Below are 119933 nucleotides of genomic sequence, written 5' to 3' on the forward strand. Positions count from 1 at the left end.
ACCAAGCTGGGGATGTTTCTGAAGAGTGTCAGGGATTCCTTAAAAACCCATGAAAAAGAATTCTCTGGTGAGCATCAAACACTGGGAAAGTTATTCAGGTCTTCCAGGCTCTTTCTGGGGGTTTTAAGGAGAAAATGTCCTGAGAGCTGCAATGGGTTGTGAAGATCCCAAAGTGTTGGATGAAGCTGCTACGGATAAATACCGCTGGCACACAGGGAGAGATGGGATGAAATGGGACAAACAAGGGCCATGGTGTGGCTTCCTGCACCAGCTCCTGTGAGCTAGGGACAGGGAGCAGCCTGTGGCCGTGGCAGGAGGGGACGATTGGTGTTTGGCTTGATGCCAGTGGGATGCACCCAAATCTGTGGCGTGTCGGGGCCAGTGATGAGGCCAAACCCTGACTGAACCCCCAGGGTCTGGCAGCAGCCAAGAAATGCTTTTCCAGGGAGACAAGTCAGGGCATGGGGAGCTCATTTCTGCCCATCTTTCTTCAGCTTTTCACTGGGGTGTGAGCTTCCCCCTCCTGCCTTAGTTTACCTGCACAAAGAGCAGCTCCATGGTGCCATTCTGGGCGATCAGGGCAGGAGAAGCTGAGGATTTCTCCACCTCTTCCATCATGGTGACCATCCCACAGCACTTCTGGTCATGGAAAGGGTCCTCTTAACTAGGAAAGTTAATTAGGAGTGTGGCTGATGCCAGCAGCACAGGGATGCGTGCTTGGAGGGCTGATGGCTCTGAGAGACATAAATTAGGACAAGTGCCCCCCCAGTGCCACGGTCTGATGAGTCCACACAGGATGGCACAAGGCAAAGAGAGAAGCAGCAAACAAAGGGAAACCCTGGACCTTTTCCAAGGATGCCTCCACTGTGTTGAGATGTTTTGGAGTGATGGTCGCCCTATGCTGTTGGGGCCACCAATCTGTGTGTGCCAATGACACAGAGCCCTGGGGACCTCACTCAGGACACAGCTGGTCTATGACTTGTGCTCAGTTTCTCTCCCATTTAATGGGATACACGACCCTGGGAAGCCATTTGGGGAGCAAGGAGCCCCAGACTTCTGTAGGGTGGTGCATCCCTATCTAGGCTTGGCAGGAGATGCTCAGCAGCAATGACACAGCACAGAAAATATCCCAGAAGGTAACTTAAATGTGCAAATCCCAGAGAGTAGGTGAAGGAAAGGCTATTTCCCTGTGGACTACCCATTCCCACGGAGCACATCCCACCCCTGTCACTCAGAGCAGGTTGGGAAGGGGGCTGGCAGTGCTATCAGTGCACTGAGGGACAAAATGAGTCCTGAGAGGTGCCTGTGAAGTGTCAGCCCCACGCTGGCATAAGGATGTGCCCCAGCTCCCTCTAGCCTGGGGAGATGCCACATCCACGATGCTGCAGATTCCCACAGCAGCCAAATGGGTCAGGCCCCACAAGGATCCCTGCCAGATGCCAGCCAGATGCTGCCCACAGGCAGCTGGGTCACTGTGCCGGATGCCTTGGAACAACAGGATATTGCCAGGCTTTTGTGCTGCCCTGTCAGGGAGGAATTGCTGAGACATCACTGGGTGGAAGAGAAAACTGATCCAAGCCCAGGAAGCTCTGGCAGCGCTGTCCCTGGCAGGGCAGTGGGGTAGGGCAGAGGTCTGTCCCAAGATCCACACCCCAGTCTGGGCCCTTTGCCTCCACACTGCTGCCTTTTCCTCACCACACCGGGGTTAATTTATTCCCTAGGGAGCCCTGGGAGTGTTATCGAGCCAGGCTGAGGGCCAGGAGCTATTCCTGCCACTGCTGCCAGCCGTCTCTGTGGAGCATGAGGGGGTTAGAGCTTTCCAATCCCTCCAAGCAGCTTTGAAGACGGTTCAAACCCTTTGCCCCCTCTCCAGGGCCACCCCTGGAACAAACCCAGCGCTGTTTGGCCTCTGGTTTCAGTTGCAGTAGCCCGTGGAAGGGCACGACTGTGGGGAGGGAGGGGGGAGCCCGGTGCTGTGAGGGCTCTGGAACACCCAGCTGTGATGACAGATCCTTCTGGGGCAAAGACTGGCGTGAAACAGCGACTGCTCAAGAAAGGGGAAAAAAAGGCTGTGAAGGACAAAAATGTAAAAGGAAAAATGTGAGTTCTGGTTTGCTACAATGGCTGAATGAAGGGAACTGCTTTCCTTGATGGATGTCAGAGATGCTAAAATGATTTTCTGATTGATCTTTGGGGAGATATTGGGGAGGGGATGAAGACCTGAGTGGGTGCTGTGGCTGGAAGAGCCCAGCTTCCCCCCCCCGACCTGGGCCTGTGATTCCCTGGGGACACCATAGGGGTGGTGGAAAATGAGGATTTGGGGTGTAGGAGAAAACCAGGATGAAGCAGTGACAGCCACAGTGGGAATGCCCAAAGAGGACTGGGCTGGGCTGTATGGATGGCTCTGAGTGAGGAGGGAGAGGTGGCAAAAAAGAAACCATGGTTGCTGCTCCCCAAGCCCGTATCTCTCACTTTAGCATTTTGTCCCATATTTCTATTTTTAAATTCCCTGCTTTTAGCTTCCAGCTGTCACTTACAGCTCTCGGGTTTGGTAAGGGAGCTTTTCCCCCCACTCAGGCTCTCACAGACTGTAACCATCTCACCACCCTCCAAGAAGAAAGCTCTTCTTCCACCTAGCCCCTGCAGCCTCTGAGCCCTGCACCCTGCTGCTGCCCAAATTATTGCCTTCCAACCAATTTAAGGCATTTCTTTTGTATCCAGAAATTAATTCAGGACAGCGATTCACTGAGTAGGTTCTCAGTGCTGTAGGAAAAGCTGTTCAAACCCTTCCCACATGCCTAAACCTGCAGATTCCTATGGAAGACGTGGAAAATTTCTTATCAGCACGGGGATCCGCCTCCTGCCCCGTTCCACTTCTCCTCTTCCATCTGAAATCGTTTCCCCCGCGGCCCCAGAGCGGCACAAACGCCGCTGGAGCAGTCCGAGCGCCGGCCAAAGCAGCGTCCCAGCCGGTCCCCGGGGAATGGCTCGTCCGGGACGGTGACGCTGCAGCGGGACATGTGACATCCCGCAGTGCCCCGGCAGCCGGGGCCATCGGGAGGACGTTCCCACAGCTGGGAGCCTTCCTCGGGAACGCGGGGCCAAGAAGTCCCTGCCGCGAGCTCTCCGTTGGACGCGGAGGCTGCTGCTGCCTGCCCACCGCCTCCTCGCAAGGCTTGGGGGATCCGGTGCCGGGCCTGGGGGGTCACCCAGCCTCACACGGCGGGCCCGGCAGCAATCTGTGCCCGGGACGACACTCGGCGCTGCCCCGGACCTGCTGCCGCACAGGCGCCGCTCGGCTCCGGGGGCTGGAGAGGAGGAAAATGGGGGGTCCATCAGCGCTGCACAGCCTGAGGGGCGTCAGCTGGGCGGCTGCAGTTTTGGGGGAGCTGACATCCTCCAGATTCTCTCCGAGCTCTGGGGGAGCAGAGGGTGAGGCGGGGGGAAATGCAGGCACCGCATACCCCTTGCTGGGAAAGGCTGGGAAAAGCCCCAGGCTGAAAGGCAGAGACCCCAGACGGGCGTTGTGAAGGCAGTAACCCCAAATTTCCTCTCCTCACCACAGAAGCAGCCCTTTCCATGGAAAAGCCTTGGCTGGAGCAGTGTTTGCCATCCACGTCCACCTCCTCCATCCAGGAGCAGGGAAGGACCCTCCCGATGTGTGCCCATGGCACCCACACCAGCTCACCCTTCCCAAAACACTACTAGGCAGCGGGAGCCGGGATGTTGCATCTCTGGGGATCCCCTGGGATTAAACAGGACCCAGGCACTGGAAACTGGGGAACTGGGAAGGAAGCCCAGGGTGCCCACCTGGGGACAAGGGAACTCCCCATTCCAGGGGCAACTGGGGCTCCCTGTTTCACATCCCTAAATAAATGCTTCTGAAAGGGCAGACACCAACGTGAACTCCCGTGGCTGAGGGGCTCCCCCCTACCCCAGCCATTGCACTTCCCAAAAGCAATTAAATCCATGGAGCCAAAGGGACCAGATGGGACACGGGCACTGGGAAAGAGCACCCCGTGAGGGACAGAATAAATAGAAAAAAAAACCAAAAAATTACAAATTAAATTAAATTATTATTAAATTAAATTAAAACAAAATACAAAAAATAATACCGATAATAATAACTATAATATAATAAGAGTAATAGTTGTATATTATATTAAATAATTATTAACGTTTGATTGTTTATTATTAATATTATTTATATTATTTTGTATTTCTGCTGCAGAAGAAATGGAGAAGGGAACCCCTCAAATCACACTCCTATCCCTCCCTAAGGGATGAAAACCAGCTGCTCCCCAAAACAGATTTGGGGGCAAATGTGTCTGCTTCAGCTGAGGCCAAAAATTCCTTCTCCAGAACAATTTCATCCACAAATGAGCAGAAAAATGCAAAGGAAGGTGTTTCTGGGGAGACCCTCCACTTTCCTGGAGCCTCTCCTTCCCCGATTAGGATGTTTTGGCCCAAAAGATGAATGAGGGATCTGGGACTGGAGCAGGAACTGCAGGAAGCCAATCCCTAGGAGTTATTTTCGGCCATCAGGCAGGAAAAGCACCTGTTGGGGTCATTACGCCGCGGGAAAAAACAAACCTCGAGATTTTCTCCCAAGAGAGGGTTGGAAATAAATAGCTGCGATCATCCTGGCTGGAGAACTGGATCTGGATACAAGGGAAACACCCCATGGTTTCCAAATCCTGGTCCCCCCCTCTCAGCCGCCAGGGGCCCCACCCTGGATCCTGGGGGAGAACGGCGGGTTCTCCCTAAAAACAGGGAGTTTCAAAGGCGTCTGAGATGTTGTTGGGCTCTGGCTTGAGGTGTGCATCCCTAAATCCGGGCTCGTCTTTGGATAACCGGGCTGTTGGTGCCCTCTCCCGTCCAGCTGTGGTGGCTGATGCCTCCTGCATCCCTCCTGCGATCCCTCCTCCATCCCTCCTCTGTCCCTCCCGCATCCCTCCTCCCTCCTTCTGCCGTTCCTCCTGCACGGAGCCGTAGACCTTGAACCTCCCAGGTCTCATGGGACCCTCGGGCGACCTGACCAAGGAACGGAGCGAGGGTTTCTCCTCGGTCACAACCTCGTGGTTCCACAATTTTGCCTTTCAAGGCATTTTTCCTAGCAAGCAGCCAGGGGTTGCATTTCCTCACTGGCTGAGATGGGCTGGGAGGAGCTCGATCCCCTGAAATGGGGCACGGGGAGCGCTCCAAAAAATACCTACCCCGTTTCTGTTCCCTACACCAAAACCCACCAGGCCTTCTCACCCCTCCCAACCCCCCAGCCCTTTCTCATCCTCCCGGCTCTCCTCCCCCCGCCTGAGCTCCAGCTCCATCGGCTCTTTGGGAGCAGGATATCCCCAGGGACCCCCACGGGGTGCAGCTCTGCTCGGCCCCGGGCCGGGATTCTCCTCCAGCCCCGGAGCGGCGACAGCTGGGAATGCGAGTGGGGGTCGGGGTTTGCTGAGGCTCGGCGCCCCGGACAGGGGGGAAATCGGGGAGGGGGGGCACGGAAAGCTCTGCCCCTGCCAGGGGAATTTTCAGGGTGAGGCCCCTCCGGAAGGGCTGGGGACCCCTCCCTGGGGACCGGCGCGTCTGGCATCACTGCTGGCATGTCAAGGGGGGGAGCTTGCTGACCCTTGTCCCCCGGGGAATCCCACGCTGAAGCCACAAAATCGTCACAATCCTCCCTCCCTGTCTCTCTGAGTTACCACAGGGTGCCCTTCATGGCGGGGAGAGGAGGCTGAGTGTCACCCCTCCTTGTGCCAAAATTTGCTGTCACTTGGGGTGGGAGCACAAAAATACAGGACTCACTGGTGTATGAAAGCTTGACATGAGCATCACAAGCTCTTTTCCTCTTCTCACCAGACCTTGGTCCTGCAGCATCAGCCCCGGTCAGACCATGGAGGGAAGGGAACATGCCCAGCACACAGGCTGATGGTCAGGACACCTGGCTGGCAGTTACCCAGATCCCTCCCCACCCTCCCTGCTGGTTCCAGGTATCCTGTGTCAGGGCTGTCCCCTACTGAGGGACACTGCTGCCCCTGCCAAGGGACACTGCTGTCCCCAGGTCCCATCCCTCATACCCTCCCCTGCCTGGACAGCTGTCCCTTCTTGGGGTCAAACAGCCGCCACATGTCACTGCTGAATCCCTCACATTCATGGGTCTTCCTCTGAACCCCCACCTGTCCTGCAGCTTGCTCCTGCCACAGTGTCCCACTCCAGGGAAAACAACCCCTTGTTGACAGCCCAAGTCCCCCCTGCTCCTCCCTTGGTGACACATGTGGGGACAGCCCGGCCGGTGCCACCCTGCAGGGGATGGAGCAGCCGGGGATGCCCTGGCCTGGTGGCAAGGGGGGGGTCCAGAAGGGAAACTTTACTGTGGGGTTCATTAGTGGGGGTCCTGCTGGGTGAATCCCTCCTCCAGCTGTAATGTGGGGCTAGGGACTGTGAAGGGGAAGGGTCATGTCCAGGCCATGGGGTTATGGAGCAAGGGAGCTATGGAAGGGCTGAAACACAGGAGGTTTAGGGCTGCAGTGGGGCACAGCATCCCCTGATCAGTGTGGGCAAGGAGGGAAGTCAGGGCAACCAGTGTGGTCCCTGGACTGGGAACCAGCAGACTCATGGGTCAGGGTATCTGGTTTTGTCCCCAAATGGGGAACCTGGTGGGTCAGAACACACAGGGTGATTGCAACAGATCACCCACTGAAATTCACAGACAGGGCCCAGTGGCTTGGTATGTTGGGGTAACCAGTATTGTCCCCAAATTGGGATCCAGTGGACTGGGGGCTACTCAGCCACCAGCACCTCTCTGGAGATTTGACCTGGGAGGGAGGTGAGGGATTGACAAAGACAGTTAATAACAAAAATAAAACTTCTCCAGACAAATTTTAGACCTCCATCATGATCCCTGATTTCCTGATGGGGAAACTGGGGCACCTGGAGTGCTGGGCAGTGAGGGGGCACCAAGGATGCTGAGCCCCATGGGGACCCAAGAGCTGCAGGAGCAGCTCTGTCCCACCAGGGAACTGAAGCTGGACCAGTTGGCACTTAAAGGGTGAGGGAGGGATTGTCTGCTGGTGCTGTCACCATTGCTGCCATCCCTGCTGGGACAGACAGCAGGACATCATCCCCCATTGCTCCCCACGGGCCGGACCCCAAACTAACCCCAAATCCCCAGCAGCACCAGACGTGGATGTGCAAAGCCTCAGGCTGAGGCTGAATGGGGAGGCTCTGGCAAGCCCCATCCAGGCTGAGCAGCTGTCACCGTCTCCGGCGAGCAGGCACGTCGGAAATCCCGGGTGTCGGAGGAGAGGTCTGCTCCACATTCCTCGGCCGAGCATGGGGACAGAGCCAAGCATCTCCCCGCCGCCTGCAGCTGCTCCCAAATATGTTACGACTTGTCACGGCAGCAGGAAGGGATGTCGATGAGCCTGGAAAGCGAGAGGGGATATGGGACGGTGGGGTGCCCGGTGGGGAGAGGGAAGGTGGGTCCGACTGGAAGTTGCATTTTGGTGAGTCTCCTTTCCTGTGCTGAAGTCCCAGAGGGATGATATCTGCTGAGCTCTGGCTTTCCCCCTTTGTCCCCATCAGTGGGATGGTCCCGGCAGCCCAGGTTGTAAATGCTGCCTGGGGCATCCAAACCTCTTCACCAGCCCACAAACCCAAGTTTTTCTGCCATTTCCAGTAGGAGCCAGACGGCACCATCCCCACCATCGTTTCTCCAGCGTGGGCACGGCTCAGCTCCATGCCCCAGGCAGGGATGTGCAAGCTCTGTGTGCAGCTCCGAGTAGGGAGAAGGGACATGCACTGATTAAGGCTCTGTGCAATGGGAGGGACACTCCCCAGGCTGCAATATGCTCACATGTAACCCCAAAACTCAGCAAGTCCAGACCATCAGATATGATGGGAAAGCAAAATAGCCAAGGCAGCCCCTGGGTGTCTCTCCGTGACCCTGCTCTGTGGACCCGGCCACCGGCTTGGGAAGCTGCCCCAGAGGAGCAAGGACAAACCCTCCTCTCTGGGATTTTCTCAATGGACGGGTATTTTTAGCTCCGGACTCGTGGCTGCCCTCCCCGCCAGCTGTGTCGGGGTGAGCCGTCCCCGCGAGGCCCCCACCGGCCGGGGAAAGGTCACCCCGTGACGGATCGCAGCACGTTCTGCCCGGGGCTCACACAGCGTCACTTTGTGTTGCCTCCCAGCCGCCACCATCCATCACGGGATAACCTGACAGCCGGCAGCAGAGCCCTAATCCCCCTTCGGCTCCGAATTACCTGGGGCGCAGCCTCGGCCACCGTGGGCACCCACGGGACCGGGAAAAGCCACCCTCGCCCGTCTCTCAGCAGGTGCCCTCGTGGGGGTCGGCCAAGATGGGAGCCTCCCTGTAGCCCAGACACGGGGACCCTTGGTGATGGCTACTTGCCCAATGGGATTCATTATCCTTGATTTGATATTCACTGGGATGAGACCTCTGGACCTACAGACCCCAGACCCCGCCGTGACCCTCCTCCGTGTTCAGGAGGGATCACCCATGGCATGGAGGGGCTGAAGGAGCTGCAGAACTGCAGCTGGATGGGCACAGCATTATCCCTGCTCCCACATCACTGAATGAGACCCCCAAATGGAGCTGGAGCAAGTGCAGCTGCTGCGGCAGCGCAGCTGCCAACTGGATCCCGCTTCCCAGTGTCCACCCCACGCTGGCACTGAGTGCACTTTCCTCCCCATCTCCCTAAGCTGCCTTCTGTTCCCCCTGCCTGCTCAGACATGGGTACACAGTGGCCTTGGTGGCCCTGTTGGGGCTGGCTTGTGCCACTTCTCCAGCTGGGGACACGTGGCTGGTGCTGCCCCACCAGTGCTGGCCCTGTTTATGAACTGACAAATGTTTGACCGCTCTCCTGTGCAGGTCAGCCACGTGCCCCTGGAGCCCATTATGTCACCACTGTGTCTCTCGCCCTCCAAACATGCTCCTGCAATTCCAAAACACCCAATTGTACCTGACACCTCTCACCCAGGGATGTGGCTGCAGCTCAAGAGGCTCACTGGGGTCATGTCCACCAAGTGCCACTGATAAAGGTCCCCGTGAGTGACTCAAGCTGATTGATGTGATGGTGTGGGGCTGATGTGAAGACCTCAGGCTCAGGTTATCCGCTCCTCAAGCCTTCACTCCTGCCATGGGCACCTGTGCACACCTGAGGGATGAATCCTGCCTCTTCCCAACCCTTTTTGTGCTTTTTCTTTAGGCAAGGGTTAAGCTGATGCTCTGATTTCTTTCTTTCTTGAGTGTTTTGGAGTTCGACTGACAGTGGGGAGCACAGGGGCTGTGCCGAGGGTGAACCTCAAGGCTGCAGGTCCTGCTTTCCTTAGTGCAGACTTTCATAGACGTTAAAACCATGTGGATAGCAAATCCACAGGGCTGCGACCTCAGGAGAGCAGGAATTGGGGTGAGGAGGTGTTGGAAAGCTCCTGGTCACAAAGAAATCACAACAAGGAGAGAAGAACATCATGACAGGTTCCAACAAGGCCAGAAATCAATCCCAAGTGAGCAAGTGTGTTGAGAGTGGGCACAGGGAACATGCCACAGCACAGCCTCTCCAAGGAGGGGGAATTTGGGGAAGGAGAATCCCAGCAGGGTTGGCCTTGCTCTTTGCTGACATTCTTTCCACTGACCGATCCCTCTGCTGGTATCCAGCCTGGAGCAGGAATAGGAGGAGATGGGAGATGGTTTGTGATGTTCCAGATGGAAAAAAATCCCCTCTGAATTAAAGACAAAGCTGGAGAGATGTAGCCAAGCCACTGGAGTCAGCAGGGAAGGGATGGGGATGAGTTAAAATCCCCCTCATGCTGCTGCTGCTAAGTGAGCCTCAGTTTCCCTATCAGGAATGCGTGAGCAATGTGCCCTTTCTGAGAGAGGTGCATCAGGATGGCATTTGGGGCTTTGGTTATCCACAGGTACAGAGGCCAGCACAGGAGAGCAGGTGGGATGAGGCAGTGCCAGCTGGGAGAGGGCTGAGCCCAGCCTGGCTCTGCTGTAACCTTGAGACACGTGGGAAAAGATGTCCTTTGAGTTTGGTGCATCGGACTAACCACAAACGTGGATTTTGTGACACAAATGTGATAAGGAACTTGACTGGGCACCCACGGCAGAGGAAAGGTTGGGCTTCCTGAGGGACAGGCAGCAGGCACAGCAGCTGGGACCAGGACTGGTGAGCATGGAGAGGGGTGTCACAGAGACGGGACTGGAGCCCGGGGTGCCCCCTGCATTGGGATGTCCCCCCCGGGGCTGCATTCCAAGACTTTCCTGAGGCTTCAGCGGAAGTGGGATCAGTGTAACATGGACCGGCAGGATGGGACCACGGGGAATATGAGGCAGAGCGGGATCGGGAGGTGGGAAGGGCTGCGAAGGGGGCGATGCTGTGCTGGGTTGAGTCCCACCGCAGGGAAGGCACAGATTTGGGATACCGTGGGATCCAGGGGGACAGCGTGAAGGGATGAGGGTGCCCTGGTCAGGCAGACTGGCCACGAGGCCACCACGGCTCCCCCAGCCCAGCCGTAACTGAAGGGACCAGATGACGCAGGAATGCCGGGGCGAGCTTGCAGCCGCCCGCCGTCCCCAGCGGCACCTCGGGGCTCACACAAAGCCCTTGTTCGGGTCCAGCCGAGCTGCCCCCGCGCCGTGCCAGCCCCCCCAGCCCCGCCGGGCCGGGCACTGTAATACCCGTGGGGAGAGCATATAGAATCAGACGGACAAGTTTTGATGTGAGGCAGCAGCTTAGGGTGGGCTCAGGTTTCCTTTGGGTTTTCTATATTTATCTCCGTGATTTAATGCCAGCGCCGGGGTTTAAATGGCACCAAGCAGTTGGCGCGGGGAGAGCGAGCAGCCGTCCCCGAGCCGCGCACACGTCCCTGAGCCGCCCATGGAGCTCTTCGAGACCAACCCGTATTTCTTCCCGGAGCAGAGGTTTTACGATGGGGAAAACTTTCTGGGCTCCCGCTTGCAGGCCTACGAGCCCGCGGCGTTCCCCGAGCGCGCCGAGGCGGCCCTGTGTGCCGAGGGCAGGGTGGCTCTGGAGGACAAGGAGGCGCTGGCCGAGCACTGTCCCGGGCAGTGCCTGCCCTGGGCCTGCAAGGTGTGCAAGAGGAAATCCGTGTCCATGGACCGGCGGCGCGCGGCCACGCTGCGGGAGAAGCGGCGGCTCAAGAAGGTGAACGAGGCGTTCGAGGCTCTGAAGCGCAGCACCCTCCTGAACCCCAACCAGCGGCTGCCCAAGGTGGAGATCCTGCGCAGCGCCATCCAGTACATCGAGCGGCTGCAGAGCCTGCTCAGCTCCCTCAACCAGCAGGAGCGGGACCAGCGGGAGCTGCGCTTCCGGCCCCAGCCCGCCGTGAGTGCCCCCGGCTGTCCCCGGGTCCCCGGCCTGCGCTGGCCGCAGCTGCGGGAGGCGGTGCCCCGTGGGGTGATGAGTGTGGGGGTGACCTCTATGGGCGTTATGCCATTTCGGGGGGACACTCCATGCAGAAGGGTCGTATGGGACTGATGCTCTGTGGGGACAATGCCCTATGAAGGTGACTGTCTATGGGGTGATACTCTATGGGATGATGCTCTCTAAGGGTATACCATTTCAGGGTGATACCTGATATGGGATCATTTTGGAGTGCCATTCTACGGCATTGCATTAGAGATGCTCTAAGGGGATGATGCCCTATGGAGGTTATGCCCTGTGGGGGTGACACTCTATGGCGTTGATGCCATCTGGGAATGACGTTCTTTGGGGGTGATGTCATTTTGGGGCATCCATTCTACACGGGTGATGCATTACGGGATGATGCTTTAAGGGGTTGATGCCATTTCAGGGTTAAGGCCTATGGGGGTGATGCCGTGGGGGAGTGATTCTCTATGGGGACATTGCTCCATGGGGGTGATGCCCTGTGAGGGTAAACCCACACAGAGGCTCTGGGGAGCTGGGTCCTGCTGAGGGGGAACAGGACCCCAGCTCTGGGGCGGGCAGACACTGCCATCTTGGGACACTGGGGGATGCGTGTCCGGCATGGGGGCATGGAGACAATGATCCAACCCTGCTGAGCGCTCACATCCCTGTGGGAAAGGGGCCACTGCCAGTCTGTCCCTGGGAATGGCTGCACTGGGGCTGTGCATGTGAGTGACACGTGGGTCTGGGCTGGGGAGGGGTGGGAATGGTGAAAATGAAGTAAACAACATAGAACTAAACTAAATGAAAATATAACATATAACATAACATAACATAACATAACACAACATAACATACCATAACATAACATATCATAACATAACATAATGTAACATAACATAACATAACATTAAATAATAAATACAAAAATAGAAATACAAATATGAAATATACAAAATATATGAAGCATAAAGTATAAAATAAAATTAACACTCCCTGTTCACACCCAGGCAGAGGAAGGGATGAGAGGGATGGCACAGGGACAGCTCTGGTTTCTAGGACCGAAGGGGCCCATTTGAGCACTGGCTGAGTACACTCAGTAGTTGTGTTCTGCCACCATCCCCAGAGAGCCAGGACCTGTCATTCCACAAGAGTTTAGTATTTAACCAAGTTTTTGAGAGGTATTTTCACCTGCCCCGATTCCTGTGGATGGCTGGATATGATCTTCCCTGCTGCTCTGAGGTTTGGATCTGCAAATGCACAGAGAGCTGAAACTACAGCCACAGGTCTAGGAGAGATGGAATAGACAGATGTAGGGGTATGTATTGGTATAGGCATTGATGATATGGGTTCTGTAGATCCAGAGATTATATAAACAAATTAGATATGAAATTGATATGGATATGATAGCTATAGAGATAGATACAAATTACAGAGACAGATTATATATAGATAATATAGACAGTGATAAAGATTATATTGATTATCTATAGATATACAATATATAAATGACATACAGGTATATCTATAGATCCAGATTATGAAGATATAGATAATGTAGATACGGATTATATAGATACAGAAATAGGTAATGTAGATATGGATATAAATATGACACAGATATATGGAGGTAGCTATAGATATAGATATAGATATAGATATAGATATAGATATAGATATAGATATAGCTATAGATGCAGACAGATAAAGATATATATACATATATATATAAGCAGATATAGATAGATACAGATACAGATACAGATACAGATACAGATACAGATATGGAAGGACTTTATCAGAGGCCCAGAAGAAGGAATCACACATCTTCCAGTCTAAGAGATTTAAAGGCCAAACCAGTAGGTATCCAGGTAGTCCAATTTAATGCTGAATAAAGGAATGAAAAAGTATTTAGGCTCCATCCTACATATTTGTGGGACTTCCCAGTATCCACTTTAATGCCAGAATCCACTTGGATACCAGAATCCAGTACCCACTTCCCAGAATCCATTTGGATTTGCAAATGTGCCCAAAACTGTGCTGAGCTGTCCCTTTGTCACTTCTGTTCTGAGCTGCCCCTTCTCCCAGGTGCAGGCAGGAGTTCACATACTAATGCAAAAGACAATATTTTGGGGGAAAAAAAGATCGTACCTGCAAGAATTTCCTGCTTTAATGGGAAATAAGTCCAAGTGCTAATTAATTATCCCATGCTGCCATAAGCTTGTAGAGCCAAAGTGCCATTCTAGTCTGCTACAAAGAGTTTGGCCTGTGGGGTTGCTCATATAAATCACTTTTGGGGTTTTACCTGAGCTGAGACCCACTTCCAGATAAAGACACACCCAAAAAAAGTGAATTCTGAGCTGCTCTGAATAATGCTCTCATTTTTCATGCTGTCAGCTCTTTTCTCCAAAACCACTCAGCCCCAAATCCACAAATCAAACTGCCAAAAGCTTTTCCCAATCCCCTCCCTACTCAGGATGGCCTGAGGGCATCCAGCCCATGTATAATTTTTTACAAGCCTGATTAGGTGATTCTCAGTAAAAAGGTGTTTCACCCAAGGACATTTGTTCGTCTCCAGCCCTTTTTAATAATCAGTGGGAAAAGAGGCACCTTTCTAGCTGTAGTGAGCAGAGAGCCCCATTTCTCTGTGCCCAGTGTCCCAAAAAAAGGAGGCTTTTCCAGCCTTTATGGTTAAGGAAGCACCTGGCCCTGATGGGTCCTAGGGACCCTGCATGCTGTTGGCTTCTCCAGGTCGGGAGGGACATGCCCCCCTCCACAGGGGTGTCGTGCTGTGGGATGGGCCCCCTGGGTGTTTTTGGGGATGCTGGTGGGGTTTGGCTGTGCCAGAGGAGGTGACACACAGTTGCTCTGGGCTCCTGCAGGCAGCCAGCGACTGCGGGTCCAGCAGCTCCTCCTGCAGCCCCAAGTGGAGCAGCCAGCTGGAGTTCAGCACCAACCCTGCAGGTAACGCCCTCCTCGCTTCCCTGGGGCATCCCACGGCCTCGCTGGGCTCTGCTGGGAGTGGGAACAGTGGGGACACCACAGGCCTGGAGCAGAGCATTACTGAGCCAAGCCCCTCCCTGGGCAGGAGATGATTGGAGCAAAGGGCAGAAGGAACCTTGCCCTTCTCTCCCCGTCCCACTGCTGCAGAGTGATGAGCTCAGAAATTCTACAGAATCTCCTTGGCTCAATTCTCAGCAATTTCTGATTTCACCAAAACACCAACCCTGGGGAGCTGAGAAACTGAGCTGCAGCGGCCTGGGGCCCTGGTGCCTTCATCCCCAGCAAGGGTTTCATCTGTTGCCATCCCTTGGCTTGGCATGTTTGGCTGGGCATCACTGGGCATGGCAGGGCATGGCTGAGCATGGCTGGCCAGCACTGCCCCAGCCCCCTTCCCTCCCTACACCCCCTCGGCAGCTGCTGATCTTTTTTTCCATGCTTGCCATTATCCCTGCCTCTGCCAAATCCACCTGTTATTTTCCCCAGAAGGCAGAAACTTAAATCTCATTTTCCAGTGGAGATTAAAACCTATAAAGGATCCAAAAGTCCTACTCCCTGTTGCTCTCTCATCCTTCCCCAGGGTGGGGGCTGGCAGCAGGTCCCTAGGTCCTTCTGGCCATGTGGAGGATCATGGGGTCATAGAATCGTAGAAAAGAATCAACAAATTGTTACGGATGCAGAAGACCATCAAGTCCAACCCTCAGCCATGTTCACCACTAACCTACATCCCCTTGAGCAGAACCAGGAGCCATCTCCAGCACACAGTCCCCATTCCCAGCAGTGTCCTCAGCCCTCTGTCTCCCCAGATCCCATTCCCAGCAGTGTCCTCAGCCCTCTGTCTCCCCAGATCCCATTCCCAGCAGTGTCCTCAGCCCTCTGTCTCCCCAGATCCCATTCCCAGCAGTGTCCTCAGCCCTCTGTCTCCCCAGATCCCATTCCCAGCAGTGTCCTCAGCCCTCTGTCTCCCCAGATCCCATTCCCAGCAGTGTCCTCAGCCCTCTGTCTCCCCAGATCACCTCCTGGCTGACGAGGCAGCCGAGGAGCGCAATCTGCACTCGCTGTCCTCCATCGTGGAGAGCATTGCTGTGGAGGACGTGGCTGTGACGTTCCCGGAGGAGCGGGGTCAAAACTGAGCTGGTGCAAACCCGGGTGGCTCCTTGAAATGGTAACGGGGTGGGAATGAGATGCCAGAAGGGTCCAGCTGCTGGAAATCCCATCCACCCCTCCAGGGCTATGGGCTGCACGGCTGACACCACTTGGCTCCGTTCCCACTCCTTGGAGCGCTCCTGCTGGGCTGCAAGAAGAACAGGCAGAGGTGGGGTGGGGCAGCGGCCGCAGGTCCTGGAGGGGCTTCCCAGGGCCAGGCCCTGCTCCACTGCCCAGCCAGGGATGGGCGGGTTTAGGGCCAATGTGTGTGCTGGGTTTGCTTTGCTGAGTTTTCCAGATGCTCCTTGACCAAGGTCTCTGTCCAGCTGGTGTCCGGTGGTGCTGACCTGGAGCCCACCTGTCTTTTCTACTGAACACTGTGTGCAGTTGCCATTTAGGGTTTTTTTAATTATTATTTTTGCTAACTTATTTGGATTCTTTTTTAAATAAAGGCATTCTTGTTTGGACAGCTTGGGGTTTCCTTTACTGTTGTCCTGCCCTGTGTAGGTCTCCCCAGTTCCACAATCCCCAAATCCAGGTTGGAGATTTTCGTATCAGTAAATCCAGCTGGATCTCAGCACATTCACTCAGCTGGGAAGTGGATGTGCCACACCTCAATTAGCCCTACACTGACCAGTGATTTCACTGGTGTTTAACTGGGGTTCAGCCTTGCACCCCAAAGATCTTGAGGGAGCTAGGGATAAATGATATTTTTAATTTGGGCTCTACAAAGGAGGCTCAAAGCCAGCACTGTTTTAAAATCCTGTTTATTGGAACACACATACATCCTTTCCTGACCCGATCCAGGGTTTGGAGTCCATGCAGTACCAGTAACATGACGAAAGAAATAGGGCATCAATATAAAGGGCTCACTGACTCTTCAAATTAAAAAAATATTTAGTACTGTATTAGGCAAATGATACACCAAAAAGACGTTGTGACTGTAGAGTCTCTCAGATATTGCACTTCCAGACAGCACATGATAAGTATAAGGTCATTCCAGCCATCAATAAATATCACATCAGAAATAGGAGCCACACAAGGCAAACGTGGCATGAGGAGACAAAGAGATCCTACCCTATGGAAGAAATGGGAAGAGTTAAGAGCCTCCTGGATTGACCCCTGCCAGGAGGCAGGAGGGGAGAGCATCTCCTCTGCACCCAGAGGGGAAGGGTGGGCACATCCCGGGGGTGGAGGGGGCTCCCGTTGTCTCCCTGGGCACCCAAGGAGGGTCCCCTCTCTTGTGGGTGCCAGAAACCATCCCCATGAGCTGTGTGGGGCAGTCCCAGGCACAGCCCCCCCAAACAGGGCACCTGACAGCACCAAAATCAGCACCTTGCCCACCCAGCCCTAGGCAGACACCGCCCTCCTCGTCTCACGCTGGGTCCCCTTCATCCCACCCAGCACCAGCCCTGGCACTGCCCCGGCCCCCTCAAGGGCAGCTCCTTGCCCGGCCACCCTGGAGGGAGGATTTTCACGAGCCTGAATCTTCCCTGGCTTCAAGTCCTGTGGGCAGCAGCATCCCCGATGCCCAGGGCTCAGGTGAGTGAGTGCAGCCCTGTGGCATATTGGCAACATGAACCAGGCAGGAGAGAGATTTCCAAACATTGCAGACACTTTGGGGGTGTCTGTGCTGCTCCCCAGATTGCACCATGCCAGGATGGCATCCGGAGCACATCCATGGCCCAGCCAGCGCAGGAGAAATGGGGGACAGGCCATGGTGGGAGCCACGGGAGCCAGGGGAAGCAGGAGGTGCATGAGCAGGAGGGACAGATCTTGTCGGTCCACAGCAGTGACAGTCTGTGGGTTGGGGCCGAGGAACAGGCACAGGCTGGGTTCTTGTCCTGGAAGGCAGCCAGCACGTGGCGTACAGACATGGGGATTTGCTGAGGAGCAAAGTGGGAAAGGTCCTGTGAGGATGCTGGCTCAGCTCCACCCGTGCACCCACCGGCCAATAAACCCAGATGGAATCAGCACTGGATCCTCCCGGCATAGGGCAACCATGGCCCAGGGCACAGCAGAAGCCTCCCTGAAGTGCTTGACTACTCTTCCCTCACCCAAGTGGGAATGGCATCCTGGGGTCCCCAGTGGAGCCATCTGTCCAAGAGAGGCCAAACTGCACGTGGGGATGCTGAGCATCCCTCCTGCATCATCTCTGTGAGCCTGGGGCAGCAGCAGCTCCCACACCGTTGCGTACTCCCAGGTCCTCCATGGCCAAACCTTGGTGAGGGCAGCCCCCTGCCTGGGTGCTGCTGGGGCTCCTGCTCTGCCCTTGGTCCCCAGCCAGCTCCAGGGCCCCACACTCACCCAGAGCTTGGCTCCCATCTCGCTGACCCTCAGCACGAGTATGTCCGGACCGTGGAGGTCTCCAGCCTTGGGGACCCGGAGGCACTGACTGGAAGGGAACCAAAGAGCAAAGCAATTAGTGACTGCTCCAATTAGCCCCCAGCGTCTCCAAATCCTGCGTTTATTGAGCAGCAACTGTGCACTGCAGCCACATGAAGATGAGGATCAGAGGAAGAGCCACGTTTGGCCAGCTCAGATGCTCCTGGGCATTTGGGAAATTGCCACTTGCCATCCCTGCTCCTGGGCAGGGAGCACTCTGCTCCCCGTCTGGGTGGGATTCTGTCCCACATTTCACTGTCTTCAGCAAGGTGGGAACTGCAGCTCCCAGGGATGGGGTGGAAAAGGTCACACAGAAGCTTGACCCAAACTGCTGGATGGAAATCTGGGACATCTGAGCAAAACTGGAGGCAGGAGAAGAGCTGAATCTGGGGTTTGAAGTTGGAAGGTAAATACACAGTTTTTTAATTCTCATTCCCATCCTCATTTCTGAGTCTGCTGAAGCCAGCTTTGCTCCAGTGGGGAGCAGCTGATGCCTTGGGATAGTGGGACCAGAGTACCTGGTCCAGGGGACAAATCGGGGTGATCTGGCTGGAGCTTCTGCCTCCCTACAGCTTTGGAAGGAACCAAAACACCTTGAAGAAAGGAGTTGTGTGGTGGGGGCAGATCCTGGGACATAAAACAGGACAGCCAGCACCATGGGCAGGCAGGGTGTCCCAGCAGGTCCTGCCAGCCCTGGGAGATCTCAGGCAAATGGAGCTAGATAATATATCCCTTTGGGGGTGGTTCCCAAAACCAGAATGGAGAAAACTGGCCTAGACTAAGCTCCTGCATCGTGGCAGCCCCTGGGTGACATATCCCACTTCATGCCACAATCCTGGCCCCTAACTGGTTCTTGTAGTTCATAACCAAGAACTCACACACAAGCTTGAAGTAACCCTTTCAGAAACCAGCAGGCCACTGCTGCAGGATAATACAGATTGAGCATCTTGGGTGACCAGCAAGCCTCTCCCTCTCCCCCTCCCCCTTCCCCTCCTCTTCCTCCTTCTCCTTCTCCTTCTCCTTCTCCTTCTCCTTCTCCTTCTCCTTCTCCTTTTCTCCTTCTCCTCCTTCTCCTCCTCCCTCTCCCCCCCATCTCTTTCCTTTCCTGGTGGCACATCTGTCCCCACATTCCTAAGACTTTGAGCAGGGGTGGGAGAGCACCCTCTGGAGAAGGGCTGACCCACCTTCCGGGGGCATTTTCTTGGCTGGAGCAGCTGGAGGGGGCAGTGGCACGAGGCTGGTGACACGGAAGCCAGCGGGGAGGGTCTCAGCAGAGCCGCTGAGGAGGTTGATGCTGTGCACGTCCCGTGGGCGGAAGCGCTTGCGCCAGGACGGCGTCCGACGGAAGGTTTTGTCATCGCCCTGCAGGGAACAGCGTGAGAGGCCAGGGTCAGTGCCAGCAGCACCTCCTGGCCCTGTGAGACACCAGCTAACAAGGGTATGCCTGTCCTTGCTGACCAGCCCTAGAAAAGTGTGGGACCAAACTGGGCCAAGGACATAGGACACCTTGCTGGGATCCCATGGCATTGGCTTTATCCTTTCCAGCTCATCTGTCTCTGCTCTACGGCAGCCTGTAGAGAAGAGACAGATCATCTTTGCAGCCTGCCTGCAAAGATGACTTGGAGACATCAACACAAAAGTCCCAGTAAAGACTCCAAGGGATGCTGGACTCATGGAAGAGGAGCTCCAGCCCTCAGAGCTCTTTCTCTGGACTCGCTCCAGCAGCTCCATGTCCTTCTGATATTGGAGCCTGGGGCTGGAAGCAGCTCTGCAGGTGAGCTCTCACCTGAGCGGGGCACAGGGGCAGAATCCCCCCCTGCCCTGCTGCCCACGCTGGGGGATCAGCCCAGCACAGGGCGGGTTCTGGGCTGCCAGTGCACGGGGCCGGGGCACACATTGAGCTTCTCATCCACCAACACCCCCAAGTCCGTCCCCAATGACAGAGGACGTGGAGATGTTTGGCACTCACATCATCCAGCCTCCGGTCCGTGCCCAAGGCAAGTAGGTTGTTGAACTCCCTCTCCAGCACTTGTCGAGCCTGCAATTAACCAAAAAATTATGATCCCCTATCAATGGGGAATGTAGTTCCAGCCCAAAGTTCCATTCTAGGAAAGCCTGAGTGTGACAGAAAGAGCCCCCATGCCATAGGAGAGCTTTGCTTTGAGAGGCAGAACTGAGTTGGTGACACAGGTGTGGTCACACCACAGCCATGTCCTACACTGCCACTCTCCTCCAAAATCCCCCAAGGATGCTGCTCCTACCTGGGTGTTCTGAGTGGGGATCTGCAGCACAAGGGCCAGGCTGTTGTGGTCAAAGTTTTCATCGAGGGCCAGCAGGGCCCCGTGCACACCACTCTCCACCAGGTTGTTCCCGTACTCGCGCAGCCCAATGGACTGGATCCAGTGAATGACCTGGTCATTGGTCCACACCAACACATCTGCACGACAGCAAGGGCATGGCTCAGGGCCACCTCACACCACACTCATGGCTCTGAGGAGGTCTGGGGATGTCCTGAGGCCCTTTCCCTTTGCTCCAGGATGATCCTGGGACTCTCCTTCCCAAGCCAGCAACAAAACCGGGAGCTCAAGTGCCAAAACCAGCTCAGTTCAATTTATCCAGCTCAAAGCTGAAATAACAGGCAGAAAACAACTGTGAAAATTAATCCTAAGAACCCATGGCTGCTGATGTAATTAGGGGCATTATCAATAATGAGATGTAATCCAAGCAGCAGCCAGACGCTGAATCCAGCCAGACAGGGAATCTCACAACAGTGATGAGGAAGGGGAGGCTGAGCAAGCTGGGGATGTCCTGAGTAGTGAAATGGGCACAGAAGATCATGGGATGCTCAGGCTGCATCCTTCTTTCCCCTCCTCCCTCCTCATGCCTGCCTGGGGCCAGCTGATAAAGGCACTTGGAGCAGCAGGAAGGTGCCTCAGGAGAACAGCACTGGGGGCTCAGAAATAATGGGTTAAAAATAAGAGATAGAAGAGAGACCAGCTCTGGATATGTCCTGGGAGGTTTCTCTCCTGTTCCGGAGCTGGACAGGGGGTGCTGACCTTTGATTTCATGCTGGGTCTCCTCTCGCCTCCTCTCAAGCTCTTTGCGGTCGTAGTTGAGCCTCTTGAGACACATGATGCCGTACTGGAGGCTGGTGCTGCAACAACACGAGGGGACACCAGGGGACACCAGGGGTCACCCAGCCCTCCAGGACACCTGGCTGGGAGGGACTTGGGTAGGAATCCCCCTCTCTGTGTGCCCAAAGGACGCTTCAGGCCAGGGAGGGTCGGGACAGACAGAACCCAAAGCTGGACAATGGGGAATGTCCCTCCCTTCCATGGCACTTCCCCACTCCATCAGTTTGAGCCTGTTCCAGATGCCTGAGAGCGTACAGATCCAAACGATGCTCACACAGGGTGGCTGGAGAGGGAAGGGGGAACCAGCCCATGGGGGCTGCACCAGGCTGAAGGGCTCACCCCTCGAGGTGACCCTGGCAGGCCCACGGGTCAGGGTGGGCAGTGGGAACCCCATGGCAGGGTTGGATCCTGGTGTTGGAACCATGGCTTGAATGGCACAAGCCTTCTCCCACTGGGCTGCTGGCAGACAGCAGTGGAGCACGAGGTGGGATGAACCTGAAGTTTTGTCCATGGTTTGCTTCACAGCCAGGGGAAGGCCTGATCATCTGCAATTCTGCAGCAGGGAGTGAGGTGAAGGAGAACTTCTGCCCTTAAGAGCTGCCCCAGCTCAGGGCGTTGAGTCCAGCCTGGAAGAGCCATCCAGGGCTGCCCAAGACAGTGAAGAATCCCTCAAATTCCCCCCTCCTCTGCTCCACGTGCATGCTTGAGAGCTCCGAGGGCCAGGACTCACCGGTGGAAGCTGTCCACCATCTTCAGGTGCACCCTCAGGTCCTTCTTGGTGAGGTGGTCCAGCATGCGCGCGTCCACCAGGCATTCCATGAAGTAGCTGCGGTACTGGGGCAGACCCAGGCTGGGCAGCCACTCGTTCCCAATCCACTCGTGGTTCATGTCCCCATAGGCCAAGGTCTGCAGACAAGCACATGGAGAAGCTGCGGAGAACCCAGGGCTTGGTGGAGCTGCAGAATCCCAGATCAGTGACAGCCCCGGAGGGTCACTGTCCTGAGGCTGAAGCCAGGCCAGAGGAGTCAGCCCTGGGTGATACTGAAGGAACTGGAGGGAACAGTCCTGTTGGCCATGGTCTGTGTCCTACTCATGTCCCCCCAGGAGGCAAAGCGTAGCCAAAAGCAATGGCAACAGATAACTGGACTTTATGAGCAGCTGCCTCTGGAAAAAGCACACTCATTGAAAGACAAAACAACTGAGAAATAGGTTCCAGTGCATTCCCAACTAATTTTTAAGAATCTCTACTTTAAGAATCTCTATTTTATGACTTCAAAACAAACAAAAAAAGTCAGTTTGGGGAAAAACCCCACCCATTCACTTGCACTGCAAACTGATTTTGGGTCCAAAAATGAATTAAAATCCACCAGAAGGAAAGTAAAACACTTGAGAGGGATAAAACCAGAACAGATGGATCCAAGCAGGACTCTTTCCTCCCTCCTTTTTGGCTCATAAAAATCATCTGTATGGACTTGGGGCTACAAAACAGGTGAACAGCAAGTGTGCAGCTTGAATCCTGCCTGCATGCAAGGTGGTCACACAGGTGGGGGGTCTTAACACAGGCTCTGGATCTCACGGAGGTCCCAGGAAAAGCCACTGCCTGGAGCAGAGAAGGGCCCAGGAGGACATTCTGTACCTGAGAGATGGCCCAGAGGAGCAGCCACGGGGTGTAGGTAGAGCCTCCAAAGGCCTTGGTGAACATCACTGCCCCAAACACCCCCTGGGATGTCCAGCTCCCCCCCGACCACCCCATGCACCGCCCACGGACAAGAGTGACCCGGGGACCTCACCTGTGCCCAGCTGCCTTCCTCTGTGTCCTAAGTGTGACACACGCAGCATGTCAACAGAAAGGACAGTGGAGTCAGTACCTGATGGCCCCGCACAGGGACAGGGCCTGCCATGCATACTGACCCAGCACCCCTCAGCACAGAGGGACATGGAGGGGACAGGGCTCACTCTTATGGCCTGGGGACCTCAGCCTTGTCCCCAGGGTGCTGGGGACACCCCAACCCTGCTGGGCCTGGTTCCCACCCCAACTCTAACCAAGAATACAGAATGGAGAAGGAGAAGGAGAAGGAGAAGGAAGAGAAAGAGAAAGAGAAAGAGAAAAGAGAAAGAGAAAGAGAAAGAGAAAGAGAAAGAGAAAGAGAAAGAGAAAGAGAAAGAGAAAGAGAAAGAGAAAGAGAGAGAAGATAGGATGAGGCTTGGGCTGGAGATGGCACCGACCCTGGGGCTTGTTCATCTTCCCTGGGAAACACAGAGAGTTCTTAGATCCCCCCAGGTCAGATGGATGAAAGAGAATTAAGCTTCAGTACATCTGTCATGACCTACAGGGGGCAAACTGCCCAAGCCAATTTGCTGATTTTGTAGCTGTTTCCTCCTTTACCAACTTATGCTGGTTTTCCTCAGTCTTACAGAACCTGGCAAGGGACAGGGGCACATCCCTGCTACTCAACAAAAGCTTCAATAAAATGCCTATTTCAGAGAACCTCAAACTTGTTTGGATTGGAAGGGCTCATCCTATTACATCCCTGCCATGGGCAGGGCCACCTTCCACTATCCCAGAGCGAGCCAACTTGGCCTTGGACACACAATTCCCACCCAAATCTGAAATGCTGCCCTGCCCTGAGACACAGACAGGGGGTGATCAGCTTGTGAGAAGGGAGTGTGGCTCCATGTCTCCAAAGGAGCCAGAGCTTTTGGGAGCATGGACACATCCCTGCAAGGGACCCCAGGCTGTCAACCAGTGTCAGAGACACATGGTGGGGACAATATTTGGGTATGCTGAGGTCAGTGGGGGATTAGACCATGACTTGGGTGCAGAATGGCTCGAGGATCTTGTGTCTTGAGATCACTCCTGGGTTTTGTCTTCAACTCATAAACAGCCAGGTTGCTCTGGAAACCCGGTGACATCCACAAGAGAAAAAAATCCAATGGGGTTTTAGAAATTGCTGGGACATTAAAGGCTGAAAGAGGGTTTCTAAAGAGCTGCAGGGTGCTGCCCAAGAGCTGACATGTGAGGGATCCCCTTCCCTCTGGGTTAACACATCTGGAGCTGCTCGGACCCCGACACCCCCAGGGCTTCCCCCAGCGCCCTAGGGGCTGCCCAGCCTCACCGTCTTAGTGGAAGTTGCCATGTTCTCCATCTCCTCGTGGGTGACCCAGACATTTCCAGAGGACTGCAGGGGAAAGAGCAGAGGGGTCAGAGCAAACCACCACAGAAACATGGCTTCAGTTCACAACCACCATGGAGTCATGGAATCACAGAACTATTAAGGCTGAAATATCATCAAGTCCAACCCCCAAGCTAGCACCACCACCGTGATCAGCACTAAACCATGTCCTCAAGTGTAACATCCACTCATTTTTTTGAACACTTCCAGGGATGGTGACCCCACCATTGCCCTGGGCAGTTGTGCCAGGGCCTGACCACCCTTTCACTGAAGAACTTTTCCCCAGTATCCAACCTGAGCCTCCCCTGGCACAGTTTGAGGCCGTTTCCTCTTGTCCCTTGTTCCCTGGGAGCAGAGCGCAACCCCCCCAGCTGTCCCCTCCTGTCAGGAGCTGTGCAGATCCACAAGGTCACCCCGAGCCTCCTTTTCTCCAGGCTGAGCGCCTTTCCAGCTCCCTCAGCCTCTCCTGGTGCTCCAGACCCTTCCCCAGCTCTGTTCCCTTCTCTGGACACGTCCCAGCCCCTCCACGTCTCTGTTGGCATGAAGTGCCCAGAACTCCCCCAGGATTCCAGGTGTGACCCCAGGGCCAGCACAGGGGGACTGCCTGATGGGGACTGCCCTGGGCCTGCTGCCACCACAGTGCTGGCACAGCCCAGGTGCCCTTGGCCTTTCTGCCCACCTGGGCTCATGTCCAGATTCTGTCAGCACCAACTGTGCTGGAAACAAGCCTGGCTCAGGCTGGTGGAGGATCAGACCACCGAGTGCCGGAGCTGTCCTTGCAGCTCAACCTGGTGACACCCCACTGCCCAAGGGGACCCTGGGGTGTCCATGCAGGCACAGAGAGCAGACCAAGGACCTTCATTCATCTCCCTTTCCACTTTAGTGTGATGCTCAAGGAGCCTGCAGGCCTGTCCCCATCAACTGTAACCCCAGACACAGCCATCTGAGGGGGACATAGCAGCCTTCCTTCTGCCAGCTGCAAGTCTACAGATGTGTCTTGGCATTACTTGGCCACCATTAACCCCTCGAAGCCTTTGGGGATCAGCAATAGACACAGTCCCTCTATCCTACCAAGGGCAGGGATCTGCAGTTGCTCTGAGTTGCCCCAGGAATTTCAGATGGAAAAAGCTTGTGTTGAAATGATTGGGAAAGAGGCTGTATGCAACCAAGCTGGCCCTGTACATCAGGAATGTTCGGATTTCTGCTCTTTGGATGGAGTTTTATCCTCTCCAGGGCAGCCAGGCCTTGAGTTCTACTCTTGGCAGGATTGGCCTCCTGCTGAGAATCCCATGTGAGTGGCAGGAGCCTTGAAACTGGAAAGAGCCTCATGCTTCCAGCTGGGAATCCCCCATTTGTGCTGGGGGATGAGCGTCCAGTGGTTTGACCCATCCATGAGGGGTTATCACCCCTTCCACGTTTGCCACAGTGGTGCCAAGGGAGAGGAGGGCAAGGAGCAGGCTGCGCGGCGCACGGGGGGTGCGGGTGTGCAGGGAGCACTCACCGTGCGGGACGTGGGCGGCGCTGAGGGGCTGGTGAGGGACACCATCTCCTGGATGGCCAGGCGCAGCTTGAGGCGGTGCAGGGCGTTGCTGATGCCGATCTCGCGCTGGATCTCGGTGTCCGACAGGGCCGACATGATGGCCCCGCTCTTGACGTTGGCCCGGCACGCGGCCACGTACCAGGCTGGCATCCCCACCCAGAGCTGGGGACAGGGACAGCAGTGACTGCCTGGCACTGCCACCCTGGCTCCCATGCCAGGCGCAAGGCCACCCTCTCTAGAGCCCAGTATCGAAGCTGAATGTCCATGTGGGATTCTTGGCTTGGTTGTACCTTGCAGAGGTGGCCTGTGGGCGGCCCAGCATCCCTGTGCCTGATGGGCACAGCACAGGGAGGGAGCACCCACAGAGCTTTTCATAGAATCATTAAGGTTAGAAAAGCCCTCTAAGATCAGTTCCAACCATTTCCCCAGCACTGCTACATTCACCACTTACCCATGTCCCAGGCGCCACATCCACACATCTTTCAAACACTTCCAGGGATGGTGACCCCACCACTGCCCTGGGCAGTTGTGCCAGGGCCTGACCATCCTTTCACTGAAGACTTTTTTCCCCAAAATCCAACCTGAACCCCGCTCCGGCACAGTCCAAGACCCTTTCCTCCCTTCCTGTCCCTGTTCCCTGGGAGCAGAGCCCGATCCCCCCTGGCTGTCCCCTCCTGTCAGGGAGTTGTGCAGAGCCACAAGGTCCCCTCTGAGCCTCTTCTCCAGGCTGAGCCCCCCCTGCTCCCTCAGCCACTCCTCATCAGACTTATGCTCAAACCCAAAACTCTACTCAAACCACAATTCCACAGGCCCTGTGAGGGATGCAGGGATCTCCTCTGCTCTCCCAGGATTTGCAGGCTCTAGCCATGCACATGGATCGAGCGTGGTGGGACATGGTGGCACACACAGACCTGTGGGGACAGCATGGGGACAATCCATGGGAACGCACCTCCAGCCAGGACACAACAGTGGGGCCGTCCCAGTGGGCAAAGGGCAATCCTTTCCTCCGAGCCTCTTCCAGAAGTTCATGCCTGGCAGGAACAGAAGCAGAAGAGTGATTTACGGGGAACTCGTGTGGAAGGGAGAGTTCTTTGAAGGGAACACACTCCGAGCAGCAGGAAGAAGCTGGATACAAAGCTGTGAAGGAAGTTACAAAGCCCAAGGGAGGGTGAAGATGAGAAGATTTCCCAGCAATTCCTAGTCCTGTGCCATGGGCTTCCCAGCAGATCAGTTTTTTCAGTAGGAAAAGAAGTTCACTCACTTCTTCCGTAGGCGCCGATCCTTCTCAGCCTGAGCCCCCAGCTTGCCCAGTCCCAGGGGGTCCTGGATGCCCCCCTCCACGTCAGTCAGCAGCACTGTTGGGCAAGCAAGACACCCTCAGGTCAGCGTGACCTCCCACAGGGCCAGTGTGGGCATTGTCACCGTCCCTATGCCAGGGGGACATACAGTGACACCACAGGAGGTGACAGTGTCCCTTTGCAACCCACCCCCATGGCCCCCCTGCATCCCTGGGAAGTCCAAGCAGACCCCTGCCATCCCTCCTATTTCCAAATCCCAGAATCCCAAAATCACGGAACAGTCCCTTCTGGAAGGGACCCAGAAAGATCATTGAGTCCAACAATGCTCAACATGGAAGTAGCAAAGGATTTAGGAGTGGAAAAGGAGCTCCTAACAAAGGGCTCTGCAAAATCCATGGGGAGGGAAGTAGATTTGGGGACATTAAAGATGAGATACAGGGACAGGAGGTCACTGTCCACACCCCAGCTCTGACAGAGCATTAAGGTGACACCATGCTTAGGCCAGAAAGGCCAAGGGGAGAAGCTCCAACTTCTTTGAAGCTGCCATGGCCCCAGCATCCCCACACCAGCAGCGGTGTCCCTGCCCCTCCCTGTCACCCCAGCAGCACCCCAATGGCAGACAGAGCCAGAGGGTGAGGAGGGCCTGGCACAGACAGGGACAGGGCTGCTCACGGACCCTGCCCTGTGGCCCCTTCTCTGCTCAGCTGGTTAAAACGACCCTTCTCTTTCTTCCCAAACAGGCGCCCAATGGAGGATTTGATCCCCTTCCTCTTGGAGCCCTTGTGCAAGGAGTCCTGGCTGCTGCTGGGATTGCTGGCCTGGTCCTCCAGTGAGCTGGGGATGGAAGAGGGAGAGGAAGAGGAAAGCCTTTAGGTTATTCTTGAGCAGGGCACATGGCAAGCCCCAGCCCACCCATCCCACGTGTGCCCCAGGTATATCCTCAAACCAACAGAGATGCCAAGGATCTCCACATACCTCCTGCCATCCTCTTGACTCAGAGCAGGGTGACCCAGCTTCTCCAGCCGCAGTGTCCTGGGTGAAGAGGGTGGGGATGTCTCACACTTGATGGTGGTTTTGTCCTCCCGGCTCTCGTCCCGAGCTGCGGGTGACTGAACAAGCGGAGAGGCTGTGAGGGTGGGAGGCCAGACCCCAGCTCCATCCTTGCCCTGCTGCCTGCCTCTCTCTTGCTCCATGGAGGCATGGCCAAAAGAGCCACCAGAGCCCTGGGGCTTTGCCACGCTCCAGGAATGGCCTGAATGAGAGCTCTGGCAATGGTTCCAGATGCCCAAGCAGATGGGGAGGATGTGGCAGTATGGCTGAGATCCTGGGAATGGGGGAATGAGAGGATGCGGCCCCATGGTCCAGGTCAGGGTGTGGGGACAGAAGCTGCTGACCCTCAGCAGAGGGCTCTGAAGAGCGCAGATGGGAATGTCCCAAGGACACCCTGATGCCAGAGGGGACACAACGTTTGAGGACCCGGTGGCTTTCTGAACCTCCCCATGTCCTGCCAGACCCCCCAGGCTGCCGGCGGGAACATGTCCAAGCACCTTTCGGGATCCCCATGATCCTCCTGCTGAATCCCTGGGGTCCCCAGCTCCATCCCGCGCCTGCTGCACCCTGACCTGGTGTGGACAAAGCCAGGAGCAGGCTGGAAAAAGGGCTTGGACAAAAACCAACGGGATGGGAGCCACTCACTAGCAGTTTCCTCCGGTGCTTCCTCAAGTCGCTGGGCTGATTGCAAGGGGGAAAGCGAGAGAGACACAGAAAGGGGGGCAGTTAATGGAGCACCCCCCCAGAGCAGTCCCGGGGCCAGGCTGCCAGCCTGGAGACAGCAAACACGGGCACCCCGTTGTCCCACACTGCCCACAGGCCCATCTGGACACAGGGCATCGCTCCCACCTCACAGCCGCACCCGCGGCAGCCCCGGCCCCTCCCGGCTCCTCACCAACGTCATGATCCCCATGCGGTCCAGGTCCTGCGCGGCGCTGCGGGAGCTGAGCTTGGGCGTGGAGCGGCCGCTGAGTGGGGGGGACGAGCTGGCCAGGGACAGGGCTGTCAGTGACGTGGGGATGGAGGCCCTCTTGCACAGTTGGGTGAGGTTAAGGCCCTCCATGCTGCCACTCGTGACTCGCGTCTCCAGCTCCTCTGCACGGAGCTCCGTGGACTCCTTCTCCTCCTGGATCATCCTGTGGGAGCAGCAGGGCTCAGGGCTCCTGGCTTCCCACCTTCCCAGGGACACAGGACCTCTATCCTGGGGAAATGCACCTTGGTCCCGTGCCTCAACCCCCCATCTCCAGGAATGGCAGCAAGATCCATCAGGATCCATAAAAACCAGAGCTGAGACACACCCTGATTCCTTTTAATATCCATGGAGGATATGCAATATGATTGTTCGAAATAATACCCTCTGAGCCAGCACTGGTGCAGCTGAGGACAGGGAGACATGGCAGAAAGGACCAAGCCCTGTGGCTGGATGTCCTGGAGCCCATTTCCCTGGCTGAAGACACACCAAGGCCCCAGTTTTAGGCCAGCAGAGCCTCCTGGCTATTTGTTGTTCCCCTGGAGCCGTTTCTGCACAAGGCGGGGGGGGGGTTTTGCCCATGGTCATACCTGATCTCTTCATTGATGGCATCCAGCTGCTCCTGGAGCATCATGGCCAATGTCTGGGCATCTGAGTGGCCACCAGGAGAGAGCACATCCATGGAGCTGAACAGCGTCTCACGGTCATCCTCGTCCACGTCAGAGATGTCGGGGTCGCTGTCGAAGGCGTGAGGCCCCGTGGCCAGGACCCCACCTGCCTGGGCCTGCTCCCAGTCCTGGGGGAACAAGGGCCACAGTCCTACACAGCATTCCCATGTCTCCAAAAGCCACACTGGTGATCTCCATGCAGGAAATCTATCTCAATGTGACCTCAATGAGAAACCCTTCCTATGTTCCCCCATCAATGCACCAGGAGAAGGAAACTGCCCCAGGTCACCGGATGTGACCCTAGTCCCAGGATGCAGGGCAGAAGCAAACCCTAACACAGGGGTGCACAGGCTTTACCTTGGCTGGCTCCTCTCTCCGGGCACTGAATCGTCCCTTCTGTGCCCGGGGCAGCCCCGGAGCTGCTCCGAAGGGCTCGGCCGGGGCGTGGACCACAGCTCCCAGCGGGAAGCGCAGGTCAGTGGTACTGCCCATGTGAGACCTGGGAAGAAAGAGCCCTGCGGGGGACATTGCTCTGTGCAGGACACCCTCACCCTCAGGCTGCTCCCCTTGCAGCCCAGGCTTCTTGGGACAGAGGAGGAAGAGGAGCAGGAGGAGGAGAGCACTGCAGGATGTCCATCCCATCAATGTTTGCCTGCTTGGCATGAAAGGATGCAAAACCAGGCTCTGGAAAAAGGTAGCCCATTCCCCCACGGGGGACCTGGAAATGCACTCACAGAATCTCTCACAGAATCATTGAATCACAGAATATCCTGAGCTGGAAGGGACCCACAACAATCAAGTCCAACCCCTGTCCCTGCACAGACACCCCAACAATCCCACCCTGGGCATCCCTGGCAATGCTGTCCAAACACCCCTGGAGCTCTGGCAGCCTCAGAGCCGTGCCCATTCCCTGGGGAGCCTGGGCAGTGCCCAGCACCCTCTGGGGAAGAACCTTTCCCTGATCTCCAGCCTGTATCTCCCCTGACACAGCTCCAGCTGCTCCCTGGGTCCAGTCCCTGCTCACAGAGATCAGACATTGGAGCTGCCCCTTCTGAGGAATCCACAGCTTCTGATGACCTCTGACCTCTGGAGACTCCCAACTTTCCCAGCTGTCAGAAGTTCAGCCCTGGACCTTCCCCTGCTGCTCCCTCCCCTTCTCTGTGCACCCATCAGGGCATCCAGCCAGTTCTGCCCAAAAGCCCCTGCACTGGGGGGGCTGCTGTGGAGCCAGGGCTGAACAGGCCCCTCCTGCCCCTCCCTCTCCAGAGCAGCTGGAATGTCCCAATACAGCTTGTGTCTTCTCCATCCCCATGTACTCAGCAGGAGCCAGCCAGGGAGCTCTTGTCTTTATGTTTATTCCAACAATTTCACGAGAAAGTACCCTGATGAGGGTCAGTCTCTTCTCCCAGGCAGTGAGTGTCAGGATGAGGGGAAATGGCCTCAAGGGAAGGTTCAGGTTGCATATCGGGAAAATTTCTTAATGGAAAGGGTGGTCAGGCCCCGGCACAGCTGCCCAAGGCAGTGGTGGAGTTCTCACCCCTGGAAGTGTTCAAAAAATGGTGGATGAGGCACTTAGTGACGTGATTCAGTGGAAATGCTGGTATTTGGGTGAAGGTTGGATTTGATGACCTTGGAGGACTCTTCCAACCTTAATGATTCTGTGATTTCAATGAATAAAAGTCCACCTGAAACATCTTCCAGGTGTGAGGACATGAGCATTGTTGGGACCTCCCAGCAGGAACCAGCTGGGACTTCTTCACCCTGCTCCTCCTTGCCAGGGCTGGTGCTTGGGACCAGGCCCTGGTGAGTCCCATACCTGGCAGAGCAAGGCAGCAACTTGACAGGAGGACACTTTGAGCCACTCGTGGTGCTCATTTCATTTCTCCATTTCTCCATGTCACTCTTGGAAAAACTCCAAGAGTTTTTCCTCTTGGCCCTGAAAAGCCAACCATGGAGCTGAGCAAGGCACATTCCTGGGCACAGGGTGATTACTCCCCACAAACAGTGCCACTGGAGACTCGAGGTTTGTTTAATTTAAGGTGAATTTAACATGACAAAAGCAGCAGCCCCGAAAGATCGTGGTTTTCCACCATAATGGGCCTGGATTGCAGGCCTGGAGGTCAGGCAGATACAGGCCTGGCGACAAAATCAGCACCATGAGCAGCATGGCTGGGCCAGCCTGGTGTGTCAGACAAAGGCACAAGCCAAGTTCCAGCGATTTCAGAGCTGCTGACAAGCTGCTGCCCAGCTAAAACCAGATAAAAACACCTTAGACAAAAGCTGACATTTCAGCTGGGGGATCATTCTGCAACTCAAGATTTCTGCTGATTTTTCACCTGAGAAATATAAAAACATCACCAAACTGTCCATCCTGCTCTTACAGACCCATGCAAAGAGGTCCCACACATGCTCCAGACTCTGCTCCAGCACTCAGCTCTCCTTCATCCTCACAGGCTCTTCCTCACTCTCCCCATTTCTTCTCTCCATGACAGACATAGGGTCTCCAAGCCTTCTTCTCCTTTCTGCTGACAAGTCCAAGGCTGGTTACACCAGCTCCTCCCCATTTTTTCAAGCCTTGCTAAGGGGGGAATTTTCTTCACTGGTTGCTCCCGCTGACCCCTTGCTGCCTTGAACCCACACTGGAAGTGCTCAGGGCATGGTGTGGTGTCCCAGGTGGGGTTGTTGTGCTGTCACCCTCCTTTTCCACCTCCATTTTCCTGGAGCAGCTCTGGGTATCCTGGTCAGTGCTGGAGGCTGAGACCCGATGGACTCACCTCTGCTCCTGGTGCCCTGGGCTGGGACGTTCCCACATCCCAGCTGACTTTAAATGAAAGGGTGTGGGAGGACCATTGCATTGGAGAAAGAGGGGCTTCATTCTCCTCAGCCTGCAACAGCTCCAAAGCAATTCCTCCTTCTGCCCCAGCCCATCCCCTGTACTCCACAGGGGAAAAGTCCTCTGGTGAATATCCAGCTTTCAGAGCAATGTAAGTCCTAAGCCACTTGTGCAGAAAAACAAGAGCAAACTTGGGGCCATTCAGTTGGGCTGGGCTATTCTCAAGAGTCCATATCCCACCCCGGGACAGATCCATGGTGGGACAGCATGGCTGGAGCTGACCCTGCTGTGAGGACCCTGCAGCCCAGTGCTGAAGCTTGGGGATGCCAGAAACACCCACTGCCAGCACTTTGGGGCCCTCAAAGCAAACTGCCCCCAAAGCCAGGGGTGCAGGGGTTTGCCCTGGCACTTACCTGGTGTGCACACTCTCCACAAATGTCCCACTCCTGGTCTTGAGCTGATCCACCTCCAGCCTCAGCTTTTCGATCTCATCGGACAAACGCCGCTGTTTGGGGGGATGAGACAGGCAGGGCTTGGGTTTGCTCTGGAGAGCTGCCAGGTTTGGGTCAATCCACATCCTTGGCTATTGCCATGCCTACATTCCCTTTACAGACTCCTACCCCAGGTTTAAAGCATCTTGGACATATCAGCAGAGAAACAGCTCATGCAGGCACAGGGCATGAAGGTGCTGGGGAGGGAGGATCAGGACAGACAGGCACAGATGCTCAAAGAATGCTGCTTTGGGAGATGAAGGAACACAGGTCCCACTTGGATGCTCTGGTTCTTCTCCAGACTGCATGTGTGTGTTCCCTTGGCAAGGGATTGGCAGTGAGGGACCCCCTGGCCAAACTTGCTGCTGGCCCTGTCCCTCCTGCTCCCAGCCCCATCCCCATGGGGAAGCTGTGCCCGCACCCAGGGCTCGGAGATGCCCGGGGGAGGCTGCAGATGGACAGGGAGGGAGGGGAGAAGGGATCTCCCAGGCACAGCAGGATCCAGGCTGGGGATCAGGCTGAGCCAAGGTGGGCAAAGTGCCAGCAATGTCATGCGAGTCCCCGAGCTCTGCCCTGCCCAGACCTGAGCAGCCATGGCTGGGAAGCACAAGGAATAAGCACACATGCTCCCTGCAGGCAAGGGCAAAAGCAGCCCCCTTGATCCCCCAAACCATGCGAGAGACATGCAGCACATCACCCCATTGCTCCAAAAAGCCACGTCCCTCCAGCTTTCTAGCAAGGCCACTAGGGGGGTCATGCAGATGCTACTGAGATGCTCCATCTGAGAGCAGGGTGTGGAGACCTACGGGCCTCTGCAAGCTAGGCATGGGGCAGATCACCCCCAGTCTGAGAAAGCCTCAGGGGCCAAGGGCATGTGGCTGCCTGAGCCCCCCTCCAGGCATGGGTGAAGCCAGCCTGGTGTCACACTGCACCCAGCGGGCTCAGGGATGGATGAGTGTGACGGGAACACGGATGGTAGGGAACTGACCCGGGGCTCTCTGGGGAGGGAAGTGGCAGCTTCCATCCAGCTACTGCGTGGGTGAGTGTGCGGCCTCCTGCTGCTGGGTGCTCTGCTCCCCCCACACAGGGGCATTTTAGGAGAAGCAAGTGCCCCTAGCCGGGGGTGGGGGGCAAGGCAATGCCATCACTGGGTCAGGTCCCTGCAGCCGCATTTACCTTGTCATGCTGGTGTTCCTCTATCTGCTTTTGGGTATTTTCCAGCTCTTGCAACAATGTATTCTTTAAGAAAAACCAAAAATAAAATAAAAGGGAACAAAAATAGGAAAGAAAAAGAGAGACCATTTAGGAAACGGCTGCGTGGCCTCCCAGGAATGGCCAGTGTGGAATTCCTGTGTAGTGAACACCTGGAAAAGGCTCCTTGGGCTATTCCTCACCTGCCCGTGCACAGGTCTCCTCTGCAAAGCTCCTGCCTCTCAAGCAGGGTGCCACAACTCAACTCCTGCCCTGCTCTAGGGCTGAGCATGGTCATGGAGGGCAATGAGGGATTTGGTGGACAGGGCTTGAAGATTAGGAAATATGTCTGAGAGAAGAACAACTCCTTGAGCAGCTAGATCAAAGGGGAAAATGTCCCTTACATCTAAGCTAGGGAGTAGGCAGGGGGGAAAGGAGATGTGCTTATAGAATCACAGAATCATGGGATTGTTAAGATTGGAAAAGCCCTCTAAGACTGAGCCCAACCATTCCCCCCAGCACTGCTGTGTTCATAGCTAAACCATGACCTCAAGTGTCACATCCATGTTTTTGGAACACTTCCAGGGATGGTGACTCCTCCACTGTCCTGGGCAGTCTATTCCAATGCTATAATTATTTCCTTGATTTTTTTTTTTCCTAATATCTGTCTAAACCTCCCCTGGAGAGTTTGTAACTGCCTGAACCAGTGCTCATTTTTGCTAAGTGCTGGCAGCCAAACAGGATCATTTTTGGGCATGAAAGACCTGGATGAACTCTCAGAGTGGGCAAGTGCTGGCACCAGACTGCGGAGGAGGCAATGCCCTTCAAAATGTGTCACCACTCTGGTCCCTGTTGCTTGCTGGGGTAGGATTTGGACTCATCCCTGCAGGTTGGGTCCTGCTCTTTATGCAGACAAATCTGCTGAATAACTGGACGTGCAGGCATAGCCACATTTGGTTGAGGACAGGAGGAGCAGAGCAATGGGGTGGGAGTACAGAGCCAGCCCTGGGGGCATCAGCTGGGGGATGCATCTGTGTGCTCCAACTTGCTGAGGGCAGGAACCCTGAGAGAGCTGAATCACCAAGGCCTGACCTCCCACTGGCACTCTGGGTGGATCCTTGCTTGGAGCCAGCTGCTCCCAGTTAATTCCATTCACACTGAGGCAGCCACAGCTCCAGCCGGCTCCTCCAAGGAAACCCAGTTCCCTGGGAGTCAGGTGGGAGATGCTCATAGACACTGCCCTGGCTTGGAGAAGGGAAATCAGTCTGCACCTGGGGGCAGAAAGTTTTAAGGCAGCACGTGGAGGGATGGGCACTGGGACAGGATGAACACTGCAATTTTTGCTGCAAAATGCAGTTGGGATTTGCTCTGACAGCTGGGCACAGGTGGCATCAGGGCTGCACGGGCAGAGACACGGGGAGGTGGAGGAAAGGAGCAGAACAAATCCTGCTGCTGTGGGAGGTGGGAGGTGGTGGGGAGGGCGTCTCCCTTGGTGAGGTGAGCAGAGCAGTTCCCTGTGCTCCATCGGCCCCAGAACAGCCATGTCTTGCATGTTACCATTTCTCCAGCCCTGCACAGGCACTTCCAGCCCTGGGCCATGGCTGGATGAGGCACAAAGGGGCTGCAGACCCCTCAACCTTCAGAGGACCCCTGCCCCAGGCAGTACCTTCTCCTCCAAGGCTGCCATCCTCTCCTTGAGGTGCAGCTGCAGCCGCTCGTTGGACTCGCTCAGCAGCCGATCCACGGTGTCTGAGAGCCGCTTGTTGTGCTCCTCGTTCATCTTCTCCCTCTGCCGCGCCTGGGACAGACACAGTGACACCCGCGTCACATCCAGAGGGGCTCAGTGCCCTCCTGCCTTCCTGTGCCTGCTGCAGTGTAAGAGCTAGCCCACCAGGCCCAGGGTTTGGGGACAAATCCACCTCTTAACAGCACTGGTTGGACACTGTGCTGCTCTCTGCCCCCTCCAGCCAGGGATGAACAGGAGAGAAAAGGATTTCAGGAGACCATGCCTGCCTGCCCCTCGAGAAAGCTTCTCCTGTGTGTCTGCCAGGAATACCCACGCTGGGGGCACCTTCCAGACCCCACTGGATATGGAAACTTTGGATTCTCAAATATCTGTCCTAATGCAAAACATCTGGGGGCTTCCCCAGGGCCACATCTGTAATGTCACCTGGGTGACTCGAGAAATGGGCATCACCACAGCCTCCTGCATGGACAGCCCAGCCCCAGCTGAGAAGCACAGAAACTGAAGAATGGACTGTGCAGCCCAGGGCACAGCAGCTCAGCTTCCCTGCCCTTTTCATTCTGCTGATCCAGGCTCAGGGGAAGAGCCACTGAAGCCTCCCTTTCCACCCTCTGGGGTTCCAGCTTGCCCCAGGGAGTGATGCTGAGAGAGGAGTGGGTGTGGAATATTAACAGCAAGTCTTGGATGCCTGGGAGAGGAGAAATCACAGCAGAGAGTGCCATGAGCTCCTGTGTGGCTCAAGTTTAAGTGATCCCAGATGGGACAGAATTAACCAGGCTGTTCGCCCAACCTGCTCTCGAACTGCCATCCAGGTGTGCCCAGGTATCCAGGCACCAAGGCAAGGATCAGGACTTACCCTGGCCAGCTCCTGGTTCTTCTCCTCCAGCTGACTCTCCAGCTGCCGGAGGTGCTCCTCGATGCTCCCGTGCCTCTCTTCTGCCTGGGAAAAGCAGAGCAGCTTTCTCGGATGATGCTCCCCAAAGCCATGAGGGCCCTGCTGCATCCTGGTGTTCATCTCTGCATCTGAGTCCTTCCTGGGATGCAGGGCTCTCTCCCACTGCCTGCATCCCTGCCAGGTCTCCCTGTGAGCCCAAACCAGCCCTGCTGGCATGGTGACAGGAACTGGAGGTGCTCTGTGAGGGCCTAAACACCATTCCAGAACCCAGGAAGGGCAGGGATGGCCACATCCATTCTTCCCTCCAGGCTGCACCCTCCAAAATCCAGCCTGGTGCTTCCTCTTTCTCATCATAGAGTGGTCTCGCCCAAGCCAAAGCGCATCCACACCAACAGGGCTTGCCTTGGAGAATGGGGCCGAGGGAAGGGAGCAAACCCCTCATGTGCAGGACACATTGAGGTGTCCTTTAAAGGCAATGCCTCGTCCCTGCAGCAGTGGGGATGGCAGGGGACAGAGAGGCCACAGCTGGGAAGGAGAGTGGGATGCCTTGGGCTGCCAGGGGCTCCATTGCTGCAGGGGGTGGCCAGACCCAGCTCCTCCCCTGGTCCCAGCACTGCCCTCCCTCTCCAATCCCTTCCCTCCCATTGTTCCCTCAGGTCTCTGACGTCCCCTGCAGCTCCAGTCCGGCCCCTCCAGCCCCGGCCCCAGCCCTGCCACTTGCCTTGGTGAGCGCAGCAATGCGCTGGGCCAGCTCCGCTTCCACCTCGGGCAGCGTCTCTGCCTTCCTCATTGTCTGCTGCAGCTTCTGCTCCGCCAGCTCCAGCAACTCCTGCAGGTGCCGCGCCTTCTCCTCGCACTGCAGGACAGCGGGATGACTGCCCGGCATGTCCCACCCCCAGCACCCCCTCCTGCCCCCAGCCCCCGGGGCAAGGGGACACTCAGAACTCAGGTTCAGTACCTGGCGGTGCAGGGACTCCTTGTTGGCCAACTCATTCTCCAGTTTGTCATTGAGGTCATGGATGGAGGTGGCCTCTCGTTGGGCTGCCAGGTACCGTTTCTCCAGTGTGGTGATCCTCTCCTCCATGTCCTCCTTCTGTGCCAGGGCCTGGGGAAGTGATGGGGCTGTCACATCCTGCTCTGTGACAGCATTTTGGGAATAGCAGGGCCATCCAGCTCCTTCAAGCCTGGGACACCCTGAGTCTAAGGGGTGTGAAAACCCCCCTTGACATGGGGATGGGGGACAGCAGAATGGGACAGTGGATAAGGGAGAGTCAATCACAGGATAACCTTCTAGAGAAGACACAGGTCACTGCCCCAGGTGTGCAGCACAACTGAGGGTCTGTCAGTGACCTCACGGAAGTCCTGCTGATGGATTTGGGAACAACTTCCCAAAGGCAGTGGCCTCTTTTGGAGAACATACTGCGCACAACAGGAGTTCCAATCCTCTCCCAGACAAGTAGAAGCAGCTGTGAGGTCTCTGCCCTAGGCTGGGCAGTGCAGGGGGACAGGGACTCACCTCTCGGAGGTCTCTCTGGTACTTGCTGCTCATTTCCTCAGATTTGATCAGATCCTTCCTGGCAGTGCCCAGATCCTCCTCCAGCTCGGCCACGCTGGCAGCCAAGGCAGAGATTCGCTCCTTGGCCTGGACCACTTCAAAATTCTGCTTCTCCAGGAGCTCCTGCAGCTCCACCACCCGCCCAGCCTCATCATCCGGGTGGACGGAGCCATTGGAGAGACGCTGCAAGGCACCAGAGAGGGAGGTGGACATTGGGATGCTCCAAAGCTCCCAGGCTGTGGCATTGCCTGCAGCTACTCAAAGTGGGAATGTGGCCCTGCAGGGACTCAGTTAAGGGGTGGAAGTGGAGACAGGGGCCTCTGGGACCTCCATCAACAGCCTCCACAAGCCAGGGATGGGGCTTCTTACAGGAATGATGGAATAGGGACGGCCGAGGGCTTACCAGGTGGAAGATGTCCCTGCTCATGGTGGGGGTTGCAACAAGATGGCCTTTAAGATCTCTTCCCATACAAACCATTCTGTGATCTCTGGGAATTAGAACCCCTTGGAGCACCCAAGCACAAATTCAGCGCACCCTGCTCAGAAATGGCCTGCAGCCACCAGGAAGGACATTTCCCACAGGGCTGGACCCAGAGGAGGGGGAAAACGGTTTTCAGCACCCTGGAGCCAGCACCAGGGAGGTGGGAGAAATGACAGCCTCACTGAGCGTGGTCAGAGCAGGGCTCTCACCTTCCATGGAAGCTTTGGTGCAGGTTCCTTGGGCTCCCTCTCATCGCGCTCGCCCGCCGCAGGCTCCCGGGCAGAGCCTTGCTGCAGAGCTGCCACCTGCATGGGAACAGGGACTCAGCAGTGGGGGACAGCAGGAGCTGAGGCCACTCCTGCTGCACCCAGGGCTGCACCAGCTTCCTGCCAGAGTCCTGCTTGTGACTGGAGGGGACCGGAGGGAGCAGGTGAGGAACAGCCCTGAGCTGGCACTGCTGGGGTCACACCTGGAATCCTGGGGGCAGCTCTGGGCCTCTCAGTAAAGGGAGGACATTGAGGGGCTGGAGCATGTTTAGGGAAGGGAACAGAGCTGGGGAAGGGGCTGGAGCACCAGGAGTGGCTGAGGGAGCTGGGGGGAGCTCAGCTTGGAGAAAAGGAGGCTCAGGGGGGTCCTTGTGGCTCTGCACAACTCCCTGACAGGAGGGGACAGCTGGGATGGGGGGCAGTCAGGCTCTGCTCCCAGGGAACAAAGGGACAGGACAAGAAGAAATGGCCTCAAGCTATGCCAGGGGAGGTTCAGGATGGACATCAGCAAAAAAATTCTCCCTGAAAGGGTGGTCAGGCCCTGGCACAACTACCCAGGGCAGTGATGGAGTCACCATCACTGGAAGCGTTCAAAAAACAAGTGGACATGAAACTTCATAATATTGTTCAGTGGGCATGGGGGTGTTTGGTCAAAAGTTGGAGGCTTTTCCAGCTTTAATGATTCCATGATTCTAAGACAGAGGAAGTCAGAGGTGCTGGGAAGGCTCAGCACTGAGAGAGATTTTCCTGGTGAGCCTCAGATCCCAGGGCTCCCTCCCAGCTCATTTCACTAGCCAGACAGACTCTGAACCCAGTGCAGCAGGAGGAGGGGATAAACACTGGCACTGTGTCCTGCTTGATAGGGGAAGGTGGGGAACGGTCCCTGAAAGGAGTCTGGGAAATACCATGAGACTTGAACTGGGAACTGGAAAGAGGAGCAAAATTTGGCCAGCAGAGGCTGTAGAATGGCTCCTTCCTTTTGGGACTAGTGGCTGGGCACAAACTCCAGGAAGGAAAACGGAGTTCATGTCTCTTCAAGAACACTTCATCCCTGGAAGTGTCCAAGGCCAGGTTGGTCAGAGCTTGGGGTAACCTGGGATAGTGGAATGCATACCTGCCTATGGCAGGGGGTGGAATAAGATGAGCTTTAAGGTTCCTTCCCACCCAAATTAGTCTGGGATTCTGAGATGACCATGGCTGGAGGCTGGGGACAGCAAAGTCCCAACCCCAGGACTCCAGCAGGGAAGAAGATGGGGGATGCGAGATGAGGTGCTTGAAGCAGTGTGGTTTGGGTCTCTGCCAAATCAGGGCAAATCCCACGTCACCCTCAGCCCCCTGGAATGATTGCGATTCAGACTGTTTTTGTCAGTGACATGAATTCCAAACAGCAAACAACCGGGAAATGTCACCTGTGAGACAAACGCTTTTCAGAATCTTTACAAGGTTTCCTTAAATGCAGACAAACCTTCAAGTAAACAGCAATTTTAGAACAAAAGCCTTACATCAAACCTGACCAAATGCAAATACCGCATGAACTCCCAAAGGTAACGGGGAGTATTCCCAGCCCAGCAGGTGCCCAGGTACCTCTTACCTGCCGATGGGCGTCCACGAGCTGCTCCTCCAAGGTGGCCACTCGTTCCAAGGCTGCTCGCAGGCGTTCCCTCACCTGCAGGTGAGTGAAACAATGGAAAAGGCTGTTATTTATCCAGGATGAGGGTGTCCAGTATTTAGGCACACTCCCAGGCCGGTTTGTTGGGCTGACAGCCAGGCTCAGGTGGATTCACAGGTTCAGGATCATCCAGCCCATCACAGGGGGTTAAACTGTGTTGGAGAAAACAGGCTGGGCCAATTCTTGGAGATCTATGGCCAGAATAGCCTGGAGAGGTCTCCTGGCAGAGGAAAGAGATGCTTGAGGTGAATGAATGAGGAAGAACAATGAAGACTGACCCAGAGTGTCAAATGCCACCACCCTGAGAGTGTGTTCCCTGTCCCCAACAGCATCAAACCCAGAGGATACACTGGGGAGCCCTAGCAGCTCCTCAATGCAGCTTTGAGATATCCAAGACTTTCCTTCTGAGGGCCCCCACGTCACCTTAACAACACAAAGTAGCGGGGAGGGAGTGGAGGGTTGGGAGAAGGAACTCTGAGCAGGAGAGGTCCCAGCAGCTTTCCCACCTTTTCATCCAGCGCCTTGTGATGCTCAAAGAGTGACTTGAGTGCCTTGAGCACCTCGACCTCACTGGACACCCCAGATGGTGACTGGGCCTGCCGTTTGACCACGGTCATCCTGAGGGAGCGCTCATGCCGTGACACCAGGCACTCCAGGTGCTCCAGCAGGAGCTACAGGGGGACGACAGAGGGGCTGTCAGTGCCAGGATGGGCCCAGCAGCCCCTGGGCTCCCACAGTCCCAGGACTGAGGGCCTGCCAGCAGGGTCTCCAGGCTTACCCGGGTGTTGTTGCGCTCAGCTTTCAGCTCTGAGATCTCCTCCTCCCTCTCCAGGAGCTGCTCCCGGCAGGCACTGAGCTCCCGCGTCAGCGTCGCAAACTCCTGGGGAGAGCAGGAACGGAGGATGGGGTGGAGTCAGCATTCCAGCCCCACTGCTGGACCTCCAGCACAGCATTTCCTATCCAAACCCAACCAGGGTTGAAACCAGTGGGAAGGCACAGCCAGGCCAGGAGGGGATTTATTCTGGGCTTCCCTCATGCTCTGGACCAGGAGAATACAGCACAAGATTTGTCCCACTTGGTTTGATATACAGTGACACAAGAAACTGTTCTATAGCTGCAGAGGTGGACGATGGCATTTCAAGCATTCCAGTCAAAAGCACCAGCACGTTCCCATTCCCACTGTCCCCTGGATGCAGCTCCCACCTTGGAGCATCCCATCAGGCTAAAACTCACCACGAAGCCACAGCCGGTCAGGATGAGTCCCCTGGCCCTCAGCCAGCCTCTGCCATGGCCTCAGGACCTGGAATCTTCCAAAACTTCCTCGCAAAAGAAAGAGGTTGCTGCCTCAGTCTAGCAGGTGGAGCCCCAGCGAGCTGCATATGGGGCACCCCAGGTCCCGAGTCCCAGCTGAGAGGGATGGGGCACAGCAGGAGATAGCCAGGTGCCACCAGCTCTTGCTGCTGCCAGCACTTCCTCCAGGGATGTGGCAGCCAGCAAGGAAGAGCCATGCCCAGAGCAATGTCAAAGGACTACTACATACCCAGCACATCCCTCAAGACAGGATGAAAGCCACAATCACACTTGTGGGTGTGTCAGAAGGGAAGGGAAACTCACTTTGAAGTCCCTTGGATGCAGGAGGGTTCCCTTTCCCATAAGAAATGAAACCCAGGCACCTGGGTGAGCCCAGGAGCACCTCTCATTGCTCCCAGTGCCTCTTCAGTGGTGCCAGGCCTAAGTGAGGTTTTGCAGCTGGGATTTCTTAGGGTGAGAAATGCAAATGCAGGAACGCGCCATGAATTCACACCATGTTCAGTGTTGTTGGAAAGAATTTTAAAAGGCAAAGGATTTCAGAAGAACCCAAGAAGGATTTGATGGAGCATTAACAAACCAAATTTCAAGAGGGGGCTGAGAGCTGCTTTACAGCATGAAATTCTTTTTCACTTTAATTTTCAGGTTTACCCAATAAAACCCCTTCAAACCGAAGCAAAGCATTGAGGCTTAGGCTGAACCAAATGCTCTGCTCAGCTCCAAGTGAAACCTCCTGTGACAGCTGAAGCTCTGAGAAACCCAGAGCTTTTACATCTGTTTGTCCCAGCCAGGTTTTCCCTCTCCCTCCCCTCCCCAAACCTGTCCCACTGGTGAGGTTTGCAGCCTGGGATTGGTGGGGATGGTCGTGCCACTGGTGCAGTTGAGACCCCCACAGTGGGGCAGGACCTGAGCAGGTTGCAGTGAGAGGAAAGGGAAAGAATCACTGTCCCCAAAAACAGCTGCTTTCCTGCCTGTCACCTGCCTCAGGCAGCTGCCACCCCACACCCCTGCTCCACATCCCTGCTCTGGCATTGCCCCAGAGCAATGGGGCGATGAGGGGGGGCCTGAGGTCCCCAGTTCCTTCCCAGACCCACACCCCTTCTTGCCCCATCCATTCCCCAGGGATCACTCCAGCCCTGCAGTTTTCCCTCTTCCCATCCCTTCTTAGGGACCACTCCAATGTGGGATCACCCCTGGCCCCATCCCTTCCCCAGGGATCCCTCCAGCCCTGGGGGGATCACCCTTCTCTCCACCAGTCCTCCCCGAGATCTGTCTCAACACCCCAAACCTCTTCACTAACCTCTGCCATGCCCCATCCCATATTTGCTCTGGGACCATCCCCCAGAGCACAGGGAACCCTGGGCAGACCCAGCTCCAGCGGGATCCCGCCGTGCCGGCCCAGCCCTTCCCGGAGCCGTGCCCTGCTGGCGCTGGGATCCCGGGGCGATCCCGATCCCGATCCCGACGGGCTCAGGCCCGGCCGCAGGCACACGTGCGCGTTCCGTGCGTTATGCAAGCGCTGCCAGCAGCTCCCGAGCATCCCTGCGGATTAGAGCCGGGCTGGGAATGCCGGCGAGCAGAAAGCAGCAGGGAGATGTGCCAGAGAGGCGCCTGTGCATCGCCACAGATTCAGGGATCTGTCATTCCCCCAGTCCCTCAACACGCCAAGAGACAGGCGGCAGGGCTCCAGGAGCTTGGGAAAAGCACGCTGGCAGCCGGGATGGCCCCGGGAATGGCTTCCAGCAGCCCGAGCTGTAAATGCGGGGGACGCATCAGCTCTGTGCTTTTCCAGCACCAGGGCAGGATCCTGCGGACCCAAAGCCTCTCTTCTGCCCTGTGGCTGGAAGGGGACACCCGCTGTGGACATGGATGCTCTTCCCACGGGAATGAACAGGGCAGGGCAGCACGAGATGGGTGGGACAAGGCATTGGAGGCAGCAAGAGGACAGGGATGGCCGGTGCTGGGGACAGAGATCACCAGCACCCAGCCTCCTCTCACTGCACTCCCTCACTGTGGTGGCCAGGCTGTACAGATGCTCCTGCAATCAGGACTTCATCCCTGAAAGAGGGGATTAAAAGGGAGCAAATCCTCTGGAGAGAGAGGCAGCCCCTGCTGCAGCCAGCCCGGTGCACATGCAGCCAGCGCCAGGGCTGGGCACAGCACAGCACAGAGCTCCTGCCAGCCCTTCCCTAGGGCTGCTCCTCTCCAAGCCCTTCATCCCGACAGGAATGCTGGCTGCGTCCTGTGCCCTGTGTCCCACATCCTGTGCCAGGCCTGCAGCACCCCATGGCAAATCAAAGAGCCCTCGGTCCTGTCCCCCCTCAGGGAAGGCTGCAAAAATGAACATTTACATCAAAAATAGCAACAGCCCTGCGGCGAGCCAGGCCAGCAGGGTCAGCCGAGTACACAGGGCCTGAGCATGATGCCTTGGGAATAAAAAATAGGAATAAATCACTCCAGCTCTCGCTTGCAGCCACCTCCCTCAGCCCCAGCTGTGCCAGATGCCAATGTTGCCACCTTGCTCTGGGTCACTGGTGGGCACCAGGCAAGTTGGGGACCATGACAAGCTGTCCCAGCTCATGGTTGCAGTGTTGCACTGTGGAGTGCAGCCTACACCCCCATCCACGGGTGTGCCATGACCCTCTATCCTAGCAAAGTGGAGATAAAGAGGATCCAGATGATTTTTCCTCTGCCCTGGCCATGGCCAGGAGACTTCCAGGCAAGGAAGAGGCACTTGCCCAGCTCTGATAAGCTCTGGGACTAAGCAGGGACACTTATAAACAGATTAGAAAGTGAAGGAGAGGTGCCTGATCTCCAGTTCAAGGGTGGAGAAGCATAGCCTGGGGGTCCCCGGGAGCCCTGCAAGCCCAACAGTTCAGGAAGGGGCCAGTTTGGATTAAAACCAAACCACCAAGTGACTGACTGGGCTTGGCCCCAAGTCCTGGGGTGAGAAGGAGCAGGATGGAGCAGGATGGAGCAGGATGTAGAGATGCTGTTTTCAGAGCAGGGAGGGAAACCTGGAGCACCACACAAGGTGCTGAAGTGTCATGCTGTGGACTGGGACTCAGATCTTTAGTCAGCACCAGGCATGCTGGGGGTTTGGGGTTTTCCTCCTTGGCTGCCTCAGGGGGGAAGGCACAGGGAAGAGCTAGAAGGGGGCCAGGAACCAGCAGCATGGAGATGGCTGGAAAAGCACAGAGAGGTTTAGGAAGCTCAGGGGAAGAAGGCTCCAAGGCCTGTAGCATGGAAAAGCTGAAATGCCAAAGTCCTGAGCCCAGGACCCCCTTGTGTCTCTCCCAGTGCCATCTGCAGTACAGACAGGGATGCAGCGGGACCACAGCACAGGCAGCAAAATTCCCTGTTTGTGGCAGGAGCACGGCTGCTGCTCCAAGGCACTCAAGCCTGGGGACAAACCAGCTCCAGCTGTAGGATTAACAGCATTTTAAAGCCCCTAATTGGAGAGATTGCTCCTGACAGGAGCAGCAGGGGATGGGTGGGAAGGATGCCCATGCCAGGAAACCAGCGCTGCTGACTCGGCACGAGAGGGAGAATCCCATCCATCCTCTGCCCATGTGGCAGCCCCATCACCCCACTTCTTCTGTTCCAGGAGTGGAGCAGAATGAAGAGAAAGACCCAAATCAGAGATGAGGTGATAAACACGACCCCAGAAGTTGCAGTATGGGATTACACAGATTAAATCCTGCTGGTTAAACCCAGGGCTTTGACCATCACCCACCCCCAGCACTGGATACCAGCACCTCCCAGACCTCCTGGATACAACACTGGGTCTCTGCAAGAGCATCCATGGGGAATCAGTGTCCTCCCTTCATCAGGATGTGTATTTCCACCTGGGATTGCTCAGGGAGGAGCATTGTGCAGCCAGGCAAGCAGGAATCCAACATCTCAGCATTCTAGTCTTGTAGGAGCACAACCAGCTCCAACACAGCTGCCAGATCCCTCCATCCTTCCTAAAATCTGGAGATGCTTTAAGGGTCTCACCCAGTGGGTGTTTTCCTCCACCTGGGGCTCCTGAGATTCCCATTTACCTGCTGGTCTTTGCAAGTTAACTCAAGATATACTTTGAAGTTATATGTGATTGTTTGATGTCAGCTGCCCCAGCTCCTGAGGGACCTCCAGGGACTTTGGGCAGTCTTAGGGGGTCTGGTCACCCCAAAAAGGCCAGATCTCAGCTCTCCAGGCAGCCCAAGAGGCAGCAAAGGTGCAGCAGAGCTCCATGGAAGGAGGAACTGCAGGAAGTCTGCATGGCCATTGGCAGCCCACAGCCCTCAGCCCTGCTGAAATCTCGGGAGCACGTTCTCCCCCTGACATGGCTGGGGACAGGGACTCCTGCCAAACCCCCAAGCCATGGCAGGACAGGGACGAGCTCCATCTCACACAGAACCCTGAACTGGGAGCACATCTGGATGCACCAGGAGCCCCGAGTGTCACATCCCCTCGTGGTGCCTGCCCCCAGGAGAAACTGAGCTGGGGGGCTGGGCAGGAGGCAGCTGGGAGCAAAGCCAGGGCCTTGGAGGACTGCTGAGAGCACCCAGAACCTGCTCAGGGCTCAGTCCTCGGCCACGAATTCCCTGCAGAACAGAGGGGCTGGAGCTGGAGCTTTCAGCCTGATTAAGTCACATTCAGCACTCCCACATGAACAAATAAATCATGTAAGCAGCATTAAGGCAGCTTAGTCTCCCCAGGTAATCGCCCGGAGTTCTGCCTTTTGGGGGCTGACGGATGCCCCCACGGATTGGGGGTGGGGATGGTTCAGCCACGCAGCACAGGCAAGGGGGAATGGGAGCTACAGGCAGGAGCATCCCTGGAGCATCCCTGCAAAGGGGTTTGTCCTGGACAGGCACATCCCCTGCCTGCCCCACGCCTGGATCTGCACCAGATGCACATTCCCAGCCTGTCCTTTTGGATCCCATGCCGACACAGCAGCATCCAGCTGCCACTGCGCCCTGAGAGGGTGCAGAATGCCACATCCCCAGCTGCCACCCATCCCAGCCTCACCAGCCAGAGCATCCCCCAGCCTGGCTGCATCCAGGGGACACTACTGATGAGCCTGGGTGCCCAATCCTGCCCTCAAAGAAGGGGTTCTCCCAGAAATCCAGCTTGCATCCCATTCCCAATGGGGTCTGAGACACTGCAGGAAGCTCCTTGGTAAAAGAGCTCACAGAGAAGGAGGAAGAGGATGGGACAGATCTATGGGATGCTCTCCGGTGCCCTGAGGAGAGACCCACACGTCCCGGTCCCACTTACCTGGTACATGCACATGCTGGGATTAATCCCATTGGGCAGGTGAGCGCCTCTGGATTTGCTTCCCGTGTTCATGCCGAGCCCTCATGTCCAGGGGAGAGCACGGGGGGCACCGGGGGCCACCGCGCCCGGGCGCAGAGCCCCCTGCCCGAGCAGGGACCGCGGGAGGCAGCAGAAGCTCCGGGGAATTCTCCATGGGAGCCGCCCCAGTCACATCCCGGGGCCAGAGGGGCCAGAGGCGGCCCCAGCCAGGCACGCAGTGGGTCGCAGCACAGCGCTGCCAGCGCGTCCCCGAGTGCTGACCCAGATTGCTCCGAGCACACCCCGAGGCTCCGAGGGCCCGTCCCCGGAGCGGGAGCCGAGGCTAAATCCGCGCATCCCTTAATCCGGGATGCTGTGGTGGGGCGGGCAGAGCGTCAGGATGACCCGGCTTGCTCTCTCCAGAGCGGGGAGCAGAGGGACCGAGCCCTCAGCACAGGGAGGTGGTGGTGAGACTGGATGCACCCAACACCTGGGTACGTCTCAGCAACTCTCTCAGGAAGGTAGACTCACCCACAGGGACCCCAGGAGCTCCTGGGAAGCACTGTTGGGTGTTTTGCTCTCAGCATCTTGGGCAGAGCCAGGACCAGCTGAGCTCTGCGTATGGAGCAGCAGTTCCCAAGCTGCTTTCCTCCATCCAGACAAGGCAGAGATGCAGAGAGCAGGCCAGCCAACAGCCCAAGCTCTGTCCTAGCTCGTGCCACTAGTTTTGACCCATTTCCCATGTCTCCCAGGTGCTCCAAACCCCAACACCCAGGCAAGGAGGATCTCAGGTTTTAGCACTGCAGAGTTAGAACAGATGCAAACATTTGAAGCCTCCTGCTTCCCTTTGCTGTTGGGCTCCTCCCACACCATACCCACAATGGAGCAGAGCAACAGCTCCCCAAAATCCCTGTTACCCCGAGTCTAAGCCCTGGGATACTGTGCTATCCTAAAAGACCCCACAGGGATGGTGGGCAGCTCAGACTCATCCTGCACAGCCCTGTGACACTGGACTCATCCACCTCACCCTCTTCTAGCATGAATTAATATCTTTGTGGAAATCAAGACCAGGCCTCTGGAGTACCTGGAGAGGGTCCTGCAGGTGGAGGAACCAGGAGCAGAGCACCAGCAGAAGCCCCAAGGCAAGCCCTGATTCCCCAAGCCCTGGGCTCCTCACTGAGCATGGACCTCTGGCAGCCTCACTGTCCTCTGCTCCCTGAGATGTCCCAGTCCCCACCCTGCACCAGCTCTGCCTCCAGCGTCCCCTCTCAGGACCAAGATTGAGACACAGAAGTCCCACTGCCCCACTGGGAAATGGGGATGATGGAAAGGAGCCCTCCTGGCGAGAGAAGGAGCAGCAGTGGGGCTGCTCTGCACATTGGGGAAGGAGAGTGATGAATGGTTCATGTCCCCATCTAAAGTGCCAATGTGGGCTCAATACCTCCTGACATCCCAAGAAGTTGACTGGAGGCAGAAAGCCAGATGTGCTGCCCAAAATGAGCTATCTGCTCCCCAGGTGCTGTCCCCCAGCAGTCTGACTGACCCCACAGGAAGCAAAGGCTCTGCATCTGCCTTGCTCTCACCCTGGGGTGTCCTTGGGGAGGTTTTGCCCCTTCTCCAAATCCATTCCCCTGCGGACAGGGGGATTGCACTCCTACCCGTCCTCAAAGACCAGCAAGGGTACAGAGGAGAAGGGGAGATGTCCCAGCTGGTTGTGGCTTGGCCTGAGAGAACCTACAGGATTTACTGTTGACATGAGGTACAAGACTCGCGGCAGCGTCACCACCGTCACACCAAGCCAACCCTGTCAGGGCCATGGGCTAAGCCCCAATCCCCCTCGAGTGCCTCAGGGCAGGCTCTGCTCATGCCAGGGCAGGTCCTCACCTGTGGGAGTGCCGAGTTCAGCTGCCTCTGGAGCTGGTCCCGCTCCCGGAGCGTCTCCTGCAGGCGGCTCTGGGTGACGGCGAGCGTCTCGCGCGTCTCCCGCAGGGTGTCCAGCAGCTTGTCCCTCTCGTCCAGCATGTTCACCATCAGCTGCTCGAAGTCAGCGTCTGCCTCCGAGCCCTGGGGGGGGCCCAGCGGGTCCCCCTCGCTGATGGTGGGCATCACCTCGCACATCATGGCTGGGCTGGCTGGGGGAGGGTCCCGACGGGGCTGGGATGTGCTGAGCACAGGTCACATCACTGCGGGCTCCCGGGGGCCAGGGGAGCCAGCACGGGAGGGGACAGTGCGGTGTTCAAGAAGAGGGACTCCCCATCCCTTCCTCCTGTGGGCTAAGCAGCAGCTGGCATCACTCCAGCAGGATACAGGGATGTCCTGGGCACCAACAGGGTCCTCGCAGTCACCAGTGCCCTGCTCGCTGCTCGTCACTGCCGGCTCCCGCTGCCACCTCTCCTGGGTCCCGTGTGTCACCTCTCTGGGGGCCTGTGTGTCACCTCCCTGATGCCTTTCCAAGGGGCTGCAGCGTCCGGGCTGCTCAGAGGGGGACAAAACGATCCTTGAGGATTTGTCCCAATGGAGAGTCCGAGCCAGCACAGGGAGGATCCAGGAAATGTTTGGGCTGCCTGGGCATGCTGAGGGGGACTCTGGTGAGGACGGGCTGTTTTCCTTAAGGCTGGATGAGGTGTTGCTGCTGACGTGGAAGCGTGTCTCTGTTGAGCATCACAGTTCTTCAAATACCCAGCAGTGACCTGTGGCAGAGGGAACAGAGATCAGATCCCTCCTGCTGCCCCCAAAATGCCCAGAGACCTGCCCAGACCCCTCTGCCCCCCATCAAACCCTTGAGGTGGGCTCAGCGCCCACATGAATGGGCTGTGCCAGGCTGTACCTCCTGTGCCACTACACCAAATCCAGGATGGTACCAAGCTGCAGGGAACAGCAACCCGGGCACCCAAAATCCTGCAAATCTCTTTGGCATTCACATATCCTGGGCGAGGATCCCATGCACTCCAGGGAACTCCTGGCTGCCCATGGCCCCTGTGGCCCCGCTGTTTCCCAGCCTCAGGGAATTTGCAGAAAATCAGGCTCCAGCCTGAGTTTAGCCCAAAGCTGGCAGGAAGTCACAGCAACAAATGAGTTCAATTATTGGGTTAATGTTCCCCCTCCTCTAGACATACGTGCTGGGCCCAGCGGTTCAGAGACAACTGAACTCCAGCACATCCTCCCTTGGTCAAAGCTCTCCCAGGGGATGAAGGCAGCAGCATCCCCAACTTCCTGCCCAAGCACAAGCACCACGGATGAGAGGCTGGAGGGAAGAGGCAGAGCTGACATTTGGGCAATATATAGGCTGGATTAAAGCACGGCTGGACCTGAGAACCCAGCCCAGGGCTGATGCTGGAACCCATAGCCCCACCTTCCCTAAACCATCCCAGACAAGGTGCCAGGTGGGGATTCACAGTCCTGTGGGGGAACTTCAGCACTCTGCAGCTGGGTGAGGGTCCCCAGCAGCAAGGGTGAGTGTGACACTGCCACCCCAGCCACCGTGGGGACCTGCCCACCCTGGTCACCATCTGTGCCAGGGGACAAACCATGAGCAGGGCTCAAGCTGAGCAGCAAAACACAACATGGCAGGCCCAGGGTGAGGAGTGCTGGTCTAGTGCTGCTTCCAGGGCAGGCCCCGCTCCAGTTTTAAACTTTCCAGATGAAATGCTCAAGGATAGGTCTGAATATTCTGAGTCTGTGGATGCATCTGAGGCTGTGGAAGTGTTCAAGGCCAGGTTGAACGGGGCTTGGAGCAACCTGGGATAGTGGGAGGTGTCCCTACCCATGGCAGGGGGTGGGACTGGATGAGCTTTAAGGTCCCTTCCAGCCCAAACCAGCTGTGATTCTCTGTCACTTCCCCTTCAAACTCTCCCCCACATACATGGATAAAAAGGACCTGCACACAGGCCTGGGCCAGAGCAGCCTGTTCTGGCCCTTTGGGCTGGGATGAAAGCTCTTGTGTCCAACAGCTCAATGGCACAGCAGGGACCTGCCCTGATGAAAGGTGACACTTGTGAGGAGGTGCCTTTGTCACACCAGACACTGCCAGAGCAGGGGAATCAGAACTCTGCTCTTTGGATGACATTGGCTCATCAGCTGAGGGGAAGTCTGACACAAAAAACTCTCTAAAAATAGTGAGGCTCTGGCAAAAGCAGCAGCTCCTCACTGTGCATCCTGCATGACGCTGAGAGCCAGCTTCAGGGACATAGGACAGGGCTGTCCCACAGGTGGTGTCCTCTCCTCCCTTCACAGATTGGATCCTCAAGTGGCACAAAACCTGTTGTGGACATGTAACACTGTCCTGAAGCTTTGAGGGTTGTTCACACTCCATCCTGGCTGTTGGGACGTGGAAGACCAGGGTAATTGTGAATTCATGGGATAACTGCCCTGAGGACATCCCATCTGTCCTAGGGCGACTTTATGATGCTTATATCCCCAGTCATGTGTCCTGTTAATGCTGGATATTATATTCTGTGCTTTCAAGACTGGCTCTGAGAGCAAAGGCGGGGAGAAGAAGCAGCAGAGAGTTTGTTATCATTATCAGAGACTGTACTCACTCCTCCACAGGCTGCTGGAACTCAGAACTCCACTGTGGTATCTGGGCACAGACAGGGCAGAACACAGTGCTCCTTTGCTTTTTAATTAGTTTAGCTAGCTGAGGCAGAGAAGTTTTCCCTGGACTGTTATTTTTTTCTTTCCCTTTTCTGAGAACTGTTCAAATCTGCTCTGGACTGGGACCCGGGGAAACACCGAGAGCTTGCACTTTGTGGCCTGCCAGGGCCTGCTCTGGGCAGCAGCCTTTCCCAGTGCTGGAGAGACTGATATGAGAGCAACCACCCACTGGAGAGATTTTCTGAATTTGTCATCTCTTCAGAGCAATGAATTATTTTTGTCATCTGGTATTGTTCATTTTTTGTGCTGGGGAGTGCTTTTCCTGTTAAATAAACAGGTTTTTTCCACTTCTCTCCAAGGAAATTCTTCCCGAATCAGGTGGGGGGAGGGCCCATGTGGGTTTGCTTTCTGGGGGTCCCCCTTTTGGAAGTTTTCTTCCCAGTTTGCCCTAAACCAGGACACCACCCCAGCAGGATCCCATAAAAACAAGGCTGGTGGAGCAAAAGGCACAGGGCGAGGGGACCATTGCAGCCCCTGCTCTCCTTGGGTTGAGTTGGACATGAGCCTCATCCCTGTAATTAAGCAGGGAAAATGCTTTCCAGTTCTACCACCCCTAATGAACAGCCCAGGGGTACCCACAGGCATGTGGCTCCCTGCCAGCTTTCCTGGGGTTAAGAGGTCCCAGACTCCAGGGAGATCCAGGGCCAAGAAAAGCAGAAACCAGTCCTACCCCAGGGCTAAGTCCTGTTAATTTGGGTGCAAAGCCTAAATGAGGTGACTTGCATGACCCCTCCTCTGCTGTGCCTCTGCCCGAGGGATGAGCATGGAGAAGGAACACCCAGGCTGGGCAAAGTCCGGCAGTTCCTGAGCACGACTTGAATGGCAAAATGAGCCCCATGGGCACGGCCCCAGCCAGCTGCTGGTGGGGAACTGGGAGAAATTAGCAGATTAATTAAGAGATATTAATCAAGGCACAGAGGGAAGAGCCCTGCAAGCCCTCAGGGAAGGGAAATGCTGCAGGGAATGACCAAGACATAAATCTGACCGGAGTGACGATGGGATGGAAATTTATCCCAGCTGCAAAGGAGAGACACCATTACCAAGAGAAGACTCTGCAGATGCCAATTGCCAATTCCAGCAGGGCCAGGGCAGCTTCCCACACCCCCATGGGGCTGGACCCACACAGTGCAGGAAGAGGCACAGATTTACATCCAAGAGCTGATTTTCTTTCTGCTTCCCCCGTGGTTGAGCTCGTGCATGGGTTGTTCTGGGGGGGTTTTGTTTCACTGCAAACCTGCTCCTGCCCACAGTCACATCCTGTTATTCCTGTGTGCTTGTGCAGGGAGATGGGGAGATGAGCACAGCCGGTCCCTCAGCCTGGGGAGGGTGATCACAGAATCACAGGGATCTTACACAGCTGGTCCAGGATGGACTCATCCCATTCCACTGGTCCCCAAAAGCCTCTGTGCCCTGTCCCTGAGGATGCTCAGTGAAGCATCAAACTCTCCTGGACAAGGCAACGTTGGCTACTCAGAGCTCCTCTGTGCCCAGGGTCTGGGGATGTCTCCACTGAGGGAGGTCACATCCCCCCTCGTCCTGGACCACCAAGGACACAAACAGAGGTGTAAGGCAGGAGCTGCTACAAACCCCTGCAGCTGGAGCAGCTCTATGAGAAGGGTGAGACCTCCCACTACCACAGAGAGCAGCCAAAGCCTCCCTGGACTGGCCTGAAACTCCCAGACAGGTGGGGAAAACCAGCCCAGGGCTCTTGGGGCTCTCTGTGCCTCCCACAATGCTGTGGCACGCTGAGAATCCCTCTGCCAGAGGGTCCCTGGCAGAGAAATCCAGGGGGGTGCTCTGCCATCTCCGAGTGTGGCTCTGGACACAATCCAGCCCCGTGTGCCCATCCTGGCTGGAACCAGGCAAAATGCAAGAGGGGAAAATTCCCTGCACTGCAGCGGGACCGTCCACATCCGAGGACAGGCACTGAGCTGCCTCCAGCATCCCCATCATAGATCCCTTCCTCTAACAACCACAGGAGCTCTCCCGCCCCACGGATATGTGAGTGATCATTTCTGGATTCAACCACTGCAGCTTTCACAGCAACAGCACAAGTCCCAGGAGTAGCTCAGGCTCTGGGAAGGGCCAACACCCAGAGTCAGGGCAGATGCAAAGGGTTTACTTGGGATGGCACGTGAAGGAGCCAGGACCAGGCTGGGTTTGATCCCTGCTGTCTTCAAGGCCTGTGAGCAGGAAGAGTTCAATAAGCAACAGGCACAGGTGAGTGTGCAGGGATGTGCACACAGGGACAGGGATACAGCAACATCCATGGAGCCAGAGATGTGCACACGAGCAGGAATGTGCAGAAAGTTCCTTTCCAGGGTCAACTCCCCTCATTTCTGTCCCACCTCAAACCTTGGGCTTTTCTCCATGCTCCAAAAGCAAGAGAATCTTACCCATTCCCAGGTGCCTCTCCCAGGAAGCCCAGCTGGAGGAGGCACACCCAGGCTCTGTCCCTACCTAGCAAAGCTTAGCAGCTCCCAGGCCAACCCACACACGCCAGCAGTCACTTCGAAGGACCTTGGGGACATCAGTGTGGGTGACAAGCCAGACACCCCCCACACTCTGCTGTGACTGCAGCAGCAGCGAGGGCACACCCAGAGCAGCTCTCTGCTGCTGGAGGTCAGAGGGGCCTGAGCTCGCTCCCAATTAGTGCCTGTAAATCTCAACCTTTCACAAGTCTCTGGGAGAACTCCCTAAATGCTCCTGCCTGGCTTTAGAGGGCCTTAAGTGCTGGGATAATCATTGGGTAGAGGCTGCAAGGAGACAGCTGGGAGCTGAGCAAACACACACTGCACAGCTCCAGCCCTTGCTGGGTATTTTTAGTCCCGTGGGGCTGCCAGGCACAGGCTTGCTGGGAGCAGGTTTCTTGCCAGGGAAAACGTGCTTGCTTTACTATCCCTCCCCCCTCCACCCCAAAACGATGCTTTCCCCCCTTTCTGGGATGGAAAACAGCACCATCACATGTTGCCTGCTCAGAGAGGCCACTTCCTCACGAAGGTGCCCAGACGTGGAGCAGCTGATGGGGAGCAGAAGGGGTTTTTGCCCTGGAGCTGATGATTTGCTCAGCACAGCTCAGCAGTGAGTCAGGCTGCCCGTGGGATGCTGGGTCCCAGGGAGCACCCTGGCTTTCCCTTCCCGATGAGGGCGAGAAGCACCCACAGCTTTACCCACACACAGAGGATAGAGACAGCCTTGTGTTTCCTCTCTGAACGGCTCTGCTCCCATCCCAGCCCTGACAAGAGGAAGAGAAAAGCCTCGGTGGCTCTGTCAGCAGGACCATCACCCAGCAGGCAGCTGGCAAAGAGGCTTTAACACACTCCTTGGAGGCAACATGCTCTCAGAGATTGATCATCCCATAAAAATGTCGCTCTGATCTTTTCTGCTCCTGGAAAATCCTCCTCAGCTGCCCAGCTTGGCCTTGGAAGCAGAGTTGGGGTGGCAGAGCCCACACCAGCATCCCCCACTCCCAGCTCCCAGGCACAGGAAAAGCCTCCCCTCTGCCCAGCCGGCCAAACTCGAGATCCAGAGCTCACACTGACCTCCCACACTGACCCCTCTCTGCCAGATCCAGGAGGGACCAGAGACCGATGCCCTTTTGCTGTTAGTTTTACCTTTCAGGAACTTGTGACCCCAGGACAGGCTGCAAGTGTCGCATCCTGGCATTCCCAGCAAGTTCATCCCAAACACTGCCCCTGCAGACAGAGGCACATCCCAGAACAAGTCCTGCCCACCCTCACTGAAGTCAGACACCACTTGGAAGCAGCCAGGACATGTTGAGCCACCAATCCACCCTTGCCCACCCCAGGGAAGGTCAGTAGTGACCCTCTGAGCAGTGGCATGGCAGAGTGGGAACATCCTCACCATCTCTACCAAGCCACAGAGCCCATTTCTTCTACCCTCAGGGAGAGATGTGGTAATTAGAGGTTGGGAAAAGATACGGCCTCATCCCAGCTTTTCTCCCAGGTCCCCTCATTTATTCCCAGGATATACTGCAGCCTCTTGGGACCTCCAGTCCCCTGAGAAGGACAAGGAAGATTCAGTTTTCCATAGGACCCACATGGTAACAGTGCTTCCAAATTCCCTAACACAGCCCCACCGCTGGCAGGGAACTGCACAGATGGTCCCTGGCTGGTGCCAGAGGCTGCCCGTGGCCAGGACACCCAGGGATAACAAGGGAAATGAGGCATTCTGGCTGGAAATAAGGTGTCATTTTTCAGCAGCAGAGGATTGGGTTCCTGTTCCAAAAAGCGAGATGGATTTGCTGAGATTGGGGCTGGGAACGTGGTGGAGACCTGAGGAAAGACGCAGAGGTGCCTCCTCTCTCATCCAGGTCTAGGAGGTCTCCTGGGGTCCCCACACCTGCAGCAGTGTGTCCTTTGCCCTCAGTGGGACAATGTCCAACTTGTCCCTTGTGGGAGATGCAGCAGTGGCAGAACAGGACATTCGGGCAGCATCTCCAGGGTTTGGAGTTGTCTCAGGTGATGGGAAGCCCTGGGTGCCCCCAAAGGGTGGGGACAGGGGACACTGCAAGCAATAAAAGGCAGGTCCTCCCAATATCTTACCCTAAAGGACACACTTCTGCCCCAAAGACTTGCTTCAAACCCATGAAGCAGTTCCCACCTTAACCCTTGCTCACTCAAGTTGCTAAACCGGAGGAGAATCTACAAGGAAAAATGTCCAGATCTGACAGTTTCTTTGCAGGGAGCAGTAAATGCTAGCATTGCACTGGTATTTATATTTCCCAGTGGGAGGGGAGGCATTACACACCACTTCCAGAGGGTATTTTCAGACAGCCACCTGCTCCTCATTGTGCAGAGACACAATTGCTCCTCAGCAAAACCTTGTCAGACGAGGAGCCAAAATCTGTGCCGGGCCCTGGGGGGGAGGAGGGAGCGGAGCCCCCAGAGCTGGCACCCAAACACGGTCACACAGACACCTACAGGAGTCCACAGGACTTTGTCACCTCGGGACGTGTTGTGGGGGTCGTGTTGGGGGTCCTGACTCAGTTTCCCTGTTTCCAAAGTGGGCCATGTGTCCTGCCCTGACCCCAGAGAAAGGTGGGATCTCAGGGTACTCCAAGGAGGACTGCAGGTCAGAGGAGGCTGCAGAAGCCCTGAGGATCCCAAGGGCACATGTGGAAGCACAGGGAGTGTTCTGGAGGAGCACGAGACTGTGGTGCTGGAACACGAGCTGGAGCGCGAGGGGTTCACCAGCAAAACCACAAACCAAACCCCCAAATCCTGTAATCACACCCCACTCCAGTCATCTGCACCCAGCGGCATCACTGAAAGCCAGGGGTGTGGAAATCCTGGAGAAATCCCAATTCCTTTGGTGCACAAGAGGTTGGAAAACCACCATGTGCCCCGGAAGGGAGGAGACAGATGCACCTGATCCATGAGACCAAGCTCACATCCCTCTTCCAGGCTGTGGTCTGCACTCAGATCCATCCACAGGGACAAGGAGGGGTTTCAGCAGCCACCAAACCAACACAAAAATGCCACAATTCCAGTTACAACCGTTTCCTTCTCCAGTTGCTGCTCTGCTGTGCGTCACATGGCTCATCCATCCTTCTGGTTCATAACTTTGCAACCAAACCCCCTGTCCTTTGCTTTGTTAGGCCGAAATCACAGAATCCCAGAAGCCCAAAATAGTTGGGGTTGGAAGGGACCTCTGAAGACCATGTAGTTCAACACCCTCTCAAGGCAGGGTCAAACCCCAAGCAGGTGCCACAGGAACACATGTAGGTGAGTTTGGAATGTCTCCAGGGAGGGAGACTCCACGCCCTCCCCAGGCAGCTGCTCTGGTGCTCTGCCCTCCTCCATGGAAAGAAGTCCTTCCTCATGCTGACGTGTCAAGAGTCTTTGATTTCTCTCTCAAGGAAGGTTACTTTAAACAGCAGCAGAGAAGGAAACACATTCCCTACAGAAGCAGCACACTGAGGTGAACCAGCCCCTGACTCTGCCAGGGAACGCAGCACTGGGATCCATCCCAGCAATCGGGCTGGTTTCCAGCCCAAGGTGGATGCAGACTCCTCTGACAGAGAACAAGGCACAGGGAAGTGATCCACAACCATTGAGAGAAAATCCTGCGCTTGTCACAGAGGCAGCATCGCTGCCAAGTCCCCTTACCTTTGGGAAAGTGAGTCTTCGTGCCTCAGTCTCCCCATGGGCAGGGCACAGCTTCAATCCTTGCTGAGACATAGAGGCATGGCTGGTGATTTTCCATGATTTCACTAGAGGTTTTGCCACGGGTACATCCCTCCCGCCCCCATGACACTTCTGCTGAGGAGTTATCTCATCTGGGAGCCTGCCGGGCTGGAGCGGGGGGCCTCCCCCTCGCTGCCAAACCAGCGCTGCCCTGCTTTAGTCACACCCCCTGAGCACTTGTGGTGCTAATTTATTCAGCGAGGAGGGAAGAGTCACCAGCTCCAAGGGGGGCTGAGGAAATCTGTGCCACGGGTGCACCCGAGCCCTGCCAAATGCTGTAGAGGTGCCTCTCCACTCAGCCAGGCCCTGGCACCCACACCCAGCCCAGGGCATAGGGGAGGCTGCTGCTTGTAGAGAAACCCCAGGGCAAACCCCACGTGCACCTGAGGAGCCTCCATGTCTGGTCTGCCCAAGATTCAGGGTTTCCCCTGTACCACCCATCCCACTGGAATCTCTTCCACACCCTCAGCAGGCCCTCCCTGCCACGAGCCTCAGCAGTGATGACCAGTCCTGCACATCAGCTGCACATCTGCCCAGTTCCCAGTGTAAAATTCAGCCACCAACTCTGTGACTGGTGGAAGGGGAAAGGGGCTCAGTGAACTCCCTGAGGCCCACAGTGAAATCCCACTCCCTGCCCTGCTGGAGCAGGTCTCCAGCATTCTGCCACCACAGAATCATGGAATGGTTCACTTTGGAAAGGACCCTGAAAGCTCAACCAGTTCCACCCCTGCCATGGGCAGAGACACCATCCACGAGGCCAGGATGCTCCAAGCCCTGGCCAACCATCCCTCACCAGACTTTAAATTAGGGGTGAGGTTGAGGAAGAGCCCAGGGAGGTAGTTTGGAGTCAGGGAAGAGGCAGATAGGGCTTTCAGTGAAATTTGGGAAGTGTTAGAGGGTGTTCAGAACCACATTGGACCAAGCAGGGATGTGTCCAGTGCTACTGGCCTCAGGTTGGACCACAGCAGGCTCAGGAACATATCCCTGCATCACACTTTGGGGTTTTGCAGGCACCACAACCTGCAAGGGAACACCAGTGGTCCTGGAGCACGACCCTGGCCCTGGGGAGGCGTCCAGAGCTCAGCAACTCACCACCAACCACTCCTGCACACAAACAGAGACAACAGCAGCGAGCCTGTGCCCCAGGTTCCCCTTGTGCTCCCCATGCCACCTGCAGACAATCCAGGCAGGGTTCCCCTTTCCTCCATTCTCCCAAAGCACGGGAGGTTTTGGTCCATCCTGTTCCAGAAGAGTGGTGACATCATGGCTTGGGCACTGGATGACCCCAAGCAGAGGTGACTGGGATGCTTTCAGTAACTCAGGTGACAGGGAGTGGGGAAGATGCCCCCTTGTTTTCATCCCTTCTGTTGCTCCTTGCCTGTGCTAAGGGGCTTTAGCAATTACTTGATCCCTTTGCTGATAGCACAGCTAGTTCCTGGCGAGCTTTTGCCCCGGTGCAGTGGCGGGCAGTGGGACATCAGTGGGATTCTCAGTTTTGGACACTCAGGCTTTGAGCAGATCCAGCACTGGGACAGCTCTGCAACGTTTGGCAAGGAAACCTCACAGGATTTACCACAAGCATCTCCACCTCTGCTGGGACATGTGGGTGCTCAGCTCCATGTAGGACAAGGCAGGAGCGTGGGGTTAAATCACTGCCTGACTGAAACCTGCTCCTCCTCCCAAGCACCCTCACACCATGGACAACCACAGCCCTCCCTTGCCAAGCCGGGCTCCTTCGGCACCGTGGCTGGTTTGGAATGGGTGAATGAATCCACCCGTTGGATTCAAGGATGAGTCCAAGGAGCAGGCAGAGATGGAGATAACCAGCCCCCCAATCCAGGCTGGAATGTCCCTGGTGCTGTTCCCAAGTGCCCGTGCTGGGAGGGCCCAGGGCAGTGTCAGCTCCCAGCATCACAGCCCTGACAGCCACAGGACCTGGCAGGAGCAGCCGTGTGGGGACAGCTGAGGACAGTGACATTTCTGGGTGGCTGGGGGCAAGGCTCAGGCACTGGAGCCCTGTCTACTCTGTCTAAATCCACATCGAGCAGGGTCACATCTTCAACCCACATCCTTCAGGGGCAAAGTGAGCCCCCAAAATGAGCCCCAGCAAAAGCCCACCTGGCACACTCGGCACACCTGGCACACCCAGTACACCTGGCACAGGCAAAGCCACAGTGCTGCAGGAAGAACTCCTCCTACTCCTGTCTGGCATTTTAAGCCTTGTTTCATGCAAGAAAGGACTTTCTTGGGGAGTCTCAGCCCTGCACATCCCAACTCCTGACACAGGGGAGGATGCGCCCACTCATGGCACCAACGAGGCAGAGGGCCTGGAGATGCTGTGCTTCAGAAGGAAAATTCAAGTTGTTCCTCTTTAGGAGAATTGTAGGATTAGCTCAGCCCTTATTAAGCATCAGAGGAACCACAAAAAGCACCTCAAAAATAGCCTGCCAAGAAAAAACTCCATCTGGAGCTCATTCCGCCTGGATATAGGCCACAAGGAAGATATAAGGGATATAAAAGCGGGATATAAAGGGATATAAAAGTTCAGTTCCCTCCAGAAATCCCAAGTACTGGAAAAGATCAGGAAGAATAAATCAAGGTTTGCATGAATGTGAAGATTTGTGTTGGATCCAGCAGGGAGCTCTAAGCAGAGCCCCTGAGGGCTTCACCCAGCATGGAATGAGCAGAGGGAGGGACCAGAGGAAACAGCATGTCCCACCACTGCTCCTCTCCTCCTGTTTGTGTATTGGAGAAAACAGAGAAAGGGAAGGGTGGTGTTTCCCTTCCAATCAAGGGAAGCAACACCAAATTGCTCCAGAAAGCGTGAGGAGTGTGGTGGTTTGCAGAGGGGTGGCAGCCCTCCCCCATGGCAGCAGAGCTCTCATCTGGGCACATATCATCTCAAAATCCAGCACCAGACACTAGTTCAACTCAATTTTTAACTTGCTCCCTCTCAAATGTCAGCTCCATGGAACCCAGCTAATGCAGTGTCCTCGGTGTCCCCAGGGACTGCCCTGCCTGGCACGGGAGCCTCGGGAGCTCTGCCCTTGTCCTCACTGTGCTACCCACAGGCTCCCATGGCCATCCCAGCACACCCAAAGGGGAGCCCCAACCATGGCATCACCGAGCCTGACCCCTGCTTCCACCCATCATCCCCAAAGGGCACCCAAAAATCATGGAACCCATTTCACTCTTTGGCCCAAAGCCCCCAGGAACAGCACTCTGCCACCCCCAGTACTCTGGGGGCTCCTGCATACGCTGAGTTCACAGGATCCCAGACTGGTTTGGATTGGAAGGGACCTTCAAGCCCATCCTGTTCCACCCCCTGCCAAGGGACTTCTTCCACTATCCCAGGTTGCTGCAATCCCTGTCCAACCCAGCACCAGGAACAATCCCCTGAATGACCTCAGGAGGTTAGAGCAGGATTTGGCCAGTCCATGAGACATCATCAGGAGAGGAGGGACCCCTCTGCAGCTCAGCAGGCTTTCAAAGGAAGGAAATGTGGGTGATTACACTGGTGCACCATTGGTGGGAAGAGCTGCAGGTGGGGTGGTTTCCTACCTGGTCCCCCTGTTTGCTCCTGTGGACACTCAAAAACATGGAGGCCAGGACACCTTAAACTCCCTTGGGGGAGGAATGAAGGAAAGGGGACATCCCAATGCCTTGGAAAACATCTGCTGCCTGAGCTGATGATGTTGTGTGCTCTCTACTAAAAGCCAAGAGAATATCAAAGCTCACAAGGCAAAAGGACACGTGGGGCTGGGAATCTCTCTCCACACACAACCCAAGAACAGCAGCTGAGCCAACGCTCTCCAGAGGGTTTAGTGACCATTTCTGCAGACAGCTTTAAATTTCTGGCTCTTTTACAACACAGTTTTGGACCTTGCACACCCCCCAGTGCCTGTTCCTGCAGATGTGGCAGCAGGCAGAGCCCAGCTCCAGCAGCACTGGCTGGGGGGGTTCAGGCCCTCCCTGAGCCCCAGCATTCAGCAGCGCCAGGCTGTGCTGCTGCAGAGCTGCAGCCTCCCCAGGGCGGCGCAGGCAGGAAAACCAGCATGTGTCAGGACTGGTGAGATGCTCACCCAAGCAGAAGTGGCACCCTGCCCAGCCTCCTGTGCCCTCTTCCCACCTCCCAAAGTTCAGAGCTGCCTGCAGGCACCAGCCCACCTGAGGTGACCTTCACCTGTCGTGCTGATCCGGGGACATTCACTGAGTGATGCTCACTGGGTTCTGTCGATAGACAGAACCCCTTGACCTTGTCTCCTCTGGGTAAATGCACCAATTTATCTTCACCAGCCCTGGAAGGTGCCTGGTTTGGACAGCTACAATCGTCTCCCTGCCGAAATACAGCAATTCCAGACCTTGCCACCACCACGAGAGGACCTTCAGCCCATACAGACACAGCAGCAGCAGCTTCCTGGGAATGCATCCAGTGCAGGCATTCAGAAGGATGAAATTTACCCTGCATCCAATTGGCATGTAACTGGAGGTGGAATTTTTGTGCCTTACCCTTTGCAAAGTGCTTGGCCCTGCTGGAGAACATGGTGGACTCTGGGCTTGACAGGCAAAGCACTCCCAGAAGCTCTGGGAATGTACATTTACACCCACCCTGCAGATCTCCCACCCTCATGGCACAGCATGAGGTGCTGTCCAAAGGCCCTTTCTCCCCTCCAGCATCTCAACCACAGTTGTTGGTCACCATCTCTCAGCTCAGCAGAGCCACCTTCACCTGCCTGGACCTGCTCAGAGCTGACAGGGAGCTCCAGGGCTGGGCTCACATCCAGGAGTGCTCTGCATCCTTACAGGCCATACAGCTTCTCCAGGGTGCTCCCACCCCAGATGTGGAGTGAACCTGAACAGGATTCACCTCTCCCTCCAGCCAAAGTCACTTTCCTCCGAAAGCACTGGGTCCCTTTGGCACCTTTGCATGTCCAAACTCTCCCATGCATAGAGCAGGGATGGATCCAAGCCCACCTTGCTCCTTGCTCTCAGGGATTTTTGAAGAGCATCAACCAGTTCTGAGGGCTGAAATGAGATAAGGTAGAATCTAGCTCCTGAAGCTCAAGAACCAAACACTCTCCCAAAATGGGTCTCACCATCTCCTCTCCCCTTTGCAAAGTATGTGGCCTCCTCCAGCTGTGTCTGGTCTGGGGAACATGGGACAGGGCAAGGCAAGAGGGTTTCTGGGTCAGTCTGAGTCTCCTGAGGGGAAACAGATGGTTTTTCTGGTGGGTACTGATGTTCTGAAAAGCAATTACACATGAAGACATCCCCAACAGACTCTGCTTTGCTCTGGCCCAGAGCCCAAGTCATCCTGGGTTTGGATTTTAATTAGCCTCGTTTTGGTATCTGCTCTCTCTTACCTCCAGATAATGATTTAATTATTACAGACGTGTCTTCAAATTAGCAGCTTCCTCAGTGGATTATTCAGATCTCCTCAATTACAGAGCCCAGCTCACCACCATCACAAGAGAGGCTGGAGAGAACAAAGGAAGCCTGAAATGCTTCCTCGAAAGAGGAACCGCGCAAGCACCTGTACGAGCAGGGGTCACTGCCAAGCCCTTCTCCTCCGTTCATCCAGGTCTCTCTCACAGCTGGACAGGAAACCTCGCTCCAAACCACGCCCAAAGAGCTGCATCATGTGTGACCATGGCCCTGTCTTCCCACCAGGCCCTTGTGCTCAGCAGAGCACAAGCGAGGTGGAAAGGGCATGGGATGAGCTGGAATGTGGCGCCACCTCTGTGCGTCCCCCTCTATCAAGACCACGAGTTTGGGGATCCCCCAGCAGAAGGGACCCTGTGGGGAACTGGTAAGGACCCACTGCCAGACTACAAGTGCCCTTGTGCTGGGTGTCACCCAGTAGGCTCCTCACCTTGGGAGGGACCACAGCGGAGGTGGGACCAGGGACCAGGGACCAGGAGGTGGGAATGGCAAGTCCAATTCCCTCCAGCAGTGGGACTGGGCAAGGGCCTGGAGCTAAGCCAGGCCTGGTTGAAGAGAAATCAGCAAAACAGGCTGCCAAAATAAACACCAGAGGTAAATGCAAAATGAAGGAAGGGGGAAACCTTCAGAGTGCAGCTCCCCAGCAGATTTGGTGCCAAGGAGCAGGGATGCACCTGCACAGGAGTCCCTAGCTGAACTGCCAGGCAGACACGTTGCTCCCTCACAGTGAGGTGTGGGCAGAGCATCTCCAGGCTGCACGAATTCCCAGCAAACTCTTCTCCCCAGCCTGGCACAGACTCACAGAATATTCTGAGCTGGAAGGGGTGATCCCTGTCCCCCCAGGCTGGGCTGGGACAGGAGGGGACACACACAAGAGGTGCCCTGTCCCTTGCTGCAAAGGGCAACAAGCTCCAAGGACACCCCAACAAGCACCTTGGTCCTTTTCCACCGACACACCTGAGCTCCTGACTCCACATCGTGCTTCTGCCAGGACCCCCAAGATTTCCCTCACCAGCACTGCTACAATACCCACATTGCCACCAAAGGAATCAGATTTTGCAGCAGCCACTGGGAAAGCTCTACTGCCTCTCCCTGCTGTAGCATGGGCAGGAGCAGAAAATCTCCTCCGGCTCCCCTGTCACTGCAGTTTACACTCCAGGAGACCAGCTTAAAGCAGCTGCAGCTTCTGCTGCTGCAGGAAAAGCCCTCGAGCACAGCCACGTGTGAGTCTGCACCTGCAAACACAGCCTAGGCCTCCCAAATCTCAGGCTAACCCTGCATTTGTGAGGCAGGATCCTCCTCTGAATCCCTTCCTGAGCTCAGGAAAAGCTGCTGTGCAGCACAAATAGCCCAGTGCTGTGGCCTGTTATCCCAGGTCATGGGCTGGGGGATACAGCCCTGCTGTCCCTCATATTCCTGGCTGGATTCACAGCCCTGTTCTCTGGGCAATGAGCCCCAGCCCTGCACCACTGACCTCGTGCCCCAGGTCCCTCTGGGGTGTTCCCTGGCTCTGTCCTCTCCAACAAGCATCACAAACCTTTGAGCATTCTGAGCTCTCCAGCCCATCAGAGACCAACACACACAAGAGCAAGCAGGGGGAGAGTAAAGGCCACAATGGAACAAGGCTTTTGGTTTAATTTCCTTAAGAAACCAGGCTAAAGAAGATGGGAGTGAAAGTGACACGCAAAAAAACACAGAAGGATTTTCATTAACCCAATCAAACCCCCTGGAATATGATAACAGAGGCAATAACAGACACCTCCCCTCTGGCCAAGGACAAAGAAAGGCTTCCTAGTTATGAAGAAGATGAAGAAAATTGGAGTAGAGGAAAGGAAATGACTCAAAAACGGCTGAAATGTCAGCTGTTATTAAAAAGCCTTCATCTGGAGAGAAATAATGAGTGACGAGAACAGGGATATGATGGGGGAAGCTGAACAGACAGAACAAGTGGGGGGAGCAACCACCCAAGAATGGCTCTGAAAGCCACGCTGGTGACTACAGGGGTGGGCTGACCTCCAGAGCTGTGCCTGGGTGACCTGTGAGGAATTTGGGGTCCGGAGAGGCCGTGCCTGTCAGGAGGGTGATAGCACTGCAGGTGACAGCAGCCCCGGGATATTCCCCACCCCCGACGAGCGGGTCCCAAGGAGCCAGTGAAAGTCCCCCGGATTGTGAAGCGTCCTCCCAGAGGCGCTGATCCTGCCCTCCTGTCACCTCTGCTCTGCTGTGCCTGCCCGAGGACAGGAACAGAGACACTCCTGCGGTGCCAGCAGCACGGCCGGGAGTGCAGCCGCCAGCCATCCCGAGTGGAAAAGCAGCTGGCATCAGCCGGGAGGGGACACCCGTCCCTTTGAGCCCCCGGGGAGCACCCGCCCGCCGAGCCGGGGCGGCCGCGGCCTCGCACGGCCCCGGCGCTGCCGGGAGGGAGGGGAGGGGAGTGTCGGGGCTGTGTCACCGTCACCGTCACCGTCACGCAGCACTGCGGGGCCGCCCGCTCCCGCTCCCAGCCACAGCAGCTCCAAGCTCCATCCCGCCGGAGCTCGGGCCGCAGCCGCTGCCGCCGCTCTCCCGGCGCGGACACAAAGCGCGTCCCTGCTCCCGCCCCGCCGATCCCTCCGGCACTGCCGCAGCTGCCGGGCCGGGAATTCTGGAGCAGGAGCCGCTCGCATCCCCGGCGGCATCCTCCTCTCCTGGCGTCTCCCTCCAGCTCCTCCCAAGAGCTGCGTTTGTGGACACACGGCTCCATCTCCCCCGCAGAACTCCGGGCACGGCCCCGGCTCCCCCAGGCCAGCCTGGCTCTGCCCCATATTCACAGCCACGGTGTGGCCAGAGCCCTCGAATCTGACAAGATTCACTCTTTGGGAAGCAAGAAGTGAGAGTCAAACCTCACACATTTCCTCCCAGAGTGAGGTCGAGGGATTTGAGAGCTGTGCCTGCACAGAGGTTGGACTTTTCCAAACCCAGACTGTCACCTTCAGAGGAAAATACAGAGGCAGTAAAGCCATCCCAGTTGCACCATCACCTTCAGCATTCTCCTCCCACCACCAGTCTGGACCAGCTCTCCCCTGCCAGCCTGCTCTGGTTACTGGTGTCATCAGCATCTGCCCCGGGCCTGGAAGTCCTCTCATATTTACAGGTGTTTTGGGTACCACCAAGTGCACTCAGCAGCTGTGGTGAGTGATAAGCCTCAGTTCACTCTAGGGGGACAGACAGGGGCAAAAGGAAACCACGAGGTCCCAGCTGCCTCAGGGACTGGTTAAACTGGGTGATCACAAGCAGCTTCTGATTATGATTTAGTGGCCATGGTGGTATTAAGTCAAAAGTTGGACTTGATGATCTTGGAAGCCTTTTCCGACCTTAATGATTCTATGAGCCTTTGATGCTATGATTTGGGGATAAATCCTGCAAATTCTCACACTTTTGGGAGGACACATTCAGACAAATATCCAGCTCAAGAGTGACCAACCAGGAGCTGACCAATGTCATTCTCCTCTCCACCTGCATCAAGAGAAAAGAGAGAAAGCTCCAGGTGCAGGCAGCAGCATGGAAAGATTCTTCTGCTTCCTTCCCCACACCAGGGTTTTGGCAATTTGAGGGCACCCCAGGGCAGCCCATGAGGAGTCAAGAGTCCTTGGAAGGAGAAAGTCCAGGCACTGAGTGGATGGAGGACCTGACACACCTTGGTCTGACAGACCACAGTGGCTCTTCCTGATGGGTCACTACACTCATCCCCAGGCCAGGGCAGTGACAGCCCCTCCCTGGCATCTCCAGTGGTTGGATTTCCTTCGAGTTGCAGTAGAGAAAGGAGGAAATCAAGCAGACAGTGTCTGCTAGCTGCTGGGGATGGTGACTGGTTTCCTTCCTCACCTTTCCAGCCTTGAAAATAAACATTCTTTTCTTTGCAAGACTGGGGGAACCATCAATGCCTGTGTCCATGGCCTGACCACGTTGCAGCAGGGTGTAGGGCTCCCAGGGAGCAGCCAGCCCTGTGAATGTGTTCCTCGAGCCCCTGCTCCTGCACTGCTGGATTCCAGCTCTCTCATGAACCTCCCAGCAGCAAACAGGACAATCACATGGAGATGGAGACAGAAGAACCAAATACCAAGGTCAATCCAAGGTCTCCTAAAGAAACACGTTCCTTTAGAGCATCACTCCTGTTTTACAGCTCAGCATCTCCCAGCTGTGCTGAACTTCAGTTTGCACATCCATCACATCCAGCTCTGCTCCCAAATCCCTGTTGGTGTCACAAAGTCAGTTTGTCACTTCCCCCCAAGACCACAGCACATGACATCAGCCCTTGGCTTCATTCATAGTTCAAGTGATGAGCTCTCCCTGCTCTACCACAAGCCAGCAGGGTCAGGAGGCTGAAAGCTGCTGGAGACAAGAGCCTGCTGCCTGCACACCAGTCTGCCCAGTGCCCTGTGTGAACTGGAAACACCAGCAAGCCCTCTGCATTCACCCACTGAACAGAGACTTGGCTCTCAAAGCAAAACAGTTGGCCACCTTTTCTGTATCCCACATCTCAAAGCCAGATGTGAAAAGGTAAATTGTTTATTTACAAAGAGGATGGAACAGATTCCCAGGACACACACAGAGTTAACATAGGGTTTTGAGGGTATTTTGCTTGATGCTACATGAAGTCCCCAAAACTCATCCTTACCTCAATAAGATGGGCCCTCAGTGGCCACCAGAGAAAGTGCCATCATTTCCCTCCTGGACCCCACACCCCTGGTCAGGAACACACCTCTCAGCACGGAGAGTAAAGATAATAAATGTTCATTTACCCCCAAACTGATGCAGCTGCTGCATTACCTAAAGGGCAGATCTGGAGGGCAGTGTGGCCCTTGGAAGTGCAGCAGATGTCCTGCACCAAGCCCTGAGCAGGATCTCAGGCAGGAATGCAGGCTGTGCAATAGCCAAGTCATTGGAGAATTCAAGCACTGGTATTTTTAGGCAGCAGGAGGACGTGTGGGAGAGCTCTCCCCGTGCAGGCTGATGCCATTTGCTGCAGGGCACTCGGAACGAGATTTATTGACAATGTGTGATTTGAAAGCAACACTGGTGCTCCCAGAGAGCCAGGCACTGCTCAGCAGTGCTGGGGCTCATGGCAGCCTCAGTTTAGGAGACAAAATTCCTCTATAAATGTGTAAACATGAAGGACACATGTAACAACAGCCATTTCTGCTTGCAGGGGTGCTCTGGCTGCCTACTCCAAAAATGGCCACTGTGAAAGTCTGCTAACAAAACTAACTAGAAGCAGATGATCAAAAGCAGGAAAAAAATGCTCTTTTTAAATATGGCATCCCAAAGTGTTGGCTGTAATCAAGTGATTATCATCCAGGTTTTGAAGCTGGGGAGAAGATCCTCTCTCCATCAAACACAAGCTGCTCTCTGGGTGGCACATCTGGATGTCAGATAGCTAACAGCAGCAAAGCAAACCCTTTCTGGATTTGGGATCAAAGGAAAGACAGCTCAGGTCAGGAGAGATGAGCCTTCTGGCTCTAATTAAAACCTGATGGGTTAAAATGAGCAAAGCCATGTTATTAAGCACATGGTGCACAGAGAGCCCAAGCCCCCAGAAGGGTTCTGGGAGGAGGCTCTCCCAGGGATGCTGGCAGTGACCCGAGACTCCACCCCATGTCCCAGTAAAGGCACATCTGCTTCCAGGTGCTGTGATGCTGGGGAGGAACAGGGACAGCAGCTCTTCACAGGCACATGGGAATCTCCAGGATTTCCACCCATCCACTCTCTAGCACAGCCAGGATTTCCAAGCAGCAAAGCTTGAAAATTTGGGTTGGTCAACATCCCCATGGATCCTTCAGAGGCTTTGGTTTTTTGCTCCTCTACCTCCACATGGCCTCTTCAATCCTCCTCAGCTTGCCTTAGCCCACACTGCTGGCAGATACAATCCTGGCTGCAGGAGATGTGGGGATCGGGTACCCTTTGCTCATCCAGCAGTGCATCCAGGCTGGACATTGCCTTCACTGATGCTCCAGTCCCACTGCAACCTGGAGGGACAGAACCTCTGCTGCTGCCAGCATCTCTGCACAGGGACACAGCCAAGAGTGATTCCACCCTCAGCCGGGTGGGAGACACGTCACCAGCACGCTGGGATGGCACAGGCTCCAGCAGCACTACATCCCAGTGATTCCCATCCTGGCAGATCCCAATCCATGGCCAGAAACCAGCTGTGGCCATACCGGAATGCCCCAGAGAAACATTCTCTTCTGCAGATACAGGAGAAAAACAGGATTTGGCGGTGCCACCCTCACACTTCACTCCCACCACCCCTTCTCAAGAGTAGGAGCTCAGCTTCAGAGCATACCAGGGAAAGCAAACACAGGAGGGAAAAATCCAGGAGCACCAGAGCCACTACATCCTGCAGAGAAACCATCCCAGACACCACGGCCCTTCCTGAGCCTCGAAACAACACCATGCCCAAGAGAGCCCTGAAACAACTCCCTGCACTCCCCAAATCCAGGTGTCACCCAGGGAGACCCCAACTGAGCTGAGCACTGCTTGGGATGGAGCGGGAATTGTAAGGCACAGAGCCTTCCACCCCAGACACAGGGCTCAGGTCCATCCCCAGGGACAGAGGGTGAGAGGGCACAGAGCCCACATCCCCTGGCTCATAGGACACAGGGGGTCCAAGGTGGTTCCTGAGAGCTCCATCCACAAACAGGAGTGTCCTCCCCCAGTGTCTCCCAGGGAAACCACACCCACACATGGCACTTGGTGTTATGTGGGGCAGTGTGGGACCAGAATAACTCCTCTCCTGGCTGATCAGCCTGTGAATAAATCAGCCACAGCCAAAAATAACCTCTGGACATTTTTTGACTCCTTCCTGGAAAACAGTTTGGGGCTGCTGCTTGAAAGAAACCCAGATCTACTTAGTTACAGCTGCCAGACACTGAATTACAGGGCAGATCAAGTGAATTATGGATTTTGTACAAGCCCATCTTTCCCCTCTGTGCCCGCAGCCCCTGGCACTGGGAATGTCTGCATGGGGAGCAGTTCTAGGCACCACCACCAAGCCTATTTAACTCATGATCCAGAGCCTGAGATCAGCTTTATGACACCTGTGTTAATGCCAACATGAGGCTATAAACACCTTGCCAACTCTGGAACCAGAAAGGCCAGGCTTTGGCAGGAGAAAATCCATGTGAGGATGCTCTGCACTAATGAGACTCTGAAAAGGTGAGAGTTGGGCTGGGGCCAGACGTCCCCTTCTCCCAGGCTCCAGGCATCAGCCCAGCTCCTTCCTCTGGGCTATGGACCCCCCAGGCACCCCACAGCTGCAGTGTTTGCCCTGTACCAGCACATCACATCATGATGTGGCCAGGAGGGAATTCGGAATTGCAGAGAAAATTCCACCAGGAAGGGGTGGAAATGAGAAGTTTAAATGCATGCACCTGCCGCATGGGCAGCAGTTCCGGGAGGGGGCCCCTTCCCTGCCGTGTCATCCCGCCCTGGCGAGGGATGCTGCCCTCTCTGGAAGGCGGGATGTGGAGTCCAGGCAGGAGGAGCTTCCTTCCCTCCTTCCCTCCCTGCCGCACATCCCTGCGCCCCCTATTTAAAGCTCTCGGCCCCGCTCGCAACGCCTCACCGCCCCACGGAGGAGCTGCCCGGGCCCCCGGTTCCCCGGCAGGGCTCTGCCTCCGGGACCCAGCGACACGAGCAGCTGGACACGGCGGCAGCTGCAGGGAAGAGGCACCGTGCGGCAAAAATCCCCGGGAACTGCCCTCTCCTAGAAACCGCTGGACACGGACAGAAGGATGGGGAAACGAGCTCTCATCTGCCACTTGTTTTCTTTTTTTCATGTTTGGATGCAATTGAAGCCGGCACCCAGCCGGCACCCCCTCACGCTTGCTAAGAGAAGCATGGCAGGAACTGAAAACCAGGAGCAGGAAAAAAAATAATCTGCATTTCAGATAAATTCCAGCCTTGTCAGTCCTGCAGGATTACATAGCTGGAGACAGCGACCCACAAGCTGCTTAAAACATCAGGGGGAAGATTCAGCTAAGGAAGGGCAACGTGGAGGACACAGGGTCAGTCCCCTCCTGCCCAGTGGCGTTTGGAGAAGGTTTGACACCCAGCTCCCAGATCCTTCTGTGGGATGGGAATCACTGCACTGCCAGTGCTGCCCAGGGCTGAAGGGCAGCAAGTTTTGCACAAAAATGAGAGAGATGAGCAGCTACTTCATTCATAAAACCACAGAATCACAGCATGGCTTGGGCTGGAAGGGACCTTAAAGCTCAGCTCATTCCAACCCCCTACCATGGGATACCTCCTACTAACCCCTACTAACCAAGCCCTGTCCAGTGTGGACATGGACACTTCCAGGGATTCAGGGGCAGCCACAGCTTCTCTGGGGAACCAGGTGGTGTGCCAGGGCCTCACCACCCTCACAGGGAGGAATTCCTTCCCAATATCTAATCTAAATCAAATATCTAATTTAAATCTCTCTTCTTTCAGGGTGAACCCTCTTGTCCTGTCACTCAATTTTCTTATGCAGAGTCCCTCTCCAGCTTTCTTGTAGCCCCTTCACACCCTGGAAGGCACTGTGGGGTCTCCACACAACCTCCTCCTCTCCAGGCTGAACTGCTCCAGCTTTCTCAGCCTGATTCCTCAGGACATCCTCACCCTGCAAATGTACTCAAAGCTTTTACCCTGTCCCCACAGGGGTTTCAACCTGCTTGACCACACAACAAACAGAAATAAAATCCAATTATATCAGTACAACTTCTTTTTAGCAAAGAGCCTGGAATAATTTCACACAACTTCTGCTCCAGATGGGCCCAAGCACAGACCTGTCCCCCAATACTGCAGTTGTTCCATGTGATATTTTCCCTCCTCCCTCCCAAATGCCAGCCCGTGTGAGCACACCCACATGGGCACCCACCTCCAAGCCTTTCGTCTGCTCACAGAGGAGGCCTTTAAGCACTGAAAACTCCCAACCACATCCCCCAGGAGCTTGGCCAAGACTTTGGACCCACAGCAGAGCCCTCAGCCTGGGTCAGATCTGTCATCCCACACCTGGTGCTTGGAACATCCCAGAAATCATCCGTAAGGAAGGCACTGGCATTCACACCTCTCTGGGAGGGCAGCTGGGTAGAGGATCCAACAACCTTCTCCTCCAGATAATATTCAGAAACCTCACAGCTCAGTTTTGGGAGCCATCTGGGAAACCTCTGGCTCACCAAAGCATTATTTAGGAGGAAATTAATTGTGAATTAAGGTTTCAAGGTTAAATAAAGAATACCCAGTGTTCCAATACCCAATGGCCCAGTGTCGCCCTGATTTTTTAAGATTTTGCTAAGCCTTCTGATGTTTGCATTCTTGTAATAAACTTTCTCACACACTTTATGTAAATAACTTATTGTTTTACATTCTTTCATGGAGGAGGAGAGATTTGATGGACTGTTGGTTTGTCCAGTGTCATTGGAGAGGTGGCACTGTCACCCTCCAATCCACTGTCACTTTTGGAAAACTATAAATGTTGGAGTCAGAAAATAAACTTCCTTTTTTTCTTCACCTTGAGAGCAGCAGTGTGCGTGTCATCGTTTCATGTCCTATAGTGACAATACAGTATCTTTCTTCTTTGCTGGAAACTCTGAAATGGCACTCCCCAGGCAGAGGATGGACACTCATGTCAACATCTCCCCATGTGCACAGAGTGGAGCCCTCCAGAGATATTCCCAGCTGGGCGCCAATTTGAGTTCAGCTCCCTCTGAGGCTCCAAGAAAGCCTCTCTCAGCTCCAGTGTGAACTTCCAGCTCCAGCACAGTGTCAGGCTCTTTCCCAGCACTGACTCAGGACCTCCACATCCTCACCCAGCACAGTGGGACCCATAGCTCACCCTCACTCAGCCTCCTTCTCATCCCTGTCCTCATTCCCAGCCCACAGTGGGAGCTGCCCTAAAGGACAAGACTTGCAAAAATGTCCCTCCAAAGATGCAGATGAGAAGGGTTTTGGTGGGGGTTTTGGCTTTGGTGTCTTCTGAGAGAGCTGAGACAGGCACAAACCCAAATCTCCAGCTGTCCAGTCCCTCTGCATCTGCACTGGAGCTGCTGCCAAGCTCAGCTGGACCGGTACAGAGCAAGAGCCACTCACCACAAAGACACAAAGCTGCACAGGGATGAGATGTTTAATCCCACATCTGCTAAGCTGGCCACTCTAGAAAGCTGGATCTGTCCATCAGTCCCACCCACCACTGGTGTCTCAGGAACCTGCCAGTTCAGAGGCACCCCCGCCCTCCTGCTTGTGACACTGGTCCCACACAGCCTCTGGTCTGACTCCTGGGAAAGAGCTGCAGGAGGAGCAAGAACTGAAGGTGGGAAGGCACCTGAGCACCACAGGGTGTCAGGGAGATGGCAGCAGGGACCTGTGCTGATGGCTCCCAGACAAGTCTCCAGGGAAGTCCCTACAGACCAGTCCTGTTCCCCAACGAGCACATGCAGGGAGCAGCACACTGTGATGGGCCCAAGAGCACAGGTACCTGAGACTCTCAGACTGATCATCAGAGACACAAAGATACCCAGCTTTCCACCTCCTGCTGTGTGGGCAGCACCACAACCAAGAAACTCCCAAACCACACAGGCACATTCATCCAGGTCCCAAATTCTAGCTCACGCTTGCCTCTGGACCAGTTCCTGCTAACACAGTGGCTTGGTGGTATTAAACCCACCAGAAGAACCTCATTCCAGCATCCAGCAGATGGTGGCAAATGAGCTAAAATGAACACTTTGCCAATCCTGACTTGGCCAAAACCAGGGCCTCCCCAGAAGGGTTTGCACAGCTTTAACAAAACCCAGCTCCCTAAGCCAATTGCTGCTCTAATGATGCAATTGAGGGGATAAACAAGCCCTTCAAGGCTGGTTATTCAGGAGCAAACAGTGCTGTCTGGAGGCAGCAGCCCTGTGAACAGAGCTAACAGAGGCTGGGAACCAGTGTGGGCACAGCTGGAGCCAGCCAAGCTGGCCAGATGCTCTGCTGGTCCAGCCCCGAGTACATAGGCCAATGTTTAGGCTGAACCACATCCATGAGCATCTTCCCAGTTCCCAGCTGGCCCAGCTTGGAAGGCATTTACCTGGTGCTGAGCTCCCGGAGCATGTGTGTGGCAGCATCCCCACGAGCCAGTCCAGCCCAGAGCTCGGAGGCAGGCAGATGCTCAGTGGGGCTGACACAGAGCTCAGCACTGGGTGGATGCTCCAGGGCTGGAGGCAGCAATGAGGAAGGCAGGAGGAGACAGCGCTGGGAAATCAGAGGACTAGGAAAGGCCATGGTAAGACCAGGCTCACCCACATTCCTGCTGTCTCCTCAGTGTAAGGTAGAATCTGGGGGACAGGATGCAAAGGGACAGCTTGGGAGCATATGGGGGGGCTGCCAGAGGCAGAGAACAGCTGAAAATCCAAGCCCCTTCTCCCGGGTTAAGGAATCACTGCCCCCTCCCTGCCCCCATACTATGTGGCCACGGGGAATGTGCCCACCCTTCACCCTTCTGCCTGCACACCCAGTGGGGATGGAGCAGCACATCTCCCCGGCTCTCGGTACGGGGCCCGTAGACTGAGGGGAGCAGCCCTAGCTCAAATGCTCGGTCTGCGGGTAAAGCCGGGGCAGAGCAAGTCCCCCCTCCAACCTAGCTCGGGGTGAGAATGACACTCCCCAGCTCAGACTCAACCCGAGGGAAATGAGGGAGCTCAGCACACCCTGACTCAGACACCCCCTCCAAGGGGTAACGAGGTGGGAGATGAAGCACCCCTGGAGCGAGTCAGCCCCTTCGGGGGGGGGGGCAGAGCATCCCCCGGGGCACGGCAGGGCTGAGCATCCCTACTGCGGCCCCACCCGGGGGGCAATGGGGAGCATCCCCAGTGGGGGGGGTGGGGGGGAAGGAGGGCAGAGCATCCCTGGGGGGTGGCAAAAAGGGCAGAGCCCGCCGAGTCCAGCCCCACCGGGGAGCTGAGCATACCCACGTTGGGGGGGGGGGGGGGGGGCGAGCATCCTCTCCGGGGGCAGCAGAGCATCCCCGGGGGAGGCAAAATGGGCTGAGCCCTCCGGGTCCGGCCCCACCGTGGGGACTGAGCACTCCCCGGCGGCCCCACGGGGGTCAGGGGGGCAGAGCTCCCCCCGGGCGGCCCCGCGCGGGGCTGAGCATCCCCCGTGGGCAGCGCGGCCCCGCCCGCACTCACCGCCCGCCGAAGTCGCTGGAAGCCGCCGCTGCCGCCGCTGCCGCCCCGCCCTGCCCCGCCCACTGCGTCACCGTCCCCGCCTGGCCACGCCCCTAGAGGCCACGCCCCCTAGCGGCCACGCCCCCGGGGAGGGGGTCGGGGGTCAGGGCGGGGCCGGGGGTCCTCCCGGGGACAGGGACCTCCCTGGGGACAGGATCCCCCGGGAAAGGGCAGGAACCCCCCCCTTTGGGCGTTACAAGACTTTCAGGAGGGACAGGAATCACCCCAGGGGAACTCTCCTTGACGGCAAAACCCCCTTGGGGGCAGAATTCCCCTGGGAGGACAGAAGAGTCTGAGGTGGGTCAGAAATGCCCCCGTGGGAGTAGGAAACTCTCTTGTGGGGAAGGTTCCTCCCTGGGGGAGGCACAGCAGTCCCCCTGGAATGGGCTGGCGGCAGGAACCTCTTCGGGGTTTATAAGTCCCCACAGGAGCAGGACTCCCCAGGGGTCTTGTCCAACTCCGGAGGGAGGGAGGCAGGAGCAAACCTGGGCTCTGGGGTGTCCGAAGCCCTGGGTGCCCCGTCGCACCCCGCCATGTGGGGAGCAGCGATGGAGCCAGGCAGTGACCCCCAGACTCTGCCCCCGCCCCCTCCTCGCCCTGCAAGGCTCAGTTCTGAGCCCTGGGGGGATGAGATGTGTCACCCCGGGCTCCCCTCAAGGATGTCTTCGGAATCATAAGAGGGATTTGGGACAGAGGGCGCCCATGAACTTCAGCGGGAGCAGCCAAAAGCTGCTTCATCCTCCTGCCCTGCACAGGGGCATCCTTCACAAACAATTAATTTGGGGTCCTTGGAAGCACAGCCTTTGGGATCCCTCAGCACTCCTCACCCAGCCCACCAACGAGGAGCTCCTTTCTGTGACCCCACTGGGAACAACTGGGATCGGTAGCATCATCACAGAGCAGCACCTTCCTCTCTCCAGGAAGAACATCGAGCTCATCCTCAGGATTTTTGCTGGAGGACCCTGCGGAGGTCTCGTATAAATGCCTCCAACCCACCAGAGGAGGGAGTGTGCTGGATCCGCCCGCCGCCAGCCAGGCTCAGGAACAAACTGCCTTCAATCCCAAGAACAGTTCATCTCTTTTCCACATGCCAGAGTTTCCTAAGCCAAGACAAGCTTCACTTTTTAAAAATAATACTGTGATACAGCTCTCAAATAACAATGATGAATAGGATAACCCAAGGAAAACGTTTTCAAGTGAAGAGGTGGGTGCAGCCAGGAGCACCAGGATCTGGTTTATTGACTGCCATCCACATTAATTTGTATCCATTGCCTTAAGAACAGATGGATAAGGAGTAGCCTTTCTGTCAAGGAATGGCCTTTCCTGCCTGGGATAATCAGAGGTTTTCTCAATCAAACATGTTCCTTGCTGATAAAATGCTCTTTGTGTATTTAAGAAACACTGAGAGAAACAGGGTCAGGCAGGGAGGTTATGGACATACCAGCTCCTGTCCATGCCTGGGAAGCAGAAGGAATGTGGATTTCTTGGATTTGACCATATTCCATGCTTTATCCTGCTCTGGGGAGGCCCAAGAGCTGACACCACAGCTGTGAAAACATCTCACTGTCATTTCAATCCTCTCCTGAAGTTTTGCAGGAAAGGGGCACAAGTGGGAATGCAGCACTCTGGAGTGTTCAGAGTCATTGAGGGAGAATGGAGCAGGGCTGGGCTCTTCCAGCCCAAAGGAGGGGAGCAGGATTCCACCAGCCTGCCCAGTTTACCCCAGGACTGGGCAGGACTCCCAGCCAGCTCCTGGCAGTGCCCAAATCCCCTTGAGAGCAGGTCACATTGCCCTCAGGGGGCCACAGGACCCAAAATCACCATCAGCCCCTGTGTTGCCGGTCACAATTTCCCTTTGCAGATCCCCTGGAACCATTTCCTGCCCCATGGGGTGGCACCACTGCTTCAGCAAGTTCTGAGCACTCATTTAAGCATTAAAAGATAGCAAATGCAGTTTACAGTTGGTGGCCACCCATCGCTGCTCCCACCGCAGAGCTGTGGGTGGCACTGGGAGCCCGTGGTATGGGCTGTACTTGGGCACTGCTCAGTGGGTGTCTCCTGGGAGTGTTCCAAATCCTCTGAAATCATCAGGATAAACCCTGCCAACACTGTCTTTTTAGTGTCAGTGGCATTACCTTATCCTTGGCCAGGGTGTGTGTGGCCAATAGAGTTCCAGCCTCCACAGAGACAGAAATACAAAACCTTTCCACATGTTTATACATTTTTAGAAGAAAAAAAAACCCAATGAAAGAAGAAAAAACACCCAAACAAACAAAACAAAACAAAACTTCATTTGGTCTAAATTCCATAATCCTCTTATAATTCTCTTTCATTTAATACTATTCTATCCTCTACCAGTTACTGATTTCTCACTTCTTTTGTTAATTAGTCCATCTTTTTAGTCTTTTTAGTATCTTTGGAAAGTAGGAACTTTTGACACATAGATGGAGTCTTTGTTCGCCTCTTCTTTTTCTTCAGGTTTCTGCAAAATGCCCTTGTAGTTCATAAATTCAACATTCCCGATGTCCAACCTCACCAACATGTTCTTCTCTCCCAGGCTTTGTTCACTGAAGCATATTATTTATCAAAACTTCAATTGCAGTACTTTTCCCAATCTGTGCTCCTACAGAAGTGGCTCATGGCAACTTTGCTAAATGCTGGAAAAGAGTAATTTAAAAATAACACACTATTTATAATTTATATATAGGTTATGATTAATTAAAGCAATTAATTTAAAAGTTGATTAAAACTACTAACTAAAATTATTATTTAAAATTTCCATTGTTTTCAACAGGGGGATGTGCCAGGGCAATCACCTCAGAGTTCCTCCTTACTAGGAGCACTGGGGGGGCCGGCAATCCCCACAGAACCCTTTTACTGGGGGGCCAATTGCCTCAGAGACCCTCCCTACTGGGAGGATGGGGGGAGTCCCCTCAGAGCCTCCCCGTACCGGGATGACTGGGAAGGGCAATTATCTCAGAGCCCCTCCTTACTGGGAGGACTGGAGAGCGAAGTTACCTCAGGGGCTGTTGTTACAGGGAGGACATGGGGGCAATTCCCTCAGAGATCCATGTTCTGGGAGAACTGGGGATCCCCTTACTCAGAGGCCCTCGTTACTGGGAGCACTGGGGAGCCATGTCCTTAAGGACCTTTGTGACTGGGAGGAAGGCGGTGCTGTTCCCCTCAGTACTGGGAGCACTGGTGTGTGGGGGATCCCCTCAAGCGCCCTGGTTACTGGGAGGGGGCAGTTACCTCACAGACCCTCAGTACTGCACGGAGCCCCCTTAGGACCCCCATTACTGGGAGGACTGGGGCCGGCTGGAAGCAGGGCCCCTGCTAACGGAGACCTGGGAGGGGGCAATCCCTCCAACACCCCCATTATGGGAGGGGCAATTACTTCACAGATCTTCATTACTAGGGGGGATCTCCTCAGGGATCCCCTTTACTGGGGGGAAATTTCCTGGATTTGAACTGGGGGAATCTCCTGAAGTGCTCGTTACTGATAAGACTGTGGGGGGAGGGATCCCCTCAGGGGCCCCCGTTCCTGGAGCGCTGCGGAGGGATCCCCTCAGCACTGGGAGGACTGGGGGGTTATGTCACAGCCCTGGTGACGTCAGGGCGGCGCGCGGTGTCGCGCGGGTGACGCGCGCGGGGCGGGCGCTGTGGCGCTGTCCCCGCTGTCCCCGCGGGGCCCGGCCGGACATGGCCCCGCGCGGCCGCCCCGCCGCCGCCGCCATGCCCCGCAGGGGCGCCCGCAAACGCCTCAAGTTTCGCGCCGATGACGTGTGCTCCGAGCGGGGTGAGAGCCGGGCCGGGCCGGGCCTGGGCCGCGGCTGAGGGGGCCGGCACTGAGGAGGGGAGCGGGGAATGGGAGGGAAGGCGGGCCTGAGGCGAGCCGGGCCGAGCTTGGCCCTGCTGGTGCGCGCCGGAGAGGAGGCCTAGGCCCTCATTAGAGTCTGAGGGAGGAGGTAGTTAAAGGGTCTGGGCTTGGCCTGGGTGAGGGGGATGAGGGGAAGGAGGACGGTCTGAGTCTCACCTAGGAGTGAGCTAGGCCCTCTCGGGTTTGTGCAGGCAGAGAGCTGCGTCCAGGAGGGATCCCCCAGCGGGCTTCTGGACGGGTGTGTGGCAATAAGACCTCTTTGCCTGTGGAGGAGGAGCTTGAGACCAGAGGATCAGCCAGGCTCGAGTTGGGCTGTGCGAGGGAGAATGGGATTATCGCTAGCTGAGGTGGTGGGAGAAGGAGAATTGGGCTGGCCTGGGGCATGGGTCCCCTGAGCTTAGTAGACCGGTGGTGTGGAGTAGAGACTTTCTGGGGACTCCTGGCCTGCACATCTCTGCTGAGGTTCATTTTCCTGCTTGGCCCCTCCTCCTCGAGCCTCTGCTCCTCTGGGGACTGTTGCCTTTAGTCATCGTGACTCTTAGCCCTTTTGTCCCCTCACCATAATCCCTAATCCCTCTGACCCCTGTTTCCCCCTCTCTGCAGTGACGGTGGCAGATTATGCCAACTCAGACCCAGCTGTCGTGAAGTCTGGGCGAGTGAAGAAAGCTGTGGCCAACGCAGTGCAGCAGGAAGGTGAGTCTGCCCTGGGGCCCCAGCCTTCCCCACACTGCCCTCAGGTTTTGCTCTGCATGATGTGGCAAACTCCTCTTCCTTAAACTGAGAAAAATGTGTTGTCCTTTAGTGCTGAAAATGAGCCCGTGCTACTCTGCAGATAACCAGATGTTAAGGACTTAGACAGGAAGCTTTGCAGAAAGCCTGCCGCAAGAATTGCTGAGTCTTTGTTAGTGCCTGAAATGGAAAGGCTTGGGTGTCATCTCCTACTTAAAGCAAAAAATGACATTATAAAAGTTGTTACTACTTTATTACCACCTATAAAACTGTAGATAACTATTAGCAGATAAAGTTCTTTGCTGAGGGAGTAAGGTTGTGATAGGTCTGTCAGACGTGTTGCGAGGAGGTCTTGAGAGGGTGTTGCTGTTTATTTGGTGAACTTTGCAAAGAAGGAGTTTTCCTGGAAAGGTACTGCAGTACTTTTTTATCTACTTCCTCCTTGTCTGGGAGCTTTCTGAGCTAACACACCCCACTTGCTTGAGAAATGGTGATGTTTAGGCCTTTTAAATGTAGCTGTTGGTTGCACGTGTTGGAGGTGGACGTTGTGTTGACAGTGATGACTGAACTTCTCATAAAGGGAACTCTTGGTTTGCTGCTGAAATCTTGCATGAGGCAGTATGCACTTAGCATGAGTGCCTGTCAGGGACAGTGGTGCTTCTGAACATCCTCTTCAGCTGCTACTTCTCATGCTTTTAAGATCAGGACACCTCCCTCTTTTTGTGGCCTTCTTTGTTTGGGGCTTCCCTCCTCTCAGTCCCGCTCCTGTTTATCCACCTTTGTCTCCTTGAGGCAAAGTCCAGCACTTCAGCATCATGTTGGCAAACTGCTGGTGTTCTGTTCTCCCTGCCCCCGGCGATCTAGTTTATCCCCTTTCCTGCTGTGTTTCTGGCTCACCTCCACATCATTCTGGTGCCTCCGGGTCACAGCAGTTCCGTGCCCACCCCTTTCCCAGGTCTTTGCAGTGCAGTCTCAGGGGTTTCCCTTCCAGCTTCAGGGGTTCTTGGGATCTCTCCTCCCCAGCCCCAGGGCTGTGCTCCAGCCTTATCTGGTGCAGCCATGACCGTGCTGCAGCCTTATCTGGCCCAGCCTTCGTCTCGGGGTGCCACGTGGGGGGACAGGAGCTCCAACCTTTGGCCTTGCTGCCCTCCAGAAACTCGGCTCAGAGTAAACCCCGTGCTGGGTGGGACTGCAGTGGGTGGGCATTTCCCACAGCGAGCATCCCATGGGAGCTTCACCAACAGGGCAGCTGCAGCCCGGAGGAACTTTTCTGGGCTTCTTTCTTAATGCCCAGGATGGGAGGATTGCAACAGTGAGGTGAAGAGAGGGTGCCTCTGCAGGGTTGCAGTGCAGCCATTCACTGCTCAGTGGACTCGTGCTGTTGACTCAGAGGTTGACTTTTCCTTAGCAGAGTGGGGTGGACTCTTCTTCTAAACCCCACTCTGAGTCCCTGTCAGTTTTGTCCTCTCTTGCTTTGCTGTATTTGATGTCCTAACTCACTGTCATTTGTGTTGCCACCTATTTCACTCTCTTTTTACCTATGAAAGGCCATGTGGAGAGGGCAGTGGGGGAAACAACTGCCATGAATACATCCAGGTGCCAGGAAAGCATTCCGTTTACAGAACAAACTGCAGAGTGAGGTAGAACTGGTTTAGCAAAGCACTGAGGTGTGTCTAGTCAGTGGGTACAGTCAAGCCCTGTCTGAAGACTGTCTTTCCATCTGCTGTCTTTTTATTTTAAAACCTTGTTTGGTGGTTAGAAATGAGAGTATTTTTCACCTGAGTTTATGTTCAGTTTCTTCTTGTTGTTGTTGTTGTTTGTTTTTTTGCTCCTCTGTCTCTGTGATTCAATCAGCACATTTTGCTCTTCAGTGGCTCTGGTGACTGCAGTGACTGGAACTGGGATGTATAAAACCTTCCTGGGCTTCAGTTTGTGCTGAGTAGAAAAGCTTGAACACTGTAAGCCTCCTCTGACCTCACTGGTCATGTTCTGTTCTTCACCCAGTATGCTGGGTTGAAATTCAGCTCTTGAATGAATTTCACAGCCTATCTGTTATCCTTTGTGCTGCTGTGGCACTGCTGGTCTCTGTGGCAGTGCCTCACACAGCTGTAATGCAGGACCACACCTTTCTTTTTCCAAGACTGTCATTACTGACTCTCACGTGGATTTTTCTGCCCTAATGAGCCCTCAGTTTACAGATCTAGTTTTAAAAATAATATTCCTGAACAGGGATATGTCTAAACATGTACCCAGATACAGGAAAAAGCCAGCCCCAAGCTCCAGCTGACTCAACTGGCTGTTTTCCTCGCTAGGCCAGAGACTTCCCCTTCATTAAATTCCAGGGTAAGTGAACTCCTGTGCACTTGACACTGAGTTCTAGCCCCAGTGGTTTGTGTCATCAGCCACAGGATGGTTGTCCTGCTGCAAAGGGAGTGAGTCTTCTCCATGTTCATAAAACAGTTCCAGAGCAGGTGCTGGCTCCAGGCTGAACATGGCCATGCAAGGCAACTCCGCTGTTTAGGGAAACCAGTTACCCCTCAGAAAGGGCCTGTTGTTTTATTTGGAGTTGTAAATAGCTTCAGCTAAACCAGTGGGATCTGCATAATGTGCTGGTAATCATCCTCATTGTTCATTATTTAAAACAAGCAGCTGAATAATTATGTTTCCCATTCATTCGCCCCTGCTAATCTTTCTCTGACAAGGTAATCCTTGAGCTCAGGATTTACTTGCTTGTGTCACTCACCAGAAAGCTTTAAGGCAGTGGTTCCACTGAAGCATCTCCTGAACTTGGATCACCTTTTCCTCTCTACTGTTGTACTTACTGTCATTTTTCATTCCAGTAAAATCCCTGTGTGGTTTGGAAGCTTCCTGTGTCCCTACTGAGGAAGTTCTCTCCGTGTCAGGAGAGTCCTGTGACAGCAGTGATGAGATGGATGCCAAGGAGAGCATCAATGGGAGGGCTGCCTCGAGGAAAAAGAAGAGCAAAAGGCACAAAGGTGTGGTCACCTGCCATCCTTGGGTTCTGTGGGCTCCTCTCAAGCTGGGGATTTACAGGATGGTCATGGGCCTTTTGGAGTGTTCTGGAATTTGTGTGTACACAAAGAAATGCCAAGAGTTTAGTCACTTGTAAATCTGCTGGCACTTGGTCACAGGAGCTAGCTGTATTTGCACAAATGCAGAGCCTGGGGCATGAAATCAGAGCCTGAGAGCTCCTTGCTTTTAACAAATATCCCTCAGCCTTGGAAAACAAACACTGCTACTCCACAGTTGTGCAACTTTGCCACTGGATGTGTTGCTTCATTGAACATGGGGTGGTGGCAGCAGGTTTGCTTTGGGGTTGAAGTGCTGCTGTCCACGATGCATTTGTTGGTAAAACACAAGCTCTGTTTTCAGTGTGTTTCCAAGGCTGTGGGTTGTTACAAATGGGTTTAAAGGGCTCTGTTTCCAAGGCTGTGGTTTGTTACAAATGGGTTTAAAGGGCTCTTTTTCCAACAAGGAAGTGCATTTGATCCTAGTGGCACCTTAATACATTAATTCAAGGAAGATGTATCCTTCAGCATTTGCACTTTGTGCGACTCCATAGAAATCCATTGGCAATGCAGTGTAAGCATCAAACAGCACTGCTGGACTGGGGAACCCTGCAGAAGTTTCTAGTAACATGTTGCTTTCAGGTTGAGAAGCAAATTTTAACCAGTTTTCTTGAGCTTAATAGCAATTTATGTAGCACATGATCATCCATCCACCACAGGCTGAGGGGGACAGCACTTCCTCTGGGAAGGGAGTTAAAAGAGGTTAACCTCTTTTTGATTAAGGCATCCTTCAGCATCCTGGCAAAATAATATCTGAGTGGATGGAGCTGTGAGTTTGGGAAGACAGTTTTCTGTTCTAGCACAGCCTTGTCTTGTTTCTGCTGCATGTTTAGGGAGGAAAAAATGGTGGTAGAACAGTGATGCTTCTGGCTGCCCTCTGAGTTCAGCAGTGTGGAGTTTGATGGCTTCTTGAGCCAGAGCTGACCCAGCAAAATGGGTGTAGCAGCCCATTGTGGGTGTGCCTGCCATAAATCTGAAGTGCTGTGGGGAGGTGATCACATCCAGAGCTTTCTTTGGCAAGTATCACATGAGGATAAAGAACTGCCCTTTGTATTAACCTGCTGTCTCAGGGTTACATCTGGCACCCTCAAGTTCCCAAACACCTCTTCTATGCCAGAGACCTCACAGCAGCTTTTCCTATTAGCACTGTGCACAAGTTGTGATTTCCTTCTCTGTTCTTAACCTTCCTAATGCTCAGTATTGTTCCTACTTTAAAAGTATTTTTTACTCCTGAAGTTGGAGCAATGTCTGTGGAAAAAAAGTGTGGTGTAAACTAGAAAACATTCCAGGAATGAAAGGAGTGTGAGCCTCAGTTCTGGCTGAGCAATTCTGACACCTCTGAGAGGAAGAACAGGCCATTCTCTCCATCTGAATTGCATTAAAAGTTCCCATCCAAGAAGTTTTAATGAAATAAGGAGATTTAAGAAAAGAAGCTGATTGCCAGATGCAGAACAGAATTTCCCTTCCTGACAGAGCTCCTACCAAAATATTGTGACCACTGGAACAAAGACCTCACAAGCCTGGCAGTGCCAATGCTCAGGGTCTTCATGTGTGAAGCTATTTTAGTGACCTGTTGAGTGTGCCCCTTTCATTAAAAATGCAGGAACTTGGCCCTCCTTCACATAAAGTTGCCTCTTTATTTGACATCCAATTTTTATTTCTCAACTTCAGTGTGGCATTTCAGCTGTGCCAGGGTCAGGCATCAAAACAGGGTCCAGAAAGGCTTTGTGGTTTCCATCCTTGCACACAGTACTCACTTGGACAAGATGCTGAACAAAATGACCTAATTCTTTATGCTTTGAGCTGAGCTGCTGGATTAGAAACCTCTAGAGAACCCTTTCAGCCTGAATTCTTTAATGAATCTGCCACTTTTCCCACTTGTGTGGCAGAGATAGCAGTGGCAGGTGTCCAGGCCAGGGAAGGTGTCTGGCTGTGTGGACACTGATGGGAATGGGGAGCAGGGCTACTGAGGCTGTGCAGACTGGGGTTTGGGCTTTCCCTGTGTGTGTGAGTCAGCAGCCCACGTGTGCTGCCAGGTGTGCAGCACGTGTCTCTGGGTGGGAGTTGGTGCAGATGTGATGTTCTGCACTAATCCACCTGCGTTGCCTTTAGAAGATGCCGAAGCAGGAGGAGGAGAGGAATATCCCATCGACATCTGGCTGCTCCTGGCTTCCTACATCCGCCCTGAGGACATCGTCCGCTTCTCTCTGATCTGCAAGAAAGCCTGGACTGTCACTTGCACTGCTGCCTTTTGGACCAGGCTTTACAGAAGGTGAGACTCTAGAGGGTTTTAAAATTGGTTGTGGGACGTTTCAGTAGAGAGCAGTTCTCTGCAGAGCTGGAAATAAGGGAATAATTCTCTGTAGGTCTGGGCCCTGTGTTTGCAAAATGACATGGTGATGTGGGCCTCTCTTGTGGAATATTCTTATCCCTCAAAGACAAGCTGGGAGAGCTGGGGTTCAGCCTGGAAAAGAGAAGGCTTAGGGAAAACATCCCCGTGACCTTCCAGTACCTTAAGGGGGCTTATAAAAGGGAGGCAGAGGGACTTTTTATATGGGTGGGTGGTGACAGGACAAGAAGTAATGGTTTTAAACTGAGGGCAGAGGGCAGGGTTATATTGGATGTTAGGAAAAAATTCTTGACTGTGAAGGCAGTGAGGTCCTGGCACAGATTGCCCAGAAAAACTGTAGCTGTCCGATCTCCGGTAGTGTCCGAGGCCAGGTTGGAGCACCCTGGGATACTGGAAGGTGCCCCTGCCTGTGGCACAGGGTGGAATGAGCTGAGCTTTAAGGTCCCTTCCAACCCAAGCCATTATAAGATTCTAATATCACATGTGCTTTGGGTATGAGAATGGATCTTTGTGGTGTATTCCTGTATGTTCCCTGGAAAATCTCAGAGCTTTGTGTCCTTTTCTGCTTGCCATAGCCCAACACTTTTATATATCAACCTCTCCAAGTGTGTATGGCATGGTCGATGCTGAAAGGCAAACATCATTGATGGACAACTTGCCCTGCCTCAAGCTCTAATCACAGCCACCTCTCTGTAATTTGGGAATTTTGGAGTTGTACAGTGACAGGAGTAAGTGAAAGCAAGGAGGGCGAAGGGGTGGTCAACACTTGATACAAATCCTTCTGTCCCAGTACATGCCGCTGGGATATTCCTTCAGGAGAGAACATTTTCTTTACACCTGTTGCCCAGGAGGCACAAGCAGCAGGGACACAGAGTGGAGAGCAGCTGTGGTCATCCTCACCCCTGGTTTTTTGTGTGACATTCCCTAGCAAAGGCTCCTTTGGAATGTGATCAAGGAATAGCCCTTGAGTGCAGGTGTTCAGGCTGCTCAGGCAGTGCTGAGAGCTGCAGTCAGCTCAGCTGGGAGTCCCTGGGAACCTGCAGCAACTTGCAGCCCTTTGTGCAGCCTGCAGCTACATCCCCAGCTGGTCTCTGGGCAAACTAGAAATTATTGGGAATTGTAGTAGGATGTGTGGGCTGGAAGCCTGCCTGGTGCGGGTCAGGGCTTTGAGGCTGCCATGTGGTGTCCTGTCAGCAGCACACCCTCCTCACAGCCCTCAGGGTTGACCAGAGTCCTGTGGTCAGTCAGATGTGGAGTTTTCCCCTGGCACGGTTCTGTGCCTGCCCTGCGCTGCCGTGCCCTGGAGCTGACACCATTCCCATGGGTTGTGCAGGCACTACAGCCTGGATGCGTACCTGCCCCTGCGCCTGCGCCCCGAGTCCATGGAGAAGCTGCACTGCCTGCGCGCCTGCGTCATCCGCTCCCTGTTCCACATGTACGAGCCCTTCGCTGCCCGCCTCTCCAGGAACCCTGCCATCCCAGACAGTACTCCCAGCACTTTAAAGAATTCCAGAGTAAGTGGCATCACTCAGGAACTGGGATTTGTCTGAGGTGTTCCTGTTGCTGTTTCTGTTTGGTTTGGTTTTTTTCTTTCTAGAAGAAAAACAGATGATATGAAGATGGTCATCAGTGAAGCTGGTGTAGGATGGTCACTAACTGGGTATTCTCATTTGGATTTGTAAAAGTGGGCTGGTTACTTGTACCTATAGAGTTACTCTTTGGAGTAACTTCTGCTTAAGTCCAACACTACACGGTTTTAACCAGCAAAAGGGCACTGGATCACTGGACATCAGAACCGCCAGGGATGTTTGCAGCTTCCCTTCCTCTGATCAAGGCTCCACAGGATCAGCTTTTATATGCTTTGCTTTATTCTGACACTGTCTGCCAGAGTACATCTCTCTGTAACAGGCCTGTGGAGAGTTCAGGAGTGACACTGATGCCAGGAGTTGTGTCACCCTGCTTTCCTGCAGGTCATCCATGGTCTGGTGTGTGGGTGAGACAGGGTGGTGATGCTGGGGTGAGCATGGCAAATGTGCAGAGCCAGTGTCTGCTTTGGGACTGGACTGCACTTGTGTTGGGCTGTGAAGGGCTTGTCTGTGGTGTGGGCAGGTTGTGCTGTCCCAGCTTGGAGCACTTGCATATCATTCCTCTTTAATTGCTGTTGACCATTAACTCTGAAATGCCTTTGTGTCTCTTGTTTGGTTTTAACTTGCAACTGGCCGATAATCTGTGAGCCGCTTAAGCAAGGATGTGAATTCTCCACCCTCCAAGTCCTAGGTCAAAAACCTGTTGAAAGAGGTTTTTGGAGCCAAACTGAAGTGGGTTTCGTTGAGGAGTTGTTCTTTCTTTTCTATTCAAAATAGAGGAGCCCCATCTATCTGTACATGACATCCCACCTTTCTTCCTTCCTCTCCCTGTCACAGGCTGTCATAGGCTTGGGGAGCATCCAGCAGCACACAGGAGGTGGTGCTGCAGCACAGGGAAAAGCACATGGTTCTGTGTGTGGTCTTGTCTCTGCATCCGGAGCTCCTCATTCTCTTCCTGAGTCTCCAGGCTGGGGATCTTCATTCTTACCAGCTGAAAAAGCAAGACACTTTGAGGAAATTCCAGTAGACCTGAGCACAAGCTCACACTGCTCTTGGCATTAGGAGCTGGAACCCCGAGGCGGTGCTGGCAGGGTCGACATTTCAGGAGGATTCCTGGTGACATCATAACGGCTTTGGTGCCCACTGCAAGTGCTTCTCCTGTACTAACAGTTGGAGGAGGATCCTTTAATGTGCAGTCTTTCATTGTTCAGCTTTTAAAAAAGGAAATTAAATGGGGACGAGACTTTGTCAGAGCAGTAGAGGTTTGGCCTAACCCCTTTCACCATGAAAGAGCCACCCTGAGTCTGGTCTTGCTGTACTACTGCACTGCAGGACCCTGAGCTCCACTTGTGTGACTGTGCACACAAATCCTTCCGCACAGAGGGTTTGGAGGAGGACCTGGCACTGCCTCCTCACGTTCTGGCTTTCCCGGGCTTTGGTTGTACCTTTGGGGGTTGCTGACACTAACGGCAATGCCTATCTAAACTGCATGTGGCTAGAGGAGAGCCCAGCCCCGGGTGTGATCCAACCTAGCTTTTCCTCTTTAATTTCCTTTTTTCTTTCCCTAGCCTAGCTTGTGTGGGACACTGGAGCCGTTATGGTGTCAGCAGAGGTGTTTGCCCTTAAAGACACCCCATTATTTTGGGCGGAGCGGCCCCGCACGGCGCGTCTGAAGGGCAGGACGGCTGACCCGAGGACGACATCCTCTGCCCCTTAGGAGGTACTGACCTTTTGTGCTTCACTACTTGCCATGACCAAACAGGTTGCTAGACCAGGCTGCCTCTGCAGGTGAACTGCAAATGCCACTGACAGTGGAGTTAAACTCAGCAGCATCTGCTGCTCATCTGAGTTAAAAGATCTGGAGAATGTTTTTATTGGAAAAAACTTGAGGGCTGCTTCCTCCCAAGTGGAGGTTATTCCATGCATGTTTCTGAGCTTTATTCCACAGGGCTTTGTTGTTCACCTCACGAGGATTGTGGAGAGAAAAGGTCTTCTAAGGACTTGTTTATGGATGTGACTCAGAGTTGAAGTAGAGGGTCTTGTATCCCACTTGGTCTCTTCAAAGCCCCTGTGGTGGAGGCTGGCTCTGGCTTTGTTTTATTAGGATCGCTCCATCCTGGAATGAAGTTAAATGTGTGCTTTGCCCTGCAACCCCGTCAGGCCTTCTCTCTTCAGGAGAGACTGTGTATGGATCACAGGGAGTTCTCTTTTTCCACATTGTTCCTCCTTTACCTGCTGACACTGATGAAAGATAAGACCAGCTGTGGTGGGCTGGCATCTGTGGTGTGGAAAAGCTTTGTGGGATGGCTGGAGTGACTTGCCAGGTTCTTTCCTTGGCTGTTGAAGGCTGTTTGCTTGTACCGTGACTGGTAGGCAGGGATTTCCCTCCTACAGGAGTTTTTCTTAGCCTCCTGCTCTAGAACAAGCTCCTGGGCTGGAGCCTGTGGCCCACACAGTGAAAAGCAAGTGAAATTGGAGCAGTCCTGGTGTATGTCTGCATGAGAGGGCAGTCCTAGTGATTTCTGAGGCTGGTTGAGGCTGGTTTCTTATTTTCTTTTGAAAAGAAACAGAAGGTTCATCAGACTATGCTGTCCTGGCACTGGTTTTGGACTTGAAATGATGACAGACAGTGCTGTTAATGGCAAGGTCAGGGTCTCCATTTGACACCACAGTGGCTTAGGAACTTCTTCATCCATCACCTCGTAACTCATGTAGTGGTCTTTGTATTTCCCTCTGGATCCTTTCCTTCTCAATCCTTATTCTGTTCTCTGTTGTTCCTCACTTTAACCTTGTTTGGAATCCAGTTTAATGGGAGTTGCTGGTGGGTGGAGGGAATGGGTGAACCTGCACCACTCATACCTGCCCTAGGAAAGGGACAAATGGCACATCAGGATTTTGCTGTTTGGCACGTCAGTGACTACGTGTTGCACGAGGAGTTGGCCAGCTTGAAACTGGGAGATCTACACTGCTGAGAGGGTTCTTTGAACATAATTAATTTAAATAAGTGGCTCCTAATTGCTCCTATATAATTGTGTTTTCAATTGGAAGCCTTTATGATCTGTTAAAACTTATTTAAAGTGGTGCTTCTAAGGGTTTCATAATTTTGTGTTTCTTTTTTCCACCTCAGTGTCTGCTTTTCTGGTGCAAAAAGATTGTAGGGAACAGACAAGAAGCAATGTGGGAATTCAACTTCAAGTTCAAAAAGCAGGTATGAAAGAACCAGATCAGCTGTGACTTTTGTATGAAGCAGAACTTATTTTTCTGGGGGATAGAAGGGAAGTGGAAACTTGTTGTCCATTCAGAGAATAAATGCAAACAGATTCCCGTGGTAAACTAAAGTACGTTGTGGAACTACACTCGGTTTTCAGTCTGTGTTACCAAGACATTTAGAATCCCACATTTTTATTTCCTCCTTTGGTATCCTTTCCCTGCTATAACATGTGGATCATCACTACTGATTGTTACTAAAACCAGACTATCTGACTGCAGTGGTCAAAATGTTGACCAAAATCTGAAACTTCTTGTTATGCCATTGCCAAAATTTCTCAGAGAAGTGAAGACAGCCAGCACTGCCAGGGAAAGCCTTCAGTAGTGGGTGTTGGGAGAAGCCAGTAATTTCAGGCAACCTTGGGAATTGTGCAACTTTCCCATCTAAAGAAATAGTCCTGAAAATTGCCCATCCTGAGTAATGGCATTTTGTTGTTATTGTGACACTTTGCCAAATACCTGGGGAGGAGGAGAGACCCTGCCAGGCCACACTGGAGAGGAGCAGCCAAAACCAGCAGAGGTTCCTGCTTTGCTAAATCGGCCTCTCTTTCTTTCAAGTCTCCCAGATTTAAGAGCAAGTGTTGCAAAGGTCTCCAGCCCCCAATCCAGTACGAGGAAGTGCACACAAACCCAGATCAGGATTGCTGCCTGCTGCAGATCACCACCTTCAACTTCATCTTCGTGCCAATCGTCATGGGCATGACCTTCACCTTGGTGAGTGGGAGAAAGCTGCCAGGCTTTGCAGATGAGGTTCCTGTAAGGACTTGAGAGAGCACCTGGAATCTCCTGTGTTGGAAGGGACCCACAGGGTCCCCTACTCTGGCCCTGCACCGGACAACCCCACGAATCCCACCCGGTGCCTGTTTTGGGCTGTATAAATCCTACTGCTCTATCAGCAAACCAGTTCTGGAAATCATATGGTTAATTAAGAGAGGAAGTGCTCAGAATCTCAGTTTAACTTCTCCATTTCCATTGGCTCTTCCTTATTTGGTGCAGGGAATAGAGAGGATGTAAAGAGTGTGCCAGGAGCTGTGGTTAGGCAGTGTCTGGCCGCAGGTGTTACCAGAACTGCAGCAGCTAAAGGAGACAGGGAGCAGTACAAGTGGAGGTCTGCCCCTCACAGGAATATCTCTTTATGGCAATAAATTCTGAGAGGAAAATCTGACATGAGCAAACTCTTTGGTTTTGTGTTTGGTCCCTGATGGGGAGTCAGGGTTTCAGAAGTGGCCAGTGCTCAGGAGAGGTTCAATCTGGCCTCACTTAGGAGTTGGGCAGTGAGTTCCAGACTTCTCCTGACAGCCACGTGCTTCCAGGTTCACTCAGAATCAGAGTCATGAAATTACTTAGATTAGAAAAGACCTTTAAGATCTAGTCCAAGCACTGTCATGTTCACCCCTAACCCGTGTCCCAAGTGCCACATCTGCAGGCCTTTTGAACACTTCAAGGGATGGTGATGCCCCCACTGCCCAGGCAGTTCCAGTGTTCTTTTACAACCCTTCCGGCTTCTGGCATGATTATTTGGGGCTGCCAGCCAGACAGCTGGTTTGGATCCAGTGCTGTAGTCTTGAGAACGTGACTGTGAAACACCTTGTACAGTTCAGAAGAATTTATAAAGTCTAGAAGTGTTGTGTTGAGAGCTCTCTTGGTCACTGTGTCTCTGAAGCAGCTCTGGTCTCCTCTCTTGCAGTTCTCCATCTCGGTGAGCACGGACATGCGGCACCACCGTGTGCGCCTGGTGTTCCAGGACACGCCCGTGCGCAACGGGAAGAAGCCGCGCATGGAGCAGGGGGTGCAGGTGGTACTGGACCCTGTGCACAGTGTCAGGCTCCTGGACTGGTGGCACCCACAGTACCCCTTCTCCCCAAAGGCTTAGTGCTCTCCTGAGGCTGCAGGAGCCCACAGGGGACTGAATCTGGCAGGCTGAAGAGAATTTCTAGGAACCAGGAAATCCTATTTTTATTTGTGAAATAAATTCTGCAGTCTCCTTGCAAGTGGTTGAAGCTGCTGAGCTAGTTTGTATGTATATAACTTCTGGTCAGTAATGAGCAGAGCTGAGTGTAAAGCAGAAACTATTTGTAAACACACTTTTATGTAAAGTTGACATTTTATGATTTGAAAGGAGCTCCCTGGAACTGTTCATTTAAAATCCTTTTGGTGCTAATCAAAGTGGTCTTGTGTTCTCTTGTTCGGGAAGAAGTAGGAGGTTTTGCTTTCCAAGAACTTTCCTTTTTGCTTTCCAGGAACAATCAACAAACAAAATCCATGTTTGTTTCACTGCAGCAGGATTGTGTTCATGCACTGTGTGATATTTCAGTGTCTGAGAAGCAGTGAGCAAGACAGCAGTGATCAACAATAATCTTAATTCCCAGCCCAGCAGATGCCAGTTTAAGGAAAGAAAAAGGCATAAATGATCAAACTAAGGAATTACTTGAAAGAGGAGTTGTAAGGCAAAAGTATGTAAAGGTACTTAAGTTCTCACACTGGTGTTGTTCTTTGAAAAGAAGATCTAAACTTTTAAAACCAAAAGGTGCTTTTCAGAGAACATAAACAGGGAGGGAGAAGAGGGGACAAACTAAAATAACTGAAGCAGTGATGAAGGACTCTACTCTGTATCTTTTCAAAGAGCTGTGTGCAAATCTTCTCTCTTAAAAGCCCCCAAGCAACCATTGATCTGGCTTTTGACTAAACAAATTGATTTCTGTGAGGAAGAAGCAACCATGAAACTTCCTGTGGCTCTGGGCTGACTGAAAAGTGAGGGGTGCAGGGGCTGGGCCTATGAGAAGTGTGGTCTGACCAGAAGGAACCTGGCTGGAGGTTTAATTGAACACGTGGCACCCTGGGGAGGTGCAGAGGAGGTGCTGCAGGGCAGGGGAGCAGCTGTGCAGATACAGTCCCTGGACTGAGCTTTGCTGCTTATCAGATATCAGCTCCTCAATCCTACTGCACATCACATCTGGTCCCGAGCAGGAGGAACAGTACTGGTCCATGTAGAATGTTCAGTGAAGCTCCCGAATGAGAGAGAGTTCTGCCATCTCAGTTTGGACTTGGTGGTCTTTGAGCTCTCGGTGGGTCCCTTCCAGCTCAGAATATCCAGTGATTCTGTGACCCCACATGACCCTGGTGTAGCTGCCCAGAAGGAGTTTCTTGTCACTCTGTAAATCACCGCTAAGGACATCTGCCCCAACCTTGGATCTCTGTTGGAGGCTCTTCATCTTGACTTCAAACACATTTGGGACAGCTTCTGCCTCACAGTTCCCCTTTCCACCCCTGCTGAACTTCTGTTGATGCCACAGGTAAGTTTTGAAGTTAAGTTGGTTTATTACAGATAAAAGGCAAGAAAAATGTGCTGTCCCTGTGCTCCTGGGGCTGCCATGACAGCAAAGACTGAGCTGTGTTGTGGTTGTGGTGCAGGAGAGGCAGGACTGGGTCGGGGGTGGGGTTGTGTGTAAGGGCTGCAGGGGCTCCATCCCCAAGGAAGCTGCTCCAGGGCAGTGGGGGACAACAATCTTTTTTTTGCCGAGGGGTTAAACACAACTGAATTTGGGGACAGGTGGTGAAGCTCAGGCAGTGAAACGTGGTCGGGCTGCAGTTTCTGGTTGTCTTGGAGAGAGGTGGCTGCTTACTTAGAGCCTAGGTCTGGTTGTACTTCAGGCTGTTTCCTGCTATGTTCCCTGAAAACTCCCTCATGATGATGCCACGGCCACATGCCTGGTGATTGCTGTTGATGCAGGGTCTGGAGGGTGGGAGCAGAGGGGTTTGGCTCCTGGCTCAGGCTTCTGGCAGGAGCATGGAGCAGGCTGGTGACTGTGTGTGGCTGTGCCCTTACCTGTGGGGAGCTGCTCGGGATGAGCGGGGCTGGGAAGGGCAGCCTGGGCCCTGCTCTGGCTCCTGTGCAGAGCGACAGAACAGCTCCCAGGGCTGTGTGTTCCTGCCATCTGGCAAAGCAGGAATACCTTCTGATCAGGCATATGGCAAATCCAGGGAGCAAAGGTGCTTGGCAGCTCCAGAACTCCCTGGCTGATCCTGGGCGGTGCAGCCGGAGCGGGTGGCACAGGCTGTGACGGCAGGAAGCAGGTGGATGGGATGTTTCCTGCTACCAACAGACTTGCTGGATTCAAATATAGATACTTAGATACAGATGCCCCTAAGCCAGAGGTGCCCCTCCCAGGCCAGGTTTTTTGTAGGCTGAAATGTATAAAATGTACAAGAACAATTCTCAGTCTTTTCCTTTTCAAAGCTCCCAGTGATCCTGGTGCTGGAGCTGTGCTGATCAGCAGTGCTGGCAGCAATTGGGAACTTCTTCTGATCCATGTTGGGAGGATGGGGAGTGGCAGGGATGCTGTGGAGGGGGAGTTCTGCCTCTCTGTAGAGCTGCAGGTGCAGGTGTTCCCCTTGGTCCTTACCCAGAGCATCAGACCGTGAACCCTGGGCTGAGGTTTGCTCGGTGAGGGAGTGACACCAAAGCTCAGCCCCGAGCAGGGGATTTCCACCGTGACCCCTGAGCCCAGCCTCTCTTGAAGATTGATTGCCAAAAGTCCTCTTCGGTGTCCTCCAGGGTGGGATGCAGTGAGCGCACAGGCAGGAGTGGCTGTGGTTTGGTGTCACCCGTTTCTGTAGGACACGGCTCAGAGGGGTCCTCGGTGGTGTGGAAATGGAACCCCAGATCAGCATCACCGTGGCTCTCCCTGTGCTCTCCCTGCTGTGTGAGGCCCCGTTCTACCTTTGCTTTGTCCTGCTCCTAAATAATGGAAGAGCTGTAAACAGATCCTGCCAGGCTCTCTGGTTTCCTAGGGGAGACAGGAAGACTTGGCCACAACCCTCACCCTACTTCTGTCCTTGTCAGGGATCTGGTGTCCAACAGGAGCTGAGCTGGGTAAGGCAAGGCCTGTGGGCTTGGGGAAGAGGGCTAGGCCCTGCTGTGGGTCCCCTTGTGCCTGTCCCATCGCGGTCCCTCCGCTCTGGCCTCAGCTGGGAGAGCTGGTCCTCCCTGGCCTTCTGAGCTGGGTGTGCCTGTGCAGCCACAGGGCCCTCTCAGAGCAGCCTTTGCACCTGGGGATTCTCTTTCTTCTTCAGCTTATTCTAAAAGCAAGCAAAAATGTACCTTTTAGCCTCATTTCAGCCACCTCGCTGTTTCCCCTGGTCAAATATTTTGGTGAGCAGAGCATGTTTGGGTTTGGGACCAGAGGGAGGTTTGAGAGCAGCCTTTGGTGCCAGGTTCTGGTTGGTTCCTGGGCACTGGGGCTATGCTGTGGCACTCACAGGGTGGCAGGTGGAGGGACCCTTTTTCAGCCCCCAAAAACCATTTGGGACTTGCTCCATAGCACAAAGGGGGACTGGATGAACTGGCTCAGGCTGGGCTTGTGGCACTTGCTTTGAGGGCAAGAGGACCTAGGATGTTTGCCTGGGCACCAGGAGCTGTGGTCTAGCTGGATTCCTTTCCTGCTCCAGGCCCGCTCCTGGATGTCCCTGGAGAGGATCAATTCCTGCCCTAGTACTGCACCCCGAAGCAGCCTGTGAGGACCAGCGGGGAATTTGGTGGCTCTCCTGCTCCCCTTGGCAGTGCTGGCTGTTCTATTGGCAGGGCTCTGCACCCTGAGCTTTGGGGACCCAGGGCTGTGCTGGGTGTCACAGCCCTCCCCCTCTTCCTTTCTGCAGGGGCAGGAAGGACCAGATTTCCTTCCTGTGCAGGGGTGGGGGTCAGGCAGCTGTGGTGAGAAAAGCCCTCCCTCTCCTGCAACTGCTGCCAAGCCCCACAGTCTTTCCCACCCTGGGCCACTGAGCAGCAAAGCTCTGCTGGGCTGCACCATCCCAGCTGCCTTGGCCTTCCTGGAGTCCTCCAACCCCTGCCGTGGGAATCCCAGACTGCCTTGGCTCCGGTGCACGTGGGGTGTCCCCACTGAGCCCCTGGGACCCCACTGGGACAGAGCCACTGCCATCCCACCACAGGAATGTAAGGATTTAAACCCAAAAGATGTAGTACAAGCGAAAGCCAGTGGATCCAGGGGCCTGGGGACATCACTTCCACCTTCCCAGCACCATCACCTGCTTCCTACTCTACCTTCTCTCTCTCACAGAAGTGTTCCAAGCTCCATGTGCTCCCCCTGGAGCAGCTGGGGCTGGAAGTTGTCATGGGGGATTTGTAGAAGATGGAGCCTGGCAAGAGATGCGAGGTCTCTCTGACGGTAGGAGAGGTCTAGGCAGCAAGGAGAGAAGGGAAGTGGGATCCACACTTCTGTGTGAATAAATAGGGTGGAGGAAGGGGAAGGGGTTTCCTCTCCATTAGGCTGCTGTGGGAAGGAGCTGATCTGGTTGGGAGCTGGGGACAAGCAATGCCATTGATGACTCATGGATGCTCCAGTGCCATGCTCCTGCTCCGGGTCTGGAGGAGGGAAGCAGTGGGAGAAAAGGCTTGGAGGGTGGAAGAGCTGAAAGCAAACCAGGCCATGGAAGGGCCCTACGTGGCCCACGTTGGTTCACTGGGATCAGAAGGGGCTTCAGAAGGGGCTTCATTCCCAGCCCAGTGCGATGCCCAATGCTCCAGTGAGGAGCTGGAGTGTGTGTGGGGGAGCTGTGGTGTCCTGGGGCTACATCCCAGGTGGGATCCAGGTTCTGCCCTGGCCCAGGGTGCCAGGCGTGCAGTTCTGGCTCTGCAGCCCCAAAGGTTTTTGCCACCTCAGCACAAGACTGGAAAATAAATGGGCAAAAAGCTGTGCCAGCTCCATGTCACCAACTCCTGGCTCGGTGCAGTGTCAGGTTCGTGCCAGAGTTTGGGATGCTGGGGCTTGGCAAGAGCCCCCAGCGGGGGTTGCTGCTGCCCGGGGGACTGGAGCTGCCTGCGAGGATGGGCTCGGTGGGACACAGCTGATGCCATCCTGGGATGCCCGTCCGTGAGGCTGTCGCAGGTCGCCACCGACCTGGCCGGTTCCACGAAGCTCCTGGGACTGAGGCCGCCGGCGGACGCTCCTCCTCTGCGGGAGGCAGGCAAGGACTCGGGGTGGGGCTTTGCCGAGCGAGAATCCAGAGTCCGGCCAGCCCGGGGAAGTTGCCAGGGCCGAGCACCCCGGAGAGGCGAGGCTGCCGCCCACCCGTGAGTCTCTGCCCTCGGCGGGTGCGTGCAGAGCGGGGCTGGCCAGGAGCCGTCTCCTGCTGCCGTGGGGAGCCGGGGGGGAGAGCAGGGGGCCGGGCTGGGGGTTCCCCAGCTGTCAGCGCTGGGGACAGGATTGGTATAAGTGTCCCTCCCTGCAGGGACCTCCCTGTGCTGTGGGACACCTGAGCTGACCGAAAGCTTTGGCCCCCGGAGCCGTGTGCTTCTAGAACAGGGCATTTCCCCTCCTTTGTCCCTGTGGGACAACCCCTGGAGCAGAGACACTCAGGTACTGTGGGGCCAGACCCTGGCCTGACTCCCCGGGGGCTCAGGAGCCCCCATCCTCCAGAGCCCCGAATGGCCACGATTTGCCCGTGGGGGCCGTTGTGCTGCCACAATTTGCAGTGTCCCCCACCCATTTCTGGTGCTGGGTTCCATCCCCGCCCTTTCCGTCCCGGGGACCCTCAGGGCGGGGCACTGAGCTGTGCTGCAGAAGAGCTGGTGTTTACCGTGCTGGGCGACACAGCCTTTGTCTGTGCCTCAGTTTCCCGCAGCACGGAAAGGCACTCCTGGCAGTGGGAAGGAAGCCCTGGCCGTTCCCTTCTCCTTGTGCAACCAGCCCTGCTCTCCCCAGTGCCGGCGGAAGCAGCTGGAGCTGCCTGCACACCGGGAGCTTCCTCGGAGCCTCGTGGGACTGAGGCTGGGAATGCACTGTTCCTTCCCCCTGCCCTGGACTGAGGCTGAGCTCCAAGCAAGTGGCTCTGAGCTCCTCCTGGCCAAAGTCCCCACAGTGGGGTGGCTTTTGGGGACATCTGCAGTGGGGTGCTGGGCTGTGGGAAAGGTGCGTGAGGTGCTTGGAGCAGAGTGTGGGGACAGTGATACTCTCTGGAGGCACTTTAAGCTGGAGCAGGAGGATGCTGCAGCCCTGGTTGTGCCCACTAAACCAGGGCTGCTTTGTTCCTCCATGGAGGCATAAATCCAGAGCCCAATTAGGGGGCTAATTATGGGGCTGCACTCGTTACCTCTGTTCTGTAACCCCTGTTCCCCATGGGCTGCCTGCTCCTTGGGTGAAGCTGCTCCTGTGAGAGCTGGGAATGCTCAGCAGCATCTTGTTTTCCACACAGGATGGGCTGTTGGCAGCCAGACATTCCCCTGCAGCCAGAAAAACCTTTGGCCACCCAGAGTGGCCAAATGCCCAGCCTGGCATGTGGCCAGGCTTCGCCCTTCCCAGCTCACCTGGTTGTAGATCCCGGAGGTCCAGGCTTGGAAATCCACATCCAGGGTGGCATCAGGGTGTGATGTCCCTGTGGCTTGGACAGATCCCTAAATGCTGCTCCCCCCTGAGATGGTGAGGTCCCCCATGTCTCCAGAGCTGTAAGGGAGGGAGAGGCCACACTCTCTGCTGGGACCTGGACAGAAATTTTGAGCAGCTCCAGGAGCTGGTTGTCTCTTCTGCGAGTCAGCCCTGCCCTGCCAGGGAGCGCGGCTCTCTGGCTCCGAGTGTTTATCTCCGAGGGAGCAGCCGTGTCCCTGGGCGGGGTCAGTGCTGCAAGGGCGAAGTGTCTGCGGATGGGATTGGGGGCACCTGCTGGGCACCAGCCTCTTGGGGAGCTGACAACCCCTCCAAAGGACTCCTGGGCACAAAAACGAGGGTTCTCCTTAAAATAAGCCCAGCACACGCTTCAGGGCAGCGGCCCCAGAGGTGCTGTGCTCCATTCTGTGGGGCCCGCGGGTGGGCTCAGAGCATCCCTTGCACAGTGGTGGTTGGGGCAGGAAAGTGTTTAGGACGCCACCCTAGGAAACCCAGCCTTGGTGTGGGAAGGCTTAGGAGGACTTTTCTTCCGTGTTGCATTCAAAGCTGCTTTGACCAAGCCAAGTCACTGTAAACAGTTTGGATGGGCTCAGGCTCAGGGTGTCTGCCCCATCAGGCTGGGCACTTGCCCAGGCTCAGCTGCTTCTCTTCCAGGGCAGCACTGTCATATTTATAATGGAAAAAACCCAGGCAAACACAGGAGCCTTTTAGCCTCCTGCCACACCTCCACTACAGGGTACAATATCTGAAGGTCACTGCAACTTGCTTGAAGGTGACACTGTCCCCTCAGGGATGCTTTTCTTGTCCTACCAAGCAGGGGACAGGGCTGGGACAGGGCGAGCTGGTGCCTGCCTGGAGGAAAGTGGGGAGCTGCTTCCTCCTCACAGTGCTGGAAGAGCAGCCTGGGCCCATTTGAGACCTGAGTGTTTCCCAGGGCTTGGTGACAAATCCTGGGGCGCTGGTGACTGGTTGTAGGATGTCCCCATGACCTGAAAGTTTTTTCTGAGGCCCTGTCACCGCATTTCTTCTGCGTCCAGCTCCGGGGTGCTGCTTGGCGTGTCCCAGGGCAGCCGAGGTGTCCTGGGGCTGGTTTGGGGGGATTTTGTACCTGCTGATTTTGTCCTGGTCAGGTTGGGGTGTCCCTGTCCCTGCCTGCCCAAGGGGGATGGTGCACAAGTGTACCCTGATGCCCCATGGCTGCCCGCAGGTGTGCACCTGTGGGTGCTTGGGGCAGGGGGTCAGTCCCAGGGGTGTATCCGGGTGCTGTCCCACTGTCCTGTCCAGGGGGTGGTGGCTTTCCCCAGGCTGTGCCCTGACATGTCCCCTCTCCCCAGACCTCAGCCAGCAGGGGCCATGCGATGCTCTCTGAAACGCTCCCTCACGGTTCTGCTCGCTGCCTCCTTCCTCCTCCTCCTCCTCCTCCTCCATGGGGGCAGCCGGCAGGAACAGGATCCCCTGGAGGTGAGTCCCCAACCAGTGACATCCCACTGGAGAGGCTAGTGAAGCGTCCTCTATCCCTTCCTGCCCCACATGACCCCCAGCCTCAGCTCTGCTCTCTTCCCTGCCCCGTGTCACCTCCAACCCCAAGCTCTGCCTTCTCCTCTCCCTGGGGTTGCCCTGGGCAGCTGGACCCCCCCTGAATGCAAGAGTTGGGAGGGCAGGACAGGGACTCCCCTTCACTTCTGGGTCCTCCTCTTGTCATCCCCCCTTGCTGCATGGTGCTCTGGGGCGTGACCTGTTGCCTGTGGCTCCCATGCAGGTGCAGCTCAGGGGCCTGGCTCCCAGCACGATCCTGCAGCTGCTGCAGCCGGAGGGAGCCCAGCACATCCTCAGAGACACAGCTGAGCTCTCTGCACTGCACAACATCTCCTACCAGCTCCTCGCTGGCTCCCCAGCTCCCCAAAAAAGTGAGTGGTCCTGGACCCTCTGGGTATGCACAGCTGGGTGTGCACAGCTGCACATCCCAGCACTGATGTGCCCCCTGAGTGCTGCTGGGGCAGGGAGGGGCTGTGTCCTGCTCTGCTTTATTGGGTGGGGACCTGCCCACAACCTCCACAGCCTTCACTGCTCGCTCTGGGGATGGAGGAGTTGGGGAAGCTCCACGTGCTCCACACAGGGTCCAAGTTTCTGCACCTTGGGACTGGGGTGACTGCAGGTGTTTTCGGCTTCCAAGACCTGTCTTTGGGGGGTTGCTGAGATCCCATCTCCCTGGGGTTGAGGTTCCAGTGGAGATGGTGAGCTGGACCACTGGAACAACCCCACAGTATAGGAGGAGTGGGCCAAGCTCTTGGACAGGTGCACAAGAAGAAATTCCCATGCAAACCCTGTGGGAAGGAGCTCAGGGCAACCTGAGCTGGAGGCTGTGCTGGAACCAGCACAGGAATGGTGCTGTCCCAACCATCAGCAAGAGAAGCTGAATCAAGGCAGCTACTGCTTGGGCCATGGGGAGGACACAAGGTGCCTGATCCCAGTGTGGCTGCATCTCCATGAGGTGTGGAGTGGGGAACGCTTCCAGGATGTGCAGCCATACCAATAAGCCATTCCTGCCCTATAGACTCTCTCTGCACTGTTACTTGCCTGGGTATGGCTTTTTAGATGTTTTTCAGGAATATTTCTTCAGTGGAACCCCTGCCTCCTCAGTCTGCCTCTTGCTGCCATTTGGGCCAATTCTGGGCCCCTCCTGAGACACTGAAGGCTTCAGCTTCAGGAAGGAGCCACTGGCCTTAGACATGGAGTTACAAACAGCACTGACCCTGCAAGATGGCCATGAGGTTTTTGGATCCCTTCCATTACGTCTTGAAGGGAAGAAGATGTGGTGATCCCAGGTCACCCCTCTGCCTGTTCATGCCTTTCCTTTGCCTTGCAGAATTCCTGGCAGTGGGAATGGCGTCTGTGCAGAGGCCACGTGGTTTCTACCTCCTGGCCACCCTCCAGTCCCTCTTCAGCCAGTCCACGGAGGAGGAGCTGCAGGAGATGGTGGTGGTGGTGCACCTGGCTGACACTGATCCTGGCTGGAACGTGCGTGTTGCTGCCACCATCACCCAGAAGTTTGCTCGCCACATCCTCATGGGCCAGCTCCTGCTCATCCATGCTCCCCCTGAGTTCTACCCCACCCTGGAAGGCCTGAAGAGGAACTTCAACGATGCAGAGGAGCGGGTGAGGTTCCGCTCCAAGCAGAATGTGGACTACGCCTTCCTGCTCGCCTTCGCTGCCAACCTCTCCTCCTACTACCTGATGATCGAGGATGACGTGTGGAGCGCCAGGTCCTTCCTGACGGCCATCCGCAGGGCACTGGCTTCCCAGGAGGGCTCCAACTGGGCCACCCTCGAATTCTCCAAGCTGGGCTACATCGGAAAGCTCTACCGCTCCAGTGACCTTCCTCGCCTGGCTCAGTTCCTCCTCCTCTTCTACCAGGAAATGCCCTGTGACTGGCTGCTGGTCCACTTCCGCCAGCTGCTCACCCAGAAGGACGTGATCCGCTTCAAGCCATCTCTCTTCCAGCACATGGGCCTCTACTCCTCCTTCCAGGGCACCGTCAACCGGCTGAAGGATGAAGATTTCCAGGCCGATGCCTTGGACCTCCCAGACAACCCGCCAGCATCCCTGTACACCAGCATGTCCATCTTTGAGAACTATGAGCCCCTCAAGGCCTACAGCTCGGCACAGGGGTACTTTTGGGGCAAAGACCCAGCAGCTGGCAGTACTTTTTCCATCGTGTTTCAGCAGCCAGCCCGAGTCAGCCGTGTCCGGGTGCGCACGGGCTCCGTGGAGCGCCCAGGCGATTTCCTGCGCGCAGGGCTGCTGGAGCTGGGCCAGCGCCGCGACCGCAGCCGGGACTGCTCCTCCTACGTGCCTGTGGGCTCCTTCGAGAAGGGGACCCTGGAGCAGCGGGGCCTGGAGAGGGTCCTGCCTGGGCCCGTGGAGTGCGTGAGGATCCGGGTGACCCAGGACCAGAGCGAGTGGCTCATCATCCAGAGCATCGACATCTGGACCACAGCAGGCATTTGAGCCTAACACCTGTGGCAGGATGTCAAAGCATCTGGATTCGGTTCCTTTATTTTTCACATTGCCTTTTCGGATAAGAAATTAAGTTATTGGCTCTCACTGCTCCATGTCTGGAGAGATGGGAACCACCTGTGGGCTGTGGATGGGTCTAGGAGCAGGCCCCATCTGAATGTACCTTCTGGAGGATGCCCCAATGAGCCAGGGAGGGGCCACAGGAAAGGGAAGGGGCTTGGGAATTCAAGGTTGAGCAGTAGAAAACCTTTCCTCCTGGGGAGGATGATGTATAGGACAAAGCTGATCAGTTAATTATCAAACCAATAATTAATCAGGCAGTGGTATTTTCTGGAGCCTCTCCCCACCTTACCTGCTATAAGTTTCCTAACTTTTTCCAAAACTCTCGATTTCTAATTCCCTCCTCTCTGATCCCATTTCCTAGCTGCTCCTGGAGGGATCAGGGCAAAGTCTGGGGGTGCTGCTCACCAAACCCTTACCTTGCAGGCTCAGCAGGTTCGTGGCAGCAGCAAGCTCCCGCTGGTGCCCGGCCCTTTCCCGGTGTTCATCAGGGGCGACGGCCACCAGATGGACCCATCGGCCCGGCCCCGGGCAGCGCCTCCCACCAGCACTGCTTGTTGCCGCCCTCGAAGGGAAAAAAACAGTTCCCAGGGACCTCACTTCATGTTTTTGCAGGGTTCACAGGGAGCGGGAAGGACATGCAAGATGGGGCTTCTAGAAAGGCAACGACGGCACAGAATTGAGCTCCAGGGAACGGAGATAAGCCGAGGAAAATGTGACCTTGGTATAATGTGAAGCTCCGGTCCTTTTTAGCCCAGTGGGGTACTGAAAGGTAACTGGGGCACACAAGGAATCCCAAAAGCTGCCGTTTGGGTTTGTCTGGCAGGGTCAGCTTGGAGGGCTGGATGCTCCACTAGCAGCTGTGGGCCCCAGCACGCAGGGCAGTGACTGGCACCTCTCCCAGTTAGGCTTTTAGCAACAATTTCTCAACTTCCTGCAAAGGAAGAACTCCAGTCTGCTCAGCCGTCCCATGGGATAGCCCAGAGAACTCACTAGCCTGTGCCAAGCAGGACTCTGGTCTGCCCATGTTCCAAGCCTAGCTCTCCTGGAGCAGGACAGTCACTGTCAGCAGGGAGCAGTGCCACTCCTGCAGTGCCATAACCACAGCTCTGGTTTGAAGTGGCATCAGCTCACCTGCTGGGCACTGGCAGGCAGATGGAGAGCCCCAGACCTGGCATGATGGGGTTTTTCCCCTGAAAAAGAAGCCACTCAGGTAGTAGATCTTTGCATTTAATATGGAGGTGCTACACCATAAACTCCAAATGTTCTCAGTGGGATCAATACACACAGCAGAACCACTGCAGCTTCCTCCACACAGCCCGAGTCCTGCCAGAGCTCTTGGAGTGTTCCGAGTGGCACAAGTGCCCACTTCCCAGGGCCCTGACATGTGTTTCCAGTGCTCCACGACAGCCTTTGCCCCAGTTCTCTTGGACACAAATGCTGCTGCCCACTGTGGGAGAACACCAAGAGTCACCCGTGTGGGTACAAATCAAGAGGTTTCACCCCAGGAAATTTTTATCTAATGGTAAAGCTCCAACAGATAAAAACGCAAATCAGCTTTTTACCTGTTGGACTCTTACTGATGTAGGTACTAACAGGTTTTGTGATATTCACATGCCCAGAAGCAAGCTGCAGTCTCAGTTATGCTGGTGTAAACCTGGACAGAGTCCAGAGGTATGGAAATCTCTCCATTTACATCAGGATAAGCAGAAGCAGCAGTGCGCACTGGCAGAAACTCCCTCCCCTTTGTTCCTGTGCTGTTCCTGTGTGGCTCAGCACCACAATGCCCAAGGACCATCAGTGCACACTAGAGGAGGAGGAGGTGGCTGCTGCATCCTGGAGAAACATCACATAATTTATCCCACATCAAAATTCTCCCACTATTTTTATCCCAGGAGGACTCAGCCAGCTCGCAGTGCTCTGCTCCCAGCCCCTGTCCCTGCTGGGGTGGGCTGATGGAGTCCCATGTTCAGCTGAGCTCCACGTGGCAGCCAGGGCCCAGGGGCCAGCGTGGCTGGGCAGGGGAAGGGCAGGGGACACGGCCGGAGAAGACTTCGGGGCTGCTGCTCCCTCTGGAGACGATGAATCAGGGAGGGCTGGAGGTTCCATTCCAACGCCGGGGTGTCCTGATGCGGCAGGGCCCGGCAGGGCCTAGCTCAGCATCTTGTGCCGGTCGAACACCGTCTTCCTCTGCTCCTGCACCTGCCGCTTCCAGCGCTGCTGTGCCCCCTCCACACGCTCCAGCACTGTGTTGGCCCTGGCGCCAGCCAGGCTGGGCACTGCGGCCAGGGAGTGAGCGTCCTGCAAGGAAAGGAATGGGGCTGGAGACCAGGCAGTGCCCAGCCTGAGCACAGAGAGAGGCAGCTGAAAGAACAGCTGCCTCTTTTCGGGGAGAAACTGCACCTGAAAGAACAGTTCAAGGTTTGAGTTGTTCTGATGAAAAACCTCCTTTTCAGAGCTCCTCAACACCAGCCACCAAGTCCTTGCTCTTGGGGACCACCCACAACTTCAGATAAAAGTTCCTAGCAGAGGAACTGCACAAAGTGTAGAGCTCTGCTGGAAACCCACTCTTGGAATCTGCAAGGAGCCACAGTGCTGAGGTGAACCACATCCCCCCACTAAAACCAGGCTGACGATGGATGGAGATCCATCATCAATCAGGAACAAGGTCTATCCCAGAGGACTTAGTCCAGCATACTGGGGTGAGATAAATCTCACTTAACACCAGGCATTTACCATGTGCACCTGGGTCTGGATCTGAATTACTGCTGCAGAGCAAGGTGCAAAATCCTCATGACTTTGAGATACAATTCATCTTCTCCTGCAGGACTTCCTTTTTCAGCAGAGGGAGGCAATGGATGGACTGTGGACACTGGAGCAGCTGCTCCTCACATCCGAGTATGAAGGAATTGGGTTGAATAGTTTATCCTCACAACAAAGCACAAATAGGACAATCCAACCCAGTGCTGCAACTGCATGAATTTTATGCAGCAAGAAATTTTTCCTCCCCCCAAACTGGTGTGTGACCAAGAGAGAAAGAGGGAGAGAGTGGCTCTTTCTTTGCTACTCGGTCTTAATCATTTTGTCCATAGTTTGTACACCAGTGTCCCACAAAAAGATGGGGTTTGAATGAAATTGTGCTCTGAGCGAACCGCAACAGAGGAGCACAAGGATACAACCCAGGGCCCAGCCCCAGAGCAGGATCAAACAGCTCCTCATAGGCTGATGTTTTAAGTGTCTAGAAGATGTTTTAGCCAACACTTAAGCCCATCCTCCCCTGGAAGCTCAGCAACACAAAACTCTACCTGGGCTACTGCACAAACAGGATCTGTTTGACTTTTTTTCCCCTCTAGATGGACAAACCAAATTCAGCCAGCTGCTACAAAGTCTCCTCTGCCTCTGAGGGCAGAGCTTGCCTTGGGGTCCTTACACAGATCTCTGAATATTCCTTGTGCTTCTGCATGATGTGCAGAGATCTAAATGTTCACCTGTGTAAGTGTCCCCAAAGCAGCAATGCTGGTCCCTCGGTGGATCAGAGGAGACAAGCGGGTCACTGTTTCCCTATCCCCCTGCCCCCTCACCTCGCTGTCCTCCTCATTGTGCAGGGGCTGGGTGTAGGGGTCTGGCTTGCGGATCAGGGGGTCCACGAGCACCAGGAACGCCATGTAGAGCAGCAGGGCCCCCACCACCGACAGGTAGATGATGATGATCACCTGCAGTTGAGGACAGTGTAGGGGGAAAGGATAAGCAGTGTAGATAACAAGCACCACAGAGGTCAGGAAGGTCTTTGCAGCTGCCTCTGATGTGTGATCTCTTGTGCTCATTTTGCTCACAAGAGTCTCTTGCTCTTGCCAGGAGGCCGAGGTTGTGCCATCACTGCACAAACTGTACTGATGGTCTCACTGTGCCAACTGAGGGCATGTTCTGCACATAAGGGACAACAAGATGGGGCCCTGGTCAGAGATGCTTGGCACTCTAGTCACACTTGTCCACATCCCCAGCAAGAAGACTGGGCTCCCACACAGCTCCTCACTACCAGGAATGTCCCTGTCTCAGACATGGAATTACAGAAGTCACAGACTCCCTGAATCACTGAGTGAGGTTGGAGAACATGTCTGAGATCACGGAGTCCAACCTGTGACCAATCCCCACCTTGTCTCCCTGCCCAGAGCACTCAGTGCCACATCCAGTTGTTCCTTGAACACCTCCAGGGACAGTGATTCCCTGGGCAACCACTTCCAGTATCCAACACCCTTTTTGTGAAGAAATTCTTCCTAATGTCCAACCTAAACCTCCCCTGGTGCAGCTTAAGACCATGTCTTCTTGTCCTGTCGCTAGCTGCCTGGGAGAAGAGGCCAACCCCCACCTGGCTACAGCCATCTTTCAGAGAGTTGTAGAGTGAGCCCCTGGCATTGCCACCATGTACTCACTGTGACAGTTTTCTTTCTTAAAGAAAACTTTCTGGGCTCTTCTCCAGGAACCTACCAGTGTGGCAGTGCCGGCTGCTGTGGCACGGCAGGGGGCAGGGCACAGGCAGTAACTGCAGTCACCCTGGGCTTGTGTGGTACAGCAGGGTGCAGGACATGGGCAGGGGCCTGAGCTCAGGTACCTTGATGGTGGTGGTGCTGCGCTCCTCGTACTTGCACTCACAGAGCAGGCAATAGGCCTCCACGTCATTCCCGGGCACTGGCATGGGCTCCACCACGTGCAGACAGTTGCTGCAGCACAAACAAACCGCAATCAGCAGCAGCACAAGGTGAAACCAGTGCTCTGTGCAAGGACACTGGGGTGACTTTGTCTGTGTCCCAGCTTTCCAGTCAGGCTGATAACAGTGATCTGGTGTTAAGAGCTCCCCTCACAGCCTAGCTGCTCAAAGTCCCTGGGATAGATTGTCCCAGCACCTTTGGCAGTGATCTGGTCCAGGTGGAAGGGATTGGAGGGCACATCATACATCTGCCAAGAGCGGTGGGTAAACGTATCATCCCAAATTCCTCAATTTCTGTTTAAAAAAATGTCCCTGACCTGGGATGAACATCACCCACCAAAGCAGCTCCCTCTGCAAACATACAGGCAGGGAATCCGTTCCTCAGCATCAGCTGGGAACTCCAGAGCTTGCCTGTCACGGACTGCCCCTGAGGCTGCTCACTCACTCACCAGTCCTTCTGGGACACATTCTTGTTGTAGATGTGCCCGCTGATGTTCCGGTACGGGGGGCAGATGCACTTGCAGCGAATGTCCTCAGAGCTCTGCAGGATACAGGAGCCATGTGAAGGAGGGGACGCACTGTGTCCCCTCACACCCCACCTCTGCTGTGCCCCACACGTGGCTTGGTGTCACCCACCTTGCTGGCCTGTGCTGGGGGACACAGGACACAGCTCAGCAGCACCAGCAGCAGCACGGGGCTCACAGAGTTTCGGGAGCTCTGGGTAAACATCCTGGGAGCCTGAGGGAACAAAATTCACATCCAGGATAGAGCATCTCAGCTGAATGCAGCCGCAACGAGGTACTCAAGAGATTTTTTTTGGCCCACTTGCCTCTGTTTTGCCCAGGAAGAAATTTGTTCCTGAATCACAGCTGATGCCAGCCAGAAACTCTTGGAAAGAACATAGATCCCAACAATGCTCCTGTCAGAAGAGCTTCCACCCTGTACAACCCCACATCTATATTACACCAGCCCTGCAAAAGTATTGCTGATTTCCTTACAACTGGACTTGCAGAAGACCTCCTGTTCATCTCTTACTACCCTGGAGCCCAGCCACACATATTTTGGTGCTGACAGTTTTGCTCACAAAAAGATGCAGAACTAGGTGCAAGAGTGAGCTAAAGCAGAACACTGGGGCCTCCCTGCTGCACTGTCATGAGTAGTAAATCATCCACTGTCTGACACTCAAAGTCTTGCTGCTGAAGGGAATTATGTATTTTCCTGTCATGAGCTATGGGAAAGGGGTGGAATTTTCCTAAGTATTCGAAACCAATTCCTAAACCTCCTTTATCTCAAGATACCTGTTCAGCAAATCCTGATTTTAAAATTACTTCAAGCTGGTAGCTTGTTGAATTCATTAATGCCTTTTGCTACATATCACAGAATGGTCTGGGCTGGAAGGGGCCCAAAGATTATCTCCTTCCAACCCCCGTGTGTTGGATAAAGTTGTTCCAGATGTGTGTGCTTCCATAAATCCGTAAGAATATGAATTTATTCCCTGTGCCACAAAAGGAAAGTTTGCCTTGGTCAGGCTGGCGTTCACCCTCAGAGAGAAAACATGGAACAGGTATTGGGGGACCTTGGGACAGCAGGGAAGAGCTGTTTCAGCAGAGGAAGGGGAAGGGAATTTACACCTTCATTAATCAGCAGGTACTTATACTCCATCACCTGACCTGATTCCATTGGGATTTAAATCACTGCAATATTCCATCCCCTTTGCTTTATCTTATGTCACCACCTTAAATTCACATAATGGATTACAAACACCAAGTTCCTTGGTTCTTTATCTAAACAAAACACCAGCAACTTCTGACAAGCTGCCGGACCTCCAAAAGCATTCCAGTCCTATCACCTCATCCCATGATTTATTAAGGTTTTGCACTACAGCTTCAAAAATCTGCTCAAACAATGATCCTTTCCAGGGAGACTCCCCTGTACATCAGGGGTTCAGATCTTCATCACGGATCTGGGGAACAGGACTGATCTGAGCTACCCAGTGCACGTTCCCCATTTTAAGTGGGTCTGGCCTTTTGTCTGAATTTTTAACACAACAGTGGGGCATGTACCATTGCTGGACATGCAATGCCCAACTCTCAGCTGAGTTCAGAATATCTGAACAACTCATAAATGTCACTTTTAAAAATAGGAGGGGAAAACACGTGATCTGTTATACCATAAACAAAAAATTAGAACCTGGGCAGAGTTCACGCACCATGAACTGCAGAACACCCTCAACCACACAAAAAATAATTAAAGCATATTTATCTCCAATATATTTGACAGCAAAGGGATACATGCACACATGCCTTAGAGCTATTTTTTCCAGACCATCAGCCCAGGCCACAGCAACCATGCAGCCAAAACCAGCTGCATATGGACCAAAACCCGCCAGCACAGTAAGCACCACAGAGGGTGCACGGTTGAGGTGAAGTTCTCGGGGCCTGTGAGTGTGGCAGCTCCCAGGATGAGCTCCCACAAAAGGCTGTCCAAAGCACGGCTGCACACAACCTCCCCCTCTTCTCCCTGGGATTGCCCAGAAATCATCTTTAACATCCCCATCCCTGGAAGTGTCCAAGGCCAGGCTGCACGGGGCTTGGAGCAGCCTGGTCTCGTGGTCCTCGCCCAAAGCAGGAGCTGCACGGGATGAGCTTTATGGTCCCTTCCCACCCAAACCATTCTGGGACGATTCTGTGAACATCACATGGAGCGCTTCTAAGACTCCAGCCCGTTTCCCTCCCCGGACCTGTGCTCGAACCACCCCAGACACCGACCCGGACCCAGGGCAGGGCCGGACCCCTCAATTCCCGCCAAGGGCCCGGATGCCCCTCAGCCCTCCAGGGGCTTCCACCGCCTGGTCCCACCCGGGATGCCTCTGGCAGCGCAGGCCACGGCCGCCCCGCGAGCCCCGGGTCCCGCACAGCCCCGCACGGTCCCGCACCGGGAGCGGAGAGGGGAGCAGGGCCCGGGCCCAAGGCTCTCCGGCCCCGGCACAGCCGCCCGGCCACAGCCGCGCCACGGCTGCCCCTTACCTGCCCCTTACCTGCCCCTTACCTGCCCCTTACCTGCCCCTCGCTCCGGCCCCAGCGCGGCCCCGCCCTCAGGCCCGGCCACGCCCTCCCCGCGTGCCCATTTGGCCATGGAGCGCACCGCCCAGTGACGGACAGCTCCGCTGGCCAATCGCAGGGCAGGCAGCCCGGACGGGCAGGCGGCGCCGGCAGTGCTGTGGGCGGAGGGGCCTTGGGCGGACATGGCGCGGGCAGCTCCCGCCTGGCTGCCCGGGGCAGCGCCGCTTCGTCCTCGGGCTGGGACGCGGGACAGCCCCGCTCCTTCTCAGCCCCTTCTCACCTCACATCCCCGTCCTCCCTTTACACCCGGCTCTCCCGTCATGGCCCCTCTTCTCTCACAGTCCGTGTTTTCCCCTCACACCTCACTCTCCCGTCGTGGCCCTGCTCTCCCCTCACACCGACGGTGGTCCTGTGTCTATCAGAGGGAAAAGCCCGGGCCACAGTGATGCCCTTGCTTCTGTTTTTGGCTGATTTGTGGTTATAGATTTTATCAGTGATCCTTCAGTTTCAAAGGCTTCGGTCTTGCTAGGAACCTCTTGTGTTTGAGACTTGTGACTCATTTTAAAAGCCTGTTCCTTGTGCCAAGAGGAACACTGTGATTTTCCAAGGCCACAGGGTCAGGTGTTTGCCCAGATAACGTTCTTCAGGGGTGGTTGTTGCAGTACCTCGGGTACACTTTCTGTGCACTCTTGAGGTGCGCAAATACCCCCAAGCCTCGGCTTTGCTGCGGTGGCCGCTCCCAGGAGGCTCCATTCAGAGCTGGAGGGATTGAGGGTGTCAGGAAAATTCCACAAACGCCGGAGGTTTATGTCCAAAAAGGAGAGAGAGGAGTCCTGCACCTTTATTCGAATGAATGGAGAGAGTCCACCGGGGCACACACCCACAGGGTTTTCTCTCCCGAAGTTTTGGAGGGCACAGCCTCCTTTTATCCCAAACTCGCGGCTGCATGTTGCCTTTTCCTTTCCCCACTGGCCAAGGTACTAGGAAGGTACAGCCTGCCTGAACTACCTACCACATGAACCCTTTGAACCCGTGATTTTACCCCAAAGTTCAGGCTTGTGCAGACACTTGTCTGTTTTAGAAGCCAAGCTGTCTGGGCTCTGCAACAAACCTCCTGCCCAAACTTAGTAGATACATTAAGACCCATTTCAAAGAAACTAACACCCATACCTTCACCCATCAAATTGTTTCTAAAGACATTAGCTTTCCTCTCAAGGGGCTTACCTGCTTCTCTGGGACTGTGCTGCTTTACCTGGTGCAGATTTACCTGGTCTGTGCTGCTGGATAAAGTCAGGACCTAATTTTTTTCAGGTGAAAAAAAATCCCTTGTTAGAAGAAGGAGAGACCCAAACCCCTGGTTTAACTTCTAGAAATAGAATCACAAAATCAAATAGGTTAGGAAAGACCTCTGAGATCATTGTGTCCAACCTGTGCCTGACCCCCACCTTGTCCTCCAGTCCAGAGCACTCAATGCCATGTCCAGGCATTCCTTGGACACCTCCAGGAATGGGGACCCCACCACCTGGAGTCCCTGGGCAGTCCCTTCCAATACCTGACCACCCTCTCCATGGAGAAAGTCCTCTGGATGTCCAACCTGAACCTTTTCTGGTACAATTTCATGCCATTTCCTCCTATCCTGTCCCTGTTTCCTGGGAGCAGAGCGCAACCCCCACCCTAGCTGTCCCCTCCTGTCAGGAGCTGTGCAGAGCCACAAAGTCTCCCCTGAGCTTCCTTTCCTCCAGGCTGAGCCCTTTTCCCAGCTCCCTCAGCTGCTCCTGGTGCTCCAGAGCCTTCCCCAGCTCCCTTCCCAGCTCCATTCCCAGCTCTGGACTCTCTTCAACCCCTTGATGTCCTTCCTGAACTCACCTGCCATGGACCCCTCGTGGGAGGGTGTTTCCAGTCCTGACAGAGTTTGCTCCTTTGATGAAAATAAAAATGAAAATAATAAGGTGAGATATATTCAGCCAGAAATAGGTGTAGATCAGAGGGTAAATGTCTGTTTGGCAGATAGTTCTGTCTCTACGACAGGTTTAACTTTCTAGAAATGAGTAAATAATTGAGATTGCTTGTTTTAGGGCTTGTAGAAAGTGTAAGTTGCGGAGACTGCTAGGTTTTAAAATGCCCCACACTGTTCCATGCCCCTGGCATAGGAATTACTGATGTAAAGGTGCTTCCATAGAGTCATAAAGTCATGGGGTGGTTTCAGTAGGGAGGGACCTCAAAACTCATCCCATCCCACCCCCTTCCCTGGGCAGGGACACCTTCCACTATCCCAGGTTGCTCCAAGCCCTGTCCAGCCTGGCCTCGGACACCTCCAGGGATGGGGCAGCCACAGCTTTTCTGGGCAACCTTTGCCAGGGCCTCCCCACACTCACAGGGAAGAATTTTTTTCTATTACTTCATCGGTTTAGATGAAGTAAGGTTTTGGATGAACTAAGTTGTATTTTGGACTGTTTTGTGACACCGCTATTCTAATGGTTCTGTCCTGGCTGTCTCCTGCCTCCCTGGCAATGTCAATCTTCCTGCCCCCTCCCCTGTTCCCCCAGGAGCCATTGTATCTCTCCCCTAGTCCCTCCCTTGTACCCTGTCTGTCACTTGCCAACCCCTCCTCTTTCTCCAGAAACTTCTGCCCAGGGCGTTGAGTGATTGGTACAAGGGCCAGGGCCGCTCCCCTAAGTTATCCCCATTGGCATCACCATTGTCAATCTTCCCCCCTCCCCACGCCCCCTGTTTCACTATTGGCCAGTGAGCAAACCCCTCCTGTTTCCTCCCCTCTTTATAGTCCCCTGCACAGCCCAGTCTGGGCTCTTTGGTTGGTTGGTGTGCTTGGGGGTCACAGTAAACCTGGATTTGCCCCCAGCCAGAGTCCACTCTCTTCTGTTCTGCCAGTGCTGCACTAGAGACTCGTCCTGTTGAGGCGAAAGCCTTAGACACCCTTCTGATCCCGCGAGGACGAGGAGGGTGTCCCCTGCTGCTAGCGGTGTCGGCACTAGCCAGCACACACCCAAAGAGGTGTGCACAGACACCGCTTCATAAACCTTCTCTCTGTCAGTTTAAAGCCATTCACCCTTGTCCTGTCATTGTGTGTTCTTGTACACAGTCTCATAAATAATAATCTAAAGAGTTTTCTCACCCCATTGCTGTAATGTTTAAAATCCTGGCCCTGCCATGGCTGCATTCTACCCCTACTCACTGGAGTCTGTATAGGATAGTGGTTTGAGTCAGCTGATCCAAGGAAACATTTTGTGAGAATAATCCTGGGTGTTAGATGCACAAAGGACTTTTAATTCCTTCCTCCTACTCCAGTGTTACTGAGCGAAATAAGCTCTTTGGTGCTAAATCAGAGCTCACCCTTCAGAGCAGAACCCTGGGCCTGCTCATGGGACACTCAGTGCTGTGGCACAGCTGCGTTTTTTCCGGTTTAAAAGCCCATGACCACAGTGATTTTATGTGACTGACTTTCCTCTGGCTGGTGAGGTGTTTTTATCTCTGACATGCCTGTTGTCACAGCAACCTGTTCTTCTGTGTCTTTTGCAGCCCAAAGGTTCATACCACTGCTTCTTGTGGGGCTACAGAAGACACTTGGAGGAAGCAGCGTGGACTGGTGACAAGACACTGGAAATGTCCTTGGAGGAAATAAAGGAATGGTCCAGGCAGCTGAGAGACCACATCCAGGGATCAGTTTTTTTGGGTGAGCGCCTCAAAAACAGATTGACCCAATACAGGATGAGTTTGAAACTTGCATTTCAGTTCAAGTTCAAGAAACCAAGAGGCTGGTTTCAGAAGTCTTGGATGGGAGAGTGAGTTGCATGTACACTTCCTGCAGTGATGAGTGGGAGATCTCACACACACTTCCAGGAGACTGTTTCTTGTTTCCTTGCTGACTTTCCCCTTGGCACAGCTGCCTTTTTGTCTGTCCCAGATAACTGGGATACAGCAGGCTTGGTTATCTCCTGGATGTCATCCCTGTTGCTGTGTTTAAAGCCCAGCAGCAGTGGGAAAAGTCAGTTTGCCTGAATGGGGGCAGGATTTGCTGCTTTATTTCTTCCTACCTGTTGCTCAGTCTTGTCCTCATTCCTAAGTGCACCACTGCACACACCCAACAGATGTGGTCATGTTTCCTGAATTTCTGTGTGTGCTGAATGCAGGTCCCTTCAAAAATCTCTCCAGCAATGGGTTCTGATTCCTATAGAGATCTTGCCCTGAATTTGTGGTGTTACATTTTAGTTAAATGGTATGCTCTGTCACAGCCCTCGAAAATGTACGGTTTATTCCAAGCCTGTGATCCTCCCCTGCAGTACCATGTGTCTGTAATCCCATTGGCCCGAGTCTTATTCCGCGCCCGCTTTGACTCTCCCTGTTAGGCGATGCGAGGGAGATGAGACATGAGACGCTCCCTCGGCCCCTTTTCTCCCCAGGCTCTCCCTCTCTCTCCCTCCCTCTCCTTCCCCCCTTCTCCCTCAGGAACCATGCTGCTCCCGGGGCTGGGACCCCCAATAAACCCTCATCTAATCAGCACCCTCAGAAGCCGTGTGGAGTCTCCTTGCCTGCCTGCTGCTACCAGCAAACATACAGATTAGAGGGTGCCCCACGGGTCCCCCAAACGAACAGCAACATGAATTCCCAGTAATTTTGGTTGATTTTAGCCCCTGACACCACCCTGTAGGGATCTGTGACTCACATAGGGTCTGGGAAGAGGCTTTGGAGACCTTGGGACTACCAGTGACACCATGGGGCTGTTCATTCCTCATTTCTGCCTCCCACTTTGCTGGCAGCACTAAGGTGAGAGGTGCCTCAGAGGAGCCTTCCATGGGCAATGTCCTGGGAATAGAGGCCAAACACAATTCACATGGCACGGGGGGAGAGGGAATGGGAGATAGGAGGCAAATACAAATGTGTAAAAGAGGGGAAGTGCATCAGCTGTTAATACCCTGCCCTGTTCCTGTCCCCTTACCCACATAATTAGGCCTTGCTGGCACTCGTGGTGTCAATCTGAAGGACAGGTGGCATTTTTGTTAACAACAGCAGTGGCTGAGGACACACAGGAACAGCTTGTCCTTGTTCTCTCTGGACAAGGGTGTTGGTGACAACACTGCAAACCTCCTTCCGGCCCAGCACCGAGGGTCACAGCAGCTGGCACATATTTAAAGGGCAGTTTATTTTAAATTGTGAACAGATACATTGACTTGTAAATATTCTAGAAATACATCTTGCCATTATAACGGCTGCAACAAGATTATTTGCTCTTTCTATTGCCTATGAAATGAAATGCTTTGGGAATTGAAAGCTGACAAGAGAAGACTCCAGGCTGCCCGGGCATTGGGCCAACCTGTGGGGCTCTCTTCCTCGTGCAGGATGGGTAGTTAGATCAAACAATGGCAATTCTCCTTCTCTTTATGCTGTCAGCTCTCTTCCAGCTCCAAGGAAGTGGTTTGTGGTGCTGTGCCTCAATTTCCTCAGTTAAATGGTACCACAGCACGGGGAGGGGCTCTGTGAGGGTGGTTGAAGAGCTTGTGAGGGTCACAAGAGCTGCTTGTGATGGTCAGTTCTTGAGGGCTTCTCTCACCCTGAAAGACCTGATGGTCTTAAAAAGCCTCATGGAGATTTGTGAGCACACACTTATGAACAAATGGTGTCAGTCCCAGGCAGGAGCAGCTGCCGTGTGCGTGGGAGCTGACAGAAGATGTGGCTGCCCAGCAGGCTGGGCTCTGATAAACTGGGAGATCCAGTGTCAGTGTGTGCCCTTAGGCCATGCACATGCGGGCTGGGGTTGTGCAGGACCCTGTGTCCAGCATGACCTCCTATGGCATGGACGGGCAGAGAACTGCCAGTAAGGTCCAGCCATGAAGGGTAACTCTGGACAACGGAATTTGGAGCTGGTTCTCGTGGGTTACAGCTGTGTGGCCATGAAGGTGTGATGGGGAGGACACTCACAGTTGGTGATGGGATGGCTCTGGGGTGGTGAGGGGGAGCCAACCCCCACATGGCTGACCCCCAGAGGGGGGACTCCTGCTTCTCCACCTGTGCTGTGTTTAATAATTTCTGCTCCTAGACAGGAGACCACTGCCAGTCACAAACCATGTTCCAGGGAAGGCTCAGATTGGACACTAGGAAGAATTTCTCGACAGAAGGGGGGGTTTAGATATTGGAATGGGGTGCCCAGGGAGGTGGTGGAATCACCATGCCTGGAGGTGTTTCAGGAAAGCCTGGAGTGACACACAGTGCCATGGTCGCGCTGACAAGGGCATTGGTCCCAGGTGAGACTCAATGATCTCAGGAGTCTTTTCCAGCCTCACTGATTCTGTGGTTCTGTGATTCTGTGAAACAGGATGGCTGAGGAATAGAGCCTCCTCTGGGTTCAGCCAAGCCTTCTGCAGTGCTGAGACTTAAGGAGACAGTAGCTGCACCCCAGAGCAGTGCTCTGGCCCACACTGCTTCCCCCTGCCTGATTTCACTTTCCAAAGGAAACAGAGGGAAAAGGGAATTCTCTGCGGCCTGAGGTATTTTTCAAGAGCCGATGCTCTTCCCTGGAGCCTGGGATCCTGTGTGGTGGTGAGGTCCTGCTGTGAACTAAACAAGAGCTTCAGCTGCCCGGGAGGGAGCTGCCATGGGAAGGGGTAGGGAATTGTGCTCTGATGGAGCTGAGGCAGGTGGAGACTTGGCAAAGCCAGACCCAAAATACTTTCATCTTCCAAGCCAGGGGCACAGAGCACTGCCTACAGTGGGGATGCTTCCGGCTCCTTGGGTGTAGAGATGTCTGTGAAGCTCCAGTGCCACCCTCCCTGCTGTCCTCCTCCTGCCGTGTGTGTGAAGTGAGGGAAAAGGGGAAGGAATAGAATCAGGATGTCTGTGATGGATCCTGTTTGTGAGGCTGAGTGGCTGCAGCCTCTGGAGACTGCTGCGTGCTGCATCCACTCCTGTTCCGTGTGGTGTCCTGGGAAGTCTGGCTCCTCCTTACTTGGCAGAGAATCACTGCCTTTGGCAGCCTTTTCTGAAACACCAGATTCAGCCAAAAATAAGTTTCTCTAAGACTTTTGATGGAATTGCTTCAACAATTATGCTTAAGTGTATTTTTGGCATGAGGCCTTCTGGGGCTTGGTTTTGCCTTCTAAGGTTGTGCAGGAGGGCTGCAGTCACCCCAGTACACCTCATGCCGTGACTGCTCCTTAAACCTGGCCAGCTTGGAGGTGTTGGGCTGGGCTGGTGGTCAGGGACTCCTCCTGCCTCCCAGTGGGTGTCCTGGTTTAACTCAGCTGCCAAGGCAGCCCCACACTCATTCACTCCTTCACAGTGTGATGGGCAGAGAGTCAGAGGAGTGAAAGCGAGACATCTGGTGGCTTGAGATAAATCAGTTAATAAGTAAAGCAAAAGCCATGCACACAAACAAAGTAAAACAAGATTTATTCACATGTCCCAACAGCAGGAACAATGGGGGAAAATTCTACACATGAGACCAAGGAAGTCTTTGCTAATAGAGGTCACTGCCTTTGGGGCAGTTTATAGCCAAGACCCTGTGGTTTGGAAAGATTGCTCAGTGCAGTATTGGACCACATGTCTCAGCCTTCTTCCAGTTTGCACAGTTGGGGTTTTGTTTCCCTAAAAATTCCCAAGTGGATACAGAACTCATCATCTTCTGACGTGCCGTGCTGAGTTGATGTTAAACAGCTGCTCTGTTTCGGAAAGGATAAAAGAATTCCCGGGGAGATCCCTGGGCAGGATTAATTTCTCTGTGTGGTGGGACTGGGAGGGCACTGTGGTTATAGGATCCCACCTGTATTTGCCCCCTTGGAGCAGGATGCTCTCCGAAACCTTAGCAGAGACTTGGAGAAGTGACTCAGCTGTGTTTGGAGGAAGTGATTTCAGTGCAAGTAAAGTATATGCTCATTTCCTCTGGCACAGAAGAGAACACAAAATGTTACTAGGTGGGCAGATTCCCTCAGTGCAACTTAATGTTGTGCTTTCTCAGCTCTGCCATCAGCCTTTAATTTGGGGCCCCCAGATAGGTCATCTCTGTGGATGCAGCAGTGTGGGTGGGAGTTTTTCCTCTCCCTGCAGAGCTGACCTCAGGGAGGAGGAGAGCCAGGGAAGCTCCAGCTACAGTAGCTGGTTGTCTCCTGTAGGGCTGAGCCCAGAGAGGGCTAGGGGCTTGTCAGGGGCTTTTGCAGCCCTTGGAAAAGGGACAGGGAATGAGTACAAGCCTTTGATTTCTGTATTGCTTGAATGAAATAAAATGTAAACCCGAAAAGCAAACACAGACATGCAGGTGGGAAGCTGCCAAAGGCTCCCACTAATACACTGGTGATTTTTCTCTCCACACCTTTTGTTGTCAGCTGTATTGACAAGCATATATTTATGTTCAATTAAAGTTATGTGTTACACTCATCTGGCATCATCATCAGTCACCCAGCTACGTTGAATTACCCCAAACTTTTGTGTTTCTAGCTGTGGAGAAACAATCCCTCCTAGTCCCGAGGGATTGTTTATGGTGTGGGGTTTCCCTGGATATCTTCCAGGTCAGACGTCTTCCCCAGAAGGCAGTCACACTTTTGTTAAAAATTATTCCCTCCTGTCTAAATTAATATTTTTGCTGCTAATTTGGGAAGTAACAAGATAGCAGTGTGGCAGGCAGTGCTCTCAGCACCCGTGTAGGTTGTATTAAAAATAGACATTAAAATATAATTTCTTGGGTCCTTTAAAAATTATCTGGACCTTTGTCAAGAGAGGTCCATGCTTTTCCTCCCCCAGCATTCTCCTCTCCTTGGAATGCTGC

At 54.8% G+C, this 119933-nt stretch overlaps 5 protein-coding genes across 17 annotated transcripts; 3 read left to right on the forward strand and 2 right to left on the reverse strand.

Moving 5' to 3' along the window:
- The first annotated feature begins 10832 nt into the window (after positions 1-10832).
- Positions 10833-16922, forward strand: MYOG (myogenin). 2 transcript variants are annotated; one of them, XM_038162483.1, is made up of 3 exons: positions 10833-11372; positions 14297-14378; positions 15426-16922. In XM_038162483.1, the coding sequence occupies exons 1-3, from the start codon at positions 10833-10835 to the stop codon at positions 15545-15547; spliced, it is 744 nt and encodes a 247-aa protein (XP_038018411.1). In that variant the 3' UTR covers positions 15548-16922. The 2 variants fall into 2 exon arrangements, with proteins under 2 accessions (XP_038018411.1, XP_038018409.1); XM_038162481.1 differs by having other exon boundaries at positions 14297-16922.
- On the reverse strand, positions 16313-76037 carry PPFIA4 (PTPRF interacting protein alpha 4). Of its 6 annotated transcripts, XM_038162475.1 has the most exons (31): positions 75984-76037; positions 49379-50184; positions 41682-41783; positions 41410-41574; positions 40826-40900; positions 39178-39273; positions 38449-38670; positions 37891-38037; positions 37654-37788; positions 36894-36977; positions 35960-36091; positions 34279-34341; positions 33025-33116; positions 30136-30277; positions 29701-29906; positions 29036-29276; positions 28786-28821; positions 28066-28199; positions 27767-27924; positions 27054-27147; positions 26742-26823; positions 25754-25954; positions 24196-24258; positions 22870-22896; positions 21810-21985; positions 21002-21099; positions 20207-20382; positions 19915-19983; positions 19130-19307; positions 17868-17955; positions 16313-17446 (listed from the first exon to the last, which is right to left on the reverse strand). In XM_038162475.1, exons 2-30 carry the CDS (start codon positions 49613-49615, stop codon positions 17897-17899), a joined length of 3690 nt encoding a protein of 1229 aa, XP_038018403.1. In that variant the 5' UTR covers positions 49616-50184; positions 75984-76037; the 3' UTR covers positions 16313-17446; positions 17868-17896. The 6 variants fall into 6 exon arrangements, with proteins under 6 accessions (XP_038018403.1, XP_038018406.1, XP_038018405.1 ...); XM_038162478.1 differs by lacking the exon at positions 34279-34341; XM_038162477.1 differs by lacking the exon at positions 28786-28821.
- Positions 76038-79664: 3627 nt separating this feature from the next.
- Positions 79665-93089, forward strand: TMEM183A (transmembrane protein 183A). Of its 4 annotated transcripts, none has more exons than XM_038162398.1 (8): positions 79666-79821; positions 80506-80595; positions 83472-83627; positions 85836-85992; positions 87404-87584; positions 90784-90864; positions 91482-91637; positions 92611-93089. In XM_038162398.1, exons 1-8 carry the CDS (start codon positions 79725-79727, stop codon positions 92794-92796), a joined length of 1104 nt encoding a protein of 367 aa, XP_038018326.1. In that variant the 5' UTR covers positions 79666-79724; the 3' UTR covers positions 92797-93089. The 4 variants fall into 4 exon arrangements, with proteins under 4 accessions (XP_038018327.1, XP_038018328.1, XP_038018326.1 ...); XM_038162396.1 differs by having other exon boundaries at positions 79667-79821; positions 85833-85992; XM_038162399.1 differs by lacking the exon at positions 83472-83627 and having other exon boundaries at positions 79665-79821; positions 85833-85992.
- Positions 93090-97785: 4696 nt separating this feature from the next.
- LOC119711816 (alpha-1,6-mannosyl-glycoprotein 4-beta-N-acetylglucosaminyltransferase-like) lies at positions 97786-104454 on the forward strand. The gene is given in 5 exon segments (XM_038162395.1): positions 97786-97965; positions 97967-98010; positions 100654-100780; positions 101079-101226; positions 102186-104454. Coding segments are annotated over 5 exon segments (1626 nt in total). The 5' UTR covers positions 97786-97800; the 3' UTR covers positions 103328-104454.
- Positions 104455-104610: 156 nt separating this feature from the next.
- On the reverse strand, positions 104611-111211 carry TMEM9 (transmembrane protein 9). Of its 4 annotated transcripts, none has more exons than XM_038162403.1 (6): positions 111150-111211; positions 108738-108839; positions 108551-108642; positions 108006-108114; positions 106978-107109; positions 104611-105697 (listed from the first exon to the last, which is right to left on the reverse strand). In XM_038162403.1, exons 2-6 carry the CDS (start codon positions 108828-108830, stop codon positions 105548-105550), a joined length of 576 nt encoding a protein of 191 aa, XP_038018331.1. In that variant the 5' UTR covers positions 108831-108839; positions 111150-111211; the 3' UTR covers positions 104611-105547. The 4 variants fall into 4 exon arrangements, with proteins under 4 accessions (XP_038018331.1, XP_038018329.1, XP_038018332.1 ...); XM_038162401.1 differs by having other exon boundaries at positions 106885-107109; XM_038162404.1 differs by having other exon boundaries at positions 111161-111197.
- Between the last annotated feature and the right edge of the window lie 8722 nt (positions 111212-119933).

Source organism: Motacilla alba, chromosome 26, assembly GCF_015832195.1.
Source record: "Motacilla alba alba isolate MOTALB_02 chromosome 26, Motacilla_alba_V1.0_pri, whole genome shotgun sequence".
Classification (NCBI taxonomy): Eukaryota; Metazoa; Chordata; class Aves; order Passeriformes; family Motacillidae; genus Motacilla; species Motacilla alba.

What these genes read in the sequence shown, in the direction of transcription:
- MYOG (XM_038162481.1), top strand. Translation starts at nt 10,833, where the DNA reads ATGGCACCAAGCAGTTGGCGCGGGGAGAGCGAGCAGCCGTCCCCGAGC. An exon ending in GCTTCCGGCCCCAGCCCGCC is followed by an intron (nt 11,373 to 14,296) that starts GTGAGTGCCCCC and finishes GGGCTCCTGCAG; the next exon opens with GCAGCCAGCGACTGCGGGTC.
- PPFIA4 (XM_038162475.1), bottom strand. Translation starts at nt 49,615, where the DNA reads ATGATGTGCGAGGTGATGCCCACCATCAGCGAGGGGGACCCGCTGGGC. An exon ending in AGGAGTCCCTGCACCGCCAG is followed by an intron (nt 37,789 to 37,890) that starts GTACTGAACCTG and finishes GCTGTCCTGCAG; the next exon opens with TGCGAGGAGAAGGCGCGGCA. An exon ending in ATGGTGGACAGCTTCCACCG is followed by an intron (nt 21,100 to 21,809) that starts GTGAGTCCTGGC and finishes GTGTTGTTGCAG; the next exon opens with CACCAGCCTCCAGTACGGCA.
- TMEM9 (XM_038162401.1), bottom strand. Translation starts at nt 108,830, where the DNA reads ATGTTTACCCAGAGCTCCCGAAACTCTGTGAGCCCCGTGCTGCTGCTG. An exon ending in CCCCAGCACAGGCCAGCAAG is followed by an intron (nt 108,643 to 108,737) that starts GTGGGTGACACC and finishes TGTATCCTGCAG; the next exon opens with AGCTCTGAGGACATTCGCTG. An exon ending in GCAGCACCACCACCATCAAG is followed by an intron (nt 107,110 to 108,005) that starts GTACCTGAGCTC and finishes CCTCAACTGCAG; the next exon opens with GTGATCATCATCATCTACCT.
- TMEM183A (XM_038162396.1), top strand. Translation starts at nt 79,725, where the DNA reads ATGGCCCCGCGCGGCCGCCCCGCCGCCGCCGCCATGCCCCGCAGGGGC. An exon ending in ACTTCAAGTTCAAAAAGCAG is followed by an intron (nt 90,865 to 91,481) that starts GTATGAAAGAAC and finishes CTTTCTTTCAAG; the next exon opens with TCTCCCAGATTTAAGAGCAA. An exon ending in TGGGCATGACCTTCACCTTG is followed by an intron (nt 91,638 to 92,610) that starts GTGAGTGGGAGA and finishes CCTCTCTTGCAG; the next exon opens with TTCTCCATCTCGGTGAGCAC.